This window comes from Danio aesculapii, chromosome 19, assembly GCF_903798145.1.
Source record: "Danio aesculapii chromosome 19, fDanAes4.1, whole genome shotgun sequence".
Lineage (NCBI taxonomy): Eukaryota > Metazoa > Chordata > Actinopteri > Cypriniformes > Danionidae > Danio > Danio aesculapii.
In genome coordinates this window covers 9386936-9529633 of record NC_079453.1, presented here as the reverse complement: position 1 = coordinate 9529633, position 142698 = coordinate 9386936, and the positions used below count along the sequence as shown (strand labels likewise).

Here is a 142698-nt window from a genome sequence, read left to right as displayed (position 1 = left end):
AATATAAAGTTTTAGACAGAAATATATATTTTGCTGTGGTTACTAACTCACAAGTGTGGTCTATCAAAATCAGCTGTTATTTTGTATTAATGTAGAACAACTCCAATATAACTTGTTATTTTTGACCCTGTCAGTACAAACAAAATAACACAAAAGTAACACAATATTTGCTAGATCTTCTGGCTTAATCTTGTTCATTTTAAAAATATCTGACTATGACCTTGTTGTTAACTGCAAACATTTTTTGTCCTTTATTATGCAAAAAGTATTAATTTGCATTTTCATTTTAAATTTCAGTTCCATCAGATGTTTTAAAAAGCAACACAACAAAATGTTAAAAATTTCTACAATTTTTTGCCTTTTAAAATATATTTTTTAGTGTTATTGGTAACCTGCATTAATTTTAAAAAACATCTCAATCAAAACACTAGAAACTTTAATGTGGAAGTGAAAAATAAGGTTTGTCTATTAGCAGTGGGGCATAAATAACTTCGTCCCCACAGGAACTCTTGCCATTTAAATCTGATTTACTTTTAAACTGAAAAACTCAGACATTTCAAACTGAAGGTGGCGTTATTGCACTAAATAACCTGTAGATTGATCATTACTGTGATGCATGAAAAGAGAAACACAACTTCATTCTTTCATTTTCCTTCACCTCAGTCCCTTTATTCATCAGCGGAATGAGCATATGCAGCATATGTTTTACACAGCGGATGCCCTTCCAGCTGCAACCCAGTACTGGGGAACACCCTTACACTCTCACATTCACACACACACATAAACTACGGCCAATTAAGTTTATTCAATTCACCTATAGCACATGTTTTTGGACTGTGTGGGGAAACCGGAGGAAACCCACGCCAACACGCGGAGAACATGCAAACTCCACACAGAAATGCCAACTGACCGAGCCAGGACTCAAACCAGTGACCTTCTTGCTGTGAGGCAAAAGTGATAACCATCAAGGGTTGCATGCTGAAAGTGCTGTTATAGCCTGGAAAGCAAATGTTGTTTCAGGGCTTCAAGAAAATCAATTTCGTCCCCTATTCTTTAATTATAAAGACATGCCAGGGTATTTTTCCACACCAGTAAGACTAAAACCAGTTAGACCTTTTCCAAACCAGTAAGACCAGTGCCCTACTTAATGACATATCTTATGCCAGAAAAAATCCCTCAAACCCCAACAAACATTTAGCACCAGAATGCAAAAAATGCTAAGAATTAATTTTCTTTATTTAATAAGTTCACTTTTGTATTTCCTAACAAGACTCTCTCTCTAGTATATCTCATTCATGATTTTCAAGTGCTCTTCACATATCCAATAATATAATAATAATAAAGTATAATAATATAGTGAACGGACTGTTTTTTTGGCTATCCCTTAACAAATTGACACCAAACAGTAAATATGTTGATCGAATCTAACCGTAAAACGATCCAGAAGACGATTCAAGTAAACCCATGCAGGCCAACAAGCTGCTGCTTACGGCACATTCACAGTTACTCTGTGTATAAATCTCAAAAACAAATAATTTAGCTGCAAATGCTTTAGTTACAGTAATTTTGTTTTTCAAAGCAGTGCTTAAAACAACAGCCGTCATGTACTCACCACCCATGACAGGAATTAGGCCTATGTAATCAAAAGTGAAAATATCCACCTAACTATTGTTTAGCGCATGGGAAACTTTTATTAAGACACAGACATACACACTGTCATTCAGTCTTGGAAGTCTGGGCACATGCATCTCTGAAGCTACTCCAGTGAGTATAATTAGTTCATTTAGCAATGCATTTTAAAAGTTTGCTTCTATTTTGCATTACTGTTTTGTTTTTCAAAATGTAACCGTGTTGGTCTTAATTTTAGATAAATATGCAGTCTTAACAGACTTGAATCAAAATGTGCATTCAATTCAATTTAAATGTACATTAATGTGTGTTAATAAATGCATCAAACAATTAAATACTGTACAATAAATACAAACAATTAAATAATAATTGTAAATTAAAAGTACAAACAATTAAATAATAACAATAAAATATGAAGTCCATAAACATAAAAAAAAAAACTAAATATGCAAATTATGAACATCTTTCTACAATGGCAAAAATTTTGGGGGGGGAGAAAATGCTTTGAATTTTTAAAACAAACCTCACTACACTCTGGGCAAATTGACTACTCTTTAGAGATGAAAACTGCTAAAAAAGTGCACCAGATAAATATTTTTTTGTCTTTTTTTTTGCATAAATCTGTTAATCAACCTCAGTCCAGTCCTGAAAATGACAGGATTTTAACTCTTTAATTGGCAAATTCATAAATGATGTCACTGATTTTGTGAAAAAAAAAAAACACAAAATGACGTATTTTTAATATAAAAAATAATTGTGGACTGGATGTTTTTTTACCTTTTATCAAAGTCTTGGACATAACCTCGCCTTTGATGCATTGCTTTTGATTATTTAACATTTTTTCTCCCTTATTTACTGTTGGTGGCTGTTTTTGCTCCATTGACTTTCATTAAAACCACATTTTTTGATAGCAAAATCAACACCATATAATCATGCATTTTTGATTGTTGGTAGTTTTCCCTGTTGGGAAGAGGTAAAATTAGTAGTTTTTACTGTCGATCATCAGTTGGCACCATTAACCCTTTAAGTAGGCCTCTGCAAAAAAAGCTTAGTTTCTGGATTTTATATAGAGTATAATAGCAAATTAAAGTGTGTGTCTGAGTGTGTGAGAGTGACCTTTGCGCACTTACCTTGATGTGTCTGAGAAAATCAAAATATGCATCTCAGCTCTCTGAACTACATGGAGTAAACAAAAACAAAGACTGTGACCATCAATGTGGTCAATAGTGCAAAAAACCGCCACCAGCAGTAAATTGCTGAGGGGGGGAACTCTAACAATGCATCAAGCCAATGTTGTTACTAATCGATCACATGTCCATTAAAAAGTTTTTGATAAACATTTAGTAGTTTTGATCAGGACTGAGGTTGATTAATTTAAATGTATAATTCCAATGTTGACAAATAAATTAACATTTGAACTTTATATGTTATTTGCACCTATTTTAAATCAACATCATTTTCATTCCTTGAAATAAAACCAGGCTTTTGATGAAAGAGATGGAGGACCCTAGGGAAGGTAAGGAAATATTATCATTTTTTTTAATTTACAGACATTCATACCATAAGTCTTTTCTCTGATCAGTTTAATGCTCAATGCTATGCTATAACTACTTCAGTCACAACTGATGACTATGGCCACACAAAATCTGCGCATGCAGAAATCTGCAGTATTCCACAGATTTTTAGCCAATTATGCAGTCTATTTATTTACTTGTGTAAATGTGTGTAAATTTATATTTATTCCATTATTAAATTAATTTCCATAATACTATTGGCTAATATTAAATATTCAAATGATTTATGTACAATACAGTTTGTAATGTAAAATTTTCCGTTTTTTTAGTAGATATGTTATATGAGAGGAAGTGAATCTAAGTGGATTTGCATTGTAAATATTAAATAAAAGTTTATTAAATAAAACATATTCTTTTTTATTTCATATATTAAGATTTAGTTTCGATACACCCAAAATCATTCAGTATTAATCTGCAGATTTTTCACAAAAATTCGGCGCAGAAATAGCAAAACATGCTTACAGATTCTGTCTGGCCCTGCTGATGACATATCTTTAATAAACTGATAATCTCTTAAAAAAGTGAATCAATAATTATGTGTTAGATTTTTTTAACTCTAACTTGCTTTATAATAGTCTCAAACGGTCGGAAAGTTGACACTTCAGCTTTAACAAAAAAACTAATATTTACCCTTCCTCAGGTCACATTAGATTCACTCATGTCGGCCCGTACTCTATGCGGTTCGAATGGGGATCTCCGACTATGAATGAAACAGAACAAAAAATGTTCAGAATCAGATGGAAAGCCGATCGTGTCACTTATAACGACACAACATATACAAACCATTTTGAAATGAAAAATCTCTCACCTGGAACAACATACAGCATTACAGTAGTGCCAAATGAGGACAACAAATGTTTCACTGAATCTGTGTGTACAGGTAAGCTTACTGCTAGTTATTTACACGGGTCATTGACATTAACATTACCACAAATAATCAATATGCATTATGTTCCTTATGTGTAAAGTAAACAGCAATTCACCTACACTATAAAAAGTTGCGTGTTCTACACAATTCCTTCATGTTGTCACAACACAAATTGCTTAATTTAACTTAATAGTTTTTACAGATTTAAGTGGATTTAACATAAAACAATTAGGTTGTGCAATAAAAAAACTTTTAGAATTGTGCCATTTCAACCTATTTTAAGTGAAGTTTCACAAACTAATTTCAAGAGGATATGATTGATCACGGCTGGTCTGCAATCATTAATAAACCAATCAGATTATTCCAAAATCACTATAAAAAGCCCTTCTCGCATTACTCCCTTATCTTCATTTTTGAAGAATCCCCCCATCCACCCCATCTCCCCCTTTTCCTCCTTTACCAGGAGGAGCTCTCAAGAACTACCTGATTTCGGACCTCCTTATATGCTCATTGACCAGGTGGAAACCATGGGCTCTATTATCTCCGAGCTCAGGGTTCTCTCCCAGGACAGCATGCCAAACCTGCTATTATTATCAAGCAATATCTAAGTTTGAACTCTTGAAATAAGTAGTTTGAACAATCAGCAAAAGTCATTTTTTGAGTGTACAGTAATGTGTGATTTATATATTGATTCTGAATTGGCTGGAGAAAAAACACTTGTTTATTTTTTTATTTCTCTTTGTGGATTTTGTAAACGATGAAATGTATTAGTTCCGAGCAAAAGATGACTGTAGACATAAGAACTTTACAGTAGATTAACAGCAGCAGTAAACAGGTTTGCAGTCCATGAATCACACTAATTGCTAAACCACCCTAGTGAAAAGACAACAGTGACTTGTTCTTCTTCATTTCTCAAATATCTTTGTGAGTTTTAAAACAAACCACGATCTTGCTATAGTACCACTTGTTCTTTTTTATAATTGATGAATGCACAAATTTAATAGCACTTTCCTGCAGTCTGTTGCAGTCTTGCATCAAACTTAGTGTGAGTTCACTTTATATTAAAATGATTGATCCATTATTGCGGTTGACATGAATAAATGTGAACGCAGCCATGAGACCCTTGGTGCACCCCAAAAAGTAAACCAAACTACTGAAAGATGGGTCTCATTCTGCTTCCAAATAGACGTTTTGTGTTTAGACCTAAATACAAATGCAACACAGAGCAAAGACAATTTTTTTAAATAACCAAAAACAGGACAGCAAACGTAGCTAGTTTACATTTTGTCAAGTTAGTGGTTTATTTGTATGAATTACTTCAAAAAAAGTTTAGTCATAAGAAAATGTGTGGTGTTTAAAAGGAGGCAAAACACCAAACCAAACCCATAAACTATCCTTGGGGGATTAGCAATCTGTACTAAATTGTATGAATGAGATCGTACAAATTCACATTAATTAGCCACTAAATAAAAAAAATTAAAATTGCCGTCATTTAGCTTTGGATATGTCACAAGATGCAATCATAAATGACACTGAATAAACACTGAAGCCTACATGACTTTTCTCAAAACAGCCACAAAGTGCACTCTCGGAACTTGAGGTACGTGATCTGTCACTGGGGTGGTACCTTTTCAAAAGGTACACATTTGTACTTAAAGGGTCTATATTTGTACCTTAAAAGTATATAATTAATACCTACAAATTTTAAGAGAAGCACTTTTGTACTTTTTAGGTACTAATGTGTACCCCTGGGATATTATTATGGACCTTTTAGGTACAAAACTGTACCTTTCGAAAAGGTACCACCCCAGTGATAACTCACGTACCTTTATTTCTGAGAGTGTGGCCAAAAAAAGGTCTCTTTGCAATAACAGTGAATAGTTACATTTTCTAAAGAAAATAGTTCTTGCACATGTAAAACACAATCATATGGGTTGTTTACAGTATAATAATTCATCCATTTTATAAACTATCCTATGTAGGATCATGCTGAAGCTGGAGCCTATTCCAGTACCTCAGGTTGAAAGCAAAAAATATATAAGTAATTATATTATATTATATTATATTATATTATATTATATTATATTATATTATATTATATTATATTATATTATATTTTGGGGTTGTTAAGTAGATGCAGTTTTTTTAGGAATACTAATGTAGTAAAATGTAGTACAAAATTATATATTTTTTCAGAAAATGAATTTTCTTTTAGATCGACAACATTTTTAGAGAGTCTAAACCTCTAAGTCTAGAGTTATTTAAATTAATATTTTCTTGTTTGTTTTTTCCTAAAGCAATTCCAGGAACTGAGAATTTTGAATATGTCTCAGAAGACCCAACCACTGTATCATTAAGTTGGACGCCACCTCAGAAAATCCTTAATAGACAGTATAGATTCCAAGTGATACTGTATAAAAATGAACAGGAAACACAAACAGTGGAAGTGGAATCAGATGTAAACAAATTTTCATTTGAACACCTTCTTCCTGCCACGGAGTACAAAGCAACAATACGCACAATACTGGATGATGACAAGCAGAGTGACCCAACCGTTTTATTTGTCCTCACAAGTAAGATTATTAAAGGGGACCTATTATGCCAAAATCACTTTCATAAGGGGTTTAAACAAAGCTGTGTGGCAACAGTCAGTGAATATAACCAGCATCTAATGGTAAACATTTGTTAATTAAATGTTTTTATAATCACACTTGATAAAAACACTGAGTGACATTCTCCATTTGTTTGTGTCATCAGAGGGAAAAAGCCCCGCCCATTAGTGACGATCTTTCCCTCATTAGAATAGGAGGTTAGTCTTGTTTTTAAATCTGCCACTATGCTGACACAGGCATTTGTAGCTCCGCCCTCTTTTGAAAAGAGCACAACCTCATTTGAATTTGAAATTTGAATTTAAAGGGACAGTCGCCAAAATTGCACAATTTGGATCAAAACTTAAAGGAGGAGTTTAAAAGAGTCATAAAACATTATTTGTGTGGGAAGACTTATTGTAAACAAGGGCATAATAGGTCAACTTCAATGTACAGGAATACATTTTCAGGATATTGGACAAATGTATTATGCACAAAACAATGTCATGTTCTGTATCACTCTGCAGAGCCACTTCCACCTGGAAACCTGCAAATCAAAAGTGGTGCAACTTCTGTTTGTCTGAAATGGACTCGTCCCATCACTGATGGCAAGATCAACCACACATTCCAGGTGATCTACTGCAACGAAGCCAATACCACAGAATCATTTATCACAGAGGAGACTGAAGTGAATATACTGAGTTTACAACCTGGAGCTGAATATTCCTTCTTTGTCTACACTGTAGTTGAATCAAATGGCAAAAGAATTGAGAGCACTGCTGTAAAAATCACACAGCGCACAAGTAAGTTATTGTTAATTTTAATATTATTAACAGCACTACTGACAACCCCAGTCTAAAATATCCAGTCTCAGTCCACCTTGCTACTTAACAACACTGTAAAAAAATATCTGTTAAATAACAGTTTCCGTAGTGATTTACGGTTGTGAATTGCATTATGGGACTTTGATCTCTACTCTGTTGAGTTCTGATGTTGAAAATTTTTGAAAACTTTTATTGACATTTAGTAGACAACAAAACTGCCCCCCCCCCCCCCCAACCTCCTTAACTGCTACTCACTGTAGCTACTCACACACTACTTTTTAATTACATTTTTATGTCACTTACTCTCAGTCTCCAATGGTGTAGCATAACCAAGGTACAGATTATTGAATTGTCCCCACTCTAATATTTAATCAACTCCTAAAAATTCAATACATTTTAAAAAGCTCTGTCAACTCTCATTAACCTATGTGTGCAGAAAGAGTTCAATAGCATACTCAAGGCCTTCCCCCAAAATATGAACAGTGTGACTGGCTATTCTTTTTTTCTGTTGTCATTTAATGGCTGATTTATACCTCTGCGTTGAGTGATCGGCGTGACCCATGGCGCAAGCCTTGTGCGTTGTCGTGCATTTATATTTTGGCGTGCTTTTTGTTTTGCTTTGCAATAACACTTAAGTAACGCTAGCTGGCAGTAGATTTTTTTGTTCCTCTTTTAGTCGGGTTTCTACAAGTAATTTCTACAAGTAGCTAAAGCATGCTCATTCAGAGGTGGTCAAGGGCGGACAACTTTAATCATAAGGTAAACACAAAACAAAAGTTTCACAAAACACTTGCTCCATCAGGCTCACGGCTCTCAACACTGCCCATGCTTGTCACAAGCTGACCAATCACAGAGCTTGCGATACGCATTATTGTAGTTACATTTTTTGAGAGGCGCACATCAGCGTCAGTGTCAGCCACGGCGAGGGCTATGCGACCATGCGGAGGCTGCACTGGACCATACGCATACGATTGATGCAGAAGAATAAATCAACCGTGAGAAGCTGTAGATATGCTTGGATGTTAGCAGCGCAAAAACTGCTAGGTAATTTTCCAATTATATATGAGACCTACAAGACTCAGGTGTAATGTCAGTTTATAGTTTGTAATGTACATTTTACAGAATGTATTTTAAATCAGACATTTACAACTACTAGATTAGTGTTCTGTATATGTGGAAAGCTTAAGAAGCTAGTCTTTTCAAAAGGAAAAATAGTATTTGCACAGTAATTGATTTAAACTGTTTAACTTTCCATTGCAGATGTAAATATGGAATCTGTATTAATGGAACTGGGACTGCAAAAATATCTGAGGGATAAACTGACTTTAAAGACGGTGCTGGAAATAATCAAACCTTCAGATGAGAACCAAGCACTAGTATTACATCACTGCCGTGGCTTTTCCTCAGAAAGCTTATGATGGCTAAGTCATCAGCCAGAACCCTGAAATGTGCTTCTGAGGAATCTACCGATTTTAACGAAGATCAGAAAGGCATAAATCCATTGGATTTGATCACAGCTCTTTTTCACTGTGCCGACCCTTTCCTCCAGCAAGAAATGGCTCTAAAAATGTCACTGTGTCAGTTCTCTGTGCCTTTACTGCTGCCAACTGTGACACAAAAGAGTGCACGCTGATGCTTTGGGCCCTGAGGGACATAACAAAAGAAAACAGTATTGTGCAAACTGATTTGCCCCTGATCTCTTTCGTCAGACTAGGAAAAAATCGAAATATTTCCAAATCTGAGTTTCTGAACAAGCTCCTTTCAGCCAGTCAGCAAAACCATGATGCTTTTGTTCACAGGAAAATGGACAATGGAAACCTTCAAAAAAAGATATGTAATGGTCTTGTTGAAATTACCTGGTATCTCCCTAGTGGAAAAGAAAAAAAATGACCATTTTTAAAGACCCAGTAGCTCTAGCTAATCTTCGTGGGGATATTTCTGCATTTGAGGCCCAATTCGCTTTTCACCCAAACATCATCTGCAGTTTTTCTGTTCTGCGATGATCTGGACTCAAATAAGACGTTTCTGAACTCCCTGCAACACAAATCAAAAATGGTTCTGGTTTGCACAACTGATAGTCCAACATCAAGAGAAAATCTGAAACAAAGTTTGGTGCAGATCAAGCTCAAAACATTCTCAACCATTCACAAGGACGGGAAGATGAATGATAGCGAATTTGTTGCTAAAATAAAGAAGATTGTTGTTGGAATTCTTGCAGATTCTACCAAAGTAAGCATTGAAAAGATGTCTGAGATTGCACCAGAGCTGGGGATTCTTATAGATGAAAATAATACAAGTTGTCAAAATGCAAAGGTAAGGACAAATAAAATTACAAAGACATTAGCAATATACCTGAATATAAACAAAGGAGCTCCCATTGCAAGGAAAACCCTGGAAGGAGTTATCCAAACTGGAAAAAGAAATGTGTCGCTTTAAAAAGGCAAGAAACAAAAACATTGAGCATTACAAGAGTGATCTCAAATGTCAAATACAGAATCTTAGAACAGATCAAGGAAGCCACAGGATGAGTGATGCAATATATCAGTTCATGTCTGGCTTGTGTTGCTCATCAAATGAGCAACAGTATTTTCTCAAATGGATGAAAGTCACGTTGAACAGTTTAACAAGAAAGCACCTGTCCAGTCTTAAGGAGCAGTACATGGAAGCATGTAAGAAAACCAAAGAAGATAAAGAACATCTCAAAGAACTGGACAATCAGATTGTTAGCAGCTCTTTAGGAGTTCAACACTTCATGAGAGAATTAAGTCAACTTTATGAGTCTGCACACTCACAGGAAACCTGGAAAAACCCTGCCCTAAAGAAATTACCAGAAGTATGTGCTCAGTTGATGCTGAATGGGTTTCCCCTGGAGCTTGTTGATGGAGATGCATCAAACATTCCACTGACGTGGATTGGAGATGTGCTTACAGCACTCAACAAACTGACAGCACCTCACAATAAGATCAGAGTCATAACAGTTTTAGGGGTCCAAAGCACTGGGAAGTCTACCCTCCTCAACATAATGTTTGGAGTTCAGTTTGCTGTTAGCAGTGGCAGATGCACAAGAGGTGCTTTCATGCTTCTGATAGGAGTGTCCGAGGAATTCAGAGCAGAGCTTCAGTGTGACTATTCCTAGTGATTGACAGAGGGATTAAAATCTCCAGAGCTGGCTGAAAAAGCTGAGAGTTATGAACATGACAATGAACTTGCGACCCTTATCGTTGGACTGAGTGACATCACTATTGTCAACATTTCCATGGAAAATGCTATTGAGATGAAAGACATCTTGCAAATTGTTGTCCATGCCTTTCTCCGCATGAAAGAGGTGGGGAAAAAGCCCTGCTGTCACTTTGTGCACCAAAACGCTACTGAGGTTGCTGTACGAGAGAGAAATATATTGTTGCAGAAGCTAGATGACATGACAGAAGCAGCAGCTAAAATGGAAAAAAGAGGCCTTAACAAGAAATTTTCAGACATTCTAGAGTACAGCGTTGATGGAAACAACTGGTGCATACCTGGACTGTGGCTTGGGACTCCTCCAATGGCACCTGTCAGTGCTGGTTACAGTGAGGAGGTGAGCAATCTCAAGGAAGGCATCCTTGATGTTCTCAAGGCAGCAAAAGTCCCAGCACAGGATTTCGTGGCATTTGCTGAATGGGTCCGAAGCCTCTGGAAGGCTGTACAATTTGAAAACTTCATTTTCAGTTTTCGAAACACTCTCGTCGCCGAGGCGTACTCCAAACTTTGTGCAGAGTTTAACACTTGGGAGTGGACATTTAAGAAGCACATGACCGACTGGTGCACAAAATCTGAAATCAAAATCACTAACATGGGTGCAGTGTCAGTGCAGTCAGTTAAAGCTCTTAACATTGATGGAGTGTTGGCGGATTTAAAATATGAAGCTTCTGATGAGCTCAACAAAGAGGAGAAAATCCTCTTTGGAAAAATTGAGGAATACTTTAAAAATGAGGAGGAACATGTGCACCTAGTTGAAAATCACAAAGAGGACTTCTTAAATAGTGCACGGGGCCTTCGGAGGGAAACTGAGATGTATTTAAAGAACAAACTGGAGAATGCTGTTCTGATACAGAAAGGGATCGAAAAGGTGGAACTAATCAAACAAAAGCAGAGGGACACCATGAAAGAAAAGGTGCTCAATTTGATCCGTGCCTTCAGGATAGAAGGCACAGCCTTACTGACGGTGATCTAGATGAGGAATTTAAAAAAATGTGGGACGGCACTGTGAAACAGCATTCCTTCATAGCTCTACCCAGACAAGAGTGGTGAAAGAAACCTACAGACTTTTACACAGCAACTTGGAAATGAAAAGTGGGGTGGTACGTGAGATGCTCTTAAATGTCACTAGTCTGGATAAGTGTGGCATAGGACGCTTTTTTGTGCAGACTGAAACGGAGAATATAATTCAAACATTCCCATATTCCCCTTCGCCTGAACAGAAAGAAAACAGAAGCAGTTTAATGCAAAGAGAATGCGAAAGAATATCAAATAATTGTGAAATATTCATTTGTTCTAAGACAAGTTGGAAACTCAGACTACATACCGCTGACATACAGGAGCTGCTGTGCCTCATTGACAACAATCTAGAAAGCTGCAAGGATTTCCAGATTAGCCCCTGAAAATGAAGCAGCTCTCAAGATCCACATAGTGGATAGCAGCAAGAGCTTTCCAGAAATGCATGAGGACTACATCCACAGGACCGACCCTATAAAATGCCTTGAAAGGTTCAAGGAGCAATGGTGGCTGACTTTAAAGACCTTTACTATGAACGAGACCAGTGTCAGAAGAAGGCAGAGATGTGTGCCATGCAGTGCTTCGGCCCCTGCTGTGATGGAGTACATCCAGAAACGTCTTGGGCCTGACATTGTGGATGAAATGCTGACCGGTGAAAGAGCTGTCGATTTCAGCACACGGTCATTCTTCCAGTTTTCACTTCTAAAACAGCTTGCTGCAGGATGACGACTTCAACAATATTTATGAATATGTAGAAACTACGAGAAGTTTGTAACTGAGTGGATATCAGAGAAAATCATTGAGCATTTTTCAAAAGACGACACATTTCTGAAGTTAGAGAAAAAGCATTTGATTGTGATCAGCAAGAAGCTCTGGGAAGCTGTAATTGCACAGGAGAGACATACATTCGCCGTAGCTCAGCAATGTTCAAGGAAGAAGCATCTACAGTTTTGTAGCCAAAGTCCTTCGCATGTCTTAATAAAGAGCTGGTCATACCAGCTGACACTCTCAATGCAACTCTTGTTATAAACAACTCTGACCCTGCTATATTTGCAGATTGCCTTTTATCTCAATATACAAAATGCCTAGAAGCTTAGCAGAACAGTTGGATAGAGAAAGCGATGTCAGGGATATTCTAAGCAGACTGTCACTATACAGACCTCAAGAGGTGCTCTTCAGCAGAGTGTTCGGCTGTGGGAAAAGGTGTCCGTTCTGCAGAGTACCTTGTGAAGCTGGAGGAAATGAACATGCGGAACATTTTGCTTCTGCCCATCGGCCACAAGGCATCGGCAACTTCAGGTGGATTTCAACAGGAAAACTAATTCCCGACATATGCTCATCTCTTGTTGCAAGTGACAAAGAATTCCGCTGTGAATTCACAGGAAACGAGTGGCATAAATATAAAGAATACAGACAGATCTTTCCAGACTGGAGGATACAGCCTGACCCTAGCATTGAGGCCACTGACTTCTGGAAGTATATCTTCGCTAAGTACAATGCTAAATTTGCTGCACGATACAATGTTATCCCTGCAGACCTACCTGATGATTGGCATAGAATCTCTGTACAGCAGGCAAACAAATGCTTGAGAGATACATTTAAATATACATTAACGAAACTATAAAAGGCAAGATCATAGACTATAAAAGATATGGACGTAGTATCAGTTATGTCACCCATAGGTTTCTGAAGAATGCAAATGAAGCAACAAGTGGGCGTGGTCGCTATTTAGTTTGCCCGTCATCGCACCCACCGGGGATGACCAAATAAGGGCAAAGAGGTGGAGCGTCAGTGGAGCTACAAATGCCTGCTAGCATTTTGCTTAGACTGGCTTTTCTTTGGGAGAAACGCTTAATACTTCATTACCTGCGCCTCGTTTGTGTTCTGACCACATGTGCTTGGTTGTGGTTGTATACTATATAAATAAAGTGTTTAGGCATTTAAAAACATTGCTGTATTACATTAAGCCACTAAACATTATTCTTATGACGTTTTTCTACAGGAGGCAAACGCGAATTACTTCCAGATACTTTATATAGTCTGTGTTAGTAAATGTAAGGCCATTTATGAAATCCAGGCATAACACTGTATGACAATATTTCAGATGACTGTTCTAGAGCCAACAGCTAATCAATCTGTCAGATCCTGGAGTGCATTACAGCTTTCATGAACATTATAAATGATAAATGATATTAAATAAAACAAATACATATATAGAGATGGTATATACTGTAAGTATATAATTTCACTCACTTGGTAAATGGAGGCAACTTACAGTTTGTGAGTGCACACAGCATGCCATATTATCTGATAATTGTAGGAAATAATTTCTACAAACAACAAAACAGAAATACGATGTTTACGCCAAGTTCAGCGGCTAATCAGCCGGAATCAGCTGAGGTGACGAGACAGCGAGCAGCGAGACATAGCTGTCACTCAATAGCCACACCTTTAATTATGCAGACCTAATATAACTTAATATAAATGAAAAGGATGAGTTCTAAAAAAAAAAAATTCACCCCCCTTAAAGTTGTCATGAAGGGTAATATTAGCTATATGCACCAAAACCATCTTTTGTACCAGACTGTAAACATGTTTTTATCAGCTGTAAATTTGGTCAATTTATCATTGCAGTCAGAAAACATCTGGAGGTTCTGGAGCCAGCCCCCAAAGGCAAGTCAATGAATTGCAGTTTTAGTTACTTCCCCACTTGGGCAAAATGGCAGCGGAGCACATCAGGCTTTACTGTAGTTTAGAGTTTTCCTACTGTTCAAGTAAATCCTGTAGAATGTAACATTACATTTGTAATGTTTTATGCATTTTGGCATTTTAATAAATATAGAAATAATGTTTAAAACTATTAAAACATTACAATTACAAAAAAAACAAACAAAGTTTTTGGTTTGAGTGATGACTGGTAAGTGAACAAAGGGTGGTAGAAAGGGGAGGTGAGCAGCAACTGTTAAGTAAAGTGTCCCAGTTCTTCCTATGGCCAGTCCGTCCCTGCCTGTAAGTTGTGATGTGCAAAACAGGATTTTTATATAATTTCAAGCTTACAATGCCAACAGGTATACCTTTGTGTAGGTCTAACATTTTAGTGTGTTGTTTGTTTTTTGCTTCCTTGTTGTGCGTTTATTACATTAGCACAAGTGGCAAGAGTCGGGTGGTTCAGAGGGAGGGTATTCAATGATTGTTAATTTATAATTTGAATTGGTAACAGATTTGCTCCTTTCTGTATGATTGTTACTTAATGTCCTAATGGCACTAGAAAGTTGCTGTCTCATCTGGTTGCCCATGACCGCAACATTGCTCCAAAAGTCACCCTATGTGTCAGATAACAAGACATTGTGTACAAAATGTGACCCAGTATTGCTGAGAACCACTGGTTTACAGTAAATAGGGTGATTTAACGTAGTTCAGTCAGAGTTTGTGAATTCTTCACATGAGTCTAGTTGTAGTAACGTGTCTGGAGAACAGGAATGGGGAGTGGAAAGTTTTTCTTTTGTATGTTTTACGGCATCGGTTTGCCGTTAATAAAGTACAAATATTTGTGGCACTTTGCAACAGAGTCACAGAAAAAGTTACAACAGGACATATTTGTAATACTTCTGTAATGTACTTTAAAGGAAAAAGTAGTTGAAGCATGTACTCTTACCAGAACGCGTGATAAAAAACGTCATCTGCATTGTTACCTATAAGGAAACCATTAGTTATGAACAGGTTAATACAAACTGTATTACCACATACACTATTCAAATGCCAGAATATTCAAGATATGATGAAAAAGTTGAACAGATCTCACTGAAGTGCTTAGATATTATTTTTGCTGTGATATTCCATATTAGATTTACATATTAATTGCATTGTCCATAGTTTATCATCTATAAAATATATTGTTATTAATGAAAAAAAGTCTTCCTTTTCTAGTCAGGATTTCTATTAATTCAGTTCAGCTCTGTTAGCTCAATTATTTAAGCTTTCCTTCTCACTCTGCAATTAATAAGTTTGTTATAATTTGTACTTCAGGTTTTAATAGAGAGGGAAAATCTTGTATAAGAATATTTTCAGTTAAAATAATGTAAAATAAAAATAAGTATTGTGTACATAATGAATATATGTAGAGTACTGTAACCTCTGTATTGGTCTTCCCTTCTCAGTTCAATAAATTGACATAAATTAAAGAAACATACAGTAGACATTTTACTGTTTTCACTGCTCAAAGCTTTTTCCTGTCATTTGTTTCCTGGTGTATGTTATTTTAGGATTTACCAGCATGCATTTTCAAAAGCTTCTTTGTGCGTAACATTTAAAATATGAAAAAAGTAAACAATTCCAGTAAAAATGTTTACAGTCCAACAAGTCTATCCAGTTGCCAAACACCTGTATGACTGACAGTAACGCTAAAAAAAACCCTTCTCTACATCAAATCAAAACTAAAAGCCTTATACCCCAACCGAGTATTTAAATCTCCCAGTATGACAGATGCAGAGACCATCATTTGGCTCTTGAGGAGGAAGCATCTCTAAAATAATCTGAATCAGCCTGTGAGTATTAAAGTCATTTTTCTTCATTTGAGGTATTGTAACAAATGTTTTTTTGAATAAAATGAATTTTAAAAATAGATCAGATATTTTGCAGTATATTAAAAATATTATTATATTAAAAATATATTATTACAACTGAAATATTTCAGATTATGCTCCCTCTACCTTGGAATGTCTTAAGTAATCAAATAAACAATACGTTGAAAGAGGAGTTTCACAATGTTTAAATATAGAATAAATATTCAACCTTGACATGATCTTCTTAGAAATATGTCTTACAGCCAACATTACTGAAATATGTTGAAATAAATTTCCCTAGAATAAAACATTCAGGCTTTGAAGCAAAAGATGGAGGATCCTGATGAAAGCACTGCTATTGAAGGTATGGTTTTATTATATTATATTATATATTATATTATATTATATTATATTATATTATATTATATTATATTATATATATTATATTATATTATATTATATTTAAGATGCTTCCACATCATAATGAAAAAAATGTGAAATCTTGCTGGGCCATCTCCTACGCTTAGATTTGTCTTGTATAATTTATCATTGCTTGACAATGCAGCCCACCATTATCAAATGTAAAATGCATTTAAACAAATATCTACAAATGTGAGCGTGCTGGTTAGTGTGTAGAACAAGGGTGTCAAGCAAAGTTTAGTTCCAATCCCAATCAGACACACCTGGGCTAGCTAATCCAGCTCTTACAAGACTTTCTAGAAACATCCGTGCAGGTGTGTCAAGGCAAGTTAGAGCTAGAATCTACAGTACACTGACCCTGCAGGACCGAGTTAGGGCACCCCTGGTGTATCCCTACAACGCCACACATAAAACACAAAAAAGCTGCATGTTTTCTTTTCGACTTGTCTGAGCTGGCAGACACAGCACAGACCTAAACATAAAGAAAAATCTACAAAAGTAAAAATTGAATTCATTGTCACCTTAAACTTATTTTCCCTTCTTCAGATCAAATTAGGTTCACAGATGTCGGCCCTCATTCTGTGCGATTAGAATGGGGAGCTCCAGGTGTGACTGCAAATAAACAACAAAAATTCCAAGTCGAATGGAAGAATGATGAAATTCATTTTACAAAAACAACAGATGCAGATCATTTTGAGATAAAACAACTCACGCCTGGCACACGGTATAACATCACTGTAGTGGAAACCGAGGAAACCTGCAAGAGCTTCTCTGCATCTGTGTGTACAGGTAAACAAGCTGCTTTCATTTTGTCCGGTAAATTCCATTCTGATACAATCCAAAGAGTATAAGTACAAATTAAATTATAATGATAGTGAGTGGTACAGCAGCTTAATTAGTAAAATCTAATATTGATAGAACATGATCATGAATATAATATCAAAGTAATATCAATAAATATATCGAATATAAATAGCTATAGTATTTTTCATGTGTTAGCATTACATTGGATGTATACACAGCTGATCACTTTAACTACATATTTCACAAAAACTGTAGCCTATATGAGACCAAGCTGTCCCCAGCTTCGTCCAAAAATAATTCTTGCACGTCATCCTCCAAAAAAATAATCTGCTAGAACATTGTTATAATTTGGGGCAATATCACAGATATTTATATAATATTAGCTGTTAAACTATTTGCTTTCTGTTCCTCGTGATTCATAACTGCTGACCTGTCCGATGGAGAGTTCATCAAAGCATAGTGTCAGTATGCTATCTCAGTGTTTCCCAACCCTGTTCCTGGAGGCACACCAACAGTACATATTTTGGATGTCTCCGTTATCTGACCCATTAACTTCAGGTTTTGGAGTCTCTTCTGGTGTTATGATAAGATGATTCAGGTGTGTTTGATTAGGGAGAGGTTGAAAATGTGGACTGTTGGTGTGCCTTCAGGAACAGGCTGGGAAACACTGTGCTATCTAACTGAAGTATTTTGCAGTGAATCAGCCATAAATGACCTTAAAATAAGCAGGTTACCTTAACACATGCTGAGCTTTAAAACAAATCAACAGTTTTAAAATTTTGGCTATGAAGCGGAAAAATCTAAACAGAAACCAAAACAAGTATAAAGTTGCAGCTCACCTGTGGTTCCAGATATACATTTTTATATTAGTCTGTTTGCTGTCCCTAATCTTGGAAAAGAAATGTATTAACAGAATTATATGAGAATTGGGAAGGTAAAACAGAGAAGTTGAAATCATTGTTTAGCAAGCCTCTTTTGTATATCTTTTTATGCCCAAAATAATAAGACGTGGTGATCATACAATCATTAATTTCAGCATTTATCATTTCAGAAATGTAAATGTAATATTGCATCTCAAAACCTTGATATTTAATCTATCATTTACTGCAACAAAACAGAAAATGGATATTTTATGTCACTAAAAGTAAAAGTAAAACCTTGTTTTCTGTAATGAGCAACCTGTTGTTTATATCTCATCCATGTTAAAAATCTTTCTACCTAACCTTTTGACCAGTTATTATTTCTTTTTCCTAAGCTCAGTTCTGTTTGTGCAAACACTGCCCCACCACTATGGTGACAATAGAAACAGACAGTTTCCCAGCAACAACAAAATAGATTCAGCACATGACAAGTACAGTAAAAGAAAAATGGCAACCAGAGATGGGCAAAAGTACATTGAAATGTATTTTAAAATAAAATACCAAATACCTCAATTGTACATGTATCAAAATAAATTACAAAATACAAAAGCCACAACAAGTATTTTGAAAATACTACAAAATATTTCAACTTACAAGGAAGCATGAAATTTCTTCACAAACCTTCAATCAATGGGCATATTTGATCAGTCCCTTTACCATTAAACTGACTTAAAATACGTATTTCAAATACAAAATAGTATTTTGTCATTTGTATTTGATAGGGTTTATGAATCAGGGTTTATATTTTGTATTAAAATACTTTAATGTCTTGTATTTTTGTAATTTAAATACTGTAAAATACTTTGCAGAGAGTCTACATGATGAAACATAAAAATGCAGCCTCTGAATGGTGCTTCTCAGTTATTTGCGTAGGCTTGAGATCAGAACGGAAAACTGATTAAATTGAAGAAGGTGATCAATGCTTGGAGTACTAACGGAAATTATGCAACACACAAGAAAATAACGAACAAATCAATGGTTATATTGGGAGGAAGTCTACCATCATTGAAAATAGTATTCTGCAAAATGCCTAGACCAGTCATATATAATGGCAGTGTAGTGTACAATGCATTCGCATGTTTGCTTAAAGAGCCCATATTATAGATGAATAGGGTCATATTTAGGTTGTAAGGGTCTCCAACAACAGTCTAATATGCAGCAAGGTCAAACAACACTTTGATGGTCTTATATATGCATTATTTTACCTAGTTATCCCAGCGACTCCCATATGAATCGTTCAGCGATTCATTTGTACCCAAACCCGTCCTCAGCGCGAAGCTAATCTGCGCTGATTGGACCAATGACAGGCTGCTGCGATTGGTCGACGACACTGACAGGCTTCAGGGCGAGACAGAGTGAAATGCCCAGCAGATTATCAACAATATAAAAGTAGTCACAGTGTACACACGCTTCATAGTGGATTTGGCTGCCAGTGGGTGAATGTAAATATAGACGATGGACTAGAAAATACTGACGACTAACTATTTTATCAAGCAAAAAGTCCAAGAACTGGCGAGGATATGTCCTAGCAGTCTACTTGCTCTTTTTACACACACGCACACACAGGGCCGGCACGTCCAGAATATAGACGGCGCGGCGGCGACACCTCCCTCCCCCTCCGCGTCCTCAGTTACATCCGCGATTACAACCCTAAGATTTCAACCGCACACCCCCTAAAGTCCTCACTTTACAAACGGGTCCCTTTGATCACCCTTTGCCTAGAGCTTTACCCTATTCAGAGACACGCACACACACACATCAACCTCCTAAGAGGAGACACTCACACAAACGACCGTCCTCAGAGGAGCCACACACACACATTACACACACACACATAGCTGACTATCCATAAACAAAGCGGCACGCGTCGCGTTTCAACGTAGCTTTACACGCGATATGAGAATATAAAGAGTTAACCTGATACAGCACACGCGGTTACAAGTAACAAAACACAACTAAATGCATAATTTGCAAGCTAGAGTAAACAAGGCAACAATTTTAATCGCACGTACTTACACTGGTGAAATGGGGGAAGAAACTGATTCATGATCCACTGATCCTTGTTCTGACAGTCTATACTGATCCTTCCTTTAACAAACTGAAGAAGTCTTCTTGTAAGCAGGTAGTTTCCAGAGGCTCTCGATCTGCTCAAGGCTAGGCTATATGCTAAGGTTTCATCTTTGGGTGAACTGTCAATAATCTCCATCTGCACAGCGTGACTTCATTCTACCGGTGTCTGTGTGTGTCTCTGTGTGTGTGTGTGTGTGTGTGACTTTTTTCTGTTAGTGGGCGGAGCCGCAGGTTTCAAATCTCCCGGGCTTGCGCGTGCAACTACTTGTGTTTCGTAGCTGCGTCATCGCGAAACACCTAATAACTCGTTATCAAGACGACTCGTTTGAAGCACTATGAGTCGACTCTTTTATAGATGAATCAATAGTTTTAAACACTGTACACTTACAGATTTAAGCCTTAGCTGGATATTTCACTTCACTTAGAGCTGTGTGACACACTACATGGAAGGGCATTTTCAAAACCCATAATAGGGCTCTTTAAAAAAATGAGATGGAATATAAAATCAGTCTAAAAGCAGGAATATGGAGCCGACAGCACATAATCATTCTCGTCTCAGTGCTGCAGGTGAAAATGCAGAGGAACTTTAAAAATAATTAAAAAAACAGCTAAATATGGTGTACTGGTGTTCAATAAGAGTAAACTGAGACACTTCCAGTTAAAGAAGAACTGAAAAACTCTTGGGAGAGTGAGTTTACTGCACAAATAGTAGTTTTAGATAGATTGCTGATGTAGATGCAAGAAATAAGACAAACAACATAAAATAAGTCCGACAGTGGTGATTCCTACAATACTTCATTGACTGCTTCAAATGATCTGCAGGTTCACTGTAACGGAGAGGAAAGATGTCTGTCTGAGGATGTCAAAATTTACATTTATTTATAAAAATTATGTGAGCAAAAATATCACTCCATATATCACTATTTAAAAATATTAGACAGGTAAGAGATGGTGTCAATTTTACTGGCCACCCAATGGATCGAGACACAATGAAGAGATATAGCACTATATTATCTCATTATCTGCATCAGATGGTTTTTACAGTGATTAAAGAGATCATCTTCAAGACAGGAATTTCTGTATGAACTTTGTACAAAATTTATACTAAAATCAAAGAGAAACAAAGGTTTATGAATACCTCCTCATGTGCAGGAGCAGAGGTGAATGAGTTGGCAGAGAAGCTGACTTAGGCCCAATCCCAATTCTATTTTCGTACCCCTTCCCTTTGGCCCATACAACTGAGGGTTAAGGGGAAGGGCTTCAAAATGAACCCCTAAGAATTGGGACAGCACTACAGCACCTGCATACATCATATGTCATCGCGATCTCTTGCTTTATATGACATCAGACGATCGCGACTGCTGTAGTGATTCCATTTGTGCTATTTTTTTGGTTATTATCTTCAGGAAATCACTGAAGGGATTTATTATGTTATCATAATGATCTACTGTGGCAATAAGATGGCCATATTCATGTAACACACAAAAACAACATTAACAATATAGCAGACACTGTAAAAAGTGTCACTAGACTTTTCTGACAGGGTATTCGAGTGTCAGAATGTTGTGGGACTGCTGTACAGGAGTTATTATTATGGACTATAGATCGCAAAATTTAGCTTTTTTTAATTTAACTTTTTTTTAAAAAGCATGATGTTAAAACACGAACGCGGTTATGAATATATTAAAACATGTTCTTGTTTGTTGTAAAAATTCGTAATAATGCCAAAAAAATTACTTTGTGACCCTTACTACCGAGTGCACCTGTGGCTGGTGTGTTCTGGGAAATATTCTTACCCCTTGGTTTCGAGTGTTGTCCTGAAAAATCTTTGTTTGAAGGGGTTGTATACTCCTTGCCCTTAGCCCTACGCCTTCAAGCTAAAAAGAATTGGGACGGACTTCCGGTTATGGCGGCCACCTGAGAAGACGTGCCTCACGCTGCTCTGCCCTAACTACTATAACTTTCTACTAAAAACATTCGTATACGCAACAAAACGTGTTAGAATAAGGTTGGTGTGAACCCCAAAATGTCGAAGTCTGCCAAGTTAAATAAAGAAAATAGTAAATCGTCAAGACAGCCGAAACTAACAGATTACCGCGTCTGTGGTGAAACACAGAAGGGTAACGATGAAGCCGCGGTGGATGAGTCTAACGGAGAGGCCACAGTTGAAGGAGCGAAAGCGGACGATATACTGGCTGCTATAAACTCCCTAAAGACGGACTTTTCATCAAGATTTGATGGAATCTTGGCGGCGATTGAAAGTATGAGAAAGGAGATAAGTGATTGTGGTGAACGAGTGTCGCAGGCGGAATTGCGGATTTCAAACGTAGAGGATGACGTTGCCAACCTGCAAACCAAAGTAAACAAACTGGAGTCAAAGAACAAAATTTTGGAGGATAAACTTGTGGACTTAGAAACCAGATCGCGTCTAAACAACTTGAGATTGGTGGGCCTCCCGGAAGGCGCCGAGGGAAGAGACCCCTGCTCCTTTTTGGATAAGTGGATTCCAGAATTACTGAATGGTATCGCTTTGCAGTCCTCATGTATCATCGAAAGGGCACACAGAATCGGACCAATGAGGGACCCAAAAGCGCCGCCGCGAACGCTGATAATGCGGTTCCTAAACCACAAGGATAAGCAGGCAGTCATCACAGCTGCACGGGCCAAACAAGACATTCGGTACAAGAACCAGCAAATAAGGTTTTTTTCTGACTTGGCAACTGGAATACACCAACGGCGGAAGCAGTTTGACCCAATACGTCAGGAACTGCGCGACTTGGGGATTCGACACGGAGTGATTAACCCAGCCAGGCTGCTGGTAACATACAAAGAACAAACTCGTACTTTTCAAACGGCAGACGAAGCACGAGAATTCATCAACAAAATTAAGGAGGACACTTGCACCAGTTAAAAAAAAAAGAGGTTGGAATGTTTAAGAATGAAGCTATTGAAAGTGCATTGATATCCGAAACCTTTATCAGGTAATCAAAATATATTGTAATATCTGAAGCCTATATCAGGTTATACTATTACAAAAAAAAATAAATAAAATACTAGATAGTCAGACACAAAAGGAAATATGTGTGAAACTGATAGACTACAGTAACATTATACTGGTTGCAGACGAATGTTAATTGTTAAAATATGTAGCGGCAGTGAGGGTTCAGTAAAAGGGATTACACAGAGTGGTTTGACTGATCCTCACTAGTGTGGAACAGTTCTTAGCTATACCAGGAATCAGGATGTTTCTAGGGGAGATCCCACAGAAGTGGGAAAGGTGTAGTTCATGTTCAATGTGTTGGATGTGGGTTCGTGCATCCAAGTTCGTCGTGCTTCTCTGTATTCTTATTTTCATAATACAAGGTAATCTATTTTTTTCTTTTTAAAAAAATGTCTCAAGGAGTATCCCTTAATTTTGTTTCCTGGAACTGCAGAGGCCTACAACAACTTAAAAAAGTGAAACAAGTCATGAACAAACTAAAAGATATGGACTCTAAAATAGTGTTTCTACAGGAAACACACCTACTAGAAAATGATATTATCAAAATAAGGAGGAGGTGGCAGGGTAGTGTGTTCTCAGCATCATTTTCATCCCAGGTTAGAGGAGTTGTGACCCTTATTCATAATACAGTACCATTTCAAGTAAAACAAATACTTAAAGATAAGTTTGGGAGATATTTAATAGTTCAAGGGTCTCTACTATCAGAATGTTTAAATCTGGTAAATGTCTATGGCCCCAATACAGATGACCCTAAATATTATGTAGATTTATTTTTTACGCTGTCAGCATTACCAGGATTATTTATTATAGCTGGAGATTTTAATTGTACTCTAAATCCATGTCTGGATAGATCCACAGGATTGGACGAGACACATAAAAAAAGTAGAGCAGAAATTATTAATTTAATTAATGAATTTAATCTGCTGGATATTTGGAGAGAAATGAAACCACAAACAAAATCATATTCTTGTTACTCAAATGTGTTCAAGACATACTCTCGAATCGATTTTTTTTAAATTTCCTCAGAATTACGAGCCAAAGTTCATAACAGCTTCTACGATAATATTGTGATTTCAGATCACGCCCCATGTTGTATAGAATATGTGGATAGAAAATTGACAAAGGACCCAACTAGATGGCACTTTCAGCATAAATGGTTACAAGATGAAAACTTTGTGACATATATAGAAAAACAGATTGAAGATTTTTTTGAAATTAATACTACACAAACATCTGCATGTATAAAGTGGGAAGCTTTTAAAGCTTTCCTCAGAGGGCATATTATTAGTTACGTAGGTTCAAAATCAAAAAAGATAAAAGAGAAAGAATACAATTGGAACATAGAATAAAAACTCTTCAAGGAAAAGTATATGAGAATAATGATCCACAAATTCAAAATGAGTTAATGATTTGAGGGCTGAATACAACAAGCTATCTGCTTTTAGAGCTGCCTCCAGTCTTTTGAGACTAAAGCAATCTTTTTTTCGAGCAGGGAGATAAATCAGGTAAACTTTTAGCATGGCAAATAAAACAATTGGAGACCAAAACACCTATTACAATTGTAAGGGTAAATGGAAAGGATATAGTGGATCCTGTTGAAATTAATGATGCCTTTAGAGACTATTACAAAGAACTATATGAAGCAAAAGGTAAAACCAATCTACAAAATCAAAAAATGTTTTTAGATGAATTGCCTATACCTGTCCTTTTAAATGAACACAAAGCAGATTTGGAGATGAAAATTAATATAGAAGAAATAGAGAACGCTATTGACAACATGAAATCAGGTAAAAGAGCAGGACCAGATGGTCTCCCAATAGATCTATATAAAAAATTCAAAAATAAATTACTAATTCCACTAATGGAAATGTTTCTGGAGGCATTTCAAAAAGGTAATTTCCCACCTACTATGAATAATGCTTTGATTATTTTATTGCCAAAGCCTGGTAAACCCTCTAATAAATGTGAAAACATGAGACCTATAAGTTTGTTAAACTCCGATCTTAAGATAATATGTAAACTTTTAGCAAACCGGCTACAGAAATCATTACCATATATTATTAATAAAGACCAAAATGGATTTATAATGGGAAGGCAGGGTTTTCATAATGTAAGACGGGTATTAAACATTATTCATAGTAGCAAAGAAATATCAGATACAGCACTCTTATCATTAGATGCCGAAAAGGCCTTTGATAGGGTGGAATGGCCCTATCTTTTCAATGTTTTAGAAAGATTTGGAATGGGAAATAACTTCATAAAATGGGTTAAAGTAATATACAAAAATTCGACAGCAGAAATCCTAACTAACAGAAATATTTCCAAACCTATAAAAATTGATAAAGGATGCCGACAAGGTTGCCCACTCTCTCCTTTGCTGTTCACACTAGCAATTGAACCCTTCGCAGCTGCAGTACGCTCACATCAGCAATACTCTGGAATAACGTTAGGACCAACAGAACATAGAATAGCCTTGTATGCTGACGATGTCATTCTATTCATGTCAAAATTAAGTAAATCGATTCCAGCTGTGGTACAAATAATTAAAACATTTGGCAATATCTCAGGATATAGGATCAACAAAACAAAATCCTCCATATTAATCTTAAATTCAGATGAAAGAAAGAATCCAAATGTAGAGGCATCTCAATTTGGAGTTGTTGAACAGTTTAAATATTTGGGTGTACAGATTTTACCAAGATTAGAAAATATTGTTGATGCTAATTATGCATCTTTAATGACAAAAATTAACGAATCAGTTGATAGATGGATGTCACTACCAGTTTCTATAATTGGAAGAATTAATATTTTAAAAATGAACATACTACCCAAACTACTTTATCTATTTCAAAATATTCCATTACCTCCACCTTCAGAACTGTTTGCAAAAATAAAAACTATGTTTGTTAGATTTATATGGAACAATAAGAGGGCAAGATTGCGTTTGTCTTTGTTATACCTGCCATATGACAGAGGAGGCTTAAAATGTCCAAACTTACTATGGTACTACTGGGCGGCACAGCTGAGGTCTATTATGTTCTACTTCTCAACAAGTGAATCTCCACATTGGGCAGAAATGGAATCTTATAATTTAAGCTTACCTCTTCCCTCATACATTTATTCAGACACGCAAAAAAACTACGCAAACAAACTAAAAACCCAATTGTAAAAACATGTTAAATGTATGGTTTGATGTACAAACATATCTAAAAAATTCACATTCACTGTCTCAATTTAGTCCAATATGGGGTAATCGGTTTTTTGTACCAGGAAGATCAGATGCAACATTCAAATTGTGGGAGTCGAAAGGACTTAAAATGATTCAAATTCTTTACTTGACAGATTCAGATAGAATGATGTCCTTTGAAGAGTTGAGGCTTAAATTTAATCTCAATAGAAAACATTTTTTCAAATACCTTCAATTAAGAAGTTTTGTTAAAGCAAATCAAGATAATGATCTTAATAGACCTCCATATTCCTCTTTAGAAAACATGATGATAAAAGATAATCTGAGAAAAGGTATCATATCAGAATTTTATGATTTGCTGACAATGAATTCACCTGAAAATTCATATAGCAAGTTGAATGCATGGAAGGAAGATTTGCAGTCTGAATTTTCGGATGAAGATTGGGAAGAAGCCTGCACTAAAGCTCACACTATGTCTATAAATTCACGTCTTAAACTTATACAATATAAATGGATAATGCGGACATATGTAACACCAGTACAATTAAATAAATATAATAAAAACATACCAGATATTTGTACAAAATGTTTGGAAGCTAGAGGAACCTTGTTTCACTGTATTTGGCAGTGCACAAAGATTAAATTATTTTGGGAAGAGGTAAGAGTCATAAGTGAAAAAATTATTTCAAAACAAATCCTCCTCGAGCCAAAGCTTTTTTTGCTGGGCTTATATCCAGAGGACTCGAATTATAGTAGAAGCGAACAAGTATTTATAGACCTCAGCTTGCTTTATGCCAAACGATGTGTAGCTTTGCTATGGACAAAGATGCAAAGACCAAACGCTTCTCAATGGATAAGACAAATGTTGTCAAGTCTGCCATTAGAAAAAATAACTTACATACTAAAATCTAAACAGCGTGTATTTGAAAATATATGGAGTCCTTTCATTAGTTATATCAAAGAAGTGGATATAACAGAGGAAGAAGTTGATGAATAATTTTTTGATGGACAATGCAGTTCCAGCTTTATAGTTCAGTATTGATACATTCCTCAATATGTTGTGTACTGTACTTAGTACTCAGTATGATTATAATTGTCATGTTTGAATAGATTACCAATAACAACAAAAGAGGAGCAGTTTTACTTTTATTTATTTTTTGTTTGTTTGTTTGTTGTTTTAATATAAATATGTATATATCCTTATTTTTTGTATAATTTGTAAATGCAACAAGGTTAATGTTGGAAAAAATGTTTGAAAAATGTGATTTCAATGTGTACAAACTGAAAATGAAAAATAAAAATATTATGGAAAAAAAAAAAAGAATTGGGACACCAATGCCCAGTGCAACAAACGAGGCAAATGCGCAAAATGAGGGGTAGGGGTAAGGGAAGGACTAAGGGGCAGAATTGGGATTGGGCCTTAAACTTGCTCTGAGAAATGCTGTTGCTGTCAAACATTGTTTACTTCACTGAATAATTGTATCACAAATACTACCGTGACAAAAATGTTCAACCAGACAGAAATGATGAGAGATTAATTGTCTAAACACACATAAATCAAAGACTACAATTAAAATCAACATAGCAATCACTTGAACATACAGTTCAAATTTAAAAGCAGCCCAAATGTTGTCAACTCACACAATGCGTGTTCCAATCAGTGAGAAATCATTCTCATCTACAATAATCTATACTTTGTATATGCTCATGTAGTAATTTTTTCCCCTTAAAGCAATCCCAGCACCTGAGAACTTTAAATATGTTGCAATAGACGCAACAACTACAAGACTAAATTGGACATCACCTCCAGAAATGGATCCCAGTTTCTACAAATTCCAAGTGATCATGTATAAAAATGAAGAGAAAACTGAATCAGTGACTATGAAATCAGACTTAAATACCATTGTAATGATAGACCTTCTTCCTGCCACTGAGTACAAAGCTACAATAAACACAATTCTGGAGGATGATAAACAAAGTAAACCAGTTGCTTTAATCATCCATACACGTAAGTGGCTCATTTACTGTACAGCAATTGAATAATAATTTGCTGGAATTGCAATGGACAATTATTTTTCATTTTTCATTCCTTACAGAGCCACTTCCACCCACAAACCTAGAAATCAAAAATGAGGCAACTTCTGCTACTCTGAAATGGACCAATCCTATCACAGATGACAAGATTACACACAGATTCAGAGTGATATGTAGCCAGGGTGAAGCCAATCTAATGGAAACGTTTACAGATGAGGAAGAGATTAATGTATCAGGTCTAAGCCCAGGCATGGAATATTCCTTCTCTGTCTACACATTAGTTAAACTTAATGACACAGAACTTGAGAGCACTCCTATGAAAGTCACACAGCGCACAAGTAAGTTGTGATTATTTCATTTACTCAAATAATAAGACGTAGCACCCTGCTGAAAAGACCAGCATGGACATCCATTTGACATTATCTTAGGCCAGTTAGTGCTGATTTGGTGTTTCCTGGAGCCAAAACTGATCCAGTTAATTTCCCTATTGTTGTTTATTGTTTAAACAGACATAACTGTAGAAAAAATAAGTTCTTTATTAAGTTTATTTAGGGCATCAGCATCCCAAACATGCAGTGTGTACCGGTCTTTTCAGCACTTACAGATTAATATCACACAATTATGCTTTAATGTGATTGGAAATGGATCTTTAAATTAAATGATGTTACTTTTGCAGACATAAATATGGAATATATGTTAACAGAACTGGGTCTACAAAGACACTTGAAGAATAAACTCACTTTAAAGTCTGTGTTGGAATGAAGAAAATGTCAGATGAGAACCAAGCCCGAAGTTTTAAGGATTTGCCCTGGCTTTTTCTCAGAAAGCTCATGATGGTCAATTCATCAGCTAGAAGTATCAAATGTGCCAAGACCTCTGCTGAGGACCATAAAGGAATAAATCCACTGGATTTGATCACAGCTCTTTTCCACTGTGCCGACCCTTTTCTCCAACAAGAAATGGCTCTTAAAATGTCACTGTGTCAGTTCTTGCCTTTACTGCTGCCAAACTGTGACACAAATGAGTGTACGCTGATGCTTTGGGCCCTGAGGGACATAACAAAACAGTTCCGATCCCATTCATTGAGAAAGGACTGTTCAGGGGAAAACAGTATTGTGCAAACTGATTTGCCCCTGATCTCTTTTGTTAGACTGGGAAAAAGTAAGTTGTCCAAATCTGAGTTTCTAAATAAACTCATCAGCAACAATCAGCAAAACCATGACACTTTTGTTCACTGGAAAATTGCAAATGGAAACTTTCCAAGAAAGATCTGTAATGGTCTTGTTGAAATGACCTGGTATCTTCCTTGTGGAAAGGAAACGGACAAATTCAAAGAGCCAATTGCTGTGGCTAATCTACGAGGGGATATTTCTGAATTTGAGGTCCAATTTGCCTTCTTGAGCCAAGTATCCTCTGCAGTTTTTCTATTTTGTGATGATCTGGACTCAAACCAGACACTTCTGAATTCCTTGCAGCTCTCAAAATTGGTACTAGTTTGCAACACAAATGATATAGAATCAAGAAACGATTTAGAAAAACGTTTGGCAGAGCTAATGCTCAATACACACTCAGTTATCTTCAAGGATGTGAGATGAATGAATGATGATGACTTTGTTGCTAAACTACAGACGGCTGTCGATGAAATACTTAAACATTCTACAATGTTAGCATCAAAAAAATGTCTGAAATTGCCCCAGATCTGGGGATCCTTGTAGATGAAAATGATGAAATTTGTCAAAATGCAAAGAAAATGGCAGAAACAATGACACAAGACATTGACAATATATCTCAGTTTAAAATAAGACAATTACCTTTGCAAGGTGAAAAGTTGAAAGAGGTTTCCGAACTGGAGAAAGAAATGTGTCGCCTCAGAAAGGCAAAGAAACAAAACATTGAGCACTACAAGGATGAACTTAGAAGTCGAATACAAACTGAAAACGGAACAAGAAAACAGCAACATGAAACAAGTAATATCTCTGTTCATCTCTGGCTTGTGCTGCTCATCAAATTTCCAGATGTATTTTCTTAAATGGATGAAAATAATGTTGGACAGTCTAACAAGAAAGCACCTGTCCAGTCTTGATGAGCAGTATAAGGAAGCATGTAAGAAAGCCAGAAAAGAAAAAGAACACCTTCGAAAACTGGATAATAATATTGCCAACAGCTCTTTAGGAGTTCAACACTTCATGAGAGAAATAAGTCAACTTTATGAGTCTGCACACTCACAGGAAACCTGGAAAAACCCTGCTCTAAAGAATTACCAGAAGTATGTGCTCAGTTGATGCTGAATGGGTTTCCTCTTGAGCTTGTTGATGGAGAGGCATCGAACATTCCACTGACGTGGATTGGAGATGTGCTTACAGCACTCAACAAACTGACAGCACCTCACAATAAGATCAGAGTCATAACAGTTTTAGGGGTCCAAAGCACTGGGAAGTCTACCCTCCTCAACACGATGTTTGGAGTTCAGTTTGCTGTTAGCAGTGGCAGATGCACAAGAGGAGCGTTCATGCTTCTGATAGGAGTGTCGGAGGAATTCAGAGCAGAGCTTCAGTGTGACTATCTTCTAGTGATTGACACAGAGGGATTAAAATCTCTGGAGTTAGCAAAACTAGCTGATAGTTTTGAGCATGATAATGAACTTGCAACCTTGGTCGTTGGACTGAGCGACATCACTATTGTCAACCTTGCGATGGAAAATGCTACAGAGATGAAAGACACTTTGCAAATCGTTGTCCATGCCTTTCTTCGCATGAAAGAGGTGGGGAAAAAGCCTTGTTGTCATTTTGCACATCAGAATGCAGCAGATGTCGCAGTGCATGATAAAACCTTGAGAGAGAGAATGAGCTTTTTTCAACAGCTAGACGTTATGACTCAAGCCGCTGCGAAAATGGAAAAAAAGAGCAGCAACTACACTTTCACAGACATCCTAGAGTATAACATTGATGGAAACAACTGGTACATACCTGGACTGTGGCTCGGAACTCCTCCAATGGCACCTGTTAATACTGGTTACAGTGAAGGGGTTAACAAGTTCAAGCATGGTATACTTGACATTTTAAAGAAAACAAAAGTCCCAGCACAGGATTTTGTGGCATTTGCAGAATGGATCCGAAGCCTCTGGAAGGCTGTACAATTTGAAAGCTTTATTTTCAGTTTTCGCAACAGCCTCATTGCCGAGGCGTACTCCAAACTTTGTGCTGAGTTTAACACTTGGGAATGGGTGTTCAGGAAGCACATGATTGACTGGTGCACAAAATCTGAGACCAAAATCACTAACATGGGTGCAGTGTCAGCGCAGTCAGGGGATGCAGTTAATCTTGATAGAGTATTAGCTGCCTTAAAATGTGAAGCTGATAATGAGTTGGGGAAAAAAGAGGAAAGCCTTCTAGATTCAATTCAGCAGTACTTTGAAAGTGAGTTGGAACATGCACACCTTGTTGAAGATCACAAAGAGGACTTTTTAAATAGTGCACGAGGCATTCGAAGAGAGGTTCAGACAGATATACACATCAAACTGGAGAACGCTATTTTGATTCAGAAGGGAATTGAAAAGGTGGAACTTATAAAACAAAAGCAGAGGGATACCATGAAAGAAAAAGTCCTTAATTTAATTAAAGTCTGCAGGAGCAGAACAAAGAAACTCTGCGATAGTGAACTGAATGGGGAATTTGAAAAAATATGGAATGACATTGTGAAGCAAAACTCCTTCTCAGCTCTACCAAGACAAGATGTGATGAAACCTACAGACTTTTACACAGCAACTTGGAAATGAAAAGTGGGGCGGTACGAGAGATGCTATCATGTGTCACCAGTCTTGATCAGTGTGGAATTGGACCATTCTTTGCAGTTGCAAAAACACATTTTTCACAAGATTCAGTAATTCCCTGCGGCCCGCAGAGAGGAATAAAAAGCACAAGCTAGTACAACTTGCATGTGACAAAATAATATATCAAAGTGACATATTTATTAAAAATAAGACAGAGCCTAAATCAGATTACAACAGTGCTGACATACAAGAGCTATTGTGCTTCATTGACAAGAATTTGGAAAGCTGTAAGGATCCACAGATAAGTCCTGAAGTTGAAGCAGCTCTCAAGATCCACATTTGTGGGAATGCTGCAAGAGCTTTCCAGAAAATACATGATGACTACATCCACAGGAACGACCCTTTGAAATCCCTTCAACTCTTCAAGAAAGAATGGTTGGCTGACTTTAAAGACCTTTACTATGAACGAGACCAGTGTCAGAACAAGGCAGAAATGTGTGCCATGCAGTGCTTCGCCCCTGCTGTGATGGAGTACATCCAGAAACATCTTGGGCCTGACATTGTGGATGAAATGTCATCAGGTGAAAGAGGCCTTGAGTTTTGCACAAGATCATTTTTCCAGTGCTCACTTTTAAAACAGCTGCTTTGGGATGATAACTTTGACAATATTCTAGAGTATGTACTCAACTATGAAAACTTTGTAATTAAGTGGATTTCAGAAAAGATTATTGAACATTTTTCGAAGAAAGGGGCTCTTTCGATATTAGAGGTAAAGCACTTGAATGCTATCATCAACAAACTCAAGGAAGCCATTGAAAGTGTGCAGAAGACAGCAGGCATCCCCACGAACATTGGCAGGTTTGTGACTAATGTCTGCAAAAATCTAAATAAAGATTTGGTCATACCAGCGGACACCCTCAATGCAACTCTAGCTTTAAACAACTCTAACCCTGTCGAATTTATAGATTGCCTTAAATCTTCAATAGACAAAATGCATAAGCGATTAGAAGATCAGCTGCACGCTGAAACGAACGTAAGAGATAAACTAACCAGACTCTCTGTGAGCAAACCTCAAGAGGTGCTCTTCAACAGAGTGTTTGGCTGTGGAAAAAAGTGTCCGTTCTGCATGGCACCTTGTGAAGCTGGTGGAAAAAGGCATACAAATCACTTTGTGTCCATCCATCGGCCACAAGGCATTGGCTACTATTCCTGGATCACTAACAATAAACTAATAGCTGACATATGCTCATCTCTAGTTGCGAGTGAAATGACATTCCGCCATAAAGACACAGGATATCAGTGGCATCCTTACAAGGAATATAGACAATTCTATCCAGACTGGAGAATACAGCCTGACTCTAGTATCGAGGCCACTGACTTCTGGAAGTACATCTTTGCCAAGTACAACACTAAATTTGCTGCACGATACAATGTTAAACCAGCAGACATTCCTGATAATTGGCATAGAATCTCTGTACAACAGGCTAACAAATGCTTGGAAGATACATTCAAAATGAAACATTAAAAAGCTACCAATGGACAACAGCAATAAATTGTGGAAATGAAACAATAAAAGGACAGGTGAACTGGAAAGTCTTCAGTCCACTGAACTCTAAAACATTTTACTTAGATTTTTTTAGATAACTAGTATTTGCTGAATGGTAGTCCATGAAGAAACAAGTCTTTCATTGATTTCATGTTGTCTATTAAAATATTTTACAACAATAAATAACGTGAGCAAACTAAAAGCAAGAATTTTTTATAATTCTATATGCTATCAATGTTTATATGAGAGTATATGAATTAAATTGGGTAGAAATTAAATTTTCATTCTAATCATGGACTCCAGCAATGTGTACAATGTTATTTAACATTAGACTATCTATGGAAGAATATTTAATAAATGATTTAGCATGTGGAGAATTTGCACAATTTGGCATTCCACTTAATGGATCGAGTCTTGCTCACAGGCAAATTTTATTACATTGGAAATCTACAAATCAGCCTAAAGCATCACACTTTGGGGTCTTTTGTGACCTCTCGGATGAGTTGTCGCTGCACTGTTGGGGTAATTTTGGTCGGCCGGCCACTCCTGGGAATAATTTTCTTTCTCATTTGTTTTTGAATTTCTTTGGATCTCGGCATGATGTATAGCTTTTGAGGATCTTTTGGTCTACTTCACTTTATCAGGCAAGTTCTATTCAAGTGATTTCTTGATTGCAAACAGTGTGGCAGTAATCAGGCCTGGGCGTGACAACAGAAAAATAACTCATGTGTGATACACCACAGTGCCATGTAGTTTTGTATTTTGTTTTTCTTTTAATAAAAACCTTAATATGAAAACTGCATAATGTGTTTACTTATGTTATCTTTGACTAACATTTAAATTTGAAACATTGAAGTGTGAAAAAGTGTGAAATCAGTAAGGGGCAAACATTGTTCACACCATATGGGTGGTTTCAGTCAGACGTCAATAACTCAAATCTTAAGCAATTGTTAACTTATTGGCTAAATTCACATTTCAAGTATGGTATAATACATCAAAATCTTTTTCGTTTTTGAATTATTATAATATCCCTACTGATTAAAAAACAGCTTAAACCAGCCTAGGCTGGTTTAAGCTGGTTTACCAGCCTGGTTTTAGAGGGATTTTGGCCATTTCCAGCCTGGTCCTAGCTGGTCAGGTTGGGAGATGACAGCTTGACCAGCTAGCCAGGCTGGAAGCGCAGCCAAAACCAGCTGTGCCAGCTTAAACCAGGCTGGTCAACCTGGTTTTAGCTGGCCATTTTCCAGCCTGACCAGCTAGGACCAGGCTGAAAATGGCTGGAAACCAGCGTAGAGAAATGGCTAAAACCCCTCTAAAAACCAGTCTGGTCAACCAGCTAAAACCAGCCTAGGCTGGTTAAGCAGCTTTTTTTCCCAGCAGGGACATATTACATGTTTTATTCTATTATGATATTAATAATATACAAGTATGTTTCTAATTTATTGTAAGTGATGGGTTTCATTATTATTGGTTTAGCTAAGTTGACGCCATGAAACTGACCTGCACCTAGAACTGGCTTCTTGTCCAGAAAGCTTTCGGTTTTCATCGCGGTGCTTTCCTTTCGTTGCACCAAACTGCTTTTTCTCGGTCTTCGAGCTTGAAAATTTGATTTTTTTTTGCTGAGGCACGGATGACGAGAGCATGTCAGCGTTAAATAATATAAATGCTTCTCGTTAACTTCCGACCGCAGCTGTATCCGTTCTAGCAACAACCGTCTAGACTAGAGACATCTTATAGCATAATTTTTGTGACGCTGTACAAAAATAAATTATCTTTACGTATCGTCAGGGTTGGGGAAAAGGCGGATATTAATATGATACAATTAATAGATTACTTAATGAATAATAAAACTTTCGTAATAACCCGACCGCAGCTGTATCCCTACTAGCAACAATCAGTTCAGTAACAGATTCTTCAAATGACTAATTCAAAAAATATTGGTATGTTGTAATAATTTAAATATATTATCATTATTATTGTAAAATAAATAAAAACTGAGCAGTCTTTAAGTTATTTAAACGTTTTACTCTGTAGTGGAAGAATAAACTTTGAACACAGGGCATATATACATTCTTATATTGTACAGGGTAATATGAAATTGACTTCCAAATCAGTTATAAATTATTATCAGATGGGCAAATGCATTCTGATTAACCTAAATATGCAGTTTGCAGTATATGCATCTGTAAATAATACAAAAAGCAGCTTACATTAGCTTTCTAAAGGTATGGAAATTAATGGCAAATACAAAATTTCATTATCAAAGCCATAACATCAAAAGATCCTTTCTTTTCTGTCTTGGCACAAACGCTGTCAATCATATTTGGAAACTACATTCTGAATGTCCTTTATAATAATTTACTCAAGTGTGTAAAATTACAGCAAACAGGGAACACTTACAAAAGTTTTGTCTAAAAATTTAAATATTCTGAGTGATGTACCTTGCGTTATACATCCTATCAAACTGAAATCCTTCACTGATATCATTACCTCTGAAAATGAAAAGTATGACAATCAAGCTTGTTTTTACTGTATGCACAAGAACTATAAACAACTCATATGAACACAAGTTTGAACATGCATTAAAAGATATTGAACTGAGAATGTAATGCATGCCTGTTTAAATTTGCTATGGTCACAGCAAAGAACTCTGTGATGGGACTTTTTGTTTTGCTCTTTGCATGTCTTATGTGTTGTATCAGGCTCTGATCCTGAGGAATTTGCTAGAAGCGCACTGTACTTGCTGTTCATTTTTGTACAAGCATGTCTGTGTGCGAGAGTTAACAGGTAATAGACCAGAAACAGATGGATGGCACTAAAAACAGAGGCTTCCAGTAGGTCTGAAAGCATTCAGCAAATCAGGAAAAATAAACTAGGAATTTAAACCTGTGAACATTTTTTTAGTATTTCAATGTTAAAACCTTAACCCATTTTTAATTCCCTTAAATTCAATATAAGCATATGAAATATAATCTGTCAAAGTAGGTTCTTATCCTACACTGTAATAAATGCTGAGCTCCACACAAATCATTCATATTGTCCCAACACAAATCCATTAATGCAACTAAATTAGATTGAACATTAAATTATTAGGTTTCCCTAAAAAACCTCCAGAATTGTGTTGTTTCAGCTCATTTTAAATAAGTAGTTTGAACAAGCAGTGAAAATCTTTTTTGAGTGTACCAATGTTTTATTAATATCTTTACATTTAGTAATTTAGCAGACGCTTTTGTCCAAAGAAACTTACAACTGAGGAGGCATTCAGCGATTCAAGAGGCAATACACACAGAAGAAGTGATATTTATACAAAGGAACTGTTAGTGCTCAGAGAATTAAGTGCTAGAGGGTTTTTTAGAGGGAGAAGAGTGTTTCTATGGGTGGTTTGTCAAGCCCACTCACCCATGTGAACCTCACTTCATAAATGCCCATTGTTTTTTTGTTTTTTTAGAGATTAGGCAGGGTATACCATAGTTTGGAAAAGTCAAGGTTTTAAATTCGTCAAAATTTTCTGCTATACCGCTTCTAAGGTATTCTATTCTAATCATTTAACTGGACATGTTTACTGTTCCAGAATATTAAAAATGTTTCTCAAAATAAAATATATTGTGTACAAAGGAGGAAAATGTTTTGTTTTTTAACCAGACATTTAAAAAGAATATACTTTAGTACAGTAATCACACTACCGCAAAACCGTGATCCTTTTTTCCAAGGTTATCATACCGCCAGAATCTTATGTCTCATTTCTCACTGAATCTAATGTCTCATTTCCTTAATATTTATAAGCCATTTTAATTGTCAAACTAATCTATAGGAGTACTGTGAAATTACTCCATTTAAGTTGAAGTAATGAGGCATTTAATTAACTCAATACCTTCAACACTGAGTTCAAGACTCTTTTCAAATGAGTAGAATTAACTTTCAGTCAATTTTGAGCTAACTACCTTCAACTAATTTTGAGTTGACTGTTGGGTATTACAGTGTATATAAGGTCAAATTAAATAAAGCTATAAAATTTAAACCGGATTTCATTTGTCAAACACTAACAGTACAAACACACAGTACACCCTTCAGGTGCAAAACTGAAATTTACAGAAGGTGCTTGGTTAAAAAAAACACAGAAAATGATCTCTGGTTTATAAAGCCTTCTGTAATAATATGAAAATATAACGAGCCCATTAACATTTATACCACATCATCTGCTTTCTGCTTGCATGCAATGTTAAGCTGTTTTATGCAAATCGTGTTCCATCTTTGTTCAGTCAGAATGCGGACGTATTAATGTGTGCTCTTCAAAGTCACGTTGCACAACTTTATTACTTGTAATGAAAAACTTGTTTGACTGACACTGATCCAAAAACAACAAAGCAATCAATTAAATGAAAATGAAAATAAATGTTCTTGCAGGTTTCTGTCAGTGCATGCAATGCCGCTGACAAGCGTGACCTAAAGTTTTGTGTTGCAAATTCCGTTTTATGATTTACATATTTCCAAAGAATCAAATATTGAACATGCCTGTATGGAGAAATCATCCATTATCTAGGCTATGCTGCATTTATATAGTCAGTAAATGACAGCATGAGGGTGAGCAAATGATAGGGTTTTTCTGAGCATTCTGAAACATTCTGTGAAATACCACAATCTGCAGTTCACTTGCAAGCAAAAAATGATTCATTCACTGTAAGACTAGCTGAAAAAATTCTGGACTTCTGCCCTAGACATAAACCTGCAAAACTTTCACATATGTGATAGATTAAAGTAGAGAGACAGATTCTCCATGCGTGTTAACTTATGTTGACACGACTGAAAGATTTCACACATGCATTCCTCATTATGAAAGGCTACCTGGTGTCCAAATCCACACAACAACCTCATATCTTCTTCACATCAGTAAAAACAGTCTAATCTTGCCTAATGGGCACTGTTCATGCCAAGACAGGAGCTAACAAATCTCAGCGAGTCAGCAAACACGTGAACTTAAATAATACTCATCAGAAACAGTCAAATTTTAAGCCATCTTATTCTTTTCTTTCAGTGTTCTTAATTTACTTGATATTTACTTGATATAAATGCTGATATGGAGCCTGTGAAATTTGCTAGAAGCAAAACTGCTATTTAAATGTTGATTGTTTGAATATAGGCTACATATTTGCAGTGATAACATTTTGTGCAAACATTAAGATAATTTCATAAATCAGAAACTTAGAAGTATACTCTGGAGTGAGCAACAGCACGATCAAGGTCAGCTGATGTTCATAAATACAAATTAAACTAATGTGGGAGCATGATCATTTCACACACTGAGAAAACAATTGAAAATACATGATATCATGTCATATACAGTCCTGTGCAAAAGCCTTAGGCCACTAGTATTTTCAACAACAACAAAAAAGTTTAAAAGTTGGTTATTTCTATATTTTTCTGTAGCATGTCAGTATGAAAAGCTTTAAAGATGCTTCGAAAAATCTACCTGCAACCTACCTTGATTTAGTTAATACAAGTTAATTGATAAATAAAATGTATTTATGTAACTTACAATTGAGGAGGCATTCAGTGAGTCAACAAGAGGGGATAATTATACTCTTGTGCTCAGAGAATTAAGTGCAAGAGTGTTTCTACGGGTGATCTGTCAAGCCCACTCACCCGTGCTAAGCACACTTTATAAATGCATAATTTTTTTTGAGATATGGAGTAATTGTAAGAAAAGTCTTATTTCTTTATTGATTATAAGTCATTTTAATTGTAAAATTACAACTAAATATACATGTATTTATGAAATATGTGATAACTAAAATGATGTTATTAGTTGTTTATCTTCATCAAAAGTAACAAACTTTACATTTTTGCAATAAAAAAAATCTAATTTGAATTTTAACTTTTTATTTGATAAAATCCTTCAAAATATATACTTCAAAAGACACTTTAAGCATCACATTTTTTATAATAAGGAAACATACGCATATTTCTGAAGAATCGCATGACACTGTAGACTGGAGTAAAATTCTTTTCTTATTTCTGTTTTTAAGTGTATTTTGGTCAAATAAATGTAGATTGATGAGCAAAAAGATCTCTAAAAAACAATAAATAAATCTATCTAGGTCCAAACTTTTCAATGATACTGTAGGGCACGTATACGTTATCAAGTAAAAATGAAGTAAAATATTTAAGATGTTTTAAAAGTCTAAATATAAAAACAAATGAGTGACATCAGGGATAAACAAGCCATTTTGAAACTCAGGATGGTTTCCCATTTAAATTTTTATAATACTCAAATTAATTTGTCACTAAAGTCTAATTTTTGAAAGCATCGACATTTTACAGCATTTGGTCAAACTTTATTTTGACGATCTGTTTGTTGAATTTAAGTTTCATTGCACATGCCAACTAATTCTTGTTAGATTATAAGTAGACTGTTAGGTTGGGGTTAGTGTAAATTGACAATGACATGCACTTGCAAAGTATCTTATACTTAAAAGTCTGTTGAAGGAGCAGTATCAGCAAATATTAAACAGACAGTCTACTAATACTCAAATGGACCATCGAAATAAAGTGTTACCCAGCATTTTTACACAAGTACCTAAAACTTTCAACAGTAGTGTAGCTTTGCAGGTAGGTTTTTTTGAAGCATCTACGAGATGTTTCCAAATGGATTGTCTTCTGAATTGAGTTTGTCTCTGTCTTTCTTCATGTCATTCCAGACAGAGTGGATGATGATCAGATCAGATCTCTGTGTGGAGCACTGACTAGGCATGGGCCAGTATAAGATTCTGATGGTATGATAACCTTGGATAAAAATATCACATTTTCACGGTATTGTGCTCACTGCTCTAAAATATATTCTTTTTAAATGTTTGGGTCAAAACAAAAACCCTTTGAAAACAATATTTAATTTTTTGAAAAATGTATGATATTTTGGAGCAGTAAACACGTCAGGCTATAAAATTCAAATGACTCATTGGCTTCTGCTGTCTTCATTAGTTTCAACAACACTGATTTCTTTACAATTTAAAATTGCACCTTTGGATATTTTTCTGCTGGAGATACTGTTTTAAAAAACTTAAAAAGAAATGTAAATAAAAAATCTTACACATACCTTTAGAACGGTATTACAGAACATTTTGGCGGTTTTAAAACCTTGACTTTTCCAAACCGTGGTATACCTTGAAAACGGTTATCATCCCATGCCTAGCACTGACTGTTGAAAGACTCACAATTAATGATAACAATAATCTCACAATTAATGATAAAAATAATGTTTGGAAATGTAAATTGATATTTCAAACTGGCATACTACAGAAAAATATAGAAATAACCAACTTTAAACCTTATTAAAATAATTAAAGAACTAGTTAATATACCCAAGACTTTTGCACAGTATTGTATATAAGTTACTGTATATATAACAACTATTATCACATTCACACCACATAAAGTTAGTAGTAGGTCCACTGTCTTAAAATCACAGGCAAATAACAAATATAGCCTTATATATAGACCAAACTCAAAGGTAAACACGTGCTATTATGAACATAATTACATTGGAACTGTATGATTTTGCCCTCTAACTAACAGACAGCACTTATTGGTTAGACAGTAACGCGAAGAATCTACAAACGGTTCAGTGTTAAATTTAAACATTCAAGAACTTTTTTCCCAGAACAAATATGATACAAATAACACTACTAAGTTTAAGATATGACCAAATACATATTTACAACCGCGTTTACTGTACTCTGGAAAGAAACATATCGGAATTTCCCTGTTAAATGACAAAGTAATGCGCATAGCCTAATGTAATACAACTCTCCGGTTTACCATAACTACTGTTGAACATTATCTACTCAGTAATATGAAGAAAAGCCTTACCTTGCTGAGGACACATGCAGGCGGTTTGCTCTGCTCTGTCTGGATGTGCTGTCCCGTTCTGTTGACTCATCTAATGAGCAGAGGAAGGCTGTTTTACATGTTTTGAGTCTCGTCTCCACCAGGGTCCAGCCCTGATCCTCATATAGCAGACTCTCTGCAGCAGCGCCCCCTACCGCCCGCACTAACCTTAACCGTGGGTTTAAAAGCGCGGCAACAGTGTTGGCTCCTTTTGGCACGTTGCTAACTATTTGCGTGACCAGTTTTACTATAAACATCACCACGGTTAAACTATAGTTAGTGCATCAGAACCAAGATTTAACTGTAATAAACATACCTGAAAAGAATAAAACGTTTATACACACTATTCATTATCAAAACTTTTCATCTTTAATTAATTTAAAAAGGCCTATTTAACTTTTAACTACACCCATCCTGGAAGTCATGATACATGAAGCTTACATGACGTGCTTCTTGTGTTTTGTCCAAGTGGGTGTGAATACCACGAATGTGCTTGAATTTAAAGTATAGTTTTACTGCTTTATTAGGATATTTTGTAAATGTAATAATCTGCACATTAAAATTTTAATTTATTAGTCTTTAATGGTAATTTATTTGTGGTGTTTCTAAATGCATTGTAAAATGCAGTTGAAAACATGGGCGAAGCAGTGGCGCAGTGGGTTGTGCTGTCGCCTCACAGCAAGAATGAATGAGTTGAAAACCTTTTACAGACTCCACTTACTCATCTCAGTAATAATAAAATTTGATATACATTACATGATAGGAAAATTCTATGTGACATAAGGAGTCGGGTGAAAATGGAGGTGATTGCCCAAACGCAGTTTACTAATAGCTTTAGCTGCCTTTACACTGGACACGACAAATTACAGACCGGAAGTCATTCAGTTCTAATGGAGAGTATAGTCCGCGAGCTGCTTGGCATTCCGATCATCTCCATATGTGGAAAATTCAGATCCGATTTGAACTCCTGCAACTAGACCATATGCGACTGGCAGACCGGATTTGATATATTCCAGTGTTGTTCAGGCAGGTCCGTGTGCGCGAGATGAGAAATGGTAGTTTTTTTGGTTATTTTTTTGAATCAGAAAAAAGTCTATATTAAAAAAAACATTTCTATTCATGAATGAGGAATAAAAATATTATTTTTTTAATGTTGCTTCCACATTCCCTCCAAAATATTTCTATTTCCAATCTATGAGTTTCTATTATTCATTCATTCAATCATGGTGAGCACACAGAGAACAGAGGTTCTTGTTTTTGTTTTTGTTATTTCGGACACTGCAAGAACAGCTTCTCTCTCATGGTTCGCGACAAAACTGAAAATTCTGTGCGACAGCCACAAGGGGGCGTATTGCAGATTAACAGTATTGCAAATGTCATGTGCAGTGGAAAGGCAGCTTTAGTCAGGCAGGCAATGGTCAAACAGGAGCAAACAGATACATGAGGGTAATCCAAAATCGAAGTCATGGTCACAGGCGAAAGATCAGTGCAGTAGACAAACAGCATAAACGATAATAAAACGGATCAAAAACCACAGAAGAACAAGGCAAGGAAAACTCGTAGAAATATTACAAGAAAAAAAGACTCAGCAATGTGTGTGTTTGAAAGGTGAATATATAATCCAGATAATCAGTCCATGATGAGTTACCAGCTTTGTGTGGGTGTGTATAATCGGGGTGATCCAGAACTTGTGTGTGTGTGTGTGTGTGTGTGTGTGTGTGTGTGAGGTGCCTGATGGGAATTGTAGTTCATATAGTGGCAGAATTCTAGTCATAATGGGTGATAATGCATGTTTTCCAGCGATCTGCAAAGCCTAGATCGCTGGTGATCGTTTTTGGCGATTTCATTCATCATCCTTCCTCTTCTTCTTAGTGACAAGCAGTCTAAACAGTCTGTGGGAAACTGCATGTACAGATTTTTGACATCTTCCTGGACACTTTGACATCTTCCTGGACACTTCCAAATGGTTTGCTGCATTTATAAAGTGCCCATGTCTTGATTTGAATTCTGATTGAATTGTTTAGTATGACGCAATTTACTTTCTATGTGCAATTTGACTAAACAGGAATCACAGGGTTGATTTTTCTACTGAGCCAGTCTCAATGGACTAGAAAAAATAAATAAGTGGCTGCTAGTTGAAGGAAAATAGTGGAGTAGAAGTACCGATACCGCACTAAAAATCTACTCAAGGGAAAGTAAAACCACACATTTTTAAAACTATTTAGTGATTTACAATTCCTGAGAAAAACTACTCAATTACAGTATTGAGTATTTGTAATTTGATACTTTACACTCTGATGGGATCTAATTAATTAATTAAATTGCACTTAACACGCAAAACAAGCCTTTCACATGGCAACACAATCTAGAGACCATCTATATTCATTGTTTAATAGTTTGTTAATAGATTGCATTGAATGGATTCAAAATAAGATGTGTTGGAAAACTGTAACTATTGACATCCATAGCAGGAAAAACAAATACTGAAGTCAGTGGTGGTTTCTAACATTTTTCAAAATATCTTCTTCATATGTGTTCAACAGAAAAACAGAATTAATAAAGGTGAGGAACCAGGAAAGAGGAAGAGGAAATTTTCTTTTTTGGGAGAACTTTCTTAAATAGGTTGCACATTCATGAAATACTTGTAATTGTTATGCAAAATATGTTTTTATCCATCATTGGGCTGAGCAGTGACGTTTTGAGGGCTTTGAAACAGTCTTTTTGGTTCAATTAATTCATTTAATTTCAGTTTCAATAATTCAGAATTTTTGCAAAAAAAAAAGTTTAATTTCTCCCATCATGCCCAATTTTGATTATACGTTATGAGTAGATGTTAACAGTCTTAAGCAATGAAAGGTACAATTTAAAATGCATTTTAAAAGTTTTTTTAGCATTATTTCAAACAGAAACTGAAATCTTGCAAAAATAATCAGTAAAATATTGTCAATGTAGTGTATTTTAACATAAACGGATGGCAAAAAACTTAAAATTCTGTATAGCGGAGACAAAATGTTACTATCCTGACTTCTGCATAAACACATCTAGAGCAAGCATGAAGTATTAAGTGTTGTTGATTTTAAAAGAAGAGAGTGAGTTACATAAGAGCCATGAGCTGAGTGAAGAGTCTTTATCTTTAGACAGCAAATATAAACAAACATTGTTATGAGTGAACGAGTGAGAGAGAAAGAGTTCTGCTCTATATACAAATCCTGTGTGGATTTCTGCTGAATTGGTAGATTTAAAAAAGAAAAATCCTTTCAGAACAAGATTTTAAATTATGTGTTTGTTAAAAATCACATGGAATTACAAAAGGAGGGCAAACTCAAACATAAAATAATTCAGCAGATTATTGATTTTTGTTTTATTAAAATATTAACACCTAATTTTTAGCTGAAATTGTCGTCATTTTTTCAATTATTCCACACAGAGAGGTCTTATAAAGAAAATAATCAGCATGTGCACATAAATAAACATTATTTTCAACATTATTAACTTTTATCACATTTTAAAAAAACTTTTACTTTTAATTTCAACATTTAATTCACTTTTAATGCAATCCCAATTAAAAACAGATAAAACTATAGCTTTTTGTAAACCTGTAGTCAAAAAAGATTCTACTTAGTTAAAATGAACTGAAACAAAGCATTTCTTGAGATTTTTGGTTGTTCAATCCACTTAAATTTGTAAAAATAATTCAGTTTCAACTTAATCAATTTAGGTTGGGAAAACATGAAGGAATGTTGTGAAATCCTGAATTTTTTGCAGTGTGTATGAAAAGATTCACATTGCGGTGTCTTTTTTGTTGAATATGTTTATTTGAATATTTTGCATTAATATTTAATGTCTTAACATACTGGTTTAACTTAGAATTTTAGTTTGTGTAAACAACAAATCTAAAAAACTAAAACTATAGTAATATATTGTATAAATGCTTTGCATGTGGTTACTTAACATTTAAGTTTTGGTTCAGTTAATGCAGAGCATTAAAAATCTGACAAGTATTTTTTATTTCTGACAAACAACAGAATGTCTTCATGAGGTTCTAGTGGCTGTCTTCTATCTAATGGATGAAATTACACAATAATCATAATTTACATATAGAGGCATCTTGTCTCAACAAGCTAAGAAAAATCAGTTTATACACTGTAAAAACTATCCATGCATTTGCAGTTTTCTGTATTTATGATTATGTGTTCTTATTTTTCCCCATTCTTTATGCGTTTGAATCGCATTATGGGACCTTAATCTTTCTTCTAACAACTTTTAGCTTTAAAGTGTTCAAAAAAGGGACTTTTATTAAGATTTTTAATAGTTTAAAGTAATATACTGTCTGAGTTGGTGTTGTATATACAGTACAAAATCCTTTAATAAACTGTCAGTATTATTCATTCATTTTCCTGCGGCTTAGTCCTTTATTCATCAGGGTCGCCTGTGCATATATGTTTTACACAGCAGATGCCCTTGCAGCTGCAACCCAGTACTGGGAAACATCCATACCCACTCATTTACCCACTACAGCCAATTAAGCTTAACAATTGACCTACAGCACATGTCTTTGGACTGTGGAGGAAATCGGAGCACCTGGAGGAAACCCACACCAACAAAGGAGAGAACATGCAAACTCCACATAGAAATGCCAACTGACCCAGCCACGGCTCGAACCAGCGACCTTCTTGCTGTGAGGCAAGTATATTTTCTGTTATTTTACAGACATGTTTCTCTATATGTAATTTCTTGTACATTATATTATTTCAAACTACTAAAATGTCCATAAAACTCACTTTGTTAAACTGTAGAGTTGAATTTTCATTATCAAAACAGACAAAGCAGAGATTAACCTCCCAAAATACAATTCACAATTGTAAATAAACAGAACAATCACAAAATACGAAAAATACGTTTTACAGTATACTTGTAATAAGAAATCAGTTTCTACTAAAGTGGGAGTGAATTAACCATTTCAATAGTTGAAATAGTTAAAAAACGTTTGTTTTGCTATTGTTTAAATAATAATGACTAATACTTTTTTCATTCATTCATTCATTTTCTCTTCGGCTTAGTCCCTTTATTAATCTAGGGTCGCCACAGCGGAATGAACCGCCAACTTATCCAGCACCTGTTTTACTCAGCGGATGCCCTTCCAGCAGCAACCCATCTCTCGGAAACAACACTCATACACTATGGACAATTTAGCCTACCCAATTCACCTGTACTGCATGTCTTTGGACTGTGGGGGAAACCGGAGCACCCGGAGGAAACCCACGCGAACGCAGGGAGAACATGCAAACTCCACACAGAAACGCCAACTGACCCAGCCGAGGCTCGAACCAGCGACCTTCTTGCTGTGAGGCGACAGCACTACCTACTACGCCACCCTAATACTTTTTACATATAAAAAAACAAAGAGAGACAATATATTTTAGAAAATTCCAACATCTGAACATATGAGTTTATTTCAGAATGTGTGGTTCTCAACATCTACCGATTTCTTCATCCAATCAGCAGTTAGCAGTTATGATTCATCACCATTACTAAAAGAGGAATTCAGGTCAATGACAAGGAATTCTGTTTACTTCATCAGGTTCTTTGGAAGTGTCATATTACTAAAACATTACAAGAACAAACCACGCACGTATAGTCGAGGACACCTCACCAGTTTAATTTAACTTTTTAAATGAAGCAATTTTCTTTTTAAGTACTATTAATAGGACTCCTATTAGGTACTCTTATTAAAATGAGTAAAGTATCTTATTTCAAAAAAAGCCTTTAAAACTTGTAAGTCACATATTGTAGGCACTTAATTTGATTTGTTTTATTTATTTTAGATGTTACATTATTCTGTTAGATTATGGGTTATAATTAAACAGTGAATTTTAAATTCTGTGGATAATGTAAAATATGGATTATACACTATAAAAGATTTTTATAAATGACAGTATTCAACTGTAATATTAACAGTATTTTACTGTAGGACAGTTATGCAGTATGTTACTGTATTTTAAAGTTGCATGGTGAAAATGACGGTATATATTACAGTAAAGATATACAGTACTGTAAAGAGCCAGATAAATGGCGCTGTAATTGTAAATACAGTATTTTTGCTGTAATCGATTTACAGTAAGTTACTGTAGTATTTAATATTAATATAGTAATAATATTAACAGTGTAGTTACAGAAGGAATGTTTTTTAGTTTAGCTTTTCCTGAAAATGACCTGGATAGTGGAACTGAATTTTGAAGTGGGACTGAAAAAATGTTTTTGGGTCACACTTTATTTTGATGGTCCGTTTGTTGAAGTTAAGTTACGTTGCATTTACATGCCAACTAATTCTCATTAGATTATAAGTAGACTGTTTGGTTGGGGTTAGGGTTGAAGTTAGGGTTAGTGTAAGTTGACATACTTACTATAAGAAAGTTTCTTATAGTCAGTTAAATGTCTGTTGAAGGAGCAGTATCAACATGTATTAATCAGACAGTCTACTAATACTCAAATGGACCATCAAATAGTGTTACCTGTTTTTGGTTCACTTAAATGTCTTTGGTCAATATTTCACTCAAACTGAAGTGGATTGAGGCCCATCTTTTTACTTTTCCAGCTTCAGATGGCACCGCTCACTTTATTTCATTTCCCTTCAGCTTAGTCCCTTATTTATCAGGGATCGCCACAGCAGAATGAACCGCCAATTATTCCAGCATATGTTTTAGCAGCGGCTGCCCTTCCAGCCGCAACTGGTACTGGGAAACACCCATACACTCTTGCATTCACACACATACTCATACACTATGGCCAATTTAGTAAATCCAATTCACCTATATCGCATGTCTTTGGACTGTGGGGGAAACCGGATAACCTGGAGGAAACCCACGTGAACACAGGGAAAACATGCAAACTCCACACAGAAATGCCAACAGGCCCAGTCAGAACTCAAACCAGTGACCTTCTTGCTGTGAGAGCTAACCACTGAACCACCGTGGCACCATTCACACTTATTCAAATCAACCACACTATCAGAGAAAACAAACAGATCCAAACATGCCAATCAAACACATAACTTTAGTTCAGTAGTGTGTTTTCAGCTGTCTCTGGTATTTGTTGGGTATTGAAAGTGGCAGTGAAAGTGCGGGTTTGACCGGTTTAAAGTGATTAAAATAGAAAAATATCTATGGCACGTTTCAAGCGAATCGCAAAAAAACTTATGAAAACAAGCTGTTCAAATGCAAATGTGTTTCTGAAGAAAATGAACCTCATGTGTTGGGAAAGAAAGCAAATTAGCCAGAAAATATGAGTAATATGATTGGCTTTCAAAAGGGTAAGTGAATTTTGAAGAATTACAAATGTGTTTTAAGTATGGTTACCCAGATTAGTTTGATGATGTGCTTTGATATATTAGCTTCATTCATTTTCTTTTTGGCTTAGTACCTTAATTAATCTGGGGTCTCTACAGCTTAATGAACCGCCAACTAATCCAGCATATGTTTTATGCAGCGGATGCCCTTCCAGCGGCAACCCATTACTGGGAAACATCCAACTATGGACTATTTAGCCTACCCAATTCCACTATACCGCATGTCTTTTGGACTATGGGGGAAACCGGAGCACCCTGAGGAAACCCACGCGAACACGGCGAGAACATGCAAACTCCACACAGAAACGCCAACTGACCCAGCCGAGGCTCAAACCAGCGACCTTGTTGCTGTGAGGCGATCGTGCTACCCACTGCGCCACCATTAAGCCCCTAATATATTAACTTCCTTTATGTAAATTTTTAAATATATGTAAAAATGTAAAATTTTTACCATATTGATGCATGGTTTAATGCCTAGGGTAAACAAAATACTTCTATAAACATAGATGTACAGTGCTCAGCATACACTACGGACAATCTAGCTTACCCAATTCACCTATAGTGCATGTCTTTGGACTGTGGGGGAAACCCACGCGAACACAGGGAGAACATGCAAACTCCACACAGAAACGCCAACTGACCCAGCCGAGGCTCGGACCAGCGAACTTCTTGCTGTGAGACGACAGCACTACCTACTGCGCCACTGTGTCGCCCTTCTCTTTTAAATTCGTATTTTTAATAGGAAGCTATACAATATTATATTTGTGCATATTCATTACATTAGTCAGTACTGAAGCCAAATATAGAGCTTATCTAATAAAATAACTTACGACAACGCTCCAAAAACTAGTACACTCAAATTTATATAGAAAAATATATAAAATATATTCTTTTTCTATAATATTTTATAGAAAAATATTAAATACAATTTTTAAAAAAAGATGAAAAATCAAGAGGCAAAAAACCTGAAAATTTTTGTTGAAATTTTGTAGGATGTTTTTTTTTTTTTTTTTTTGCTTGAATTTAATTGTATTATCTTTCAATTTCTAAACATATTTGTTGACTATTTTATTTTAATAAATATATCTGTTTAATAAATCTGTTTTGTTTAAATGCACCAAAATACATTGCCTATATTCACCGAGAAATGCATTAAAGTATTGATTTTTAAAATGGGGTGTACTCATGCTGAGCACTGTATATTTATGTATACCTCATTATTATAAAACCAGCCTACAGTCAATTAAGTCAGAGCAGTCAACCTATTTACTATTTATATTTTTGTGTCAGAAGAAGCAGTTATGTTTATTAAATCTACAATATGCATTTTGATGTAATGCAAAAGTATTTTGCATCTCCAGTATAACCTTTTGTTATTTTTCAAAAACTTTAAAGAAAACAGTTTTGAATAATAACACAAATAATATCGAGTTGTCTCAAAAATAATATTTGTATGGGTATTCAGGGACATTTTGTACAAAGACTCCCATTATACCTGTTGATCACTGTTTCACCCTGCTGAAAATCCAGCTTAAACCAGCCTAGGCTGGTTGGCTGGTTTTAGCTGGTCGACCAGGCTGGTTTTAGAGGGGTTTTGGCCACTACCAGCCTGGTCTTAGCTGGTCAGGCTGGGAGACGACCAGCTAAAACCAGCTTGACCAGCCTAGTCAGGCTGGGTGCCCAGCCTAGACCAGCTATATCCAGCTTAAACCAGGCTGGTCAAGCTGGTTTTAGCTGGTCATTTTCCAGCCTGACTAGCTAAGACCAGGCTGGATATAGCTGGAAACCAGCCTGGAAATGGTCAAAATCCCTCTAAAACCAGGCTGGTCAACCAGCTAAACCCAGCCAACCAGCCTAGGCTGGTTTAAGCTGGATTTTTCAGCAGGGCACCTTCTGAATCATACATTTAGCTTTAATTATCATGGTTTTGTGTGTTTAGTGGGCCTAAGTTAAAGAATCATGAACATTTTCCTGTATATTTGTTATTTGCAAAACATTTTGTCTTATAAAAGGCATGACAATCCGTAAACGACTGAAAGAAAAAGCATGTGACTTGCTCTAAGTGAGATCTGTAACAAGGGGAGTGACACAGACAACTAAAGTTTGGATCCACGTGCAGGTTTATTCCAAGTCAGGCAAGCAAAGGTCAACACAGTCCAGAATTGTAGTCAAATATATCAGGCGAGAAGTCAAAAGGCAGGCGGCAGACAGCACAATAAGATAAACTAGGCTAAGTCAAAACACAGGAAAACTAGACTAAGAGAAACGCGTTGTAATGTCACTTTACAGAAAACAAGACTCGGCAATATGAATGAGTATGTGTGTTGCTTAAATGGTGTTTGTAATCAGTCCTGACGATCCTCAGGTGGTGCGAGTGTAATCAGTAGAGACTTGGAGCAGATGTGAGTATGTGTGGCATGACTGAATATGTAGTCCATTAATGGCGGAATTGTAGTCCACGTGTGTTTGTGTGTGAGATCCAGCGATCTGGGAGTTATGATCGCTGGTGATCGTGACAAGATCACTTCTGGAAGGCATTGAGCCATGTCATTTATTCTTTTATTAATTTGTGCACAAGTAGTAGGTTAATTAATTGTCAACTCTGCCACTGATATATTTTTCAGTGAAAATATAATGAAAATGCATAAAATTGTGTTTTCTGTGACATTTGTTTGATATTAGCATCTTGAGCTAAAGCACATATAGTTGGAAATGCAAATTCTGTTATTGTCAATACTTGAAATTAAAATATTAAAAAATTTAAATGTTCTAACATGTTCTTAATGTTCTTAATAATGATTCAGTTTACTGTAATTACTACATTTGTTTTATATAATAACAGTTTAAGGACAATTAATGAAAAATGCTTGAAATGTACTCGCAATCCTGGATCAGATAGGCTACAGAAAATATGTAGCCTTTTGATTTGTCACACTTGGTATCTTTGTGTGGCTGCGCATTGCACGCTAATTTAGTTATTATTGTTGTTTTTGCAAATGTCTGTTACTAGATAAAATGACTTAATGACAATCATCGTTGATCCTGATGATTTTTTTTTTATTATTATTTTTTTAATTGGAACGTTCAACAAGAATACAAAAACCTACAGAAAAGGTACAAATTCTATAACAACAAAAGTAGACAACAGAACAAAACAAAAAGAAACAAAAGATTATGCCAAGGGGAATATGAATTACAAAATAACTTTAAATCTATCTTAAAGCAAGGTCACAGTGATGTTTACAAGGCCACGTACAATACATTCCTCTGGGTATTATAAAAAGAGACAATACTGTAAGATTCACATAGTGTTCTTGATTTTAAAGCTTTAACATTGCTGGAGGTAAAGATTGTATTCAAATATGATTTAAAATCTTTACAAAAAATAAGAAAAAGGGGCTAGACAAAAATTAGCATTTGTGTATTAAAAATTTAGCTAGTAGAATAAACAGATTTATTAAAAATATTTATCTTTAACTTTATCAACATGATAAAAACCAAATAAAACATCCTTGTATGACAAAGAAAATTTATCTAAAAGAGATACACATATAAATAAACTGAATTCTTTCCAAAAAATCTTAACATGGGCACATTCCCAAAAAAGATGATCGACAGATTCATCTATTATTCCACAAAAGGAACAAAGGGGATCCTTTTCAGGAAGCATTTTTTTTATATAAACATTCACTGGATAAACCTTTAACCTTATTGTGATTAAAAATGTTGTTGGGTAAAGACCACACTATCTTCCAAGAATGTCGTGAAATAAATTATTCCAGTGAAATATGACATGAGGAACAGAGGTTATTTCATTCTGAAAAAGATGCCGAATCTTTCTATTTCTGAGAGAAGGGTTAACCGTGAAACAAATTTTTCCAATCACTGTTTCACAAGCATTAATTAATGAAGTAGGAGGGAGAACAGAATCAAGAGAGTTTTTTAAAAGGGTAATAGCTCCACTGGGAATTGCGTCCATGACTATGGCAAACTCTCGCGGGGTTATAGGAATACAGTATTTACTTAAGAACTCAAAATAAGAAAGTAAATGACCATTATTATTAAAAAGTTGAGAAACTAACTAGGCAAATATTGTTCCTAAACCAATTAGGAAAAATATAGATATTTTTATGACAAATATCATGGTTATTCCAGATATAATACCTATGGGGACTGAAGTTGTGTTTATATTAGATGCCATGCCAATAATACTTGCTTATGGAAATTGGATAATTTAATAGGAAGTTTAGAGATATTGTAATTACATACTAATAAAAAAAGGAGACCACCAACTTTGGAGAAAATATACTTGGGAATCGCATTCCTAGGGAATCAGGATCATTCAAAAATTGCCTCAACCAATTTATCTTGAAAGTATTATTCATAGAAGAAAAATCAAGAAAGTTTAGACCCCCATAATCATAACTGTTTATAATAACAGATTTTTTTTTTCATTTAGTGTCTTTTGTTTTTCTAAAGAAAGTCAAAAGGCATTCTATTAACCTCAGCACAGTTGATCCTGCTGATTCAGATACAGTATATAACTGAAATGACGTTCACCGATTGCTGCCAATGTTCTGTTTGCCAGAAGAGGGCAGCATAGTTCATCAAATAGATAAATGACAACAGATGAAAGCTCTTTCTCTCCAATCTGCTCAATAATATTTTTCCATTATCTGTGATTAAGATAGGGCTTAATTTTGTAATTTATTTTGTATTATAACCATTGAACATATAGATATTACTATTGTTTTGGCGAATGTCTGTTTCTAGATCAAATGATGACAGTTATCGTTGATCCTGATGATTCAGATTTATAACTGATATCACGTTCACCGATTGCTGCCAATGTTCTGTTTGCCAGAAGAGGGCAGCATAGTTCATCATACAGACCAATTACAACAGAGGAAAGCCCTTCCTTTTCTCCAATCTGCTCATTATCTGTGATTAAGGTAGGGCTTAATTTTGTAATTTATTTTCTATCACAACCATTGAGCATAAAATAAAAAAGAATACAGGCCTCAAAATATAATTTCAAAGGTCAAAGACAGTTAAAAATGAGTAAACAAGCACTTTTTAACCAACAAAGTGAACTGAAGCAATATCTATCTAGGTGTTTTGTTTCCATTTTAGCCCATTTTGTAATATTATTTTGTTTGTATTTGTCTTTTTAAGCACAGGTGGTTTTGTTTATTTATTTATTTTTTCTTCATTTCACGTTTCCAAAAAATGACCTGACAGGACCTGACAAGGACCTCATCTGTTTTGTGTTCTGTTGATTGTGATAACTGTATTTGACAGTCTCTCTGTTCATCTATTTTTCTGTTAGGCCTAAATGCATCTATGTTACAGCTGTTCATAAGCTCACAAATAATAATGAAAATGTGAACAGAATCAAATGTATTCATTTTTTATCACGGATAATTATCAATTCAATTCAGATAGACAAATAAAATAGATTATAATGTAATTTTTACAACCCTCTTCTGCAAATTGCAAAATAATTATCGAGACTATTCGTTAACAGTATAGATTAGGAGTACATGCTCAAAAATTGAAATTAAAAGTGTACCAAGGAACAAAACAAATACAAATAAAAACTCAATGTGATTTGTTTATATTTTTATTCTATTTTTTGTTTGTTTGTTTTTGCATTTTCCCCCACCAACTCAAATGTCATAACATCATGACAAATCAGTATAATAAAAGCAAAGTGTGCATATACACCACACAATGTAGATCTATACAGACCTCATGTATTTTAAAAACAGTCAGGAAAAAGTGGGGAAAAGTACCATTTTCATTAAAAAAATATTTTTTAAATATAAAGTTTTAGACAGAAATATATTTTTGCTGTGGTTACTAACTCACAAGTGTGGTCTATCAAAATCAGCTGTTATTTTGTATTAATGTAGAACAACTCCAATATAACTTGTTATTTTTGACCCTGTCAGTACAAACAAAATAACACAAAAGTAACACAATATTTGCTAGATCTTCTGGCTTAATCTTGTTCATTTTAAAAATATCTGACTATGACCTTGTTGTTAACTGCAAACATTTTTTGTCCTTTATTATGCAAAAAGTATTAATTTGCATTTTCATTTTAAATTTCAGTTCCATCAGATGTTTTAAAAGCAACACAACAAATGTTAAAAATTTCTACAATTTTTTGCCTTTTAAAATATATTTTTTAGTGTTATTGGTAACCTGCATTAATTTTAAAAACATCTCAATCAAAACACTAGAAACTTTAATGTGGAAGTGAAAAATAAGGTTTGTCTATTAGCAGTGGGGCATAAATAACTTCGTCCCCACAGGAACTCTTGCCATTTAAATCTGATTTACTTTTAAACTGAAAAACTCAGACATTTCAAACTGAAGGTGGCGTTATTGCACTAAATAACCTGTAGATTGATCATTACTGTGATGCATGAAAAGAGAAACACAACTTCATTCTTTCATTTTCCTTCACCTCAGTCCCTTTATTCATCAGCGGAATGAGCATATGCAGCATATGTTTTACACAGCGGATGCCCTTCCAGCTGCAACCCAGTACTGGGGAACACCCTTACACTTCACATTCACACACACATAAACTACGGCCAATTAAGTTTATTCAATTCACCTATAGCACATGTTTTTGGACTGTGTGGGGAAACGGAGGAAACCCACGCCAACACGCGGAGAACATGCAAACTCCACACAGAAATGCCAACTGACCGAGCCAGGACTCAAACCAGTGACCTTCTTGCTGTGAGGCAAAAGTGATAACCATCAAGGGTTGCATGCTGAAAGTGCTGTTATAGCCTGGAAAGCAAATGTTGTTTCAGGGCTTCAAAAAATCATTTCGTCCCCTATTCTTTAATTATAAAGACATGCCAGGGTATTTTTCCACACCAGTAAGACTAAAACCAGTTAGACCTTTTCCAAACCAGTAAGACCAGTGCCCTACTTAATGACATATCTTATGCCAGAAAAAATCCCTCAAACCCCAACAAACATTTAGCACCAGAATGCAAAAAATGCTAAGAATTAATTTTCTTTATTTAATAAGTTCACTTTTGTATTTCCTAACAAGACTCTCTCTAGTATATCTCATTCATGATTTTCAAGTGCTCTTCACATATCCAATAATATAATAATAATAAAGTATAATAATATAGTGAACGGACTGTTTTTTTTGGCTATCCCTTAACAAATTGACACCAAACAGTAAATATGTTGATCGAATCTAACCGTAAAACGATCCAGAAGACGATTCAAGTAAACCCATGCAGGCCAACAAGCTGCTGCTTACGGCACATTCACAGTTACTCTGTGTATAAATCTCAAAAACAAATAATTTAGCTGCAAATGCTTTAGTTACAGTAATTTTGTTTTTCAAAGCAGTGCTTAAAACAACAGCCGTCATGTACTCACCACCCATGACAGGAATTAGGCCTATGTAATCAAAAGTGAAAATATCCACCTAACTATTGTTTAGCGCATGGGAAACTTTTATTAAGACACAGACATACACACTGTCATTCAGTCTTGGAAGTCTGGGCACATGCATCTCTGAAGCTACTCCAGTGAGTATAATTAGTTCATTTAGCAATGCATTTTAAAAGTTTGCTTCTATTTTGCATTACTGTTTTGTTTTCAAAATGTAACCGTGTTGGTCTTAATTTTAGATAAATATGCAGTCTTAACAGACTTGAATCAAAATGTGCATTCAATTCAATTTAAATGTACATTAATGTGTGTTAATAAATGCATCAAACAATTAAATACTGTACAATAAATACAAACAATTAAATAATAATTGTAAATTAAAAGTACAAACAATTAAATAATAACAATAAAATATGAAGTCCATAAACATAAAAAAAAAACTAAATATGCAAATTATGAACATCTTTCTACAATGGCAAAAATTTTGGGGGGGGAGAAAATGCTTTGAATTTTTAAAACAAACCTCACTACACTCTGGGCAAATTGACTACTCTTTAGAGATGAAAACTGCTAAAAAAGTGCACCAGATAAATATTTTTTTGTCTTTTTTTTGCATAAATCTGTTAATCAACCTCAGTCCAGTCCTGAAAATGACAGGATTTTAACTCTTTAATTGGCAAATTCATAAATGATGTCACTGATTTTGTGAAAAAAAAAAAACACAAAATGACGTATTTTTAATATAAAAAATAATTGTGGACTGGATGTTTTTTTACCTTTTATCAAAGTCTTGGACATAACCTCGCCTTTGATGCATTGCTTTTGATTATTTAACATTTTTTCTCCCTTATTTACTGTTGGTGGCTGTTTTTGCTCCATTGACTTTCATTAAAACCACATTTTTTGATAGCAAAATCAACACCATATAATCATGCATTTTTGATTGTTGGTAGTTTTCCCTGTTGGGAAGAGGTAAAATTAGTAGTTTTTACTGTCGATCATCAGTTGGCACCATTAACCCTTTAAGTAGGCCTCTGCAAAAAAAGCTTAGTTTCTGGATTTTATATAGAGTATAATAGCAAATTAAAGTGTGTGTCTGAGTGTGTGAGAGTGACCTTTGCGCACTTACCTTGATGTGTCTGAGAAAATCAAAATATGCATCTCAGCTCTCTGAACTACATGGAGTAAACAAAAACAAAGACTGTGACCATCAAATGTGGTCAATAGTGCAAAAACCGCCACCAGCAGTAAATTGCTGAGGGGGGGAACTCTAACAATGCATCAAGCCAATGTTGTTACTAATCGATCACATGTCCATTAAAAAGTTTTTGATAAACATTTAGTAGTTTTGATCAGGACTGAGGTTGATTAATTTAAATGTATAATTCCAATGTTGACAAATAAATTAACATTTGAACTTTATATGTTATTTGCACCTATTTTAAATCAACATCATTTTCATTCCTTGAAATAAAACCAGGCTTTTGATGAAAGAGATGGAGGACCCTAGGGAAGGTAAGGAAATATTATCATTTTTTTTAATTTACAGACATTCATACCATAAGTCTTTTCTCTGATCAGTTTAATGCTCAATGCTATGCTATACTTCAGTCACAACTGATGACTATGGCCACAAATCTGCGCATGCAGAAATCTGCAGTATTCCACAGATTTTAGCCAATTATGCAGTCTATTTATTTACTTGTGTAAATGTGTGTAAATTTATATTTATTCCATTATTAAATTAATTTCCAATACTATTGGCTATTAAATATTCAAATGATTTATGTACAATACAGTTTGTAATGTAAAATTTTCCGTTTTTTTAGTAGATATGTTATATGAGAGGAAGTGAATCTAAGTGGATTTGCATTGTAAATATTAAATAAAAGTTTATTAAATAAAACATATTCTTTTTTATTTCATATATTAAGATTTAGTTTCGATACACCCAAAATCATTCAGTATTAATCTGCAGATTTTTCACAAAAATTCGGCGCAGAAATAGCAAAACATGCTTACAGATTCTGTCTGGCCCTGCTGATGACATATCTTTAATAAACTGATAATCTCTTAAAAAAGTGAATCAATAATTATGTGTTAGATTTTTTTAACTCTAACTTGCTTTATAATAGTCTCAAACGGTCGGGAAAGTTGACACTTCAGCTTTAACAAAAAAACTAATATTTACCCTTCCTCAGGTCACATTAGATTCACTCATGTCGGCCCGTACTCTATGCGGTTCGAATGGGGATCTCCGACTATGAATGAAACAGAACAAAAAATGTCAGAATCAGATGGAAAGCCGATCGTGTCACTTATAACGACACAACATATACAAACCATTTTGAAATGAAAAATCTCTCACCTGGAACAACATACAGCATTACAGTAGTGCCAAATGAGGACAACAAATGTTTCACTGAATCTGTGTGTACAGGTAAGCTTACTGCTAGTTATTTACACGGGTCATTGACATTAACATTACCACAAATAATCAATATGCATTATGTTCCTTATGTGTAAAGTAAACAGCAATTCACCTACACTATAAAAAGTTGCGTGTTCTACACAATTCCTTCATGTTGTCACAACACAAATTGCTTAATTTAACTTAATAGTTTTTACAGATTTAAGTGGATTTAACATAAAACAATTAGGTTGTGCAATAAAAAAACTTTTAGAATTGTGCCATTTCAACCTATTTTAAGTGAAGTTTCACAAACTAATTTCAAGAGGATATGATTGATCACGGCTGGTCTGCAATCATATAATAAACCAATCAGATTATTCCAAAATCACTATAAAAGCCCTTCTCGCATTACTCCCTTATCTTCATTTTTGAAGAATCCCCCCATCCACCCCATCTCCCCCTTTTCCTCCTTTACCAGGAGGAGCTCTCAAGAACTACCTGATTTCGGACCTCCTTATATGCTCATTGACCAGGTGGAAACCATGGGCTCTATTATCTCCGAGCTCAGGGTTCTCTCCCAGGACAGCATGCCAAACCTGCTATTATTATCAAGCAATATCTAAGTTTGAACTCTTGAAATAAGTAGTTTGAACAATCAGCAAAAGTCATTTTTTGAGTGTACAGTAATGTGTGATTTATATTTGATTCTGAATTGGCTGGAGAAAAACACTTGTTTATTTTTTTATTTCTCTTTGTGGATTTTGTAAACGATGAAATGTATTAGTTCCGAGCAAAAGATGACTGTAGACATAAGAACTTTACAGTAGATTAACAGCAGCAGTAAACAGGTTTGCAGTCCATGAATCACACTAATTGCTAAACCACCCTAGTGAAAAGACAACAGTGACTTGTTCTTCTTCATTTCTCAAATATCTTTGTGAGTTTTAAAACAAACCACGATCTTGCTATAGTACCACTTGTTCTTTTTTATAATTGATGAATGCACAAATTTAATAGCACTTTCCTGCAGTCTGTTGCAGTCTTGCATCAAACTTAGTGTGAGTTCACTTTATATTAAAATGATTGATCCATTATTGCGGTTGACATGAATAAATGTGAACGCAGCCATGAGACCCTTGGTGCACCCCAAAAAGTAAACCAAACTACTGAAAGATGGGTCTCATTCTGCTTCCAAATAGACGTTTTGTGTTTAGACCTAAAACAAATGCAACACAGAGCAAAGACAATTTTTTTAAATAACCAAAAACAGGACAGCAAACGTAGCTAGTTTACATTTTGTCAAGTTAGTGGTTTATTTGTATGAATTACTTCAAAAAAAGTTTAGTCATAAGAAAATGTGTGGTGTTTAAAAGGAGGCAAAACACCAAACCAAACCCATAAACTATCCTTGGGGGATTAGCAATCTGTACTAAATTGTATGAATGAGATCGTACAAATTCACATTAATTAGCCACTAAATAAAAAAAATTAAAATTGCCGTCATTTAGCTTTGGATATGTCACAAGATGCAATCATAAATGACACTGAATAAACACTGAAGCCTACATGACTTTTCTCAAAACAGCCACAAGTGCACTCTCGGAACTTGAGGTACGTGATCTGTCACTGGGGTGGTACCTTTTCAAAAGGTACACATTTGTACTTAAAGGGTCTATATTTGTACCTTAAAAGTATATAATTAATACCTACAAATTTTAAGAGAAGCACTTTTGTACTTTTTAGGTACTAATGTGTACCCCTGGGATATTATTATGGACCTTTTAGGTACAAAACTGTACCTTTCGAAAAGGTACCACCCCAGTGATAACTCACGTACCTTTATTTCTGAGAGTGTGGCCAAAAAAAGGTCTCTTTGCAATAACAGTGAATAGTTACATTTTCTAAAGAAAATAGTTCTTGCACATGTAAAACACAATCATATGGGTTGTTTACAGTATAATAATTCATCCATTTTATAAACTATCCTATGTAGGATCATGCTGAAGCTGGAGCCTATTCCAGTACCTCAGGTTGAAAGCAAAAAATATATAAGTAATTATATTATATTATATTATATTATATTATATTATATTATATTATATTATATTATATATATTTATTTATTTTGGGGTTGTTAAGTAGATGCAGTTTTTTTAGGAATACTAATGTAGTAAAATGTAGTACAAAATTATATATTTTTCAGAAAATGAATTTTCTTTTAGATCGACAACATTTTAGAGAGTCTAAACCTCTAAGTCTAGAGTTATTTAAATTAATATTTTTCTTGTTTGTTTTTTTCCTAAAGCAATTCCAGGAACTGAGAATTTTGAATATGTCTCAGAAGACCCAACCACTGTATCATTAAGTTGGACGCCACCTCAGAAAATCCTTAATAGACAGTATAGATTCCAAGTGATACTGTATAAAAATGAACAGGAAACACAAACAGTGGAAGTGGAATCAGATGTAAACAAATTTTCATTTGAACACCTTCTTCCTGCCACGGAGTACAAAGCAACAATACGCACAATACTGGATGATGACAAGCAGAGTGACCCAACCGTTTTATTTGTCTCACAAGTAAGATTATTAAAGGGGACCTATTATGCCAAAATCACTTTCATAAGGGGTTTAAACAAAGCTGTGTGGCAACAGTCAGTGAATAACCAGCATCTAATGGTAAACATTTGTTAATTAAATTTTTTATAATCACACTTGATAAAAACACTGAGTGACATTCTCCATTTGTTTGTGTCATCAGAGCGAAAAAGCCCGCCCATTAGTGACGATCTTTCCCTCATTAGAATAGGAGGTTAGTCTTGTTTTTAAATCTGCCACTATGCTGACACAGGCATTTGTAGCTCCGCCCTCTTTTGAAAAGAGCACAACCTCATTTGAATTTGAAATTTGAATTTAAAGGGACAGTCGCCAAAATTGCACAATTTGGATCAAAACTTAAAGGAGGAGTTTAAAAGAGTCATAAAACATTATTTGTGTGGGAAGACTTATTGTAAACAAGGGCATAATAGGTCAACTTCAATGTACAGGAATACATTTTCAGGAATTGGACAAATGTATTATGCACAAAACAATGTCATGTTCTGTATCACTCTGCAGAGCCACTTCCACCTGGAAACCTGCAAATCAAAAGTGGTGCAACTTCTGTTTGTCTGAAATGGACTCGTCCCATCACTGATGGCAAGATCAACCACACATTCCAGGTGATCTACTGCAACGAAGCCAATACCACAGAATCATTTATCACAGAGGAGACTGAAGTGAATATACTGAGTTTACAACCTGGAGCTGAATATTCCTTCTTTGTCTACACTGTAGTTGAATCAAATGGCAAAAGAATTGAGAGCACTGCTGTAAAATCACACAGCGCACAAGTAAGTTATTGTTAATTTTAATATTATTAACAGCACTACTGACAACCCCAGTCTAAAATCCAGTCTCAGTCCACCTTGCTACTTAACAACACTGTAAAAAAATATCTGTTAAATAACAGTTTCCGTAGTGATTTACGGTTGTGAATTGCATTATGGGACTTTGATCTCTACTCTGTTGAGTTCTGATGTTGAAAATTTTTGAAAACTTTTATTGACATTTTAGTAGACAACAAAACTGCCCCCCCCCCCCCAACCTCCTTAACTGCTACTCACTGTAGCTACTCACACACTACTTTTTAATTACATTTTTATGTCACTTACTCTCAGTTCCAATGGTGTAGCATAAACCAAGGTTACAGATTATTGAATTGTCCCCACTCTAATATTTAATCAACTCCTAAAAATTCAATACATTTTAAAAAGCTCTGTCAACTCTCATTAACCTATGTGTGCAGAAAGAGTTCAATAGCATACTCAAGGCCTTCCCCCAAAATATGAACAGTGTGACTGGCTATTCTTTTTTTCTGTTGTCATTTAATGGCTGATTTATACCTCTGCGTTGAGTGATCGGCGTGACCCATGGCGCAAGCCTTGTGCGTTGTCGTGCATTTATATTTTGGCGTGCTTTTTGTTTTGCTTTGCAATAACACTTAAGTAACGCTAGCTGGCAGTAGATTTTTTTGTTCCTCTTTTAGTCGGGTTTCTACAAGTAATTTCTACAAGTAGCTAAAGCATGCTCATTCAGAGGTGGTCAAGGGCGGACAACTTTAATCATAAGGTAAACACAAAACAAAAGTTTCACAAAACACTTGCTCCATCAGGCTCACGGCTCTCAACACTGCCCATGCTTGTCACAAGCTGACCAATCACAGAGCTTGCGATACGCATTATTGTAGTTACATTTTTTGAGAGGCGCACATCAGCGTCAGTGTCAGCCACGGCGAGGGCTATGCGACCATGCGGAGGCTGCACTGGACCATACGCATACGATTGATGCAGAAGAATAAATCAACCGTGAGAAGCTGTAGATATGCTTGGATGTTAGCAGCGCAAAAACTGCTAGGTAATTTTCCAATTATATATGAGACCTACAAGACTCAGGTAATGTCAGTTTAGTTTGTAATGTACATTTTACAGAATGTATTTTAAATCAGACATTTACAACTACTAGATTAGTGTTCTGTATATGTGGAAAGCTTAAGAAGCTAGTCTTTTCAAAAGGAAAAATAGTATTTGCACAGTAATTGATTTAAACTGTTTAACTTTCCATTGCAGATGTAAATATGGAATCTGTATTAATGGAACTGGGACTGCAAAAATATCTGAGGGATAAACTGACTTTAAAGACGGTGCTGGAAATAATCAAACCTTCAGATGAGAACCAAGCAACTAGTATTACATCACTGCCGTGGCTTTTCCTCAGAAAGCTTATGATGGCTAATTCATCAGCCAGAACCCTGAAATGTGCTTCTGAGGAATCTACCGATTTTAACGAAGATCAGAAAGGCATAAATCCATTGGATTTGATCACAGCTCTTTTTCACTGTGCCGACCCTTTCCTCCAGCAAGAAATGGCTCTAAAAATGTCACTGTGTCAGTTCTCTGTGCCTTTACTGCTGCCAAACTGTGACACAAAAGAGTGCACGCTGATGCTTTGGGCCCTGAGGGACATAACAAAAGAAAACAGTATTGTGCAAACTGATTTGCCCCTGATCTCTTTCGTCAGACTAGGAAAAAATCGAAATATTTCCAAATCTGAGTTTCTGAACAAGCTCCTTTCAGCCAGTCAGCAAAACCATGATGCTTTTGTTCACAGGAAAATGGACAATGGAAACCTTCAAAAAAAGATATGTAATGGTCTTGTTGAAATTACCTGGTATCTCCCTAGTGGAAAGAAAAAAAATGACATTTTTAAAGACCCAGTAGCTCTAGCTAATCTTCGTGGGGATATTTCTGCATTTGAGGCCCAATTCGCTTTTCTAACCCAAACATCATCTGCAGTTTTTCTGTTCTGCGATGATCTGGACTCAAATAAGACGTTTCTGAACTCCCTGCAACACAAATCAAAAATGGTTCTGGTTTGCACAACTGATAGTCCAACATCAAGAGAAAATCTGAAACAAAGTTTGGTGCAGATCAAGCTCAAAACATTCTCAACCATTCACAAGGACGGGAAGATGAATGATAGCGAATTTGTTGCTAAAATAAAGAAGATTGTTGTTGGAATTCTTGCAGATTCTACCAAAGTAAGCATTGAAAAGATGTCTGAGATTGCACCAGAGCTGGGGATTCTTATAGATGAAAATAATACAAGTTGTCAAAATGCAAAGGTAAGGACAAATAAAATTACAAAAGACATTAGCAATATACCTGAATATAAAACAAAGGAGCTCCCATTGCAAGGAAAACCCTGGAAGGAGTTATCCAAACTGGAAAAAGAAATGTGTCGCTTTAAAAAGGCAAGAAAACAAAACATTGAGCATTACAAGAGTGATCTCAAATGTCAAATACAGAATCTTAGAACAGATCAAGGAAGCCACAGGATGAGTGATGCAATATATCAGTTCATGTCTGGCTTGTGTTGCTCATCAAATGAGCAACAGTATTTTCTCAAATGGATGAAAGTCACGTTGAACAGTTTAACAAGAAAGCACCTGTCCAGTCTTAAGGAGCAGTACATGGAAGCATGTAAGAAAACCAAAGAAGATAAAGAACATCTCAAAGAACTGGACAATCAGATTGTTAGCAGCTCTTTAGGAGTTCAACACTTCATGAGAGAATTAAGTCAACTTTATGAGTCTGCACACTCACAGGAAACCTGGAAAAACCCTGCCCTAAAGAAATTACCAGAAGTATGTGCTCAGTTGATGCTGAATGGGTTTCCCCTGGAGCTTGTTGATGGAGATGCATCAAACATTCCACTGACGTGGATTGGAGATGTGCTTACAGCACTCAACAAACTGACAGCACCTCACAATAAGATCAGAGTCATAACAGTTTTAGGGGTCCAAAGCACTGGGAAGTCTACCCTCCTCAACATAATGTTTGGAGTTCAGTTTGCTGTTAGCAGTGGCAGATGCACAAGAGGTGCTTTCATGCTTCTGATAGGAGTGTCCGAGGAATTCAGAGCAGAGCTTCAGTGTGACTATTTCCTAGTGATTGACACAGAGGGATTAAAATCTCCAGAGCTGGCTGAAAAAGCTGAGAGTTATGAACATGACAATGAACTTGCGACCCTTATCGTTGGACTGAGTGACATCACTATTGTCAACATTTCCATGGAAAATGCTATTGAGATGAAAGACATCTTGCAAATTGTTGTCCATGCCTTTCTCCGCATGAAAGAGGTGGGGAAAAAGCCCTGCTGTCACTTTGTGCACCAAAACGCTACTGAGGTTGCTGTACGAGAGAGAAATATATTGTTGCAGAAGCTAGATGACATGACAGAAGCAGCAGCTAAAATGGAAAAAAGAGGCCTTAACAAGAAATTTTCAGACATTCTAGAGTACAGCGTTGATGGAAACAACTGGTGCATACCTGGACTGTGGCTTGGGACTCCTCCAATGGCACCTGTCAGTGCTGGTTACAGTGAGGAGGTGAGCAATCTCAAGGAAGGCATCCTTGATGTTCTCAAGGCAGCAAAAGTCCCAGCACAGGATTTCGTGGCATTTGCTGAATGGGTCCGAAGCCTCTGGAAGGCTGTACAATTTGAAAACTTCATTTTCAGTTTTCGAAACACTCTCGTCGCCGAGGCGTACTCCAAACTTTGTGCAGAGTTTAACACTTGGGAGTGGACATTTAAGAAGCACATGACCGACTGGTGCACAAAATCTGAAATCAAAATCACTAACATGGGTGCAGTGTCAGTGCAGTCAGTTAAAGCTCTTAACATTGATGGAGTGTTGGCGGATTTAAAATATGAAGCTTCTGATGAGCTCAACAAAGAGGAGAAAATCCTCTTTGGAAAAATTGAGGAATACTTTAAAAATGAGGAGGAACATGTGCACCTAGTTGAAAATCACAAAGAGGACTTCTTAAATAGTGCACGGGGCCTTCGGAGGGAAACTGAGATGTATTTAAAGAACAAACTGGAGAATGCTGTTCTGATACAGAAAGGGATCGAAAAGGTGGAACTAATCAAACAAAAGCAGAGGGACACCATGAAAGAAAAGGTGCTCAATTTGATCCGTGCCTTCAGGGATAGAAGGCACAGCCTTACTGACGGTGATCTAGATGAGGAATTTAAAAAAATGTGGGACGGCACTGTGAAACAGCATTCCTTCATAGCTCTACCCAGACAAGATGTGGTGAAAGAAACCTACAGACTTTTACACAGCAACTTGGAAATGAAAAGTGGGGTGGTACGTGAGATGCTCTTAAATGTCACTAGTCTGGATAAGTGTGGCATAGGACGCTTTTTTGTGCAGACTGAAACGGAGAATATAATTCAAACATTCCCATATTCCCCTTCGCCTGAACAGAAAGAAAACAGAAGCAGTTTAATGCAAAGAGAATGCGAAAGAATATCAAATAATTGTGAAATATTCATTTGTTCTAAGACAAGTGGAAACTCAGACTACAATACCGCTGACATACAGGAGCTGCTGTGCATCATTGACAACAATCTAGAAAGCTGCAAGGATTTCCAGATTAGCCCTGAAAATGAAGCAGCTCTCAAGATCCACATATGTGGATATGCAGCAAGAGCTTTCCAGAAAATGCATGATGACTACATCCACAGGAACGACCCTATAAAATGCCTTGAAAGGTTCAAGGAGCAATGGTTGGCTGACTTTAAAGACCTTTACTATGAACGAGACCAGTGTCAGAAGAAGGCAGAGATGTGTGCCATGCAGTGCTTCGCCCCTGCTGTGATGGAGTACATCCAGAAACGTCTTGGGCCTGACATTGTGGATGAAATGCTGACCGGTGAAAGAGCTGTCGATTTCAGCACACGGTCATTCTTCCAGTTTTCACTTCTAAAACAGCTGCTGCAGGATGACGACTTCAACAATATTTATGAATATGTAGAAAACTACGAGAAGTTTGTAACTGAGTGGATATCAGAGAAAATCATTGAGCATTTTTCAAAAGACGACACATTTCTGAAGTTAGAGAAAAAGCATTTGATTGTGATCAGCAAGAAGCTCTGGGAAGCTGTAATTGCACAGAGAGAGACATACATTCGCCGTAGCAGCAATGTTCAAGGAAGAAGCATCTACAGTTTTGTAGCCAAAGTCTTCGCATGTCTTAATAAAGAGCTGGTCATACCAGCTGACACTCTCAATGCAACTCTTGTTATAAACAACTCTGACCCTGCTATATTTGCAGATTGCCTTTTATCATCAATATACAAAATGCCTAGAAGCTTAGCAGAACAGTTGGATAGAGAAAGCGATGTCAGGGATATTCTAAGCAGACTGTCACTATACAGACCTCAAGAGGTGCTCTTCAGCAGAGTGTTCGGCTGTGGGAAAAGGTGTCCGTTCTGCAGAGTACCTTGTGAAGCTGGAGGAAATGAACATGCGGAACATTTTGCTTCTGCCCATCGGCCACAAGGCATCGGCAACTTCAGGTGGATTTCAACAGGAAAACTAATTCCCGACATATGCTCATCTCTTGTTGCAAGTGACAAAGAATTCCGCTGTGAATTCACAGGAAACGAGTGGCATAAATATAAAGAATACAGACAGATCTTTCCAGACTGGAGGATACAGCCTGACCCTAGCATTGAGGCCACTGACTTCTGGAAGTATATCTTCGCTAAGTACAATGCTAAATTTGCTGCACGATACAATGTTATCCCTGCAGACCTACCTGATGATTGGCATAGAATCTCTGTACAGCAGGCAAACAAATGCTTGAGAGATACATTTAAATATACATTAACGAAACTATAAAAGGCAAGATCATAGACTATAAAGATATGGACGTAGTATCAGTTATGTCACCCATAGGTTTCTGAAGAATGCAAATGAAGCAACAAGTGGCGTGGTCGCTATTTAGTTTGCCCGTCATCGCACCCACCGGGATGACCAAATAAGGGCAAAGAGGTGGAGCGTCAGTGGAGCTACAAATGCCTGCTAGCATTTTGCTTAGACTGGCTTTTCTTTGGGAGAAACGCTTAATACTTCATTACCTGCGCCTCGTTTGTGTTCTGACCACATGTGCTTGGTTGTGGTTGTATACTATATAAATAAAGTGTTTAGGCATTTAAAAACATTGCTGTATTACATTAAGCCACTAAACATTATTCTTATGACGTTTTCTACAGGAGGCAAACGCGAATTACTTCCAGATACTTTATATAGTCTGTGTTAGTAAATGTAAGGCCATTTATGAAATCCAGGCATAACACTGTATGACAATATTTCAGATGACTGTTCTAGAGCCAACAGCTAATCAATCTGTCAGATCCTGGAGTGCATTACAGCTTTCATGAACATTATAAATGATAAATGATATTAAATAAAACAATACATATAGAGATGGTATATACTGTAAGTATATAATTTCACTCACTTGGTAATGGAGGCAACTTACAGTTTGTGAGTGCACACAGCATGCCATATTATCTGATAATTGTAGGAAATAATTTCTACAAACAACAAAACAGAAATACGATGTTTACGCCAAGTTCAGCGGCTAATCAGCCGGAATCAGCTGAGGTGACGAGACAGCGAGCAGCGAGACTAGCTGTCACTCAATAGCCACAGCCTTTAATTATGCAGACCTAATATACTTAATATAAATGAAAAGGATGAGTTCTAAAAAAAAAAAATTCACCCCCTTAAAGTTGTCATGAAGGGTAATATTAGCTATATGCACCAAAACCATCTTTTGTACCAGACTGTAAACATGTTTTATCAGCTGTAAATTTGGTCAATTTATCATTGCAGTCAGAAAACATCTGGAGGTTCTGGAGCCAGCCCCCCAAAGGCAAGTCATGAATTGCAGTTTAGTTACTTCCCCACTTGGGCAAAATGGCAGCGGAGCACATCAGGCTTTACTGTAGTTTAGAGTTTTCCTACTGTTCAAGTAAATCCTGTAGAATGTAACATTACATTTGTAATGTTTTATGCATTTTGGCATTTTAATAAATATAGAAATAATGTTTAAAACTATTAAAACATTACAATTACAAAAAAAAACAAACCAAAGTTTTTGGTTTGAGTGATGACTGGTAAGTGAACAAAGGGTGGTAGAAAGGGGAGGTGAGCAGCAACTGTTAAGTAAAGTGTCCCAGTTCTTCCTATGGCCAGTCCGTCCCTGCCTGTAAGTTGTGATGTGCAAAACAGGATTTTTATATAATTTCAAGCTTACAATGCCAACAGGTATACCTTTGTGTAGGTCTAACATTTTAGTGTGTTGTTTGTTTTTTGCTTCCTTGTTGTGCGTTTATTACATTAGCACAAGTGGCAAGAGTCGGGTGGTTCAGAGGGAGGGTATTCAATGATTGTTAATTTATAATTTGAATTGGTAACAGATTTGCTCCTTTCTGTATGATTGTTACTTAATGTCCTAATGGCACTAGAAAGTTGCTGTCTCATCTGGTTGCCATGACCGCAACATTGCTCCAAAAGTCACCCTATGTGTCAGATAACAAGACATTGTGTACAAAAGGTGACCCAGTATTGCTGAGAACCACTGGTTTACAGTAAATAGGGTGATTTAACGTAGTTCAGTCAGAGTTTGTGAATTCTTCACATGAGTCTAGTTGTAGTAACGTGTCTGGAGAACAGGAATGGGGAGTGGAAAGTTTTTCTTTGTATGTTTTACGGCATCGGTTTGCCGTTAAAAAGTACAAATATTTGTGGCACTTTGCAACAGAGTCCACAGAAAAAGTTACAACAGGACATATTTGTAATACTTCTGTAATGTACTTTAAGGAAAAAGTAGTTGAAGCATGTACTCTTACCAGAACGCGTGATAAAAAACGTCATCTGCATTGTTACCTATAAGGAAACCATTAGTTTATGAACAGGTTAATACAAACTGTATTACCACATACACTATTCAAATGCCAGAATATTCAAGATATGATGAAAAAGTTGAACAGATCTCACTGAGTGCTTAGATATTATTTTTGCTGTGATATTCCATATTAGATTTACATATTAATTGCATTGTCCATAGTTTATCATCTATAAATATATTGTTATTAATGAAAAAAAGTCTTCCTTTTCTAGTCAGGATTTCTATTAATTCAGTTCAGCTCTGTTAGCTCAATTATTTAAGCTTTCCTTCTCACTCTGCAATTAATAAGTTTGTTATAATTTGTACTTCAGGTTTTAATAGAGAGGGAAAATCTTGTATAGAATATTTTCAGTTAAAATAATGTAAAATAAAAATAAGTATTGTGTACATAATGAATATATGTAGAGTACTGTAACCTCTGTATTGGTCTTCCCTTCTCAGTTCAATAAATTGACATAAATTAAAGAAACATACAGTAGACATTTTACTGTTTTCACTGCTCAAAGCTTTTTCCTGTCATTTGTTTCCTGTGTATGTTATTTTAGGATTTACCAGCATGCATTTTCAAAAGCTTCTTTGTGCGTAACATTTAAAATATGAAAAAAGTAAAACAATTCCAGTAAAAATGTTTACAGTCCAACAAGTCTATCCAGTTGCCAAACACCTGTATGACTGACAGTAACGCTAAAAAAAACCCTTCTCTACATCAAATCAAAACTAAAAGCCTTATACCCCAACCGAGTATTTAAATCTCCCAGTATGACAGATGCAGAGACCATCATTTGGCTCTTGAGGAGGAAGCATCTCTCAAAATAATCTGAATCAGCCTGTGAGTATTAAAGTCATTTTTCTTCATTTGAGGTATTGTAACAAATGTTTTTTTGAATAAAATGAATTTTAAAAATAGATCAGATATTTTGCAGTATATTAAAAATATTATTATATTAAAAATATATTATTACAACTGAAATATTTCAGATTATGCTCCCTCTACCTTGGAATGTCTTAAGTAATCAAATAAACAATACGTTGAAAGAGGAGTTTCACAATGTTTAAATATAGAATAAATATTCAACCTTGACATGATCTTCTTAGAAATATGTCTTACAGCCAACATTACTGAAATATGTTGAAATAAATTTCCCTAGAATAAAACATTCAGGCTTTGAAGCAAAAGATGGAGGATCCTGATGAAAGCACTGCTATTGAAGGTATGGTTTTATTATATTATATTATATTATATTATATTATATTATATTATATTATATTATATTATATTATATTATATTATATTATATTATATTATATTATAAGATGCTTCCACATCATAATGAAAAAAATGTGAAATCTTGCTGGGCCATCTCCTACGCTTAGATTTGTCTTGTATAATTTATCATTGCTTGACAATGCAGCCCACCATTATCAAATGTAAATGCATTAAACAAATATCTACAAATGTGAGCGTGCTGGTTAGTGTGTAGAACAAGGGTGTCAAGCAAGTTTAGTTCCAATCCCAATCAGACACACCTGGGCTAGCTAATCCAGCTCTTACAAGACTTTCTAGAAACATCCGTGCAGGTGTGTCAAGGCAAGTTAGAGCTAGAATCTACAGTACACTGACCCTGCAGGACCGAGTTAGGGCACCCCTGGTGTATCCCTACAACGCCACACATAAAACACAAAAAAGCTGCATGTTTTCTTTTCGACTTGTCTGAGCTGGCAGACACAGCACAGACCTAAACATAAAGAAAAAAATCTACAAAAGTAAAAATTGAATTCATTGTCACCTTAAACTTATTTTCCCTTCTTCAGATCAAATTAGGTTCACAGATGTCGGCCCTCATTCTGTGCGATTAGAATGGGGAGCTCCAGGTGTGACTGCAAAATAAACAACAAAAATTCCAAGTCGAATGGAAGAATGATGAAATTCATTTACAAAAACAACAGATGCAGATCATTTTGAGATAAAACAACTCACGCCTGGCACACGGTATAACATCACTGTAGTGGAAACCGAGGAAACCTGCAAGAGCTTCTCTGCATCTGTGTGTACAGGTAAACAAGCTGCTTTCATTTTGTCCGGTAAATTCCATTCTGATACAATCCAAAGAGTATAAGTACAAATTAAATTATAATGATAGTGAGTGGTACAGCAGCTTAATTAGTAAAATCTAATATTGATAGAACATGATCATGAATATAATATCAAAGTAATATCAATAAATATATCGAATATAAATAGCTATAGTATTTTTCATGTGTTAGCATTACATTGGATGTATACACAGCTGATCACTTTAACTACATATTTCACAAAAACTGTAGCCTATATGAGACCAAGCTGTCCCCAGCTTCGTCCAAAAATAATTCTTGCACGTCATCCTCCAAAAAAATAATCTGCTAGAACATTGTTATAATTTGGGGCAATATCACAGATATTTATATAATATTAGCTGTTAAACTATTTGCTTTCTGTTCCTCGTGATTCATAACTGCTGACCTGTCCGATGGAGAGTTCATCAAAGCATAGTGTCAGTATGCTATCTCAGTGTTTCCCAACCCTGTTCCTGGAGGCACACCAACAGTACATATTTTGGATGTCTCCGTTATCTGACCCATTAACTTCAGGTTTTGGAGTCTCTTCTGGTGTTATGATAAGATGATTCAGGTGTGTTTGATTAGGGAGAGGTTGAAAATGTGGACTGTTGGTGTGCCTTCAGGAACAGGGCTGGGAAACACTGTGCTATCTAACTGAAGTATTTTGCAGTGAATCAGCCATAAAATGACCTTAAAATAAGCAGGTTACCTTAACACATGCTGAGCTTTAAAACAAAATCAACAGTTTTAAAATTTTGGCTATGAAGCGGAAAAATCTAAACAGAAACCAAAACAAGTATAAAGTTGCAGCTCACCTGTGGTTCCAGATATTACATTTTTATATTAGTCTGTTTGCTGTCCCTAATCTTGGAAAAGAAATGTATTAACAGAATTATATGAGAATTGGGAAGGTAAACACAGAGAAGTTTGAAATCATTGTTTAGCAAGCCTCTTTTGTATATCTTTTTATGCCCAAAATAATAAGACGTGGTGATCATACAATCATTAATTTCAGCATTTATCATTTCAGAAATGTAAATGTAATATTGCATCTCAAAACCTTGATATTTAATCTATCATTTACTGCAACAAAACAGAAAATGGATATTTTATGTCACTAAAAGTAAAAGTAAAACCTTGTTTTCTGTAATGAGCAACCTGTTGTTTATATCTCATCCATGTTAAAAATCTTTCTACCTAACCTTTTGACCAGTTATTATTTCTTTTTCCTAAGCTCAGTTCTGTTTGTGCAAACACTGCCCCACCACTATGGTGACAATAGAAACAGACAGTTTCCCAGCAACAACAAAATAGATTCAGCACATGACAAGTACAGTAAAAGAAAAATGGCAACCAGAGATGGGCAAAGTACATTGAAATGTATTTTAAAATAAAATACCAAATACCTCAATTGTACATGTATCAAAATAAATTACAAAATACAAAAGCCACAACAAGTATTTTGAAAATACTACAAAATATTTCAACTTACAAGGAAGCATGAAATTTCTTCACAAACCTTCAATCAATGGGCATATTTGATCAGTCCCTTTACCATTAAACTGACTTAAAATACGTATTTCAATACAAAATAGTATTTGTCATTGTATTTGATAGGGTTTATGAATCAGGGTTTATATTTTGTATTAAAATACTTTAATGTCTTGTATTTTTGTAATTTAAATACTGTAAAATACTTTGCAGAGAGTCTACATGATGACAACATAAAAATGCAGCCTCTGAATGGTGCTTTCTCAGTTATTTGCGTAGGCTTGAGATCAGAACGGAAAACTGATTAAAATTGAAGAAGGTGATCAATGCTTGGAGTACTAACGGAAATTATGCAACACACAAAGAAAATAACGAACAAATCAAATGGTTATATTTGGGAGGAAGTCTACCATCATTGAAAATAGTATTCTGCAAAATGCCTAGACCAGTCATATATAATGGCAGTGTAGTGTACAATGCATTCGCATGTTTGCTTAAAGAGCCCATATTATAGATGAAATAGGGTCATATTTAGGTTGTAAGGGTCTCCAACAACAGTCTAATATGCATGCAAGGTCAAACAACACTTTGATGGTCTTATAATATGCATTTATTTTTACCTAGTTATCCCAGCGACTCCCATATGAATCGTTCAGCGATTCATTTGTACCCAAACCCGTCCTCAGCGCGAAGCTAATCTGCGCTGATTGGACCAATGACAGGCTGCTGCGATTGGTCGACGACACTGACAGGCTTCAGGGCGAGACAGAGTGAAATGCCCAGCAGATTATCAACAATATAAAAGTAGTCACAGTGTACACACGCTTCATAGTGGATTTTGGCTGCCAGTGGGTGAATGTAAATATAGACGATGGACTAGAAAATACTGACGACTAACTATTTTATCAAGCAAAAAGTCCAAGAACTGGCGAGGATATGTCCTAGCAGTCTACTTGCTCTTTTTACACACACGCACACACAGGGCCGGCACGTCCAGAATATAGACGGCGCGGCGGCGACACCTCCCTCCCCCTCCGCGTCCTCAGTTACATCCGCGATTACAACCCTAAGATTTCAACCGCGACACCCCCTAAAGTCCTCACTTTACAAACGGGTCCCTTTGATCACCCTTTGCCTAGAGCTTTACCCTATTCAGAGACACGCACACACACACATCAACCTCCTAAGAGGAGACACTCACACAAACGACCGTCCTCAGAGGAGCCACACACACACACATTACACACACACACATAGCTGACTATCCATAAACAAAGCGGCACGCGTCGCGTTTTCAACGTAGCTTTACACGCGATATGAGAATATAAAGAGTTAACCTGATACAGCACACGCGGTTACAAGTAACAAAACACAACTAAATGCATAATTTGCAAGCTAGAGTAAACAAGGCAACAATTTTAATCGCACGTACTTACACTGGTGAAATGGGGGAAGAAACTGATTCATGATCCACTGATCCTTGTTCTGACAGTCTATACTGATCCTTCCTTTAACAAACTGAAGAAGTCTTCTTTGTAAGCAGGTAGTTTCCAGAGGCTCTCGATCTGCTCAAGGCTAGGCTATATGCTAAGGTTTCATCTTTGGGTGAACTGTCAATAATCTCCATCTGCACAGCGTGACTTCATTCTACCGGTGTCTGTGTGTGTCTCTGTGTGTGTGTGTGTGTGTGTGACTTTTTTCTGTTAGTGGGCGGAGCCGCAGGTTTCAAATCTCCCGGGCTTGCGCGTGCAACTACTTGTGTTTCGTAGCTGCGTCATCGCGAAACACCTAATAACTCGTTATCAAGACGACTCGTTTGAAGCACTATGAGTCGACTCTTTTATAGATGAATCAATAGTTTTAAACACTGTACACTTACAGATTTAAGCCTTAGCTGGATATTTCACTTCACTTAGAGCTGTGTGACACACTACATGGAAGGGCATTTTCAAAAACCCATAATATGGGCTCTTTAAAAAAATGAGATGGAATATAAAATCAGTCTAAAAGCAGGAATATGGAGCCGACAGCACATAATCATTCTCAGTCTCAGTGCTGCAGGTGAAAATGCAGAGGAACTTTAAAAATAATTAAAAAAACAGCTAAATATGGTGTACTGGTGTTCAATAAGAAGTAAACTGAGACACTTCCAGTTAAAGAAGAACTGAAAAACTCTTGGGAGAGTGAGTTTACTGCACAAATAGTAGTTTTAGATAGATTGCTGATGTAGATGCCAAGAAAATAAGACAAACAACATAAAAATAAGTCCGACAGTGGTGATTCCTACAATACTTCATTGACTGCTTCAAATGATCTGCAGGTTCACTGTAACGGAGAGGAAAGATGTCTGTCTGAGGATGTCAAAATTTACATTTATTTATAAAAATTATGTGAGCAAAAAAATATCACTCCATATATCACTATTTAAAAATATTAGACAGGTAAGAGATGGTGTCAATTTTACTGGCCACCCAATGGATCGAGACACAATGAAGAGATATAGCACTATATTATCTCATTATCTGCATCAGATGGTTTTTACAGTGATTAAAGAGATCATCTTCAAGACAGGAATTTCTGTATGAACTTTGTACAAAATTTATACTAAAATCAAAGAGAAACAAAGGTTTATGAATACCTCCTCATGTGCAGGAGCAGAGGTGAATGAGTTGGCAGAGAAGCTGACTTAGGCCCAATCCCAATTCTATTTTCGTACCCCTTCCCTTTGGCCCATACAACTGAGGGTTAAGGGGAAGGGCTTCAAAATGAACCCCTAAGAATTGGGACAGCACTACAGCACCTGCATACATCATCATATGTCATCGCGATCTCTTGCTTTATATGACATCAGACGATCGCGACTGCTGTAGTGATTCCATTTGTGCTATTTTTTTGGTTATTATCTTCAGGAAATCACTGAAGGGATTTATTATGTTATCATAATGATCTACTGTGGCAATAAGATGGCCATATTCATGTAAACACACCAAAAACAACATTAACAATATAGCAGACACTGTAAAAAGTGTCACTAGACTTTTCTGACAGGGTATTCGAGTGTCAGAATGTTGTGGGACTGCTGTACAGGAGTTATTATTATGGACTATAGATCGCAAAATTTAGCTTTTTTTAATTTAACTTTTTTTTAAAAAGCATGATGTTAAAACACGAACGCGGTTATGAATATATTAAAACATGTTCTTGTTTGTTGTAAAAATTCGTAATAATGACAAAAAAATTACTTTGTGACCCTTACTACCGAGTGCACCTGTGGCTGGTGTGTTCTGGGAAATATTCTTACCCCTTGGTTTCGAGTGTTGTCCTGAAAAATCTTTGTTTGAAGGGGTGTATACTCCTTGCCCTTAGCCCTACGCCTTCAAGCTAAAAAGAATTGGGACGGACTTCCGGTTATGGCGGCCACCTGAGAAGACGTGCCTCACGCTGCTCTGCCCTAACTACTATAACTTTCTACTAAAAACATTCGTATACGCAACAAAACGTGTTAGAATAAGGTTGGTGTGAACCCCAAAATGTCGAAGTCTGCCAAGTTAAATAAAGAAAATAGTAAATCGTCAAGACAGCCGAAACTAACAGATTACCGCGTCTGTGGTGAAACACAGAAGGGTAACGATGAAGCCGCGGTGGATGAGTCTAACGGAGAGGCCACAGTTGAAGGAGCGAAAGCGGACGATATACTGGCTGCTATAAACTCCCTAAAGACGGACTTTTCATCAGATTTGATGGAATCTTGGCGGCGATTGAAAGTATGAGAAAGGAGATAAGTGATTGTGGTGAACGAGTGTCGCAGGCGGAATTGCGGATTTCAAACGTAGAGGATGACGTTGCCAACCTGCAAACCAAAGTAAACAAACTGGAGTCAAAGAACAAAATTTTGGAGGATAAACTTGTGGACTTGGAAACCAGATCGCGTCTAAACAACTTGAGATTGGTGGGCCTCCCGGAAGGCGCCGAGGGAAGAGACCCCTGCTCCTTTTTGGATAAGTGGATTCCAGAATTACTGAATGGTATCGCTTTGCAGTCCTCATGTATCATCGAAAGGGCACACAGAATCGGACCAATGAGGGACCCAAAAGCGCCGCCGCGAACGCTGATAATGCGGTTCCTAAACCACAAGGATAAGCAGGCAGTCATCACAGCTGCACGGGCCAAACAAGACATTCGGTACAAGAACCAGCAAATAAGGTTTTTTTCTGACTTGGCAACTGGAATACACCAACGGCGGAAGCAGTTTGACCCAATACGTCAGGAACTGCGCGACTTGGGATTCGACACGGAGTGATTAACCCAGCCAGGCTGCTGGTAACATACAAAGAACAAACTCGTACTTTTCAAACGGCAGACGAAGCACGAGAATTCATCAACAAAATTAAGGAGGACACTTGCACCAGTTAAAAAAAAAAGAGGTTGGAATGTTTAAGAATGAAGCTATTGAAAGTGCATTGATATCCGAAACCTTATCAGGTAATCAAAATATATTGTAATATCTGAAGCCTATATCAGGTTATACTATTACAAAAAAAAAATAATAAATAAAATACTAGATAGTCAGACACAAAAGGAAATATGTGTGAAACTGATAGACTACAGTAACATTATACTGGTTGCAGACGAATGTTAATTGTTAAAATATGTAGCGGCAGTGAGGGTTCAGTAAAAGGGATTACACAGAGTGGTTTGACTGATCCTCACTAGTGTGGAACAGTACTTAGCTATACCAGGAATCAGGATGTTTCTAGGGGAGATCCCACAGAAGTGGGAAAGGTGTAGTTCATGTTCAATGTGTTGGATGTGGGTTCGTGCATCCAAGTTCGTCGTGCTTCTCTGTATTCTTATTTTCATAATACAAGGTAATCTATTTTTTTCTTTTTAAAAAAATGTTCTCAAGGAGTATCCCTTAATTTTGTTTCCTGGAACTGCAGAGGCCTACAACAACTTAAAAAAGTGAAACAAGTCATGAACAAACTAAAAGATATGGACTCTAAAATAGTGTTTCTACAGGAAACACACCTACTAGAAAATGATATTATCAAAATAAGGAGGAGGTGGCAGGGTAGTGTGTTCTCAGCATCATTTTCATCCCAGGTTAGAGGAGTTGTGACCCTTATTCATAATACAGTACCATTTCAAGTAAAACAAATACTTAAAGATAAGTTTGGGAGATATTTAATAGTTCAAGGGTCTCTACTATCAGAATGTTTAAATCTGGTAAATGTCTATGGCCCCAATACAGATGACCCTAAATATTATGTAGATTTATTTTTTACGCTGTCAGCATTACCAGGATTATTATTATAGCTGGAGATTTTAATTGTACTCTAAATCCATGTCTGGATAGATCCACAGGATTGGACGAGACACATAAAAAAAGTAGAGCAGAAATTATTAATTTAATTAATGAATTTAATCTGCTGGATATTTGGAGAGAAATGAAACCACAAACAAAATCATATTCTTGTTACTCAAATGTGTTCAAGACATACTCTCGAATCGATTTTTTTTAAATTTCCTCAGAATTACGAGCCAAAGTTCATAACAGCTTCTACGATAATATTGTGATTTCAGATCACGCCCCATGTTGTATAGAATATGTGGATAGAAAATTGACAAAGGACCCAACTAGATGGCACTTTCAGCATAAATGGTTACAAGATGAAAACTTTGTGACATATATAGAAAAACAGATTGAAGATTTTTTTGAAATTAATACTACACAAACATCTGCATGTATAAAGTGGGAAGCTTTTAAAGCTTTCCTCAGAGGGCATATTATTAGTTACGTAGGTTCAAAATCAAAAAAGATAAAAGAGAAAAGAATACAATTGGAACATAGAATAAAAACTCTTCAAGGAAAAGTATATGAGAATAATGATCCACAAATTCAAAATGAGTTAATGATTTTGAGGGCTGAATACAACAAGCTATCTGCTTTTGGAGCTGCCTCCAGTCTTTTGAGACTAAAGCAATCTTTTTTCGAGCAGGGAGATAAATCAGGTAAACTTTTAGCATGGCAAATAAAACAATTGGAGACCAAAACACCTATTACAATTGTAAGGGTAAATGGAAAGGATATAGTGGATCCTGTTGAAATTAATGATGCCTTTAGAGACTATTACAAAGAACTATATGAAGCAAAAGGTAAAACCAATCTACAAAATCAAAAAATGTTTTTAGATGAATTGCCTATACCTGTCCTTTTAAATGAACACAAAGCAGATTTGGAGATGAAAATTAATATAGAAGAAATAGAGAATGCCATTGACAACATGAAATCAGGTAAAAGAGCAGGACCAGATGGTCTCCCAATAGATCTATATAAAAAATTCAAAAATAAATTACTAATTCCACTAATGGAAATGTTTCTGGAGGCATTTCAAAAAGGTAATTTCCCACCTACTATGAATAATGCTTTGATTATTTTATTGCCAAAGCCTGGTAAACCCTCTAATAAATGTGAAAACATGAGACCTATAAGTTTGTTAAACTCCGATCTTAAGATAATATGTAAACTTTTAGCAAACCGGCTACAGAAATCATTACCATATATTATTAATAAAGACCAAAATGGATTTATAATGGGAAGGCAGGGTTTTCATAATGTAAGACGGGTATTAAACATTATTCATGGTAGCAAAGAAATATCAGATACAGCACTCTTATCATTAGATGCCGAAAAGGCCTTTGATAGGGTGGAATGGCCCTATCTTTTCAATGTTTTAGAAAGATTTGGAATGGGAAATAACTTCATAAATGGGTTAAAGTAATATACAAAAATTCGACAGCAGAAATCCTAACTAACAGAAATATTTCCAAACCTATAAAAATTGATAAAGGATGCCGACAAGGTTGCCCACTCTCTCCTTTGCTGTTCACACTAGCAATTGAACCCTTCGCAGCTGCAGTACGCTCACATCAGCAATACTCTGGAATAACGTTAGGACCAACAGAACATAGAATAGCCTTGTATGCTGACGATGTCATTCTATTCATGTCAAAATTAAGTAAATCGATTCCAGCTGTGGTACAAATAATTAAAACATTGGCAATATCTCAGGATATAGGATCAACAAAACAAAATCCTCCATATTAATCTTAAATTCAGATGAAAGAAAGAATCCAAATGTAGAGGCATCTCAATTTGGAGTTGTTGAACAGTTTAAATATTTGGGTGTACAGATTTTACCAAGATTAGAAAATATTGTTGATGCTAATTATGTATCTTTAATGACAAAAATTAACGAATCAGTTGATAGATGGATGTCACTACCAGTTTCTATAATTGGAAGAATTAATATTTTAAAAATGAACATACTACCCAAACTACTTTATCTATTTCAAAATATTCCATTACCTCCACCTTCAGAACTGTTTGCAAAAATAAAAACTATGTTTGTTAGATTTATATGGAACAATAAGAGGGCAAGATTGCGTTTGTCTTTGTTATACCTGCCATATGACAGAGGAGGCTTAAAATGTCCAAACTTACTATGGTACTACTGGGCGGCACAGCTGAGGTCTATTATGTTCTACTTCTCAACAAGTGAATCTCCACATTGGGCAGAAATGGAATCTTATAATTTAAGCTTACCTCTTCCCTCATACATTTATTCAGACACGGCAAAAAAACTACGCAAACAAACTAAAAACCCAATTGTAAAACACATGTTAAATGTATGGTTTGATGTACAAACATATCTAAAAAATTCACATTCACTGTCTCAATTTAGTCCAATATGGGGTAATCGGTTTTTTGTACCAGGAAGATCAGATGCAACATTCAAATTGTGGGAGTCGAAAGGACTTAAAATGATTCAAAATCTTTACTTGACAGATTCAGATAGAATGATGTCCTTTGAAGAGTTGAGGCTTAAATTTAATCTCAATAGAAAACATTTTTTCAAATACCTTCAATTAAGAAGTTTTGTTAAAGCAAATCAAGATAATGATCTTAATAGACCTCCATATTCCTCTTTAGAAAACATGATGATAAAAGATAATCTGAGAAAAGGTATCATATCAGAATTTTATGGTTTGCTGACAATGAATTCACCTGAAAATTCATATAGCAAGTTGAATGCATGGAAGGAAGATTTGCAGTCTGAAATTTCGGATGAAGATTGGGAAGAAGCCTGCACTAAAGCTCACACTATGTCTATAAATTCACGTCTTAAACTTATACAATATAAATGGATAATGCGGACATATGTAACACCAGTACAATTAAATAAATATAATAAAAACATACCAGATATTTGTACAAAATGTTTGGAAGCTAGAGGAACCTTGTTTCACTGTATTTGGCAGTGCACAAAGATTAAATTATTTTGGGAAGAGGTAAGAGTCATAAGTGAAAAAATTATTTCAAAACAAATCCTCCTCGAGCCAAAGCTTTTTTTGCTGGGCTTATATCCAGAGGACTCGAATTATAGTAGAAGCGAACAAGTATTTATAGACCTCAGCTTGCTTATGCCAAACGATGTGTAGCTTGCTATGGACAAAGATGCAAAGACCAAACGCTTCTCAATGGATAAGACAAATGTTGTCAAGTCTGCCATTAGAAAAAATAACTTACATACTAAAATCTAAACAGCGTGTATTTGAAAATATATGGAGTCCTTTCATTAGTTATATCAAAGAAGTGGATATAACAGAGGAAGAAGTTGATGAATAATTTTTTTGATGGACAATGCAGTTCCAGCTTTATAGTTCAGTATTGATACATTCCTCAATATATGTTTGCTGTACTTAGTACTCAGTATGATTATAATTGTCATGTTTGAATAGATTACCAATAACAACAAAAGAGGAGCAGTTTTACTTTTATTTATTTTTTGTTTGTTTGTTTGTTTGTTTTTAATATAAATATGTATATATCCTTATTTTTTGTATAATTTGTAAATGCAACAAGGTTAATGTTGGAAAAAATGTTTGAAAAATGTTGTATTTCAATGTGTACAAACTGAAAATGAAAAATAAAAATATTATGGAAAAAAAAAAAAAGAATTGGGACACCAATGCCCAGTGCAACAAACGAGGCAAATGCGCAAAATGAGGGGTAGGGGTAAGGGGAAGGACTAAGGGGCAGAATTGGGATTGGGCCTTAAACTTGCTCTGAGAAATGCTGTTGCTGTCAAACATTGTTTACTTCACTGAATAATTGTATCACAAATACTACCGTGACAAAAATGTTCAACCAGACAGAAATGATGAGATATTAATTGTCTAAAACACACATAAATCAAAGACTACAATTAAAATCAACATAGCAATCACTTGAACATACAGTTCAAATTTAAAAGCAGCCCAAATGTTGTCAACTCACACAATGCGTGTTCCAAATCAGTGAGAAATCATTCTCATCTACAATAATCTATACTTTGTATATGCTCATGTAGTAAATTTTTTCCCCTTAAAGCAATCCCAGCACCTGAGAACTTTAAATATGTTGCAATAGACGCAACAACTACAAGACTAAATTGGACATCACCTCCAGAAATGGATCCCAGTTTCTACAAATTCCAAGTGATCATGTATAAAAATGAAGAGAAAACTGAATCAGTGACTATGAAATCAGACTTAAATACCATTGTAATGATAGACCTTCTTCCTGCCACTGAGTACAAAGCTACAATAAACACAATTCTGGAGGATGATAAACAAAGTAAACCAGTTGCTTTAATCATCCATACACGTAAGTGGCTCATTTACTGTACAGCAATTGAATAATAATTTGCTGGAATTGCAATGGACAATTATTTTTCATTTTTCATTCCTTACAGAGCCACTTCCACCCACAAACCTAGAAATCAAAAATGAGGCAACTTCTGCTACTCTGAAATGGACCAATCCTATCACAGATGACAAGATTACACACAGATTCAGAGTGATATGTAGCCAGGGTGAAGCCAATCTAATGGAAACGTTTACAGATGAGGAAGAGATTAATGTATCAGGTCTAAGCCCAGGCATGGAATATTCCTTCTCTGTCTACACATTAGTTAAACTTAATGACACAGAACTTGAGAGCACTCCTATGAAAGTCACACAGCGCACAAGTAAGTTGTGATTATTTCATTTACTCAAATAATAAGACGTAGCACCCTGCTGAAAAGACCAGCATGGACATCCATTTGACATTATCTTAGGCCAGTTAGTGCTGATTTGGTGTTTCCTGGAGCCAAAACTGATCCAGTTAATTTCCCTATTGTTGTTTTATTGTTTAAACAGACATAACTGTAGAAAAAATAAGTTCTTTATTAAGTTTATTTAGGGCATCAGCATCCCAAACATGCAGTGTGTACCGGTCTTTTCAGCACTTACAGATTAATATCACACAATTATGCTTTAATGTGATTGGAAATGGATCTTTAAATTAAATGATGTTACTTTTGCAGACATAAATATGGAATATATGTTAACAGAACTGGGTCTACAAAGACACTTGAAGAATAAACTCACTTTAAAGTCTGTGTTGGAATTGAAGAAAATGTCAGATGAGAACCAAGCCCGAAGTTTTAAGGATTTGCCCTGGCTTTTTCTCAGAAAGCTCATGATGGTCAATTCATCAGCTAGAAGTATCAAATGTGCCAAGACCTCTGCTGAGGACCATAAAGGAATAAATCCACTGGATTTGATCACAGCTCTTTTCCACTGTGCCGACCCTTTTCTCCAACAAGAAATGGCTCTTAAAATGTCACTGTGTCAGTTCTCTGTGCCTTTACTGCTGCCAAACTGTGACACAAATGAGTGTACGCTGATGCTTTGGGCCCTGAGGGACATAACAAAACAGTTCCGATCCCATTCATTGAGAAAGGACTGTTCAGGGGAAAACAGTATTGTGCAAACTGATTTGCCCCTGATCTCTTTTGTTAGACCTGGGAAAAAGTAAGTTGTCCAAATCTGAGTTTCTAAATAAACTCATCAGCAACAATCAGCAAAACCATGACACTTTTGTTCACTGGAAAATTGCAAATGGAAACTTTCCAAGAAAGATCTGTAATGGTCTTGTTGAAATGACCTGGTATCTTCCTTGTGGAAAGGAAACGGACAAATTCAAAGAGCCAATTGCTGTGGCTAATCTACGAGGGGATATTTCTGAATTTGAGGTCCAATTTGCCTTCTTGAGCCAAGTATCCTCTGCAGTTTTTTCTATTTTGTGATGATCTGGACTCAAACCAGACACTTCTGAATTCCTTGCAGCTCTCAAAATTGGTACTAGTTTGCAACACAAATGATATAGAATCAAGAAACGATTTGGAAAAACGTTTGGCAGAGCTAATGCTCAATACACACTCAGTTATCTTCAAGGATGTGAAGATGAATGATGATGACTTTGTTGCTAAACTACAGACGGCTGTCGATGAAATACTTAAACATTCTACAAATGTTAGCATCAAAAAAATGTCTGAAATTGCCCCAGATCTGGGGATCCTTGTAGATGAAAATGATGAAATTTGTCAAAATGCAAAGAAAATGGCAGAAACAATGACAAAAGACATTGACAATATATCTCAGTTTAAAATAAGACAATTACCTTTGCAAGGTGAAAAGTTGAAAGAGGTTTCCGAACTGGAGAAAGAAATGTGTCGCCTCAGAAAGGCAAAGAAACAAAACATTGAGCACTACAAGGATGAACTTAGAAGTCGAATACACAAACTGAAAACGGAACAAGAAAACAGCAACATGAAACAAGTAATATCTCTGTTCATCTCTGGCTTGTGCTGCTCATCAAATTTCCAGATGTATTTTCTTAAATGGATGAAAATAATGTTGGACAGTCTAACAAGAAAGCACCTGTCCAGTCTTGATGAGCAGTATAAGGAAGCATGTAAGAAAGCCAGAAAAGAAAAAGAACACCTTCGAAAACTGGATAATAATATTGCCAACAGCTCTTTAGGAGTTCAACACTTCATGAGAGAAATAAGTCAACTTTATGAGTCTGCACACTCACAGGAAACCTGGAAAAACCCTGCTCTAAAGAAATTACCAGAAGTATGTGCTCAGTTGATGCTGAATGGGTTTCCTCTTGAGCTTGTTGATGGAGAGGCATCGAACATTCCACTGACGTGGATTGGAGATGTGCTTACAGCACTCAACAAACTGACAGCACCTCACAATAAGATCAGAGTCATAACAGTTTTAGGGGTCCAAAGCACTGGGAAGTCTACCCTCCTCAACACGATGTTTGGAGTTCAGTTTGCTGTTAGCAGTGGCAGATGCACAAGAGGAGCGTTCATGCTTCTGATAGGAGTGTCTGAGGAATTCAGAGCAGAGCTTCAGTGTGACTATCTTCTAGTGATTGACACAGAGGGATTAAAATCTCTGGAGTTAGCAGAACTAGCTGATAGTTTTGAGCATGATAATGAACTTGCAACCTTGGTCGTTGGACTGAGCGACATCACTATTGTCAACCTTGCGATGGAAAATGCTACAGAGATGAAAGACACTTTGCAAATCGTTGTCCATGCCTTTCTCCGCATGAAAGAGGTGGGGAAAAAGCCTTGTTGTCATTTTGCACACCAGAATGCAGCAGATGTCGCAGTGCATGATAAAACCTTGAGAGAGAGAATGAGCTTTTTTCAACAGCTAGACGTTATGACTCAAGCCGCTGCGAAAATGGAAAAAAAGAGCAGCAACTACACTTTCACAGACATCCTAGAGTATAACATTGATGGAAACAACTGGTACATACCTGGACTGTGGCTCGGAACTCCTCCAATGGCACCTGTTAATACTGGTTACAGTGAAGGGGTTAACAAGTTCAAGCATGGTATACTTGACATTTTAAAGAAAACAAAAGTCCCAGCACAGGATTTTGTGGCATTTGCAGAATGGATCCGAAGCCTCTGGAAGGCTGTACAATTTGAAAGCTTTATTTTCAGTTTTCGCAACAGCCTCATTGCCGAGGCGTACTCCAAACTTTGTGCTGAGTTTAACACTTGGGAATGGGTGTTCAGGAAGCACATGATTGACTGGTGCACAAAATCTGAGACCAAAATCACTAACATGGGTGCAGTGTCAGCGCAGTCAGGGGATGCAGTTAATCTTGATAGAGTATTAGCTGCCTTAAAATGTGAAGCTGATAATGAGTTGGGAAAAAAGAGGAAAGCCTTCTAGATTCAATTCAGCAGTACTTTGAAAGTGAGTTGGAACATGCACACCTTGTTGAAGATCACAAAGAGGACTTTTTAAATAGTGCACGAGGCATTCGAAGAGAGGTTCAGACAGATATACACATCAAACTGGAGAACGCTATTTTGATTCAGAAGGGAATTGAAAAGGTGGAACTTATAAAACAAAAGCAGAGGGATACCATGAAAGAAAAAGTCCTTAATTTAATTAAAGTCTGCAGGAGCAGAACAAAGAAACTCTGCGATAGTGAACTGAATGGGGAATTTGAAAAAATATGGAATGACATTGTGAAGCAAAACTCCTTCTCAGCTCTACCAAGACAAGATGTGGTGAAAGAAACCTACAGACTTTTACACAGCAACTTGGAAATGAAAAGTGGGGCGGTACGAGAGATGCTATCATGCGTCACCAGTCTTGATCAGTGTGGAATTGGACCATTCTTTGCAGTTGCAAAAACACATTTTTTCACAAGATTCAGAAATTCCCTGCGACCCGCAGAGAGGAATAAAAAGCACAAGTTAGTACAACTTGCATGTGACAAAATAATATATCAAAGTGACATATTTATTAAAAATAAGACAGAGCCTAAATCAGATTACAACAGTGCTGACATACAAGAGCTATTGTGCTTCATTGACAAGAATTTGGAAAGCTGTAAGGATCCACAGATAAGTCCTGAAGTTGAAGCAGCTCTCAAGATCCACATTTGTGGGAATGCTGCAAGAGCTTTCCAGAAAATACATGATGACTACATCCACAGGAACGACCCTTTGAAATCCCTTCAACTCTTCAAGAAAGAATGGTTGGCTGACTTTAAAGACCTTTACTATGAACGAGACCAGTGTCAGAACAAGGCAGAAATGTGTGCCATGCAGTGCTTCGCCCCTGCTGTGATGGAGTACATCCAGAAACATCTTGGGCCTGACATTGTGGATGAAATGTCATCAGGTGAAAGAGGCCTTGAGTTTTGCACAAGATCATTTTTCCAGTGCTCACTTTTAAAACAGCTGCTTTGGGATGATAACTTTGACAATATTCTAGAGTATGTACTCAACTATGAAAACTTTTGTAATTAAGTGGATTTCAGAAAAGATTATTGAACATTTTTCGAAGAAAGGGGCTCTTTCGATATTAGAGGTAAAGCACTTGAATGCTATCATCAACAAACTCAAGGAAGCCATTGAAAGTGTGCAGAAGACAGCAGGCATCCCCACGAACATTGGCAGGTTTGTGACTAATGTCTGCAAAAATCTAAATAAAGATTTGGTCATACCAGCGGACACCCTCAATGCAACTCTAGCTTTAAACAACTCTAACCCTGTCGAATTTATAGATTGCCTTAAATCTTCAATAGACAAAATGCATAAGCGATTAGAAGATCAGCTGCACGCTGAAACGAACGTAAGAGATAAACTAACCAGACTCTCTGTGAGCAAACCTCAAGAGGTGCTCTTCAACAGAGTGTTTGGCTGTGGAAAAAAGTGTCCGTTCTGCATGGCACCTTGTGAAGCTGGTGGAAAAAGGCATACAAATCACTTTGTGTCCATCCATCGGCCACAAGGCATTGGCTACTATTCCTGGATCACTAACAATAAACTAATAGCTGACATATGCTCATCTCTAGTTGCGAGTGAAATGACATTCCGCCATAAAGACACAGGATATCAGTGGCATCCTTACAAGGAATATAGACAATTCTATCCAGACTGGAGAATACAGCCTGACTCTAGTATCGAGGCCACTGACTTCTGGAAGTACATCTTTGCCTAGTACAACACTAAATTTGCTGCACGATACAATGTTAAACCAGCAGACATTCCTGATAATTGGCATAGAATCTCTGTACAACAGGCTAACAAATGCTTGGAAGATACATTCAAAATGAAACATTAAAAAGCTACCAATGGACAACAGCAATAAATTGTGGAAATGAAACAATAAAAGGACAGGTGAACTGGAAAAGTCTTCAGTCCACTGAACTCTAAAACATTTTACTTAGATTTTTTTAGATAACTAGTATTTGCTGAATGGTAGTCCATGAAGAAACAAGTCTTTCATTGATTTCATGTTGTCTATTAAAATATTTTACAACAATATAATATAACGTGAGCAAACTAAAAGCAAGAATTTTTTATAATTCTATATTGCTATCAATGTTTATATGAGAGTATAATGAATTAAATTGGGTAGAAATTAAATTTTCATTCTAATCATGGACTCCAGCAATGTGTACAATGTTATTTAACATTAGACTATCTATGGAAGAATATTTAATAAATGATTTAGCATGTGGAGAATTTGCACAATTTGGCATTCCACTTAATGGATCGAGTCTTGCTCACAGGCAAATTTTATTACATTAGAAATCTACAAATCAGCCTAAAGCATCACACTTTGGGGTCTTTTGTGACCTCTCGGATGAGTTGTCGCTGCACTGTTGGGGTAATTTTGGTCGGCCGGCCACTCCTGGGAATAATTTTCTTTCTCATTTGTTTTTGAATTTCTTTGGATCTCGGCATGATGTATAGCTTTTGAGGATCTTTTGGTCTACTTCACTTTATCAGGCAAGTTCTATTCAAGTGATTTCTTGATTGCAAACAGTGTGGCAGTAATCAGGCCTGGGCGTGACAACAGAAAAATAACTCATGTGTGATACACCACAGTGCCATGTAGTTTTGTATTTTGTTTTTCTTTTAATAAAAACCTTAATATGAAAACTGCATAATGTGTTTACTTATGTTATCTTTGACTAACATTTAAATTTGAAACATTGAAGTGTGAAAAAGTGTGAAATCAGTAAGGGGCAAACATTTGTTCACACCATATGGGTGGTTTCAGTCAGACGTCAATAACTCAAATCTTAAGCAATTGTTAACTTATTGGCTAAATTCACATTTCAAGTATGGTATAATACATCAAAATCTTTTTCGTTTTTGAATTATTATAATATCCCTACTGATTAAAAAACAGCTTAAACCAGCCTAGGCTGGTTTAAGCTGGTTTACCAGCCTGGTTTTAGAGGGATTTTGGCCATTTCCAGCCTGGTCCTAGCTGGTCAGGTTGGGAGATGACAGCTTGACCAGCCTAGCCAGGCTGGAAGCGCAGCCAAAACCAGCTGTGTCCAGCTTAAACCAGGCTGGTCAAGCTGGTTTTAGCTGGCCATTTTCCAGCCTGACCAGCTAGGACCAGGCTGAAAATGGCTGGAAACCAGCGTAGAAATGGCCAAAACCCCTCTAAAACCAGTCTGGTCAACCAGCTAAAACCAGCCTAGGCTGGTTAAGCAGCTTTTTTTCCCCAGCAGGGACATATTACATGTTTTATTCTATTATGATATTAATAATATACAAGTATGTTTCTAATTTATTGTAAGTGATGGGTTTCATTATTATTGGTTTAGCTAAGTTGACGCCATGAAACTGACCTGCACCTAGAACTGGCTTCTTGTCCAGAAAGCTTTCGGTTTTCATCGCGGTGCTTTCCTCTTCGTTGCACCAAACTGCTTTTTCTCGGTCTTCGAGCTTGAAAATTTGATTTTTTTTTTTGCTGAGGCACGGATGACGAGAGCATGTCAGCGTTAAATAATATAAATGCTTCTCGTTAACTTCCGACCGCAGCTGTATCCGTTCTAGCAACAACCGTCTAGACTAGAGACATCTTATAGCATAATTTTTGTGACGCTGTACAAAAATAAATATTATCTTTACGTTATCGTCAGGGTTGGGGAAAAGGCGGATATTAATATGATACAATTAATAGATTACTTAATGAATAATAAAACTTCTCGTTAACTTCCGACCGCAGCTGTATCCCTACTAGCAACAATCAGTTCAGTAACAGATTCTTCAAATGACTAATTCAAAAAATATTGGTATGTTGTAATAATTTAAATATATTATCATTATTATTGTAAAATAAATAAAAACTGAGCAGTCTTTAAGTTATTTAAACGTTTTACTCTGTAGTGGAAGAATAAACTTTGAACACAGGGCATTATATACATTCTTATATTGTACAGGGTAATATGAAATTGACTTCCAAATCAGTTATAAATTATTATCAGATGGGCAAATGCATTCTGATTAACCTAAATATGCAGTTTGCAGTATATGCATCTGTAAATAATACAAAAAGCAGCTTACATTAGCTTTCTAAAGGTATGGAAATTAATGGCAAATACAAAATTTCATTATCAAAGCCATAACATCAAAAGATCCTTTCCCTTTTTCTGTCTTGGCACAAACGCTGTCAATCATATTTTGGAAACTACATTCTGAATGTCCTTTATAATAATTTACTCAAGTGTGTAAAATTACAGCAAACAGGGAACACTTACAAAAGTTTTGTCTAAAAATTTAAATATTTCTGAGCTGATGTACCTTGCGTTTATACATCCTATCAAACTGAAATCCTTCACTGATATCATTTACCTCTGAAAATGAAAGTAATTTAATTAAGAATGTTAAAATCCTTTAACCGACAACACTTTAAACAGATAAGAGAATTGCTACAACAACACTTACAAACAACAACAAAAACAAATCATTCTGAACTGAACACTTATCAAAAACAATACAAAAGTACATTTTGGTTGATGAATCTTCTTCACACTATCTGCTTCACCCATCAACACCTGTCAAAAACACACATGACATCACTCCATGCTCAAAATCCCAGCAGTTCACAGCAGCATTTCACAGTGTTGAACTCACTTCATTAGTATCCTTCATGTCTCTAACTCCCATCCTTGTTCCTGGAGGCACACCAACAGTACATATTTTGGATGTCTCCCTTTTGGATCTGCCCCATTACCTTCAAGTTTTGGAGTCGCTTCTAATGCTCTGATGAGTTGATTCAGGTGTGTTTGATTAGAAAGAGGTTGAAAATGTGTATTGTTAGAGCGTCTTAAGGAACAGGGTTGGGAAACACTGCTGTAATGCATATGATCAGCAATCTTTCATGTTTCATCTGCTATTTTTGCATTTACAGAAATCAAAATACGTGTGTGTCGAGTCTTTAACAGCTGGTGGTCTGAAGCGGTGATTCGGTGAGAATAGACGTGATGCTCTTGGTGTCTGAATAATTGTCCTCCTCTTCAGAGCTTAATGTGCTTCCTAGAGTCGACCGTCGGGACTGCTGAATCTTCCTCCTAACAAACAATCACACCCTTTAGACTAGAGACAAGCATCTGCAGTCGTTTAGCTATGTAAACACACCCTCTAGTGGCCAGAAAAATCAATGTGGGGTTGACAAAACAAAACTGTGATATTCAATAGTGTCACTTAAAGAGACAGTTCCCTCAAAAAAACAAAAAAAAGAATATTTTCTGCAAATTTCCTTTTTCCTGTTAACAATCTCTGGAAGATTTTTAGCTGAATCGGTTTACCCCAGGCAATGGATTAAAGCTAGTGATATTGTAAATAATGTGAAATTTTCTTGCATCATTTTTCCCTTCATAGACCTCATCAAGCCTGTAGCCAGCCTGGTGAAAGGGCTGGTTCTTATTTCTCAAAAAGTGGACTTTTTTGCAGTTCATCGCCTTATTTTCTATTCAATTATGAGGTTTAAATACTCCATTTAATGGTATTTTAATCAATATTATTAGCTTGATTAGCTTGTCGGATGGTCATCATAACCATATTTTACAAAACTAGCATTTCGTGTTCTTGCAGAGCAACAGAAACAGCGCTCAGAATTATGAATGCACAGCTATGCGCGTTGCATGCGCCGTGGGTCACGCCGATCACTCGACGCAGAAGAATAAACCAGGCTGATGTATAAACCAGCAGCCTTTAGCGCCAGGTGGGTTGTCATGTGACTCGCGTCACATTATTGTGGCTTTGAGGCTCCATGGGATTCGAATTACTGGCCATAGTTATTTAAAATTACACTACATTATAAAATATAAACATATTTTAAATTACATAAAATAATTATAAGGACAAATTCTAGACCTTTTGGCTGTGCCCCTGAAATGGGACAGCACTATAGCACCTGCACACATCATCATATGTCATCGCGATCTGGTGCTTCATATGAGATCAGACGATCGCGACTGCTATAGTTTTTCCAGTTGTGTTACTTTTTGGTTTTTATCTTCAGGAAATCACTGAAGGCATATATTATGTTATCATAGCTATATAATGTGGCAATAAGATCATAACTATAATGCGCATTTACACAGAGGCCATATTCATCTATGTAAACACACAAAAACAACATTAACATTATAGCAGACACTGTAAAAAGCTCATTCCCAATCACTAGTCTTTTCTGACAGGGTATTCGAGTATCATCGAGTGACAGAATGTTGTACGACTGCTATACAGGAGTTATTATTATGGATTATAGATAGCCAAATTTAGCAGTTTTTATTTTAGCGTTTTTTTTTTAAAGCATGATGGTAAAACATGAATGCTGTTGTGAATGTATTCAATATACATATGCTTGTTTGTTGTTAAAAATTCAAAAAAAAATACTAATTTGTGCATCTCCTTACTTGTGGCTGGTGTATTCTGGGAAATTTTCTTACCCTTGGTTTCGAGTGTTGTCCTGTAAAATCTCTCTTTCGAGGGCTATCTAGCCCTTGCCCTTAGCCCTACGCCTTCAAGTTAAATAAAATTGGGACGCCCCTACCCATTCATGTGAACGTGCAAAATGAGGGGTAGGGGTAAGGGGAAGGGCTAAGGGGTACAATTGGGATTGGGCCTTACAATGTGCAATATTAATATGCACAGAACAAACTGTCTCATGCCTCACAGGACCACAGTGCTACACTATATGTTAGCTTATTACACTGCTAATAAATGTGCAATTATTGATGAGCATGTTTGAAAGATACACACTTGAGCTCATTGTCCATTGCGTTGACTTTGGCCTGCAGCGCCGCCTGTAGCTCCCGCTGCTCCTCAAGCTCCCGCAGAACCTTCCGTCTGACACCCTCCAGACGCTCCACCTCACCCTCGCTCTCATCCAGCTGACGCTTCAGAGCCTTCACTCGCAGAGACAGCTGGACACACACACACAGCAGATGATGTTCACACACTGCATTTACAAGGATGTATTACGATGTAACATTTTGAAAATATATATATTAAGACTAAAACAATTAAAAGATGAAAGATTAAAAGTGTGTATGTGCGCATTTGTGTGTGTGCTTGCCTGGTCTCTCTGTTCAGCGTGTTGATTTCGCTCCTGGTCCAGGGTGGCCGTCACATCCTTTAGTTTTCTGTCTAATCTCCTCTGTGCTGCCTGAATGGTGTTTTTCTCCCTACATGTGCAATTAAACGAGTGGTTAATGTATCAATCTCAGTCTATTAGGTGCTGAATGTGTGTTTGTGTTCAGCATGTGCACCTCTCTTCACTGCGCAGACGGTCCTCCAGCTCCTGAACCTTGTTTTCCAGCATTGTGACTCCAGCCGAGGGACGAGACTGAGTGCCCATATCAGCAATACGAGACTTCAACTCTTTAATCTGAGGCAAACAGCAGAGACGATATATCAATTATAGAGTCATACGAGAATTAGAGCATTTATGGACATGATAAAACTATTATTGATAATCTATTAGTCTCAATAGTGGCTTTCTGATCTAGCTGACCTAATAAATGAATTAGTCAATTAATTCACACCTTCTGGGAAAAATAACTCCTGTTAAATAATCAAATAAATAAACAGTATGCAAATATTAATTAAATATATGAGGGAAAACCTTGAACATTTAGCAAAAGTAAACAAATAAATGAATGAATAAGTCTGACTCAACTCACAATAAATAAATCTGAAGCCAGAAATATATATAAATAATTAAATAATAAATCAGGGAGTACTATAAATAAACTAATTATAATTATATAAAATAACTTAATAATAAATAAATAAACAGTATACAAATAATAAATAAATCAGGAAAACCTTGACCATTTATAAAAAAAAAAATAAAAAAAATCATATTCAAATCATTAAATAGGTCTAATACAACAACCAATAATTAACAAAATCTGGAGCAAAAAAATAAATAATAAATTAGGAACTAAAACTAATAAGTTACAATTTAACTCTAATAAATAAATAAACAGTATACATATAATAAATATATATGAGGAAATCGCTGATTGTTTAGCAAAAAATTAATAAAATCATAAACAAACAAATTATTAAATACGTCTGACACATCTCGCATTAAATAAATAATTCTGGAGCAATAAATAAATAAATCAGGGAACACTCTAAATAACCTAGTGAGTTATCAACTTAAATAAATAAACAAACAATATACAAATAATAAATAAATATGAAGAAAAACCTTGATCATTTAGCAAACAAATGAAAACTTGTAAACAAACAAACAAATGATTGAATAAATCTGACACAACTCACAATAAATAAATAAATCTGAAGATGAAAAATAAATAATAAATCAGGAAAGACTCCAAATAAACTAATGAGTTATAAACTCACTCTAATAAATAAACAGTATACAAATAATAAATAAGAGGAAAACCATGTTCATTTTCCAAATAAATAAATAAAAAACAAACAAACAAATGATTTAACAAGTCTGACAAAACTCACAATAAGTAAATTAAACTGAAGCAATAAATAAATCAGGGAAGACTAAAAAAAAATAAAATAATTATTAATTTACTTAAATAAATAAAAAATAATAAATAAATATGAGAAAAACCCTTGATCAATTAGCAAAATATAAATAAAATAAAACAAATAAACAAATGATTAAGTAAGTTTGACACAACTCAAATTAAATAAATAAATATGGAGCAAAAAATAAATCAAATAAATCAGGGAAGGCTAAATAAACTAATGAACTTTTAATTCACTCAAATAAATAAATAAATGTCTAATACAGCTCACAATAAATGAATAAACAAATCTGTAGCCAAAAAAACTACATCTAACAAATCAGGAAAGACTAAATGAACTAATGAGTTACAAATTCGCTCAAATAAACAAACAAACAAACAAATAAATAAATAAAACACAAATAATAAATAAATAAAAGGAAAATCCTTGATCATCTAGAAAAAATAAATAAATAAATAAAACAAACAAACAAATGATTGAATAAGTCTGACACAACTCACAATAAATAAACAAATCTGGAGAAAAAAAAACAAATAAATCAGGGAAGACTAAGTAAACTAATTAATTATAAATTGACTCAAATAAATAAATGAATAAATGTCTAATGCAGCTCACACTAAATAAATAAACAAATCTGAAGCAAAAAAAAACCTAATAAATCAGGAAAAATTAAATACACTAATGACTTATAAATTCACTCAAATAAATAAATAAATAAATAAATAAATAAATAAATAAATAAATGTCTAATACAGCTGACAATGAATAAATAAACAAATTTGTAGCCAAAAAAAAAATAAAAAATTCAACAACTAATAAAGCCGGAAAGACTAAATAAACTGAGCTATAAATTCACTCAAATATATAAATAATCAAACAAACAACACACAAATAATCAACAAATATGAGGAAAACCCTTGATCATTTAGCAAAGAAATAAAGAAATAAATAAACAAATGATTTAAGAAGTCTGACACAACACACAATAAATAAATCTGGAGAAAAAAAAACAGAAATCAGGGAAGACTAAATAAACTAATAAATTGTAAATTAACTAAAATAAATGTCTAATTCTGTTGACAATAAATGAATAAACAAACCTAATAAATCAGAGAAGACTAAATAAATGAATGAGTTATAAATCCACTCAAATAAATAAACAAATAAATAAATAAATGTCAAATACAACTGACAATAAATAAATAAACAAATCTGTAGCCAAAAAAACCTAATAAATCAGAGAAGACTAAATAAATGAATGAGTTATAAATTCGCTTAAATAAATAAATAAATAAATAAATAAATAAATAAATAAATAAATGTCAAATACAACTGACAATAAATGAATAAACAAATCTGTAGCCAAAAAAAACCTAATTAATCAGGGAAGACTAAATAAACTAATGAGTTATAAATTCACTCAAATAAATAGTTAAAAGATTAAATATGTCTAATTCAGCTCATAATACATAAATAAATAGAAGCCAAATTAAATTGGAGAAACTCCTGAAATGTTTTACAAATAAAGAAAACAAAACGAAAAGGATTCTGACACAACTCTTAACCAGAAAGGACCATCAAAAAGAAACTTGCTTATAAGAACACAAAGCATTTCTTATTTACTTTATACATAATACATTACATAAAAATATATTGTACATTGATAATGTATTTCAGATTAGTGTGTATGTGTGTACCTGTCTCTCCAGTGCACTTTTGTCCATCTCAAGATCATGTCTGGCTGATCGCTCCTGCATCAGTTCAGATCGCAGCTGATCCACCTAAAAAAAAAGAAGTATATTCCTATACTTACATAGCATTTATCAATACAATTAATTATTGCTAGGAGTATGACTTATGACGTGTATGATTTGTGCTTGCATATAAATAAGACAGATAAGCCCCAGCCTACGTAAAGTGTGTCTGTGTACCTGCTCTCGACAGCGAGTGATGCGTTCATTCAGTAGCTCCGCTCCGCTCTTCTCCTCATCCAGCTCAATCTCTAATGTCTTCACTTTGTCCTGAAAACAGAGCACTTTTACAAACATCTCTGAACACTTACGCACATCAGTGAAGCAACCATCCAGCCATTTCTGTTCTCACTAACTGCCACAGGAACAAAAACAAGACAATAGATACTGGTGATTAGTTTTAGACAAAAGTCCAGGATTCAGAACTATAGAGTTACTGTGCCCTCCACCCTTGGAATATATGGGAATTATATATATATATATATATATATATATATATATATATATATATATATATATATATATATATATATATATATATATATATATATATATATATATATATATATATATATATATATATATATGCATGTATGTATATATGTGTGTGTGTGTGTGTGTGTGTGTGTGTGTGTGTGTGTGTGTGTGTCAATCTATAAACTCTTCGGCACTTATAAGGATATTGACGTCATTCTCAGTCAGTGACGTCGCGTTTTAAACATTCCATCACGTTTTATCTCAGTTCAGTCAGTGCTCAAGGTGTTTCTGTTTGTACCAAGGTGAGTTCAATACCGACGGTGCGAGTGGAGCCACGCCAATCTCACAAAGTCCGCTTCGTGAAGTTTCACTCTGGCTTGTCTGTGCTGTAGTTCCTAGCGCTTTGTGTACGTAAATGTAACATCGCAAGGAATATTACGTGTTTGTTGCTCGAAATGTGCCGCAGAGCAACATTGCGGGTTAACACCGGCATGGACTGGCGCCCGGTTTGCTCGTGCACTCCCTGTGGCGAGGTGGCCCATGTACGCTAGGCAGGGTGCTACATGGGGTTCTGAGGCCCTTTAGGGAAACACGGGAGGACCTGCTGCGAGGGATATGGTGGGTGGGAGCAGCGTGGCCCACTTTAGCTTCTATTTTAAACTATAGTTTAAAACTTAAGTTTACAATAGTTTAAAATAGACAATAGGGTAACTGTATGCCCATTTGTTGGAATGTTGTGATGTTCTCTTTTGTTTTTAGCAGGGTTATTGAACAATTTAGACATATTTTAACTGCGTGTTGCACTGCGGTCAAGCCAGCCGCGATTCAGAACAACAGTCAAGAGCAACGCGGTCTATTATGAGCGCGCAGATTATAATGGCTCTTTTGTTTCTTTCTATCCATAACTTTATCTCTCAGATCGTGGTATTCAGATGATTTTGCAGGTCAAAACTAATAGAACATACTCTAAACAACTGAATTGTGCATTTATTTGTGCTATCTTAAGGGGGCTAATAATGTTGACCCAGTGGTCAAAAACTTTTTTTTCCAGCCAAGCTGAAAGAAATATGACTTTCCTCAGCCAGAAGGAAAAAATATATTAGGAAATACTGTGAAAAATGTCTTTGCTCTGTAAACAGCATTGGGAATTATTTTTTTAAATTTCACTTTTAGAAAACATAGAAACTTTATTTATTTTGTTTAAAACAAGATTTATAAATACGTTACTGCCATCTAGTGGAACAAAATGAAACCTTCAGAAAGAATATGGACCAAACAGATCTTAACATAAATAAAACCTTAAAATGCAAATTGTTATTTGTTATTTAGCAAATAATTTTTTTTAACAAAAATAAACAATATCCTAGATGCACCGTAAAATTGGGAGTTTTTTTTTTTTGTAAAATAAGACTTCTATCTACTCCAATGTATGTGACCAGAGCTCTCTTAATTCATCTGTTCCCCATTTAATTTTTTACTTCCTGCCCTCTATCTGAATTTCACGTATCACCAGAACCACGTAATTGCAAACAACCTACAACAACAGCAAAAAAAAAAATGGAACACATAAACAACACAAGTGTTCCCTTAACATATACACGCACGCACGCACGCAGCTGAAGTCAGATTTATTAGCCCCCCTTTGAATTTTTGTTTCTTTTTAAATATTTCCAAAATTATATTTAACAAAGCAGGGAAATTTTCACATATTTTTTCTGGAGAAAGTCTAATTTGTTTTATTTTGGCTAGAATAAAACCAGCTTAAAATTTTTAAAAGCCATTTTAAGGACAATATTATTAGCCCCTTTAAGCTATATATTTTTTCTATAGTCTACAGAACAAACCATCGTTATACAATAACTTGCCTAATTACCCTAACCTGCCTAGTTAACCTAATTAACCTAGTTATGTCTTTAAATGTCACTTTTAGCTGTATAGAAGTGTCTTGAAAACCATCTAGTCAAATATTATTTTTGTCATCATGGCAAAGATAAAATAAATCAGTTATTAGAAATGAGTTATTAAACGTTAATGCTCTGAGAAGGACGAGTGTCTACAAAAAAGGTTTGAGTGTGAAAATTGGTCAGAAAGTCTCAGAAAATACACTTTGAAATCAGCTACATCACCACAAATAGTTTGAAATGTTTTTAAAAGCATCCAAAAGCAAACTCAAGTGTCTTCAGTTAATCTAAAAAGGTTAACAAATAAAGACATTTTTCCCAGTCTTCTTTGCTCATATTTAGTAGAAGTGTGAGTATTAGTGGAGGTCAGTGTACCTCTAAGAGACGAATCTCTCTGCTGCGGTCCGTCTGTGAGCTTCTGTCCGTGTGCAGCTCTGTCTCCATGTTTTAAGTCGGCTGCTGAGGAGCTCTTTATCCAGCTGGGCGCTGTCTCTCTCCTCTGAGCACGACAGCAGCTCCTTCTTCACACGAGACACCTGACAGACACAGCAGATCATTGATTATCTCTACTGAGACCTGGGTTTAACACTGCGAACTGACAAGTTGATCAAATTAGTTTTTTGCTGTTATCAGTGATTTTGTATTCATGTAATAGCTCTGTCTCACCTCCTCCTGGGTGGTTTTGAGGAGGGCCTGCGCTCTCTGCAGCTCAACCAGCCTGTCTTTACCGAGTCTTTGAGCGTCCTGCAGCTCTCTGCGAGAACGATCCCTGAATTCATCCAGCTGGGACTGAAGAACCTGCACCGACTGACGAGAGTCTCCCATCATAGACTCCATCTGATGTGTAAAAAAACATTAAATATGTATGAAACTTTTTCAGAAATGTATACATTTTTAATTTGAAATTATTTAGTTTTCTATTCATCACAGAATTCTAAGGTTTTGGACTGAGGTTTCTACAAACATTTTACTGAATAAATTATATATAAAAACTACTTTAGATGGATAGATGGATAGATAGATGGATGGATGGATGGATGGATGGATGGATAGATAGATAGATAGATAGATAGATAGATAGATAGATAGATAGATAGATAGATAGATAGATAGATAGATAGATAGATAGATAGATAGATAGATAGATAGATAGACCTTTCAACAGCATATTAGAATGATTTCTGAAATATTTTCATCAATTAGATTTATGAGCATAAAACAATTCTTCCATAATCTTACCAACAGCAAATATCTAAATGGCAGTGTACATATAAATATATAAACGTTATATAAACAAATACAGTAAAATAAACAAAGCAAAACATAACACAAAAAATACAATTAAAAAATACAAAAGAAAAACATAACACAAAATAAAACAAATCAAAGCAAAATAAGAAACAAAAAGAAAACACAAAATAAAACAACAAACAAAACACAATACAAAGCAAAATGAAGCAAAAAATAATACAAAAAAATAAACACAAAACAAAAAGAAAAACATGAAAAGAATAACAATAAAACAAATCAAAGCAAAACAAACAATTAAACAAAACAATACAAAAACACACAAAACAAAGAAAAACATGAAGACAAAAATAACACAAAATAAAACAAAAACACAAAAATCAATGCAAAACAATACAAAAAAACAAAAAACATGAAACAAAGACAAAAACAACACAAAACAAAGTAAAGAAAATAAAACAAATCAAAGCAAAACTAAAACAAAACAATACAAAAACAACAAAACAAAAACAAAAAAGACAAAAAAAAGCACTAATTAAAACAAAGCAAAACAAAAAACTAAACAAAAATCACAAAACGGCACAAATAAACACAAAAAAAAAAATACAAAACAAAACAAAGAAAAACAAAAATATCACACACAAAATAAAACAAAATCAAAACAAAGAGCAAAAAAACAACAACAACAAAAAAACAACAAATCAAAAGCATTTACAGTTTTAACTGAGACTCACCTCCTTGTTGATCTTGTCCAGGGATCGGTCCAGCAGTCTCTTCTGCTCCTCCAGGTCGCTCTTGCCGCGTCTCAAAGCTTCCCTCTCTCTCTCGCGCTCCTCCAGCCGTCGGTTCAGCTCCTCTTTCTCCACACCCAGTCGAGAGGCTGCACGTCGCGACTCCTCCAGCTGAGTCTTCAGGCTCCGGTTCTCCTCCTCCAGAACATCAGAGGAGCTGCTTTCGGGAACGCTCGAGTGCAGCCGCGTCTGGACAAACATACTAAAAAGTTAAATCAGCATTCATAGAAGAGGGAACAAAAACTGAAGAGATTAACAGATCTATCAGTAATACATGCATTTGATTTGTATTGAGGTTTTACCATGCGTGCTATTCTCTCCCTCAAGCGAGCATTGGCCTCTTGAAGTTCTACATTGCTTTCAGTATCCTTGGTTTCGTCTGATATTGAAGGCTACAGGAACATGAGAGTAAATGAATTTAAGACACAAAAATATCATTAGATAATTCTTTTTCTGTTCTTATAATAGTTAACTCTTAAATTTCAATTTCAAAAGTCAATTAGAGTGTATTTGCTTTAAAATTCTAAACAATGTGTGGATTTATCAGCATTTCTCATCTTTATGTACATTTTATGATGATTCGTTTGTTGTGTTTCTCATTTGTATTGTGCTGAATTAATACTTACTATAGTTATTAGGTGTAAACTTCAGTTGCTGCGAAACTATTAGACTTTCATTATCCCCTCAGAACACAAAGGAAGTTATTTTTATTAAAATATGGTATATTTCTGTCTCTACGTTTTAAGTTTTTTCACACTAAGCTCTGACATGTCAAAACATTTGTAATAAGATCAAAAAAATGAAGCTGTATAACTTAAGTGGTTAATCCAACCCTAAATTAAAGCCCAATTTTACTTAAAAAAAAGTTTCGATGTCATATTATGTGGTGAACAGACTTTCTACAGAGTTTTGAATTATTACTACAGAATTCCTCAGATTTTATATTATAGATCTTCATGTTCCAAGGATTATAAAATAATAACTAGTATTATTATTACTATTATTATTATTGATTTGGGAGAACATGATAGTAACTAAAACAGCAAATTAATGATATATTAAATATATAACAAATATTGCACTGGCTTTGTACATGAATCAGTGTTCTTTTTTTTCCAATTTGTGCACCCACCATAATCTTAATAAAATATCTTCCTCTCTCTGAATGACATCTTTGCTTTTTTCTAATAATGTGTTCATTGACAAGAGAGTGGCATCACATATCAATCACATGAGATCCTCCAATTGCAAACTTTAATCAAAAAATAAAATCAATTCCAAGATCAAGCCCCTCCTATATTTTTTTTCTTAATTGAAATCAGTTTCACACAATAGGGAAGTTTATTCCTATTTTATTTTAACTTAAATCCACCTTGTTAGATTTTAAAAATCATCAATTCAAGATTTACCTGTTGTGTTTTCTCCATTGCTTTTAAAAGCTCCTCTTTATCTTTCTTTGACTGATTTATTAGTCTGTCGATTTCTGCCTTCAGCTCATTTTTCCCGCTTCTCATTAGCTCTCCGTAGCTGATTTAAGCTCCTCCTGTTTTTTCAGTGCCTCAGTTTTCTGCTTTTCCAGTTCTGATTGAGCTTTTTTCAGACCATCTCGGCACTGCTGCAACTCCTGAAGAGGCACAAGTTACAATTATTCGAGACTATTATAAAATATAGTATTCATAGTGCAGGGAAAAGCATTACAAATGAATGATCCAAAGAATCTGCTTGTCAAGTCGGGATGTATGAAATACTGTTTCCGGGTTGAAGGCACCACTCATTTCAATTGAGAAAATATTCGTTTATGACCACTTTTTAGTCCTATTAGGGTTGGGTCGATAGACGATGCCATCGTCCATCACCGATGGCCGATAGACATCATAATGCTCGCATAATAACCCCGCCCCAATCGCAGCAGCAACCCGCTTACGGAAAATACACACTTATGCCCCATTTACACTAATACATCTTAGTTTTCGTTCTAAATGGCATTTCGATACTATCCACATCCACACTAGCGTTTCATCTAGCATTTCTCAAAAGCCCTCCTTCCGCACTATACTGCTGAAAACGCACATCACGTGACCACACACACACAAACAAAACACAAATGCTCTGTCATGCGCTGCAGGTATGTGCGCGTCTGAGCAGTTTATCTGACAGTTTATCAAGGATGTACTGCTGGATCGCGACTCACTATAGTTGTTAAACGTGATATTTAATTAATCTTGTCTCTAATTTAACAACTCTTTGGTCTTTTGAATCTATCAGGGAACATGTCGCCACATCAGTACACTGCTTCAATCTTTTGCTTTCACACTTGTACTTAGTAATTTTAGCGAAAACCTCAGACACTGTTGATTTGTTCCTGTTGGTTATGCACCTTTTTTACCAACCAAGTTTGTCGACGCCATTATAACGATGCAGATCACACCTATTCATGCCAGAGTCCTGCGGAAAAAGTGATTGACAGGTGGTAATTTGTGTGTAACATATCTTTATTAAATTATGATTTGGTTATGGGTAAAACAAAGACCATGCGGGTCAGGTAGCTGAAACGGTAGGCTACAATAATTAATAGTTTTATATTAATTAATTATTCATCAATAATTAATTCACCGCCGCCTACGACAACAATACCATCGTCCATAGCGAGGTTTCATATTAGACATCATATTATGCCAAATTGACTGACATCGCCCAACCCTAAGTCCTATCACACGTTAAAGTGAATTTTATATAAAATCATGATGTACTCAACAGTCTCTGGACTTGCTGCATCCCAGACAATACTTTTCCAATTTATTAAAAAAAATGATCACTTTCTGGCTATTGGATATTAGGCATATATATATATATTAGTTGAGATTGTGATTTTTGAAAGTATCATAACGCTTCGTTGTTCGTTGTTGAATCTCCTAATAGTTTGATATAGCGTTTGGACCCGGAAACCACTTCACGTGACGTCACACTTAACAAGTAGATTGAGAAAACTTGAGATTTGTGTAAAATCTACATGCATCTTACTTTCATCAATGCATTTGAATCCGTTTCATCAGTCTGTTTTGCAACTGCGAGCAATTTCTCTTCTAGTTCTCTCTTCTCCTGCTGAGCCTTCAGAAGCCTGTTCAAGGAGACCAACATATATTAAAACACACAGTAGCAGATTAGTGCGAAATGAAATGTTAGTCCACTAAAATGATTTCTCCTTGTAAAAGAATCAATATCCTATAGAAGAATCTGTATTATTTCAGAATCATGAACAGAAGTCGAACCGTTCATGATATCTGATCAAGACATGAGTGTCCATATTGATTATTCTTAAAAGATTAGTTCTCCCTAAAATTACAATTCTTCATTAATTACTCACCCTCATTCCATTCCTATCCCCTAAAACTTACATTCATCATAAAATCCCAACACAAAATTAATATTTTCAATGAAATAGGAGATCTTTGTAATTCTCCATAGACAACAAGAGTCCTGAGACGTTTAAAGTGCAGAAAAAGGACCAAAAATCTTCAAAAACACTCCCATGTCCAACTTGAAAACATCAAACTGTAATTATTCTGAAGCTCCAAGACATCTTTGTGCACCAAAAAACCGTAAAAAAACGACTTTTGTGTGCTTTTCAGCCCACGTTAGGTCCTGGTGCACGTTTACAATGGGAAGTATGACACTTCTGTGTTGCACAGTGACTTTAATGATGGTAGGTCATATTGCTTTAAGTAACCAACAACAAAAAGTCCAACAAAGCCGTAGTTACATTTTTTGTGCACAAATATGTCTTGGAGGTTCATATTGTTTAGTTGAACCTCTGAAGCACATTGAAGTTTTGAAAATATTTGGTTCCTTTTCTGGATTTTGAACATCTCTGAATCATTGCTGTCTATTGAGGGTCAGAGAGCTCCAGGACTTCATCTAAAATCCTCTATAATATGTGTTCTGAATATGAATGAAGGTCTCAGGGGTTTGAAAAGACATGGGGGTGAGTAATTAATTAAAAAGAATTGTCATTTTCGGATCAACTAACCCTTTAAGCTGATTTTATAGCATGAAGGAAAAAGTAAACCAGATGAACAGATGCTAGTTTAGTGTGTCAGTTTTGAGATTTTCCAGATCACGATCATAGTTTAGTAGTTTAGTTGTTTGATTTATGCTCATAGTGTCAGTTCAGTCTATAGGACTCGGTCCTCACTTTTGAAAGCGCGCTGTCCTGCCCTCGTCTGGCACAACCAACAAGAAACCATTGAGCACATGCAACAGAAAGACAGCAAAGAACATTTAACAAGCATATCTGACATGAACACAAAGCATGATAGTTATAGAAAATGCAGACAAGCTGTTTAAAAAAAGTTTATGTAATAGGAAAGAAGTTAAATCTCTTTTCTCACCTTACACATTTAAGTTTAGGATTGTTTTTAATTAATATTATTTAGCATTCAGCAAATATGGTTTAAATTTATAATGTTACAAAAGGTTTTAATTTTAATTATTAAATGCTGTTCATTTAAAAATTCTGATTAATTCTTATTAAAAAAGAATGAAAAATGCATCAAAGTTGACACATATAAGGCAGCCCACAGGTAGCACATCAGGCAAATGAAGCGTGGACTTTTATCCCACAGGAACAAAATTTTAGCCAAACATTCATTGTGCAGTATGTACCCAAGTCCTCAAAGATAACACTGTATGCTAATGAAGGGTGTTGTTCACGAGGCTGTTTGTACATGATTACACAGGAATCGCTAGTCTCCTTAGACAAATATGAACTTGTACTTGGAGTTTCAAGATCAAATTACACATTTTGATATTAATCTGCAAGTATTAATAGGATTGTTCACCTAAAAGATCATATTAGTTTTTAATTTTTAATTCTTGTGCAAATGCATGGTTCAAACATGCAGTAAATCACGTTGCGGATGTGCACTTCAATGTTTAATTTACTAGTTTGCCATAATGTGTAAATAAACATTATTTATAACCCACATCCACAGCAAATAAGAATAAAATCATGTGAATAATACGCAAGTAAGGTTCATTTCTTGAACAAATCAATTATTTTTCCTAATAAGATTGTCGCAAGCCACAGATATTATTTTTGTTTTGCCTGTACATGTTTTTACACCCTCAAAGTGATGTTAGCCATTGATTGGCATATTATAACTCGCCATATTTCCAGTTTAAACAAAATAATATTCTGAAAAAAAGAGCCTGCATCTTCAGAGATTTAGTTAACAAAACTTCTTTAAATTTTTGGGTGGATTCATAATCCTAACTTATTAACCAATTTGGCCACTGGACCTAGCCCAATCCATCACAAATAGCCATTACTGGAATTCTTCAAATATTTGGCATGAACAGAATAAATATTGCTGAAATGTTAATGTTTGATGAGTCAGGGCTTACTCTTGGTTGGCGGAGCTAAACTGCTTCTTCCATGCTTCGCTTTGCTCTTTGTAGCCCTCAAGCTCTTCCTCCATAGCCAGAATAGAGGCGTTCACCTTCTGACGCTCCTCCTCAATTTCCAGCTGAGACTGTAAATCCAGATAGCACAAAGTCAGCTCCTAAAGCAGCACTATGTAAGATTTCAACCTAAAAATTATAACTTTTAAATTTAACTAGATGAATTTAGATCTGCCTCCTGAAATCACACACACGTAACGTTGAATACACACACCACTGCACATACCTACTAACAGAGCCACAGACATATACAGAAATGCCTTTGAAAGATCATAAGCTAATATGTTTGCATCTAAATATACTGTACATATTAACATATTGATGCGCAAAAGAACAGAATAGTCACTTTATAAACAGGCTCCAAATATAAAAAAAAAAAAAGTCATTTGCTGTAGTGGAAGAAGCCACTAAGGTGCTTTTTCTTTATAATAAATTACTTGCATCTCAGAGGATGAAGACGAAATGCATTGAACAAGTGGTGACTTTTGAAAGCCGCTGTTTGGGTTGTTTTATGCACATTTGTTCTATTTATGCACATCTTGAAATTTCCATTAAGCATTTTTTAATTCCAAAATATTCCAAAAAATGTTAATAAAATAAATCCCCCCCAAAAGTGAAAGGTTGTCACTAGAAATAAGAATTATTTGTAATATTTAGGGGTGCTGATGTGAAACTGACGTTTCAACACAGTGTCGAGATCCCGAAGCACAAGTGTTTCAAAACTGCACCAAAGCATGATCCAAAACACCCAGGTCATAAGGTGGTTGGAGATACACAGGTCACTTGACTAAAGTGTTAACTAAAGCATCAGTCATTTCAGCAGTGTTTCGAGACCTGGCGAATCTGGATTGGACTGTGAGCATCAGTAAAATCTTCGTCTCATGTAGCCTAGTGGATTGTGCTGCAAATGGCCTGTGTTCGATACCTGACTTGTGCAAATATTCTAAAAATTTGACTTGATGCATTTTAATAATGTTTTATGACCAACAACATCACCCTGGATTTGAACCCATTATCTCTGCATGCTAGTCAAGAACTCACCGCTTCACTAAATCACTTGAAATTTCAACTTTACAACATGAGGTATGATACCTCAATTTGTTTAACTGCGTCTTTGCTGAAGCTGTTCCAAAGCAATACATTAAAAATGACCACTAGGTGTCAACTCTAGAGGGGGGGTTTCGAAACAATTTTGAAGCTTCGACACATTTGCTTCGACTGTTCAGGTTTTCATGAATCCTCACTTCCCCCCACCACTAGTAAAATGTATTGAATTATACATTATCGTGCCTGTTAACGTCTACAGTACACCTAGCCCCAACCCTAAAACTAACTATCACATTAAACATGCGGATTACAACCATAGACCATTTATAAAAGATGTTCATGACTACAATGTCCACCAGTTAAATGGACATATTTTTTTCTTGCATATTTTATGGTGATTGGCATCCAGCGTTTTTGTGGATTACTGCCACCCTTAGCTTCGGTAGTGTGAATAAGAAATAAATTTACACTAATGGCGTCTTGTGCACATGCATGGTTCAAACATGCAGTAAATCACATTGCGGTGAGTGGCACTTCACAATGTGCGATACCATGGGGCATGCCATGACAGGTCACTGTACTACAGGGTTGCAGTGAGGACTATTTGGTATGGTACTGTTTTGTTTGTATTAGGACAATTGTGGCCAAGGGTAAGGCTGGGAGTAAGAAAGAAGGGAAAAGGTGAAACTTAAAATTCTGTTTTTTTTACACTCATTTTAGAGACTATTGTTTGAAAAAAAATGGATAATAATCAAATCAATATCCATCTCTCACATGCTTTTTCTGTCTGTCTGTAAAGTCCATATCCAATAAAAAGGTGTAAATACCCATAAAAGAAAAAAAAAACCTAATCACAATCCATCAACATAAATCAGCCAGTACTTTACACTACAGGCATGACCTGAACAAGCAATCTAACATGTCTCTTCTATGTTATTCTCTGTTTCTACCGGGTCTAGGATTCTGAGACTGAGACATCCATCAGCCTGAAGGTATCTGCTAGTAGTGAATGTTCACCTGTGAGACGGTCTCCATGCTGTGCCGCAGAGCATCCATGTCTTGACTGAACTGCTCTCTCAGGCCTCCATCTCTTTATCATGAGATGCCACCCTCGTCCTTAAGGGCTCCTTCAGAGCGTGTGAACGTTCTCGCTCTCTCTGTCTCAAAGTGTCCTCCAGCTTCTGCCTCAGCATCTGAGACTCTGACAGCTCGGCCTGCACCGTCAATAAGTCCTGCAGAGATTAAGGATATGATTAAAGGTGGAAAAACATGCATTTGATTTTATTTAATTTCATAGTTTGGTCCCATTACATACTTTACAAAAGAATATATCTTAGAAAAGCCAACTGACTGCAGTTTTAGTATAAAGTTATAAAAGATATTATTCTTTTGAACTACAGGTCTGAAATTGAACAGAATAGATAAAAGGATAGATCAAGTCAAAAAGATGCCAGAATGATAGAATTACAGAAACATATAATACTAGAATGACAGATAAATAAAAACAATAAACAATAGATAAAATGAAAGAACAACAGATAAATAAAACTATAGAATGCTAAATAAGACTACAGATAAAACGATAGAACAAGAGAACAATAAAAAGTTAGATGAAACGATAATAAATTAATAAACAAGATTAAATGGAGGATAGATTTATAGAATGACAGACAAAATGACAGAACAACAGATAAATATAATTATAAAAAAAATTGATAAAATGATTGAAAGACAGATAAAGCGATGAATATAGAATGAATAGATAAAACTACAGAAAAAAATAGATAAATAATACTAGAACAATAAAAAATAAAACAAAAAAGTGATGTCTAGAATGAGAGACAAAAAGCTAGAATGACAGTTGGCTTGAATGATAGATAGACGGAACAATAAAACGATAGAAAGATGGACCAATAAAATTATAAAACAATAGATAAACGTAACGAGAAAATAATTGAACGATAAAATGATAGAACGATAGAGCAGAACGCTAAATGATAGCACAATAGATTGATTGAAACGATATAATGATTGAACGATAGATAGATGGAACGATAAAATGATGACGATAGATAGACGAACGATAAAACGATAGAAAGATAGACTAAATGATAAAGTGTTAGATTGATAGATAGGCAGAATGATAAAATGATAGAACGATAGATAGACGGAACGATAAATGATAGAACGAAAGATAGACTGAAAGATAAATAGACAAAATGATAAAATGCCAGAACGATAGATAGACGGACCGATAAATGATAGAAAGATAGATAGACGAAATGATAAAATAATAGAACGAAATGATAGATAGACGGACCGATAAAATTATATAACGATAGATAGACAGAAAGAGAAATAGACAAAATGATAGAACGATAGATAGGCGGAACGATAAAATGATAGAAAGATAAATAGACGAAATGATAAAATAACGATAGATAGACGAAATGATAGATTGACGGACCTATAAAATTATAAAACAATAGATAGACGAAACGATATAATGATTAATCGATAGATAGACGGAACAATAAAATGATAGAACGATAGATAGACGGAAAGAAAAATAGACGAAATGATAAAGTGATAGAACAATAGATAGACGAAACGATAGATAGACGGAACGATAAAAATGATAGAACAATAAATAGACTAAATGATAAATGATAGAACAATAGATAGACGAAATGATAAAATTATAGAACGATAGATAGACGGAAAAAGATAAATAGATGAAATGATAAAGTGATAGAACGATAGATAGACGAAACGATAAAATGATAGAACAGTAAATACACGAAACGATAGACGGATTGATAAAATGATAGAACTAAAAATAGACGAAACGATAGATAGACGGAACGATAAAATGATAGAACGATAGATAAACGACATGATAGATAGACGGAACGATAAATGATAGAACGATAAATAGACGAAATGATAAAATTTATAGAACGCTATAGATGAAACTATAGATAGACGGAACGATAAAATGATAGAACGATAGATAGACGAAATGATAAAATTATAGAACAATAGATGAAACGATAGATAGACGGAACGATAAAATGATAGAACGATAAATAGACGAAATGATAAAATTATAGAACAATAGATGAAACGATAGATAGACGGAACGATAAAAGGATAGAGAGATAGATAGACGAAACGATAAAATGATAGAACGATAGACAGACGGAAGGATAAATAGACTAAATGATAAAGTGATAGAACGATAGATAGACGAAACGATAGATAGACGGAACGATGAAATGATAGAACAATAAATAGACGAAATGATAGATAGACGGAACGATAAAATGATAGAACGATAGATAGACGAAATGATAAAATTATAGAACAATAGATGAAACGATAGATAGACGGAACAATAAAAGGATAGAGAGATAGATAGACGAAACGATAAAATGACAGAACAATAGATCGACGAAATGATAAAACGATAGAAAGATAGATAGAACAGAACGACAGAGGAATAGAACGATAGACAAAATGATAGATATACAAAACGATAGCACAACAAATACACAGACATATACAGAACAATAGATAAACAGATTAACAAAACAATAGACAGACAGCACGATAGATAGACAGAATGATAAAAAGATAAATGACAGATAGAATTATAGAACAACAGACAGAATAGATACAGAATGATAGAACAATAAAAAGAACAATAGAAACAGACAGAAGATGGTGGATCTCCTCTTTAACTCAGCATGTAGTATTAGTGTAAGCACCAGCTGCATGTTGTCAGACTGAGGCGAGTTCTCCAGTGTTCTTCTGAGCTCCTCCTGAAGCTGAGCGAGCTGATCCTCCTGCTGTCGCAATCGAGACTCCGCTCCCTCCCGATCCATGCGCAGCTCCACCATTCTGAAAACAAACCCCCATTCAAAATGTGACAGGATTAAACATTCAGTTTGAAACGTTCAGAAAGCCCAGAGAAAGACTCACTGGTCCTGGTTTTCCTGCAGTTCTCTCCTGCTCTTGTCCAGCTGTTGCTGTAATTGTGTGTTTCTGCTGAAGGCCTGCTCCAGTTCAGTCTTCATGTTGCTGTCAGTCACGGAGATCTGAGGAGCCTGTCAACACCAAACCAAAATATGCTTCAACAACTTAGACTACACAACAAACACAAACAAACATCACACCTAATGCATTTACAGTACCACGTGTTTAAGATAAACAGTATACAGCAGATTTAAAAGGGGCCCTATTAAGCCCCTTTTTTAGAAGATGTGAAATAACACTCTGATGTCTCTAGAGTGTGTTTGTCAACTTTCAGCCTCAAAATACCCACAAATAATGTTTTATTACTCTCTTGGTTTGAAATTTCTTGAAACTGCCCCTTTTAGGCTTCGATCCAAACTGTGCCATTTTGGTGACTGTCCCTTTAAATTCAAATGAGATTGTGCTCTTTTCAAAAGAGGGCGAAGCTTCAAATGCCTATGTGTCAGCATAGTGGCAGATTCAAAAACAAGACTAACATCTTATGCTAATGAGGGAGAGATTGTCACTAATGGCCGAGACTTTCTCCCTTTGATGACACGTGCAAAGGGAGAATGTCAATCAAAGTGTTTCTGCAGACTGTTTTAATGAAGTGTGATTACACAAAATAAAATTAATAAATGTTTACCATGAGAAGCTGGTTATATTCACTGACTGTTGCCACACAAGTGTGTTTACGCCCCTTATAACAGTAATTTTTGCATAATAGGTCCCCTTTAAAAAGGATAGTTCACACAAAATGAAAATTCTGTCATTACATTTACTCCACGTCTTTCAAATCTGCTTGTGTTTGAGTGTTGAACACAAAAGAATATATTTTGAAAAATATTTGAAACCGGTAGCTATTGGTAGCTATATATAGACTTCCAGTATGTTTTTTCCTATTATGGATGCCAAAATGTTTTCAAAATTCATTCTTCGGTTTTTATTTTGAACATTCTTCAAAATATCTTCTTTTTTGTTCAACAAAGAGAAACCTTTTTTGATACATTACATTTCATTTTTGGGTGAACTGTCCCTTTAAATGAGGAAACAGGCAGCTTATTATTGTAGCTCTCGCGTGCAAAAGTGTTTATGAGGTGTAAAATCATTCTTGTAGCAGTGAAATTACTGTTCAAGGTTGTTCAACAGAGTTTACATCACTGAAGGAACACCTGTGACAAGATTGTCCGCTATGTAAAAACCTCTTCTTGGTATTTTGTAGGCATAATAGGAAAGTTACAGGTTTGACTGGCTTGAATGGGTTATGCTAGGAATTAAAAGACTGTAAGAGTTTCTGGAGTCAACATGAATAAGTGATTTTTAATCAGTCTCATGTGAACACAATTAACTGCAAACCCGCAGATATGAACATTTACACTAACTAAACAGTAATGTTTAAAGGGATAATTTACCCAAAACTGAAAAATTCTGTCATAGTTTATTTTTTCCAAAGAAAGATATTTAGATGAATGATGTTATTTCTTTTTCCTGCTAGGGATGTCAATGGTTACAGGTATTCAGCTTTCTTCAAAATTTATTATTTTGAATTCAACAGAGTAAAGAAACCATTCATAAAATTCATAATTTATAAAAGTTTGAAACCACACAAGGGCGAGTACAAAAAGTACCCCCCCCCCCCCCCCCCCCCCCACAAAAACAGGGAAACTGGGGGAAATTATTTTTGTTTAAATGTATTAAATACAGTGCATAAAATGCTGGGTTTTGTACACAATCAAAATCATGTTGGGACAACATGAAGGAATGAAATTAACTTAATTGTTTTACGTTTAATCCAACTAAATTTGTAAAAACTAATAAGTTGACTCCCCAACAAAAACAACCTCCCCCCTCCCAAAAAAAAAAAAACATTCAAAACATCTAACTGCAATTTGTATTATTATATTACACTACTATAATAATACTATTGTATTATTAATGTTTTTTGTTTAAATTATTTAATTATTTTCTTAATATTATTTAAATCAAATGAAAATATAGGCAAATTTAAGAAAAAAAATGTCACTATAACAATACTGAATTATATATATATTTTTTTTTATTATTATTATTATTGTTATTTTTAATTACATTAAATTAGACACGATTAATATTTAAACCAAATTAATTAGATATAATACCCAAGATCGTTTATTAATTTTTTTTGTTTATTTAATTACATATTTATTCAATGTTCTCAGCTACTTCAAGTTACATGCCAACTAGCAAGTTTCACTTTTCATGTACTTGAGTTTTACATTTAGGCCCTGTGGATAAACAGTTATTTACCTTATGTTCATACAAGCTATAGCCCAAAACAAACATGCCTATTTCTACAAGAGGGATGATTGGATTCATTCTTAGGGCTATGAATCCATTTTATGAAAACCTTGACATTCCCCTCAGGAATCAGTAGATGTCATCTATCGCATCTACATTATACTAGTTATTCTTGCTGTCAGTCACCCCTTTAGTTAGTTATATTAATTCACATCCTTGCTGTAGGCAGATTCGGAGTGAATGCAGATAGAGACGCATATGTAGATATAATTGCTAATTGCATGGGAAACAATGAAACATAAAACACAAATAATTTGATCTGAAACATCTTTAAAATGCACACACAGTTAGCCAGCTGTCCGCTCCTCAAATAACCCGTCCTCTAGGATAACCCATCAGCCCATTCGACTGCTGCTGCAAGCATTATAATGACCACACACGGCCACTACCAGGTCATCTGAACTGACCTCTTGTGTTGCACGATCTAAGGTTACTTCTTGAATAAAAAAAGAACACATTAAAGTACAAAAAAGGTCATCTAAACTTCTAGCACTAATGTAAATCAAAATAATTAGAATTGAGACAGCAGTGGCTACTTAACTTTTTCCAACACCTTATGATGCTTTGAGCAGACTAGTTGAGCACACATAAAAAAAAAAAATTGTAAAAGACTTCTAATTACTTTACTGAAGTTTAAAGGTTTACTCTAAAAATACAATTGTAATCATTTTCAAAAACATTGTATAACGCTTTTATTTTAACTCCACAACCATCAAAAGCAATTTAGAAGTGTAAAATAACTACAAACCAGTGCGAAACAATTAAACTACTATCAGCTCACTAGAGCTGCACACTAGATCACTGCATTAACAAAACGGCAATGTGCATCCACTATGACTCATTCAAACTAAAATATGAATTAATTAATTTAGAATTAAAATAAATAACATTCAAATTATTATTAAAATGAACGATATCAGATAGATAGATAGATAGATAGATAGATAGATAGATAGATAGATAGATAGATAGATAGATAGATAGATAGATAGATAGATAGATAGATAGATAGATAGATAGATAGATAGATAATGATAAACAATGGAATGAATAACAGTTGACGGAACGAATGACAAACAACCAAATGAATGATAAACAACAGAACGAATGATAAACGACGGAACGAATGATAAACAATAAAACGAATGACAGATGACGGAACTAGTGATAAACAATAATACAAATGACAGGCAACAGAACGAATGCCAGATGATGGAATGAATAACAGGCGACGGAACGAAGGACAGACAACGGAACGAAAGACAAGCGACGGAACGAAAGACAGGCGACGGAACGAATGACACGGGGCAGAACGAAAGACAGGCAACGGAACGAATGATAAACAATACAACGAATGACAGATGACGGAACTAATGATGAACAATAAAACAAATGACAGGCGCCGGAACGAAAGACAGGCGACGGAGCGAAAGACAGGCGACGGAACAAATGACAGACGACGGAATGAATAATAGACGACCAAACAAATGATAGATGACAAAATGAATGATAGATGGATCTACATGGATTTTTTGAAGCCGATATCAGGAAGCAAAAAATACCAATAGAAATAAAATCGGCTGATATTCTTTATATGCATATTATACAGTCCAAGCCAAAAGGACACTTAACCATTCATGTGTCCAAACTTTTGACTAGTACTATATACAAAATACAGTAAATGCATAAACATAATAGATGTATAAACAACAGTTGCGATGATTTATCCAGGAAACACAGTTTTTCTAATGATAGACAAATGGAACTAATGGTAAACAACTAAACGAATGATAAACGACAGAACGAATGACAAACGATGGAACAAATGAAAAATGGCAGAACGAATGATAAATAACTAAATGAACGATGGAACGAATGACAAAATAAATGACAAATGACAGAAAGAATAACAAACCACGAAACGAACGATAGACAATAGAACAAATTATAAATGACGGAACGACTGACAGATGACAAAACGAAAGACAGAAGACAGAATGAATGACAGACAACAGAAGAAATGACAGACGACAGAACAAATGATAGATGACCATGGATCAATGGATGAATTTTAGAGACCGAAAAATAAAAATACCGATATCGATATATCAGCCGATATTCTTTAAATGCATATTATAGTACAGTAGCTGTCAAAAGGACACATACCCATTCATGTGTCCAAACTTTTGACAATATGCAAAATACAGTAAATACATAGGCATAATTAATATATAAACAACAGTTGTGATTGTTTATCCAGGAAGCACAGCTTTTCCAAAAGTAAACATCTGAATCTTTTCTACCATTAATCTAATAATACAATAAAAATAATGAGGAAATTTCCATTTTTAGTGTGAACTACCCCTTTAAATGGATCCCTTCTGCATAACACTACATAGATTTACATAATCACCCTCCAACCACTGTCAAAAATCTCCCCAGCGTCTGACGAGGTTTACTCCACGCTAATGAGCTTAATTAACAACAGTCACAACGTCTCCCTGACCACAACAACAGAGTTTATCATGCATGGACGAGCGCTCAGCGGGATATGACAGCACAGGAGGAGAGCCCATTAAAACGGCTTCCAAAACAGACATGCAGAGGGCCACAGGTCAAGGGAAACCCTCCCTCTCAGGTATCCATTTCCAGAGTAACTTCATTATTGATGGAGCAGAAAGAGCGAGCTCTCGACCACGGCAGACCTAATCAGCTTTCCTTGTTAAGGCGACGGTTGCCAAGAGACAGTAGGAGGATATTTTACACACAGGAAGCTTATGCAAACTTGCAGGCTAATAATATATACAGACACGCACGTACATACAAGCGTGCTAGATCAATTAGCACACAGAAATACTCTGTGTTTAAAGAGATTCAAAATAAAATGAAAATACTCTTCAATTGTGTTTTCTGTAGAAATTAAAATGAGATTTTCTAGTCGACTGTCAATTTAATGAATGGAAAAAAGGGCTGGATCTATCAAGGACCATAAATGTGTAAAGATATCATTAGGTACCATAAAACTATCAAAAGTCCCGTGAAGTGCTCTGAAATTGAAGGAGACAGAGCATGTCAGACACTAGAGTGCATTTGATTGGTTATAATTTGATGAGAAACTGAAGTATGAGGTGACGTAATTAAAACCCATCCATTTAGGCAGAAGTGACAAACTACAAGCTTTACATGTTTATATATCCGTTTTATATCTTCTAAGTGCGAATTTTGTCACTGTTTTGGGGTACACTAGCTTATAGATATTTTAATTTCATGGGACCTTTAAGTCTTTAAAGGGGGCCTATTATGCCCCTTTTTACAAGAGTTAAAATAAGTCTCTGATGTTCTTAGAGTGTGTATGTGAAGTTTCAGATCAAAATACTCCACGGAACTGTAAAAAAGTGAATCCTAAACCTAAGTCTCACAGTTACTAACATCTACACCTTCCCCAACCCTAAACTAAACCATCATAGTTATTAACATCTACACCTTCCTCAATCCTAAACCCAACCATCAGTTATTAACGTCTACACCTTTACCAATCCTAAACCCAACCATCATAGTTATTAACGTGTACACCTTCCCCAATCCTAAACCCAACCCTCACAGTTATTAACGTGTACACCTTCCCCAATCCTAAACCCAACACTCTGTTATTAACGTCTACACCTTCCCCAATCCTAAACCCAAAACTCTGTTATTAACGTCTACACCTTCCCCAATCCTAAACCAACCATCACAGTTATTAACGTCTACACCTGTCCCGATCCTAAACCCAACCATCATAGTTATTAAAGTCTATACCTACTCCAACCCTAACCCAACCATCACAGTTATTAACGTCAACACCTACTCCACACCTAAACCCAACCATCATAGTTATTAAAGTCTATACCTACTCCAACCCTAAACCCAACCATCACAGTTATTAACGCTAACACCTACTCCACACCTAAACCCAACCATCACAGTTATTAACGTCTACACCTACCCCAATCCTAAACCCAGTCATTAGTTATTAAAACCTACTCCAACATCACAGTTTTTAACGTCTACACCTATCCCAATCCTAAACCCAACCATCAGTTATTAACGTCTACACCTACTCCACACCTTAACCCAACCATCATAGTTATTAGCATTTATACCTACCACAACCCTAAACCCAACCATCACAGTTGTTAACGTCTACACCTACTCCACACCTAAACCCAACCATCACAGTTATTAAAATCTACACCTACCCCAATCCTAAACTCAATCATAGTTATTGAGGTCTACACCTTCCCCAAACTAAACCCAACTGCCACAGTTATTAACATCTATACCTACTCCACACCTAAACCCAACTATCACAGTTATTAACATCAACAACTACTGTCCACGTCCACTGTACACGTACAGCCAAGAATTGGGGAGGCTTTCATACTTGACAAGGACATCATTGTACTTTTATTTGCATAAGTATTTAGTATAAGTGTTTCCACCATCCTGCCAGCAACATCTCGTTGTGACATCTTGCATGGTTCAATGGGATCTTAGTAACAGCAAGTTACGCCGGTACTACATGAAGTAACCTTTCAAGTTACGCCCCAGCAGGGGCGGATTTAGGCATGGGTAATCGCCCAGGGTGGCATCGTGCTAGAAATACCCACCCCGGCGTAATATGATTGACAAACCAGTAGTTAGGGTAGAGTAGTTTACTTTTAAAAACATTTTAAACCGGCACACATTTGGTTTAGTAGTCGACCATTGGTATTTTGGTTGTCAAGTATTTGTGCATGCATACAGATTGGAAAAAAAACATGCACATGACATTATGGTGTTAACTAATTTGTGTTTTTGTAATTTACACAGAGATAATAAAGGTATAATTTTTCAAGTATTTGTATTTTTAATTCTATTTCCAAAAGTTTGCATTTCCAGGCATCTCTATGAGTAACAGATTGTAGTTGAAAATGAATATATGCAAACAGACCCTCAAACTCTATTTCACAAGCTTGCTCATTTCTTCACAAAGATACAGTATCAGAATATCTCCCTTTGTTATGTTCTCTTTTACAAAACACCAACTCAGAATCATGCAAAACAGGGACCGATATGCAAACCATAGGGACAACGACACAATCCCTTTATGGATGTAGTTTCCTCATTCGGCAGACACTGCTGAGCTCTGTTTAGCACTGGGAAATGCAAACTGATTTATTGAACACGAGCATGCTTACCTTCACCCCACAGAACCTTTCATGAATGAGGCTTGCTTTGCGCTTGATGGCTTCCTCCTTCTCAATAGACCTAGTGTTAGAACATATGAAAGGAAACTGAATGAGCAATAACTAGATTAGGAAACGTTCTAAAGAAAATCTGAGAGAGAAAAAACTACAGTGCTAGAGTAGTGTGGTTGCAATGGTTGCTGGAGTATTTTCAGTGGCTTTAAACATGTTAATGAACACTGGTTGGATACTAGGATTGAATTCCAGCAAAATATCATTTAATTTCTTACCTATGCCACTTATCCACTAACACTGTTATTGGTAATATTATTATATGATACAAAGCAAGATGAAGTAGGTCTATGACATTACTAGAAAAATGAAAAGTTGAAAAGGGTTAACTGTGAGGCTCTGAGAAATACATATAGATAAATATTTACCCTTCTTTAAGTATGTTGTAAATGGCTTGTTTGGTCTGGGCATCCTCTCCATTTCCGTTCTCTATACTTGTAGTCTGGCTCTTTATGAGGTCAGGGGTCACCTGAAAAAAAAAAAAGACATGTCAAAGGAGCATTGCTATTTTTAAATCTTATTTACTACTACTTAGACAGCACTAAAAGGTGTAAAACTAAAAACCAAAGGCAGATGACACATGATTTGGGATGAGGTTTGATGATTAATTGACATGAATTTTGTTTAACTAACGGAATGAAAAGGAGTGACACGGTGGCTCAGTGGTTACACTGTTGCCTCACAGCAAGAAGGTTGCTGGTTCGAGTCCTGACTGGGTCAGCTGGCATTTCTTTGTGGAGTTCGCATGTTCTCCCTGTGTATGCGTGGGTTTCCACCAGGTGCTCTAATTTCCCCCACAGTCCAAAGACATGCGCTATAGGTGAATAGAATAAACTAAATTGGCCGTTGTGTATGAGTGTGTGTGAATGAGTGTGTATGGATGTTTCCCAGTAATGGGTTGCAACTGGAAGGGCATCCGCTGTGTAAAATATAAGCTGGAAAAGTTGGCGGTTCATTTGCTGTGGTGACCCCTGATAAATAGATAGACTAAGCTGAAGGAAAATTAATAAATGAATGAAAAAGTCTGGCATATGTCATCAAATAATAGTCTGCTGTTTACAGCAGAAGATCCAGCTCTTCTAATTAAAGGGTTTAGTTAACCCAAAAATGAAAATTCTGTTACTGAATATTTACTCTTATGTCCATCCAAACCACAGAGACCTTAGTTCATCTTTGAAACACAAATGAAGACGTTTTGGATAATATCTGAGAGATCCCTTATCCTCCATAGATTTCAATGGTTCACTCATTCAAATTCTGCCTTTAGTGGTTCAGTTGAAATATTAGCCACATAGCTGTGAACTAATGTATATCCCGGGTGCCTGTGCACGACTTCCTCCATTTCAAACAAAACACAAGCATATTCGAGGTTTACGTCAGCAATGCAACCCACATAAACAACACAGCACTATCATGAATGTGCTGCCCTATACTGACACTGAGGAAAAGAAATTGTTGAATAAAGTTATTTTTGTTTCATGTTCACACAAACATATTATCGTAGCTTCATAATATTCTGACTGAAGTATCCAAAGAACAAAGTATCTTCATTTGTGTTCTGAAGATGAACGAGGGGTCTGTGGTTTGAAACTACATGAGGGTAAGTAATTACTGACTGAATTTAAATTTTGGGGGTGAACCATATCTTTAAATACTACAAGGTTAAAGTTTTGTTGATAATTAAGCCTGAACAAGCTAATAAATTACAGTAAGATCAATAACAATCCTTTAGGAAGATACAACATGTTGAGTTTTGATGTCAAGGTTAAGCAACAACACAAGCAAGACCTTTAGGACTCACTGGTTTCTTTGGTACAGCAGGGGGTGCCTCCTTGGGCACAAACAGCTTTGGTGATTGGTTGAAAGCGAGAGGTTTGAAGTTGGGGACAGCGGCCACTTTAGCAACAGAGGTGGCGTCTCGTCCTAGACTGCCAGTTGATGATGGTTTCGTTGAGTTGAGTTTGGGCACTGTAGCTGAAGTAATGGGGGCATAGGGGTTTATTGTCGGCGAGGTTGATGAGGTCTCTTCAGAAGGTTTGTTGAGAGCATCTGCACTCTGAGAGCGAACTCTGTTATCAAGTCGAGGCCGAGTTTGTGCTTCTGAGTTAAGAATGTCACCAGAACCACCACCACCAAAGCGGCTAATGAGTTTATTAATTGGAGCCAAGGATTTAGTGTCTATAGCTGGGGCCTGATCCTCATCTTGTGCAGAAGAGGGAGGAGGGAAAGATCCATTTAGCCCTGTCCCATTCAGACTACTCCCAATCCCATTCTGTTTGACCTTCCTAAGGCCTGCTTCGTTAAAAGCATCATTGTCCTTTTTGTCTAACTTGGGAGCAAGAGTAGAGGGGGTGAGGCGTTCTGTAGTCCTGGGCTCGGCTTCACCTTGAGTCCCAGCCTGTCCATCGCCAGGTGGCCTCCTTAAAGGACTTCCAAAGTCTTCATCTGGAGAACTAGGTTGGTCAGTAGGGTTATATGAACCTTGGGGAGCTCGAGCCCCTTCCCTTTGTCCCAGAAGCATGGTGTTATATGGGGATGTCTGAGAGATAACTGGGGGTGCGCTCTGGATTTGTGGTTGAGTCTTCAGCTGTACTCCATAAGAGTCCCCTTTTTCTCCATCCTGGAGCACCACATAGGGCTGTCCTGAAATGCCTTGAACTCGCACAGCTACTCCATACTTAGACGGCGAAGGAGTCCCATTGCTGACACCACCAACTCCATTGGCCAGTCGACTCCTGTCTGGAAACCCTCCGCCAGCATCATCCAAATCTTTGATGAAGCGAATCTGGACACCGTAGTCTAGAGGGGGCTTCCTGTCTGCAGAGAGGGAACTCATTGTGACCTGCTGTGGAACAAAGAAAAAAAATGCAATAAGTCTGTGCAGCAGTCCATTTAGAGAGTAAGGAAAATGGCTAGACTGTCTGATGAACTAAGTCTAAGTGCTCAAAGAGACGACGGACACACAAACAAGGCACAACATGTATTCTAAAGCAATGGACCAAGTAAACCACTTATTAAATGTTTCATAAATAAACAATGTATTTGTTTGAAATACTGTCTGACTAACAGACTGTATGATTTTAAGATTCTACAGTAGGTTACATTTACTTTTCACAACTCACAATCACGAAAATTATTGCACTTTAACTCATGTAAATTTTAAATGTCACCTAGTATGACAACAAAATGTCGTCAACACTTTTTGTTTTAACAAAATCTATATCCAGTTTTCTTATGATTACTAAAAACCCAAACAAACTTTTGTATTTTTTAGTCTAGTCATTTTGATGTTGCTTTTTTCATCTTTTAAAATTTGTGCTAGTCTATAGGGCTGAGTGATTAATCAAAAAGTCATCAAAAATCAACCCGCCAAAACAGGGAGAACATGAAAACTCCACACAGAAACGCCAACTGACCTAGCCGAGGCTCGAACCAGCGACCTTCTTGCTGTGAGGCAAACATGCTACCCACTACGCCACCGTGCAGCCCTTAATGTAAATTAGCATGTACGTTTTTTTATATGTTTATATTTATGCCATTATGAATTTAAAAAGTGGCAGTTTTATTTATTTAATACATGGAAAAAACGTACTTGAGTATATGCTAGTATTTGGGTTTTGAGTGTGCTTTGCTTTTGTTTTTCTGATCATTTTAAATTTACAGTTTGTTACAACATACAATACTTGATAAAGTCTTGAAACGTGATTTTTTTGTACCCAAATTAGTCTTTGCCAAAGTAGGCAAAGAAATGACGAAACTCAATGTTTCTTTGATTCATTTTATATATATATATATATATATATATATATATATATATATATATATATATATATATATATATATATATATATATATATATATATATATATATATATATATATATATATAAATAATCAAAAGAAACATTGAGTTTCATCGTTTCTTTGCCTACTTTGGCAAAGACTAATTTGGGTTGGGTGGGTAACAGGACACCACCTTTTTTAAGGACTACACCACTGCTTGAAAGGGCATATTTTCTATTACAATAAAACTGTTATTTACATTAAAATATTTGTTACCGGAAGATTCATGAATACACTGTTTAAAATATTATTTACAGGATATACAAGAGTTATTTTACTTAGAAGAGATACTGCTTATTTTCTACTTTTGAAAACATAGAAAACTATTTAGTTTGTTTCCAAAAGTGCAAGTTATTTTTTTTTACTTTTTTTATAAGGATTTATATGGTTTTAGGTAATGTGCGTTTTAATTTCAGTTGTTCAACATTGATGTTCAATAAATAATCATAGATAGTAAGTAGATAGTGTGTTTCTTTTAATTATTTTACAATCAATTAATGCACTCTTCATTCAAAAATCTCTCACTTGTATATGTGAGCATATTTACGGTCCAAAAACCTGTCAGTGAACTGTGAGGGCAAAAAAAAAATACAATAAACAAATAAAATAATCATTCATTAATCGTAAGAGATAAAATGTTTAGTTAATTGAGATTTTAATTTAGGCCAAATCGACCAGTCCTGCTGGTCTATTAATGTTACTTATTACCCAAGAGACTTCCTGATATAGTGTCACACCTTGGTAAATAGAAATATGAAGCAGTTTTATACATGACACAACTATCAGGTGTCGTCACAGGTATTGAAAGTCTCACATGTGAAAAAAGAAAGATATTGTTTGTATGTGACAAACAGGTGTGCCTGCTGGTAAGAGCAGGTTCTAGCACATTCCACTCCGGTTCCCGTCTTCCCATTTTCCTAGAACAGTTTCATTACACAAGTATGCTAACATTAGCTCAAAAACACCTTATCTCCATGTAGGCAACATTCTGTAACTTACATTAAAGCATTTTACAGCATAAACTGCACCTTTACCACATCAAAGAAGTGGAGTCAGTCCGTGGAGCAACTGAGCTACTGGTGTTTTAAATAGACGCATGTGTGCTCTATTGTATAATCAAGTGATGCAGAAAACATTCACAGCTATGCAGGGCATCATCAAAAGCCCTCGTTAGATCTCCACACCCGATTGGATGTTGCTTGAAGTTTTGAAGCCATTTCTACCTCCAAGTCAAGAATTCTATAGTGGTTATACTGTAAGTAGCATGTTGCATTCGGTGTTAAACACCAACTTATAATGCACCAGCATACCGCTTTAGGCAAAAACTTGAGATGTAATATAACAGTCCATAAACTCTGGTCTATCAATGAATAACTACTTGAAAGCAGGGATTTGGTTACATTATAACTGTCAGCACCCCTGTTGGAGCATAAGGTCTGATTAGCTACTGAAAGTCAACCATTGTCTTCCTCACATAGACAGGATTCCAGGCATTCCTGCAAATTGGAACCCAACCATGTGATCATCAGATAAAAAAAAATCATCAGTTAAAGGAGATTGAAACTGTACGTTTTGAATAGCCTATACATTTGGATGAATTTAATGCAATATGGAAGTCACATGGGTGTACACATCTTAAAAAAACAGTACTAACCCTTCTTCAAACCACAAATCTCTTTGATAAAAGTGTCTAGAATGACGGATAAGCACCGTGTGAAAACCCCTTATGTGTACGTCTGCCAAACTTTAAAGCTGTGAACTCTGGATAGGCATGTGGACATGATTCTGATTCTCACCATCCAAAAAGCACTGGGTCTCACCTGCTATTAGAATGGCTGTTTGTTCTTGGAGGAAGGAATTCTCTGTGCTATTATTCATTCATGCGGTAAAGTTAAAGAGATAGTTCACCCCAACATAATGAAAATTCTGTCATCATTTACTCATCCTCCATTTTTTTTCCCAAATCTTTACTGATATTCCTAAGAATGTTGGACAAAAGCAGCCATTGACTTCCATAGTATTTTTTCCATTGATTGTAATGGCTGTTTTTCCATATGGTCTTCAGACTATCTTTGCTGTGTAGTGTTCAATGTGAGAACGAAATTCAAAATGTTCGAACCACTCAAGTGTGATTAAATGTTGAGGAAATTTTTTTGGTGTGAACTAGGTCCTATTTACTGTTGTATTCTGCACTTTGAAACTCATATGCTATTTAACTACAAAAACATTTATTATTATAATTATTTTTAATATTATTGCAAGTCTTTAACAGACTCTTTTACCATCTACAGTTGAAGTCAGAATTAATAGCTCCCTGAATTATTAGCCCCCCTGTTTATTTTTCCCCCAATTTCTGTTTAACAGATAGATGATTTTTTTTCAACACATTTCTAAACATAATAGTTTTAATAACTCATCTCTAATAACTGATTTATTTATCTTGCCATGATGACATTAAATCATATTGACTAGATATTTTTCAAGACACTTCTATACAGCTTGAAGTGACATTTAAAGGCTTAACTAGGTTTATTAGGTTAACTAGGCAGGTTAGGGTAATTAGGCAAGTTATTGTATAACGATAGTTTATTCTGTAGACTATCGAAAAAAATATATAGCTTAAAGGGGATAATAATTTGACCCTAAAATGGTTTTTAAAAAATGTTAAACTGCTTTTATTCTAGCCTGAAATAAAAAACAAATAAGATTTTCACCAGAAGAAAAAATATTATAAGACATACAGTGAAAATGTCCTTGCACTGTTAAAATCATTTGGGAAATATTTACAAAGACTTGGTGAAACATATCAATCATTTTATTAATCAAAGCTCTCAACTTTTGTGGTTTAAGATGAGAGTGCAGAATTCAGTCATTTTGCATGACAACTCTCCTGTATTTTCAGTGATTATTTAATTTCCTTTGATTGGCAACTAAATTTATAAGCTCATCATATTTGCATGGAATAAGTTATTATTCTCAGCATTGGAAAAATGAGCGTAATAACATGCTAATTCTGAAGCAGACTGAAGCATTACATTCATTTTCATGTCTAACTTTATTCACAATAGCCATAAATGTTTAGTTTAACTGTGCATGGCTATTTTTTGCCCCATGGGTCATTTTGGGTTCATTTTGGTGGCATCTTTGCTTTAAGCCCTATTACCTTTCCAAACCTTGGCTTGTTGGTCCTCACATGTTTTATGTTGTCAACCAAACTGCCAAAGTTCACGAGGCCACATTTTATGACAAGCATATGTTTCCTAAATTGATCCTCAATTTTACTGCATTACTGTTTCAACACCTTAATCATATCACACATAATTTTGTATATCAGAACTATGAAATTAAAGTTGAATTCATCTGATGCAGTTGATTGTCAATAAAGAAACAACATTGTTATGGTTATATGGTTCTATGTCTTTTGATTATTTTGTTTGGATGTTAAGAATGATGTCAATGGACATTGCACTCAAAAATAAAGACAGATTGGACTTAACTATTGGAAAAGTCCTCCATACATCACAATTTCAGCAAAAGGTCCAGTTATGACCTTAGATTTAAAAGTTTATCAAAACAACAGTTATAAAAAAAAAAAGCTTCCAAAGATGCATTGTTCACTAGAAGTAAGATTACTTATTTATTTTGTGGCAACTTAAAAAATCCAATATTTACCCAATAATTTATCTTTATCTCAAAGTCAAAACAGTCAAATAAATACCTAAAAATACATTTCCATTTTGGTGTGTTGAATTCTGCAGAAAACAGAAAGCCTTAAAGTCACCATTCATGTAAATGTTTCCACTATGTACGGTTACAGATTTGCATGATAGATTTGTATTACAACAGAGCCTATAGTTTTATATAATAAACGTGTGTCAGAAGAAAAAAACAAGATTATTTGCTTGTTTTAAAGTTTTCACTTATATTTTTACTTTAAACAAGACCATATTTTTGCTTGTCTAGAAAATGAGTCTTGATTTAAAAATGTTTAATATTTGGACTAGAAACAAACACAAAAAGTTTAAGCAAGAAAACATTTTTGCAGTGTACCACTCTCTTTGAAATATTAGTACCCTGAAGATACTTGTCTATGAAACGTGTTGGCTTTAATCCATTAATTGCTATCTGATTGATGTGACTGTCAGGAAAATGCTATTTATGTCAAATATGCAAACACAATAACCAAACATGGGCATCTCTCACTTTTCACATTCCAAATGATCACCAAACATGGTCGAAAATTGAATAAATGGTAAATACATTGAATGAACCAAAAAATACAAATCTTGTATTTGAATATCATGTTTTCGCAGCCATATTTTAATTGTTTTTTCCCATCTAGTCATACTGTTGTTGTTGTTGTGTGTGAAGTTAGTTCTCCCCAAGTTCACACAGGTGTCAGCAAAAAGGAAAAAAAACATCAATTATGAATTTTCCACAAACATTTGGCCACCAGAAAGTATCAAAACTATTCTAATCTTCCATTTCAGTACATAATGTTTAATTTGAGTTATTTTATTACTTTAAGAAGTTCTGTTTTTCTTTAATTCTACTCATCATTATGCTAATATAATTCTTTATCAACAACTTTTTCAGACCACTGGATAGTGGTAAAAAATAATAAAGCACAACATTTTGATACAACTTGTGAAAGAAATGAAGACTAGAGATCTCCATGTTTTACTGCCATCTATAATAGTCAGTCCCTACACTGTAAAAAATGGGTTCCACACAACTCTTCATGTTGTCCCAACACAAATCGATTAAGTTAACTTAATCACTTTTACAAATTTAAGTGGATTGAACATAAAACAATTAAATTGTCCCCTAAAATCGTAAGAATGTGTGTTATTTCAGCTCATTTTAATTAAGTAGTTTGAACAAGCAGCAAAAGTCCTTTTTGAGTGCAACTAAAAGCTTTTATCAGTAGCTTTTCTGCTTGCTTATTGTCCATGTAAGGAATTCCCCAACTTAGGTAATATGATAGCTTTTGGCACATTTTTCTGATTAAAAAAAACATCTTTTATGTCCTTGGTTATTTGATATGCAAGCTAAGAAACAAGACCAAAACTATTATTTTGAATCCAATGTTTTAAAACAGGTCTTAAAAAACTACACGTGTTGTGTGCTTATTGATTGTGATCTGTTAATTATAATACCTGCCAGTGTATTATACTATAACACGACAGGGTATAATTTGGGTTTGAGGCTAGATTTGAATTACAGTAATTTTACAATGCCGATCCAGTATGTTCTAGTTACACAGTGTTGGAAATAACCAGGAGCAAAATATTAATTACACTGAGACGGGCACTTTTTAGAGGAGCTCTTTTTTCAGGGTTTCTGCAGGTTTCACAAAGTCAAATTTAAGACCATCAAGAATTCAGTTTTAGACTTATATAGGGCTTAACACTAAGGATTTTTAAATGGCCCAGCAGAATGTTTTTTTACTTAAAAAAACAAATTCTAATTATTAATTTCTTAGCCACATATTTAAACTAACGAGTCAAAACAAGCAGACCCTAGTTGTCTACATACTAACTTAACAAAAACTCTTAAGACCTTCGAGACAATATTTCTATAAATTTAAGACTTTTTAAGACCTAAAATTTAGTTTTTGAAATGTAAGACATTTTAAGACCCCGTTTTTGTCCTTGAGTTTTACAAATATAAAGTGAAAAAGACGAGGAAGCACAAGCAAAAATACAGAATGAAAGGATTTTGTTTTTGGTACTGGTCAAATTGCGTCACACCCACTCAGCAAGTCTGTCAGGCAGTATCGGTGGGACCGAAACCAGCATGTTGTTTTAATACACAGGGTTAAAGTTACAATAAAACACACAAAACTAATGTTTATTTAACGACTACAGTTTTGGCTTATTGATTAGTTTTCTTTGTTATAGATATACACTTACAATAAACAAAAAAAATCATGCTAATCATAATCATAGATCATTTTGACTTCATTATTTAAGAAGACAACAGACCGCGCATCCTCACAGTAATCCACTCTGCAGCTTTCACATACAAAGCAACAGGTGTATATCTGCTTCGCTCAGCAGAACTTGTTTGTAAATGTGAAAGCCGTGTGATTATGGATTATAACAACTCGAATGCTGGACTCAAACCCGCAGCCATGGGCAGCATCAAAAACAAAAAGCCCAAGGTAAATAATACACCGCTGAGCAAACAAAGAAATTCCGCCTGCTTACCTGTTTTCCGAGACCTTCAGCAATGACCTTCGCAACGCATACAGTACCAAATAAGCCTTTTTTATTGATTTGTTGTGAATTTTAAAACTCCTCGTTGAGACGGAGGATGGACAGTCCATGCAAAAACTGTCAGTGCGTTTTTTTTCCCGAAACAACCTGTTGCCTTTGCGTCATCGACCCGCCCTTCTTAAGCTACCATTGGCTGGCGAGTTCTCCCAAGGCCGTTCGATTGGAACACGTGATTGGCCGTGATCCAATGTCAATCTAATACTAATAATTCAGGAGAAGTCCATTAACAAAGTTAAGAAACTTGATGCCTCGGTTTATTGACGGTAAAACTGCATTTTGGTTTAAAACACAGTAATATGAAACTAACCACACAATAATTAATGTTATATTGATGATAAATTATTGTGTGATTAAACAATTAACAGTTTAAGTCAGACAGAAGTTGAAAAAGGGACACTTAACCTTTAAAAATAACTAAATTTTCATTATATTTCATTCAATTTTCACTAAAGTTTATTTTGTTAAACTCTTAATCTCTCAAGTTATAATGTTTATGATTTATAGTGTGTGTGGAAAAAGTATAATATTCTGCAGCATTACTATTTAACCCCAAAATCCAGATTTAATTTTCAAGAATTACCAGGTTTTCTGAGGGGTTGTTTTGCTTTCTGAGTAAAGCTCTGTGCTGTCATACAACCTATAGACAATGTTGAGGGATGTAAACCGAAACATTGATCCCAGCATATTTCTTTGATAAAGAATATTATGATAGCTGCTTTAACATAAGTTATGATTGAATTGCCTCTTGTTACAGTAATGAAATAGTTTGATAACGAGCAGAAAATGTTCATGGCATCACCACATTGAAATGGTCTATTACAGTAGCTAAAAAACTACTACAAATAATGTTTTACAATATTTTGAAACCTTGCACATCAAGTTCTTACCAAGTCAGTTAAAATTACAACGGCATCGAAACGCTAACGATTTAAAGGGATAGTTAACACAAAAATAAAAATGCCCTCATCATTTTCTCACACTCAAGTGGTTCTAAACTGTAATGACTTTTTTTAACAAAACAAGAGAATGTTGGGGAAGAAAGCAGCCATTAGCTACGTTTCCATCCATCTATTTTTATGCGCATTTTGGATACGCTCATAAAAAATGGTTTATGGAAACAGCAAGATGTGCATAAATTTGTAAAAATGCGCATAAAATCATATGCACATAACAGAGTAGAATAAACTTTTTATTCAATAAGAAAAAATGCACAAACTATGATGGAAACACTTTTACCGAAACAAATTCCAGTATGCGCATTAAAAAAAGGTCATGTGATTTTTTTATAAGGGATCGTGTGGTGGTAAAAACATGTGTGAATGGACAAACCAGCAGGCTGACCACACTGTAAAACATCTGAAATGCTGTTTTGGTCATTCTAACACACCAGTATTAGTGTTATTATATTATTAATTACCTCCAGAATTGTCAAGAGCATCTGTGCTCCGTGTCTGACGCCTTCAAACGCCACCACCCGTTGATTGCGTGTCAGCATACTGCCTTCTAAAGCACAAGTCATTTATTAAATGAAGAAAAGATTGACGCAGCTTCTCCTACCGCAGCAAATTCCATTTTTACTTTTAATATTTTTGGCGCCAGTCATTCAGCAAGTGACCATTTTGTTCTCTTTGACTACTTGGATGGAAACGTTGCATTATATGCATGTCTTATATGCGATATTCCAGTTATATAAATTTAATTCACATCTTCATTTGGAAACATAGCAACTGACATCCATAGTAAAAACGAAACATACTATGGACATCAATATAAATATATACTGAAGGAGAAAGCGGCCATTGATGTCACTTCCTGATTAACTGGCGCCAAATATCAAAAGTAACAACGCAATTTGCTGCGGTAGGAGAAACTTTTCTATATTTAATAAATGACTTTAAAGCAGTGTTTCTCAACCATGTTCCTGTAGGACCACCAACACTGCATGTGTTTTGGATGTCTCCTTTGTCTTTCACACCTATTACAGGTCTTTCAGTTTCTACTAATGAGCTGATGATCTGAATTAGATGTGTTTGGTTAAGGAGACATGGTGAATATGCAGATCTGGTGGTCTTCCAGGAACGTGGTTGAGAAACATTGCTTTAGAGCATAGGTCTCACACTCAATTCCTGGAGGGCCGCAGCTCTGCAGTTTTGTTCCAACCCTAATCAAACACCCGCTTATCCAACTAATCAAGGTGTTCAAGACTACTAGAGACTATTGTGAGTTGGAGGTGGTTGAAGCTAAACTACGCACAGCTGTGGCCCTCCAGGAATTGAGTTTGAGGCCCTTGCTTTAGAGCAGTGTTTCTCAACCACGTTCCTGGAGGACTACCAACACTGGATGTCTCATACTTTCACACCCATTACAGGTCTTTCAGTCTCTGCTAATGAGCTGATGATCTGAATCAGATGTGTTTGGTTAAGGAGACATGGAAAATGAACTTGTGGTCCTCCAGGAACATGGTTTGAGCAACACTGATTTAGAGTACCTTTCAGAAAGAAGAGCTGAAAATGAATGTGTTAATAGGAAAAGGGTATCTTTAACTTCATGACTTGGTTTATAGGGGTTTCGACCCAAATTTAATACAATAAAACGGTCACAAGAAGACTTGTAAAAAACGAATTCAGTTTACTTCTTTCAGTACAGAGCCAGAGCCCAGAACACTCCCCCATATTACTGCACAACGCTGGCGAATGGAGGGCACCAGAGCAAGCACATTGAACAGCAAACACACAGGTACATAAAAATTCAAATATAAGAAAAAGGCAAGATGGACAGAATTGTAGAAATAAAAAAAAAAGAAACTGCAAACATCTTTCTCTGCAACAACATTTGAGTTCGTTCTGTTATTTGGTCTACTTCATAGCCCAGGATGAGGCCTAACTGGAACAATAAAAGTAATGCTTATAAACAGTTCTGACACAGTACTGCATTGGTTAACATGCAATCCAAAGACCACATACATATTGTCCACTTGTGTGTCAAAACAGTAAGTAGCTGTACATAAAGAGAAACAATCTAGAGGTTGCACTGACAATGAAATCGCAAAAATTCTGTCAGATTGCCAATGTGTTCAATGACGGACACATTGAAATATTGATTATCTACATGTCTTACATGCCTTTTTCAGGACACTGCCAGTTTCCTTTGGATATACTGAAATGGAGATCGCTGAGAGGAGAGGAGGTTGTGTGGTGACTATACACTCTTGCCTTAAAAAGCAATCTTAGCCAGACATGTCAAATTTTTGAGGTAGCAAGTTGGCATCAGTGCTTTGCAGATCAAGAAGTTGGATTTTGAAAAATTAAATAAAGATTGGACAGCTTATTGGATGCTGATCTTGGGTATAATCACAGAAAAGTTTAATTCTTTATACAAGTTTTGAATTTAGATTTTTGTTCTGGCCAGAATCAAGCTGCTTCCCCAAATTTGCCACCAAGGTAAAATGAAGACCTACGAGTGCAACAATCATAAACAGCTGAATCTTGAAAATGTGTCATGATATTCTATATACAATTATTTCCAACATCTGATATAATGAGTTTCATTCAGCGACATGGGCCATAAAAGTGCTTATAAGGTCTGTGAAGAAACAAATGCAAGAAGTTGCTTCAGAATAAGAAGTTTACTTTAATCCATACGTCTCGCTCTCCTCTGGTTCTCAGGTTTATTCTTCAATTCAATTTCACTTCCTCAACCGTGAAACACAAGACATGAAGCACCAAAAAACCTATAAAACATCCCTCTTCACCCATCTTCCTCCCTCCCTCAGCCATCATTTGCAGCCACTAGCTGTCCCAATCCCTGGCGCACATAAACCGCTTGAATCTCTTTAGTCTTGAGGCAAAAGTCACATGCCCACACTGCGGCACTCTCCCTGGTTAGCAGCCCATATGCTGGCTCAGTTAGGCCAGTGCAGTCTCTATGAAACCATCGTTGGCAAGAGGCCTCACACAGATGGCCTCTTGATCATCGTGCACTTCTGAAACTGCAAAGGCCGCAAGGAAACACCATGCCCCCACCTAGCTTTGGGGGACCAGAGCCTGGGCCAGCAGATGTTGGAGCGGGTCCACTGGGAAGCGGAGACTGGGTGTTGGGAGTAGAGTTAGAGTTGATGGAGGATTGGGGTTGCTACTGGGGTGTTGCTGCCACTGCTGTTGTTAAGGTTGTTCTGGTTGGAGTTGGGGGCTGTTTGGCATTGGACCACCAGGAGCGTTATTCTGCTGACTGTAGGTGTGGAGCCTGGAGCAGAGTTGGGTGGTGTTGGTTGTTGCTGGTTTGATGGGGTGTTGGGTCCAGGGCCACCGGTGGAGTTGGGTGAGTGGGGAGGATGCTGATTGTTTGGCGCTTGAGGCTGGGGACCATTCAGCGGACTGTGGGGGATGAATTGGATTGGGGGGTTGAGGGCCGACTGGGGTTGTCCTGGGGTGTTTGGGATTGGGTTGTGGAACATCTTGAGGGAAGCCTCCTCCAGGCTGTGGGTTGTCCAGGGGCTGGGGATGGACCAGGGGTGGCATTATTTGATGGAGGGCCAGAGGGGTTAAGGTTAGGTGGTTGCTGCTGAGAGGGAACAGGTGGACCACCCACCTGGACCACCAAAGTTCTTTCCCTCTTCACCAACAGGAGGACTTGATCCAGGGTAGGGGCCATCTTGTGGAGGGAGGAAACTGTCCTTGCGGAGGCATCCCTGGGGTCCACCCACCATATTACCCCCACCACCTCCACCACCCATGCCCATCATGTTCATTCCTCCTCCCATTCCCCCATAGGGTTCATGGGGGCCATGTGGAGGCCCACGGGGGCCAGGGCCGCCAGGTAAGGGAGGGCTGATTGAAGGATGGCCACCTTGTCCATGTGGAGGCTGTTGCTGAGGCATACCAAACCTTGGATGTGGTGGACCGCCTCCGCCTCCTGGACCACCAACCCATTGCTCCCGGTGGACAACATCGGGTTAAATCCCTGTCCAGGATGCATTGGAGGGCTAAAGTTGGGTGGCATATTAAACTGGGATGGGCCTCCTGGTGGAAATCCTCCTCCGCCTCCTCCTCCCCCTCCTCCACCTCCAAAGCCTGGCATGCCCCAAATCCAAGTGGGTGGTGTGGTCCAGTATTTGGTGTTGGTGGACCCAAAAGGGGGTCGTCTGGCCAGGCTGTCCACCTCCAGGTCCTCCTGGGCCACCATGAACCCCATACCTCCTCCCATTCGACCCGGCCCTCCATAGCCACCTCCACAGCCCCTGGGCTGGGCAGAAAGGTGGCACCACCTGGACCACCTCCTCCAGCAGATCGCGATGGTGGACCAAAGTCATCATCAAAAGGATTAGAGGCCACCAGGTGGTCAACCATCGGCGTAGGAGGGGGTGCAAACTCAGAGAGGTGGGAGAATGCTGCCCCCTAAAGAAAATAGCAAGAAATAAGATTAGGACACTGTATTACTTACTTTTCTTATACAGATATTCAATGCAATTATGATTTAAATGTGCTGAAAATAGCTTGACAAAAGAAGCAATAGACAAAAAATTTAATATCAAAAACTAACTGAGAGTTAGACTTCCTCTTCTTTTTCTCTGGGCTCTTCATCTGGGAACCTGCTGAGGCAAAAATTAAATGGGGAACAATGGGTGAAAAATAGGGAACGGAGAAAAGTAGCTGTTAGTCAAGGAACAGGTATATAAAAAAAGCTTTTGATGGTTGAGGAAAAAATAAATAAATCAGAGAGCTCTAACAAATACATGCACAATAAATGTTTAAGTTGTAATTGTCAAGTTGTATTTGAAAGCAAGGACATTAAAGGGATAGCTCACCCAAAAATTAAACTCTGAGTAATTTTTTGGGTGAACCAATCCCTTTAACTGTCCATTTATATCCCCACTGTATAACACTGCTAACATTAACTGCAAACCTGCCTGGCATTTTAAAAAGTTGAATACTCATAATAAACAGATTTTGTAACCATTTTATTAAATTATTATTGTTCATAGTTTTTTTTCTATATTAAAACTTTAATTCTTTTTGTGAGCAAAAAATGTATTTAAACTCATCTCCTGTGAAAAATGGAAAGCGGTTTAATAAAACCATAATAGATTCTTTTAATGTGTAATTATTGATCAAATATTTTGATAGCTCTACCATTCTCATTCTTCATAGGTATCATTTGCGAAATTCATAGTTTGCACCATGTTTTTTGGTTCCCGATTAGATGAGGGAAACTCATTCCTATTTACATCTGCAATTTTTAATCCATCTCTTTTGTCCACTTTCAACAACTTTCCTGATTTAATTCCTCGGGAGGAGTGTATTGGTTAGCTTCATGATTAGGCTTTTTAACTTAGATGCAATAATGTAAAAACCGCTCTGACAATTTATAATATGAACTTGAAAGCAAAGAACAGAAAGCAATGCGTTCTTTTTACACCCATCTCTCCTTCAAAACAAAAGGGATTTTTAATTGTACATCTTTTGTGGCTGTTTTGAATGAATTATTTTCAATACATTAGGATGTAGTCAAAAGTGGACAAGCTCAAGATTTATCAGATCCCATTATACATGCACTTAGCAGTGGCTATTAGTGATCGGATCAACAATATATATTTAATTTGGACAATTACATCCATTCCAAAGTAAAACGTCTCCGATTAACAATCAGACAGCCCAAAATTAAAATAAAAAACCCTGAACCCATGTATGCATGAACACAGCTAGACATACAATAGCTTAATATAAACTATTGATATATGCCATATTAAATAACACAATGTTATAAATTGTAGCATAAGCTTGACAATATGTACAAATAAAACCTAAAGAATAAAAATCAATGATGTTTTATCTCTAAGACAAATTTAAGCTTTTCTGCAACCCTTAAAAGATCCCAAATCCCAAGTAAGAAGCTTGCTCTAGGGCAAACAACAGGTTGGAGAATGCAATATATTAAAAACCCCAACGAACACGCGTGAAAAGAAAAGTGATGCGTGGTTGACACAAAGCTACCCAAAGACAGATCCCCACGAAAACAAGGCCACCGGACATTCAGGCATGTGCGGGACAAGGGAAAGGGAGATTTGCAGCCACAGCTGAGTGGATTCCCGCTCGGAACAGAGATGCGCTGATTGACGGTTTCCTACCTTTGCCTCGTTTTCCTTGCTGCTGCTGTCCCGCCATTAAAATGCCTGTTGGTGCGGTGCCATGACACCGTTCATTTACAGAAATTAGTTTTATGTGACGAAAAGCTCCTCGGGTCCAACGAGTGTCACCCCGCAGTCCCAGATATTGCGCGTGCAATGCTTTAATTTAACTGTACCGGTGGGCCCATTGAGTTCAGGCACCTACTCAGCAACATGTCTGAAGGATGCATCAATGTTTTATGTTTAATGTCAGATTTGTCATCTTCTGCAGATTTGTTACACGCATGCACTCCTAAGTAGCGCCACAAGCCTAAGTTAAACCATCGCAAACAAACGCTGATGATTAAACGACCTTTGCAAGCACGCAAACCAGCCCTGGTGAGAACGTGATTGGAGATGGACTGAATATGAATCCACATCTGCACTGCCTGCAATGTGATCACATACAGATGTGTTTCTACCTGAAGTGTTGTCTAAATGGCATTCAGACGCAAGCACGCCAAGCTCGTCTCGCCATTTTAAACCGCGTTCGATTCGAACGTGCAGTGCGAGGTAAATGACGCGTTAGGCGTTTGAATTTAATTCAAACGTGATTTGAATTCGCGATCTAGCTACCGTTAGCCGTTTAGCCATCAGCAAGCAAGGTAAAGGTGTTAAACGTTGCTCACACCGCTCATTCATCAACACCCGACTGCAGCATCAAGACATGGATGTCAACCCGCATATGACAAACAATCAATGTCAAATAGACTTACGATTTAATATTTATCCCCAAACGCGAAATTGGCCATGTTAATTACGGCCTACTCGTTGCCGGACAAAGAGGGACAGCCGGAGTCGACTCGCGCAGGGCATGTGTGGGAGATAGGGGAGGTCGGGATAAATCGTTTTAGCTGTTCCGATGAGCTGTTTACGTTTGTTGTAATCTAACAGAAATGTTTTGTATTTGGAATAACGTTGGTAGCATTTTCGCGAGGTAATTAATTATTAATTTCTGATGCTTTTTATGTGAGCGTTGAAGATATTTCTCGGCTCCCCCTGCGTGTCGAACATATAGACTGCTCGAGATCAGACCACTTTTAGTTTTGATGTAGGGAATAAATCTGTGTTGTGGATTTTGCGAGTAGTTCGTTGCATATAGCGACTTTGTTCATTTGTAGAGTTTGAATTATTTATTTGTCGTGTATGGAGTTTGTGAAATAATAAGCTCTGACGGTTTTCTAAAAAGAAAATGTGGATCCTCCTATTCACGCGTAGGCTCGTCTGAATGCTTGGTTCAGTTGAATGAGTGGAATTGTAGTTTTAGTATCGATATCAGATTGCGTTCTGGATGTGTCAAATAGGAACAATAAATCATTTCAAGTACATAGTTTTCGAAAATATACCCTAATAAATCATTTCATATTTTTATTAATACATGTTGCAAAAGTTAGGTTAGATTTAGATAGTTCACTCAGAAATTAAAATGTGGATATGCTGTTAAATAACACAAATATATGAAACTGGTCCTGGGTGATTAATAAAATCAAATGAACAGCCATGATGATACACCGAAGTGAATCAATTGGGCTGTGCAAAAAATGAACATTAATTACAATCATCTTGTATACAATCAACAGCTTAGGTCTCGAGTGCGCGCTTCATGCTGTATAATGACATTTGTGAAAAGTCAGTTGATTTTGTTTTGCCTGTATATGTTTTTCTGACTGAAAGCTGTGTTAGCCAATAGCTTGTTATTTGTTTTGATTTTTTCTAAAGAACTAAGAAGTCACATTTACCTTTGACAGCCTGCCCTGAGGGTGTAGAATTGAGAAAATTTTCATTTTTAAGAGTGAACTATCTTTTTTTGCACTATAAAGGATCAGCATCCTAAACTTTTGTGACACACATTGCACTATAACGTTTATTATTACATAACTTTTAGTGCTAGAGATCGTCAGGTGACAGGTGAATGACTCTGCTGCCCTCTTGTTGTTGGTTTAACACTGTACACACACCACCTGAACCCTCTGAACCTTTCTTTACCTAGTAAGTGTACGATGAGTGCACATCTAACAGAACTTCTCTGGCGGCCTCTGCTGGCTTTATAGACACTAAAAACAAAACATTGGACATTATTGGTGTTATCAACCGTTCACAATGGCAGCAGGTTAGACCAATTGAAAGCTTTTATTGTCATTTACTGTGACTTTTAAACCAATTGTGCTTTGACAGAGTTGATGGATACTTTCACTCTGCTGTATAAATAGTACACTAAGAAGGTAGCCTTGTAATACAATATACTCTAGTGCTACATTATATATGAACTTATGTATAGTGAAAAATAGCTGGTCCTAACTGCACAATCATAATATTCAGACATTTTGAGACTTAACCAAACAGCATTTATTACGCAATTGCTTTTTTAAAAATGTAGACCTACTTATAAATGCCTATTCCGTAAACAGAGCGTGATAGAGTCAAATAGCAAATACTGCAATAGCTTGAACCTGAGTGAAATTACATTTTAACCTCTTTGCCCTCAAGAAGTTCAGTTGTGCTGAAAAATACTGGAACTTGTCACTGAAAATTTACAGAGCAAAAGTAAATCTACTATGTGAATGCTATAGGAACATTTCATTTCATTATTTTGCGATTAGAAACATTTTAATTTATTAAACATTCTGAAACATTTAAATGTATAGTCTGCATGACATCGAAATATTAAATGTTTGTTTTGCTTGCATACATTGTTAGTCTTAAAGTGAACAATTAATCTGTACACGTTTTTTTTTTTTGCAAAAAAACAGTTGACAAGTTTGTACCAATATTTGTTTACAATAATACAGAATATGAATTACATTGTCAATGAAAAAGATACTAATCTGTGCAAGTTAATCCAAGGCATTCCTTCTCTGATGACCTCAGTTTGACGGCATGGCTGGAATATGCTTGGCCACCCCCCCTTCAACCATTTCATTGCTACAAGTGAAAGATGTGAGGACCTCAAAAATAAAACTCAATATTATATTTTAGTTGGAAATATTATACTTAAAAAAGTCTGCAGCAGCTTCCAGTTAGGGCAGACTTTTAAAAGACTACAGTATGTTCAACCTTTTCATGCTAATGTTCTGAAAACATTTATGAAAACAACCAGATTATAGCATACAACTCACTGCCACTATAAAGCCTGATTGGTCTTTACTACACATTAATACCCCAGATTCCCACTTACCATAGTTAAATATGTACAAATCTAATTAAAATCTAATACTTCCAGTGCATTGATGAGACCACAGAAGTGGATTTGTGGATGACATGGTAGTGAAGTACACTAACTGATGCTGGAAGGTCATGTGACAGTAGCAACATTGCAGATAATTCACGATAAATAACATTCACTCATTCATTCATTTTCTTTTTGGCTTAGTCCTTTTATTAATCAGGGGTCCCACAGCGGCATGAACCGCCAGCTTATCCAGCATATGTTTAGCAGCGGATGCCCTTCCAGCTGCAACCCAGTACTGGAAAATAACCACACACTCTCATTCATACTCGCACAATACGGCTAATTTAGCTTATCCAGTTCACCTATAGCATATGTCTTTGGACTGTGGGGATATCTGAGCACCCAGAGGAAACCCACGTGAACACAGGGAGAACATCCAAACTCCATGCAGAAATGCCAACTGACCCAGCTAAGGCTTGAACCAGCGACCTTCTTGCTGTGAGGCAACAGCTTTACCTACTGAGCCAATGCGCCACTTGATAAATAATATACTCTCTTAAAAGTTAAAAAAGTAAGTTCAAATTCAAATGTAGCCAGCCAGCATGTAATTTCAGAAACATCGCCGGTTTCTTCTGGTTGAAATTCGTAACATTTTTAAATGATGTTGCAAAACGCCATCATCATCATAACAGTGCGATCGAATTGCTAATTCTCTGTATGTTTAGCAAGCGTGTGTTTAAGTGTTATGCTGTGTTTAGGTGTAACCCCGCCGGTTCTACACCACCCAACCCGCTCCGAGCTGGGATCAAACCGGTGACCTTCCGCATGGGAGTCGGTTGTTCTAAAAAGGAGGCTAAAGACCATGACCTCTAGCAACTGTCACTAAAGCACGTTTAGTGGTCAGAGGAGTAAGGTTTACCTGCACAGCACTTACTAGCTGGCCTCTGTTACACTCACCCCCCTAAACCTCACTCCCATCCGGGTCACAGCACCAATGTAACCCCACCTAACCCACTCCAAGCTGGGATCGAACCAGCAACCTTCCGCATATCAGTCAGTTGCTCTATGGCCTCTAGTGCCTGTTGCTAGAGCATCTTTAGAGGTCAGAGGAGTGAGGTTTACCTGCACAGCACTTACTAGCTGGCCTCTGTTACATAAACTCTTAGGATAAAGGGCTGCTCTAAATAAATAACCCTACATGTAATCTGCTGCCATTTTCTAATATTTTAGTTTAAGGTAAATGTTTAAAATTCAAGCTGCATTGTTGGGTCTCTATGTTAAACAGCCTTGCTTGTTTTGTTTTGCTAGCTGAGACATTTTCAGTGGTAAAGAATATGTTTTTTTTTACACTTTTGTATTTTATATAAGTGATTATTCTTTTTTTACATTTATGTTTAATAACTTGGCAGACGCTTTTATCTACACCAACTTACAAGTGAGGATAACAATAAAAGAACAACATATGTTTAATTTGGAATAATAGATATATTACACACCGAAATAAATATCTTTTTTTAATTAATTAATTTAGAAATAATATTTTGCTGGTTTCACAACTTTTAAATAGTAATGGTCATGTGCTTACCTATTTCGAGTTTCTAGTAAAATTTACTCTTTATATACCTGTTAATATAATAAATGATGGTAATTATGGTATTCCCTCTGAGCTTAAGAAATGATTACAAAATGTTATAGTTCAAAATACAAATTTTGATTTTAGTCTTAAATTGGAAGGTATAAATATAAAAGAAAAAAAATGTAATAATATATATCTTAGAATGATTTGCCGGATTGTTGATGTTCCTTCAGCTATTGGTTATTGGAGACCACAATTTCATGACGTTAACTGGAATGAGACTATTAAGGTTTCCAGACGTTTTTGTATAACAAATAAAATAAGAGAGGTATCATTTAAAATTGTTCATCAAATTTATCCTGTAAAACAGGTAATTGCAAAATTTTGTAAAGATGTTGATTTAAAATGCGCTTTCTTTAACAATAAAGAAGAGAGTATTGTTCATTTATTTTATGGTGTGATCTTTTCTTTTTTATTAAGCAGAGTGCGAATATTGCATTGGAATTCAAAGAAAGGATGTTTATTTTTTAA

At 35.9% G+C, this 142698-nt stretch overlaps 4 protein-coding genes and 2 pseudogenes across 4 annotated transcripts; 4 read left to right on the top strand and 2 right to left on the bottom strand.

The window, feature by feature from the left end:
* Positions 1 to 1727: 1727 nt before the first annotated feature.
* LOC130247187 (interferon-induced very large GTPase 1-like) lies at positions 1728 to 15919 on the top strand (annotated as a pseudogene).
* A 684-nt stretch (positions 15920 to 16603) lies between these two features.
* LOC130246993 (interferon-induced very large GTPase 1-like) lies at positions 16604 to 34085 on the top strand (annotated as a pseudogene).
* A 22725-nt stretch (positions 34086 to 56810) lies between these two features.
* On the top strand, positions 56811 to 68426 carry LOC130247164 (interferon-induced very large GTPase 1-like). Its single transcript, XM_056480370.1, is given in 8 exon segments — positions 56811 to 56847; positions 58191 to 58225; positions 58912 to 58995; positions 58998 to 59150; positions 61429 to 61703; positions 62243 to 62495; positions 62498 to 62515; positions 63791 to 68426. Coding segments are annotated over 7 exon segments (5436 nt in total). The 5' UTR covers positions 56811 to 56847; positions 58191 to 58197; the 3' UTR covers positions 68416 to 68426.
* A 2849-nt stretch (positions 68427 to 71275) lies between these two features.
* urgcp (upregulator of cell proliferation) lies at positions 71276 to 89946 on the top strand. Its single transcript, XM_056480158.1, is given in 12 exon segments — positions 71276 to 71321; positions 71641 to 71703; positions 72305 to 72375; positions 72377 to 72422; positions 72425 to 72547; positions 83514 to 83789; positions 83878 to 84153; positions 84493 to 84971; positions 84973 to 85242; positions 85244 to 87185; positions 87188 to 88290; positions 88292 to 89946. Coding segments are annotated over 11 exon segments (5451 nt in total). The 5' UTR covers positions 71276 to 71321; positions 71641 to 71669; the 3' UTR covers positions 89123 to 89946.
* Positions 89947 to 91161: 1215 nt separating this feature from the next.
* cgnb (cingulin b) lies at positions 91162 to 130310 on the bottom strand. Its single transcript, XM_056480176.1, is given in 23 exon segments — positions 91162 to 92375; positions 94072 to 94235; positions 94388 to 94496; positions 94581 to 94699; positions 97527 to 97610; positions 97761 to 97850; positions 100334 to 100404; positions 100407 to 100494; positions 100625 to 100795; positions 101941 to 102186; positions 102300 to 102389; positions 103407 to 103511; positions 103514 to 103621; positions 105019 to 105115; positions 107401 to 107528; positions 109522 to 109586; positions 109589 to 109736; positions 112275 to 112407; positions 112489 to 112613; positions 120078 to 120147; positions 120506 to 120606; positions 121939 to 122982; positions 130192 to 130310. Coding segments are annotated over 22 exon segments (3480 nt in total). The 5' UTR covers positions 122974 to 122982; positions 130192 to 130310; the 3' UTR covers positions 91162 to 92242.
* Positions 130311 to 133233: 2923 nt separating this feature from the next.
* On the bottom strand, positions 133234 to 137535 carry pygo2 (pygopus homolog 2 (Drosophila)). Its single transcript, XM_056479968.1, is given in 19 exon segments — positions 133234 to 134219; positions 134222 to 134249; positions 134251 to 134375; positions 134378 to 134395; positions 134398 to 134447; positions 134449 to 134494; positions 134497 to 134702; positions 134704 to 134741; positions 134743 to 134845; positions 134847 to 134914; positions 134916 to 134960; positions 134963 to 135187; positions 135190 to 135341; positions 135344 to 135386; positions 135389 to 135441; positions 135444 to 135491; positions 135494 to 135653; positions 135795 to 135847; positions 137384 to 137535. Coding segments are annotated over 19 exon segments (1689 nt in total). The 5' UTR covers positions 137421 to 137535; the 3' UTR covers positions 133234 to 134028.
* Between the last annotated feature and the right edge of the window lie 5163 nt (positions 137536 to 142698).